Source organism: Camarhynchus parvulus, chromosome 3 (genome assembly GCF_901933205.1).
Source record: "Camarhynchus parvulus chromosome 3, STF_HiC, whole genome shotgun sequence".
NCBI lineage: Eukaryota > Metazoa > Chordata > Aves > Passeriformes > Thraupidae > Camarhynchus > Camarhynchus parvulus.
Genome location: NC_044573.1, coordinates 106,147,853 through 106,292,031, shown reverse-complemented (window position 1 = coordinate 106,292,031; position 144,179 = coordinate 106,147,853). Strand labels below are relative to the sequence as shown.

General features: G+C 40.0%; 1 protein-coding gene across 1 annotated transcript; it reads left to right on the top strand.

The window, feature by feature from the left end:
• Positions 1–49,943: 49,943 nt before the first annotated feature.
• On the top strand, positions 49,944–135,801 carry PREP (prolyl endopeptidase). Its single transcript, XM_030944368.1, has 15 exons — positions 49,944–50,164; positions 51,481–51,555; positions 55,379–55,512; positions 58,319–58,449; positions 61,859–62,068; positions 63,303–63,424; positions 71,818–71,923; positions 87,655–87,846; positions 96,373–96,570; positions 100,036–100,139; positions 120,669–120,805; positions 126,453–126,547; positions 129,677–129,808; positions 134,055–134,211; positions 134,988–135,801. The coding sequence occupies exons 1-15, from the start codon at positions 49,949–49,951 to the stop codon at positions 135,280–135,282; spliced, it is 2,304 nt and encodes a 767-aa protein (XP_030800228.1). The 5' UTR covers positions 49,944–49,948; the 3' UTR covers positions 135,283–135,801.
• Positions 135,802–144,179: the final 8,378 nt, after the last annotated feature.

Here is a 144,179-nt window from a genome sequence, read left to right as displayed (position 1 = left end):
CTAATAGCCAATAACATCTTGAGTTTAGCAGCCCTATCCTGCTGACTATAAACTCAGCCTTGCTCTTCGCCAACAGCTCCTTCCCTCAGTGGTAAGGGATCACTGAAAGCATCCCACACCATTCCGCTACTGTAATTTCTCCACTGGCTGGAATTCATGAGCTTCCAGAGGCATGCCATTGCCAGAGGATGGGCTTTGCCTGAAGGAGGTAAAGCCCTGTAGTGCTGCTGGAAGGACTCACAATACTCTCAGTGCATCCTGAAGGTCAGGTCAGGAGTGACAGAGCCACAGCAGAATAGCATGGAGATCATCAGCTCACATCCTTGGACAGAGAAAAGGAATGGTGCTACCCTGCATATGTAGTTTTCAGCTTCTCTTTTCCTGGAGATGTGATGTAGAAAAACAGAAAGTAACTTTTTTAATGAAAATAACTCAAATGTAGTTTTCCTAATAGAGAATCACCAGAATTTTTTGTGGGTCAAAGGGGTCTCTCAACTATTCAGGCTCCTTAGTATGACATCCTTTATGATTTAACACATTAGAAAATGTTGCCTAAACTTTAGGCTCAAACAATCAGGTAATCTTTACCACACAGTATGAAAACTGAAAATTAAAATTTATTTGGGTTTGTGAGAAAAAGGAACATCCAAATTAAATGCCAATTTCTGTCATATACTCATTTACTCCAAATTATGCATGACTGATACTTGGTGAAGTCTGAACTCTTCAGGTTTGTGGTTTCATCTGTATTAGCTATCAGTAATGCAAAAAAAAAAAAAAAAAAGCAGAAGTGTTTTCTTAAAGTAAGACTTTCTTACTGACACTTGCCAGTGAGAACCGTACTCTGGCTGGAAGAAGTCATGATTCACAGTTATTGGAAAGCCCTGGAAATGCACTTGTATCTTCCTCTATCTCCTGGAAGAAGGCTTCTTTTATGGTTCTTACTAAGTCAGACGGCAGTAACTGGTCAGGTGCAGACCGTCGGTGGTAGTCATGCAAGCTGTAACTGGAAATCTAAAAACACACCACCAAAACCTAATAGTGAAACTGTGGCCTCAGACAACTGATGAAGCAGAAAGGGTGGGTGTGAGTTTCTAGTGCAGGCTGCTTGCTAACATCAATCCATTTCCTGCTCACATCAATCCATTTCCTGCTCACCTTACTCACATGAAAAGCACTACTGAGAACAGCCAAATCAATTGTGTAAGCAAAACAGCTTTTGGATCTCCTGCTTCTCTGCAGAGATCTCCTAAACTGAAAGAAGCTGGCTGATGATTTTGGGTGCAAAGGTACTTTCTGCCACGCCTTACAGCATCTTACTCCTGTTTTCAGAAGCCTGTTCCTTCCCCTTCATGTAACTTTCCCCATCTCACTGTCTCTTTTACCCCTCTGTCTGCTGAGAACGAGAGGAGCAGTGACTTCTGACCCCAAACTAAGCAATGTGCAAAAAACAGGTGCTTATACATGGTGTAAGCAACTAAACATGATATAAATACTTAAAGGTGAAAAACAGGATTCAGATCAGCGAGAGTAGACATATATTGCAATGACTACACAGGAAGCATTAGTACACAGACCCAGCAAACACAGATGACTGATTGCATTTGGCCTTTTGCTTGGACTTGTTCCAGACATACAGCTACACACATTCTGCTCTGTATCTCAGTATGAGATCTTAAAAAGGTGCTGCAAAAATTGCAGAATTGGTGTCCAGTCTGATGCAATCTCTTCTAATCATTTTCCCACAGCCCTATGTTGCAGTTCGTATTTCCTGAGTCCCATGATCACGTCTCCCCTTCCCTTCCCCTTTTATCTTCATCTTGCCACCCCCCACTTCCTTTTCCCATATAACTCTTCTGCACCATTACCGTGTCCCACTCTTCTCCCAGACGCATATTCATCAGCGAGTGTAAATCAGCATTGGTACATCGATGTCAATGGGAGCGATGTCAGCTAAAAATCTGGCTGACACCCCTTGTTTGAAATGCAGAAATTCAGTCTTGCACCCCTGCCTCCTGTTGTGACCCGTGTGCTGGAAGCCTGTGCTTGGCACAGCCTCTCCTTGCCACCTCACCTTGTTAAAGCACGAACCATTCACAGGGCAATCCCTGATGGCAGGTGAGGTGCTGTGGCAAGAAGGACCTGACATCCCCACAAGAACAACTTGGTGTTGCTATAACGCTGCTGCCAAGGACAACAGTGACTCAGGCTGCTGCTCTGCAGTGGCAGGGTGGCTACATCAGGCTCTTTAAACTCTCACCTCTGCTCAGCACTCTGCCCAAGCTCCCTGGAGATCGATCCCTCCCAAGATTGCTGATAGTCTTCCCATGATTTTCCAAGTCCCTAGCAGCCCACGCGCCTGCGCATCGAGCACGGATTGCAGGCTGGCAGTCTTGTCATGCTAAGAAAACCATGGCTCAGGTCCAAGCTGCAGTGTTTTTCTTTCTGTGGGATGATCAAAGGGCTCTAAACAAAGGCACGGAGAAGGTCTCCCAAACAAGTTTCTGCAGTGATCGCACTGAGGTTGCAGACAATGGGCAAAGTGCAGTAAAGTCAGTGAAAGTGAGAAAGGACTGGCAGGGAACAGGACCATTTCAGCTGACCGAGAAGGCAGCGAGCTAATGCAGAGGTGATTTCGTTATGTGTAACTAGCCCCCTCTAATTTCTGATTAACTCAGTGACACGCCTCATCAAGAGAACTCGAGCTGGGCCTGTTTCATTCTGATCCTTTTATCCTTTTACCTTGTGACACTATTGTTCCAGTCTGCGGTCCCGGAGAGATACCACTCACTCCATCCACCCCCCACCCCCGCAGCCATTGTAAGAAGAGTGGTGGATCCAAGGGTGTTGGAAAAGCCTGAGGCTTTGTTTTGCTGTCATGCAAACCTGGCTGCATTATCATTATTATCATAGACTGACATCTTTCATTGCCTTTCTGTTTTCCAAGACAAAAGAGCCAGCTGAGACTGGAACAAAGGAGAATACAGGGAAAAGGAGAGAATATGTCAAGCAAGAATAGTTTGGAAAGGGCCAAAAGTGGAAAAGGAAGTCTAATTCTAGCCTCATCCAGAGGAAAAAAAATTTTTTTGAGAAATGTAAACAAATCAGGAAATCCTGGCACTTACTCCAGTTCCGATTTGGCGAAACACACCAGCCCTTTCCCTATGTATGAGCTGCTGTTTGTGAATGAAATCCAGATTAGGTTATTCATTGAGCCCTGCCAGTCTCACAGTTTCCAGGTTTCCTTTTGCTTATGGCATAGCTTAAACCTTAAAATAATAATAATAAAAAAAACATATGCATGTTATTAACTCTCCATATTCAAATGGAAATACAATGCTATCATAAATCTCTATTTTTTTTTCTAATGTAAATTCCTCTCTTCAGCATGAAGCTGCAGGAAAGCCATTGTATCTGCACAATCTAAACTTGAAAGGGAATTTTTGTTAAACTAGTTATGATAGGGGAAACATGTTTTTCACTGAGTTGAAAGATTAAAGTTGGCCATAAAAAGGGGTGGAGGGGCTGGAGAAGGATTATTGGTTGCTCAACTAGTGATTAGATACAGGACTTCAAGGACAAATTAAGGAGCACAAAAAGAAAGATTTCCAAAGATAAGTGAAACCAGTTCCAATAATATCAAATAAAAGATGCCTTGTTTATCACGGTTTTTAATCTCTCCCAGTTCTATTCTACCTCTATTAGTCTAATTAGACAAAGAGAGTGTAAACCCCAAAAGAGACAACTAGACAATCTTTTGTAGACCTTGAAGTCTGCCCAGCGTATCTGTCTCCCAACTTGCCCTTCTTTTGCCTGTCTCCCAGCGTGGGTAATTTCCCTCTCTCTTGTGATTCCAGCTTAAACGGCTTCTTTGTAACATTTTTTTCTCCTCTTGATTTCGTTTTTGATTCCTTACAGAAATAGGTCTCTGGTTGCCAAAATTCCCTTTTTCCTGATTCAGAACAGTTTCTGGCTCATTAGCGCTGTCTGTTTAGGGCAGGGAAGGGGAGCAGGGAGAAGAAAGGGGATTGAATGTGGTTGTTCTTATGTCAGGCAGGGTTTATCTGTGCTGCACTAGGGAACTTTTGGGGGCTAAACTGAAGTATACATCAGAAGCCATAAAAATAAAGAGCTTAAATGGTGAAACCAGTGTACCTTGCCCATGGGGACATGTGAAAAAATAGTTTCAGGAATGCCAAGTGGTAGCAATGATGAGCTCTCCTTTGTCAACAGAATGAATTGCAAGGAGTCAGGGAAAAAAATCACCTCTACCCCAACTAATTTGGGCCTTATGGGAGGCTTTGGCTGAGGACTGAGGAAGCAGGAGCAGTTTCAGCCATGCCCAACCTGAGGTCAATTCCTTGTGAAATCCAAATATTGGAGGAGCTGCTTGAATGGCTGAAGACCTGGAGCTGTTCTTGCGTCCAGCAAGAGCCTTGATTGAATATTTAATTCTTTCATGAATGAGAGAAAGGGAGTATTTGTGCAGTCATCTTTTCTCCACAAAAATGATTGCATCTTCCACCAGATAATCAATGGCTGTGAGCCATCCTGAGCTAAAATCACAGTGAAAGCACCATGTCTTCATTTTTCTATGATATTACCATAGTGTCTTGAGTGTTTTTTCCTTGTGGAAGCTCAACTTTACTGGGATTTATATGGTGGTAAAACTAAAGTGACAGTATTTGATTTTGGCTTCTTTTTTTTTTTTTCAGGTAGATGTATTTTTTTAGTGATAAGAGCTAGAGCTCCATTTAAAAGTGACATGGGCCTAAAATAAAATTCTTCAAAGTTTCTCAAATTTTACTTTTCTGACAGGTTTTTTCAAATACTTACATTTTCTTAGCGCAAATATCACTGTTGCCAAAAACTGGAAAATATTGCTTCTCATTCAAATTTCCCTAAATTAAAAACAAACAAACAACAGCAATAAAGTGGTCGTTGTTTTATGCTCCCTATTGGTTTAAACCTGTTTCATTTCTTCATTTAAAGAGTGACTACTGTTCAGAGGTCAGCACAAATTGGGGTTACAACCACTGCATCAGACACAGTCCTCCAGGCTGTAAGAAGCTGGTCCTTTCCATTTGGTTTGACAAAAACCTGGTCCCACAAAGGCTGCACCTGAAGGTGTGCTTTTCCTCCCTCTCTGAAGAGTGCTGCAGGTGGGAGGTGGGAAGGAGCAGCTGAAGGTGGGCTGAGACCAGGGAGGGCTCATTGCACCCATCATGCTGCTGCCTGGAGTTCCCAGCTATCTCCTGACTCCCAGGCATGCAAGCCACGGGGACTGCCAATTAGATAAAGCAGAGCCTATTTAGGGTTATCATTTTGAGCACCATTTCTTGTAGGATTACTGCTGCATTTCAGCAGATGTAGGTGCCCAACTTCTTTCACATTAGCAGAAGGCTTTCCATTGCCGGCAGAGACAGTAGCTGAGAGTCAACTGTCCTGAGCACAACACTGTAAATGCATCTCTACATCCAATACAGACATTTGTAGAACCTGTAAAATGCATATAAAATGCACTTTTTTTTTTAGTTTATCTTTACTGCTGTCAGGGCTATAAAACCCAACTATTTCTTCACGCCAGGGCACGATCAATCATGAATAAAATGATCTGGAAAGAAATTACCTTGCAGACCCATCTCTGAATGCTTTCTGTCAGTCTGGGAAAAAAATAAAATTAAAAACTCCAGTACATGTGTCTGAGCACTCAGAGGAGAGCTTGCAAAAGATGTAGATGGTACATCTCTGTTACCCTGTCAAGGGAAAACTGCAGCAGCAGTGCTATTAATGTCAGGCTGTTTCTGTAGCCTGCATAGTGCTGTATTCTCCAGCACAGAAAAGAAGGGAAACAGGTGCTCCATCTCCTCAGCATCTGGTTTGGATGACCACAATACTCCAAACACCTGCACTCTGCAGTCCTGCCAAGCCTTGCCTGCTATTGTATTAAGCAGAATTATGTGCCTATAGCAATAAAAAACATTGTTTATCAGTTGTACCAGAGGAACACAGGTTGTGAGGAGAGGACAGAACACACAAACCTAGGGAGGGAAAAAAACTAATAGGAGAGAAAATCTGTTCTGTAGCTTGAATGCTTTTGACTGTTAAAGGTTGAGAGGAGTTGATTTTGGGTTTTTTTTTGCAGAGACTGGAAAAGGGACACCAGCTTTTTGGCAGGTTTTCCTGTCTGAACAGATAGTTGGCACTTGTGTTAAGAGGGTGATACCTTTTTAGTATCAGGTATCAGGTTTTAGAGCTTGAAGAGGAACTGCAGTTTCGCATTTTAATACAGAATTGTTTTTACAGACTGTGCTGGGTTTTATCTCTCTAGCTCTGACTATAAACATGATGATTCACATCTTACTAAGAAAGGATTTAAGGCTATTTAGGATTTAAACTGAAACTTTGCCCAGAATCTTAGATACAGAAGTTTATTCTATTTTAGGTTGCTCCTTCAGGGCTGGCAAAGCCATCTCCCTGGATGTGAAACAACCAAGACATTCCGAAAACCAAGTCAGAGCAGCACGTTTCAGAGGATGCCGCAGCATGAGCTGTCCCAGTGAAGTCACCGGTATCACTTACGTCCTTAAAACCAGATTTTAGGACGCACAGATTTTAGGACGTTTTTAAGATGACAAATTATTTATTTCCAAAGAAAATAATTGCTGCTCACGGTCCATCTAGATACCTGTAATAATCTTATTCCCTGCCCTTGAGAAAGGTGCTCGATTTAGGGGTATTTTCCTTTTTCCTCCGTGCAAAGCCGGGATGCCAGCGTGTAGCTACCTCCTAGGTGGGATTTTTAGTGGGAGGCGCACGGGGCCTTGGAGAAGAGAAGGGAGAAACCCCCCTGGCAAAGGCAGGCGGTGCCCTTGGAGCAGGAGATGGAGAAGCCCCCCTGGCAGAGGCAGGCGGTGCCCGTGGCAGAGGCAGGCGGTGCCCTGGAGCAGGAGATGGAGAAGCCCTCCTGGCAGAGGCAGGCGGTGCCCGTGGCAGAGGCAGGCGGTGCCCCTGGAGCAGCAGATGGAGAAGCCCCCCTGGCAGAGGCAGCCGGCGCTGCCTTGCGGGCGGTGCGGCAGCTCTTGGCCGTGCGGCGGGGCCGCTGCCTTGGCCGGGAGCCCCAACTAGCGACGGCGGCAGGAACGGCAGCTCCCGGCTGCGCGGGGGGGAATTTGGGCTGGGGAAAAAGCTTTAAAACCGTGCCTTGGCCCCTTGGAGGCTGCCCTGGAAATGTCCCTGGCATTGGACTCGGGTGGCAGCGCCGAAAGCCAACCGCGGGCTGCGCTGCGTGCTGTGCAGTGCGGCCGGCGGGGCGAGGGAGGGAATTCTGCGCCTCTGCTCCACGCCGGTGGGACCCAAAGTGCTGCACCCAGATCTAGGAATGCGACATGAGAAGGACACGGACCTGCAGGAGGAGGTCCAGAGGAGAGACACGAAGATGATCAGAGGGCTGGAGCACCTCTCCTCTAAAGATGGGATGTGTTTGTTCAGCCGGGAGAAGAGAAAGCTCTGGGAAGACCTTACAGCACCTTCCAGTACTTAAAGGGGGCTTGGAAAGTTAGGGACAGACTTTTTAGCAGGCTCTGCAGGGATAGGACAAGGTATAATGGTTAAACTGAAAGGGAATAAATTTAGACTAGACGTTAGGAAGAGTTTTTTTACAATAAGGATGGTTAAACATAGGAACAGGATGCCCAGAGAGGGGGTGGATGCATTACCCACATTATCCAACATTCAAGTTGAAGATGACCCTGTTCACTTTGATTAGATCTTAAAATAATCCTCCCGGCCCAAACTATTCTATGAGTCTATGAAGATTAATTCCTTTTCTCTCATCTTTTAGAAAAATGTTTCAGGATGGGAGAGAAGTTGACACTTGAGAAGTATGGCTTTGCTGAGAAAAACATCTCCTCTGGCTGGCATTAGGAGTACTTTACTGACAGGAAATTCTTTTGTGGACGTTTGGACATGACGATATAAACAGGTAAAGAAAATCTGACAGTGCTCATGCAAAAAGTAGAGTGCTTAAGTACTCAGCTCAAGAACATAAAGGGACACCTGCAGGACAACATATGGAGCACTGGATTTTGTTAGATAACAGCTCTTTTTCTTTTTCTCTGCAATGTTCCATCTAACTTCCCAATTTACTACATCTCACACATAAATGCCAGTGTTTAAGATCCACAGCAATGGTGGAATCATGGTGTGGGACATAAAGTTGAAACAGACTGAAACATAGAGTGGGAAAATGAGAATAGACAGGAAGTATCATTTATTAGTCAAAGGGTTGATATATATAAAGCACGTGCACTCACCCACTGCTGTGCTCCATGGATATGATTAAAGAGAAAAACGCGTGCTCAGAGAACTTGGTTGTTGCTACACTAGTAAAATTACATGAGAAAGAAAGTACTTGCAGATCCTTGGGCCTTTTTTTTTCTGTCTAAGCAGATGCATCTTCTCAGGTTTACTCTGTTTTTACAGCAACCACTATGACTAATTGCATATTTGGAAAAAGAATTGCAAATCTTATTTCCAGCACATGAAGCATGGTGATTAGCCATCACAGAATTCAATTCCAAGCCTGAATAAGCAATGCGCTTGTTGGCCCCTTTGTAAAAGTGGTGAAATTGAAGGTTAAGAATACATTTATCCATATATTGTACATGGAGAGGAAGATATAAAAATATACATATTTAACTGGTAGGAGCTCATATTTGAAGATTGGCAGTTTGAAGACCGCTCATAATAACAAAAATGTGATTGGAGGCTTCTAAATCTGGGTCATCATTTTCCAAATTGGTTAAAGGATGCATTTGCACTCAGAAAAGTAGTTAAACAAACTTCTGATCCCTAGGGATTGAGCTCACTGCCTATCACTTGTGCAGCCAGGAAAATCCAGTTCTTAGCAAATGACCACTTTTTCCTGGTAATGATTAAATAGGTTCCACAAGATCATTTGAGAAGTGCTTTGTTTAAATATCATTTATTTGAAGGCCATTAAGTCTCTCGAGTTCAAGGGTAGCAAGGGAGATAATGTCATAGCAATGATATCCCATCTCTATTTTATGACACCAACTGTGCCATAAATCTTACTTTGCACATGATTTAGGTGTGGAGAAAGGCTGTTTTATTAATCCATCTTATCCTTCACCTCCTATCAAGGCAGTTCATATTAAGAAAGGAGGTTGGGAGGATAAGGAAGTTAGGATGTTTGCCATAAGCTGTCTCTGTCAGGTACAGTCACTGCACTGTGAGATCTTTTCTGCAGAGTGAACTTTCTTGTCACAGTGCCATTATGCCACACACCCTTGATTCTCCTTCTCCTAAGAAACAATTTGTGAATTTGCTTAAAGCCAATCACCTGCTCTCTGATGATTTTGGATGCTGTTTCAAGGTTCACTCTAGAGATGCTGTCCACAAGTTGTTTATCTAGCAAAAAGCAGAAGGGGTGGAAGCCTGGCTCTGTGGAAGTGGGTGGCAGAGCTCCAGCTGTATGAATTGAGTCCAGGATCTCTTTCCCTTCATGTTCCCATAAAGTGAATTAAAAAAATAATGTGAAAGTACAGAGTAAAGTTCTTCATGATTATTAATTTGCACCATATCCTGCCATTCATACACAGGCACCAATGCCTTTGAAATCACTGAGTCAATGGGAGACTTGTCTCACAAAGAATTACAGGATTACATCCTCAAATTGTTGAAGTTTCATGTGCGTAACTGAACAGAATTTCCTTTGCGATGAAGAAAAAGCCCCTTGTAAGGTTAAAAAGTGAATCTGATTTTCATATTTTTCCAAGTCTGTGCTTCTTGCATTGGGTCTCATTTTCGGAAACACAGACTTGGAAGCGGCCCAAAACTTCTTCAGCACCTCATCATTATGAACTCAGCATTTCTGTGTGAATGTAATTTTTCCAGACCTCACTGACTAGACAGGCAGGCAAAGCTTAATCAGTTAGGGCATGCTTGCCACATCTACTACAGCAAAGGAAGAAACGTGGAGGAGGTTTAAAAATGGGCACCAATACACAAAGTTGCTCAAGTGAATGCACTCACACTACCAGGGCAGTATTAAAATTATGCCTGATAAGATAACTATAGGAAGCAGCACTGAAACTAAGACCTTTAGAAGCAATGGGATTTATTATGAAACAGCATTTGGATTTACCAGGAACTGTGTGGACTGAGACAGATGCTATGTATGAGAATGATACTCATCTAAATAGATGGTTTATCTGGGTTTACTTAGCTTGCCAGAATTTTGTTCCTCTGTGGTGGCCATTTCATTTCTGACCAGAGCACCACATGCAGTCAACTTTAATCCACAAAAAGAAATCTCCACCACCAGCTACCCATTTCTGCCACATGGACTCACATAGGCAGAAATCAGCATCAGTTTCTTTTTCACCTTAATGTTTTGCCCACAATCTTGAGTACACAGAGGTTTGACAACTTAGGAAGCTCAATATTTCAGGATTGGGGCCTGAAACTCTCTCTGTTCCCACCAGTTCACTGTAGCTGCCAAGCCTTGCATCCTGTCCTGTGAATGAAGTGCATGGAACTGAGAGGGGAGAGGGACCAGCAGCTGGTGAAAAACCTGACAGCTCCCTTTTAATACTTACACTCTTTCTGCAACTCTTCCTATCCAGATTTCCTTTTGCTTAAAACTGTCTTTATCTGAGAACAAAGCAATGCCTCTGAGCTTGTCCTCTGAGCTTGTTATAATCCAGCTTTGGCAAGGACATGCCTTCTCTCAGGGAAACAACCACTGGCCCAGCCCAGGCCCTGTACCTGATAGGTGGTCACAGGCTTGCCCATGAGTGGGTGTGGGCACACACTGTCTGGATTCAGCCAGTGAACTTTGTTCAGAGACTACTGTTTAACACTTCCAGGCATGTTTTTTGTACCACAGGCTCATCACCAGCTGCCAGAAGAGAGCTGCTGGAGGAAGCTGCTGAGCTGCCATCCTGCCCCAAACCACCATTCATGCCCGGGGCTGTCCCCTGCCTTCTGTTGGCTCGAGCATTTGGGGGAAACCTAGCTCAGGGAGCCAGAACATGTTGTTGTTGTTGATCTGGCCCACTCTGTTGAACTGACCCACTGGCTTTATTGATTCAGTTTTTCTGAACAACTCAGCTCTCTGCTCTGGTCCCATGAAAGCCTCCAGGGAGCAGAGACTATTGAGTGGGAAGGAATCCCTTAGGCATTCACACAACCAATGTTAACTAAATTTGTTAGCTGTAGAGCAGTATCAAAGGATGGGAAGGAGACATTAAAGAAAAGAAAGACTATTTCCAAGAAATCCAGTTCCAAGGAATCAGTGTGTCATCAGTTCTCCCTTTGTGAATTAGAGAATTCATGTGGGAGACAGCAACGGTGAACAAGTGCTTCCCTTGTGTGTAAAGCTTCAAGCAAAGCTCACACCTTAACAGACATCAGAACCCAACCACAAGACACAATTCCCCGCCGACCAGGCTGCATTGGCTCTGCTGTTCACAAACCTACTCATTTCTTTTTACTCTTTGATAAGATCTGGTGATTCACTGCTGTCTAACCTCTATGCAGTAGATGAGTGAAAAAGAACCAGGTGATCAGAGTATTTTCTGCTCTTGCATAATGAAGCATGGTAACTCCTGCAGAGGTGTCAGGGCTGGTAAGCCTACTGATCAGGCTGCACCCCTGCAGTAAAGGAAAGGTCCTGATAGGCTTTGTTTTCACCTATTTCTAACCTTTCTGTATCAGATATCCCATGCCAGTTCCCCAGCTTCATCTTGAAAAGAAAATGAGATCTTTATGAGAGGAAAACCATGAAAGAAGGAAACAATCAATATTATGCAGGGTTGCCCTGGGGTATTTGGTATGCAGAGTTACCCTGGTGGTATTTGGTCAGATCTAATGAAAATGACTATTTTTTTCACCAGTTATTGTGGGAGACTATTCCACAAGGAACTGTGCATCCTGCTATAAAGAGATTTTCCTGCAAATTTCTTTCCTTTCTTGGATGTATTTATCTGCACTACATAAAGGTCTCAATTACTAGAAAAGGTCTTCTTTTCAAAAATACACTCAACACCTCCTATCTAAATCTTCTCTCATAAATTAATGCCTTCAACTGACACATCCTTTTTCTTGTAGTTTAATCCAATTACGGAATGTAGTTTCAGTAAGCAGAGAGGGGAATTATTTCAATGACATGTCTATGCCCTATGGCAAAAGTTTGATTTGGTCCTTTCTTGTGACTCTATTCTTGAAAAATCATGTTTAACATTTTGTCCATAAGAGCTGGCCAAAAATGGTAGGATCCATGGTAATTTTTGGGAAGACATGGTGACTAATTTCTGAGTTTTTGATCATCCAAGATTAAATCTTCAAAAACTTTTTAAGATTTTCTTCCTGTCATCTCTATTCCTTTCTATCTCATGCCTTTTTACAGAGAACTGAAAGAGAAGAAAAGCTAGAAAGGGCAGAAAACTTGTTGAATTACTTGTCCTTTTCTACTCAATTCAGAGACTGGAGTATTCTTTTCACCCATAGATGTAATTATTAACCCAAATATATGTTAGCTCTACAGCCTCTTTAAAACTAAATTTTTATTCCCTGTGCTCATGAAGGAAACTTTTCACAAGCCCAGACTGTTTTCCACCCCAATTACTAGGATTCTCTCCTCGTGGATCTTCTGGACCTTTATCTTTGCCTGTTTCAATTACCCAAAATGCATTGACAGAACACATCAAAAAATAAATGGGTAACTGAGAATCTAATTTGTAAGTACGCAAAGCTTCCTTAATGCTACCTGGAAATGACTGGTTAGAGTTCAAATCAGGAACAGAGGTGACAGATGTGTTGTCAGGTTGCTAGAAAGCAGATGGAGAAGTAGGCAGAACTTCTGGCCTGCCTCATGAAGCAGGCTCAAACTGATGCTGCCTTGAGACCTTCCTTAGTCAGTGGGAGATTTGTACCAATTTAATTAAGCCTCCACTGTGCAGCAGAAATACAAAGCTATTCACTGGGTATGCTGAGCTAAATACATAGATTTGGATTATGTGTCTGCTAAAACACCTGTGGAGATTGCCAGTTCTCATTATGTTTTCCAGAATCTAGCTCTCCATCCTGGGAATGGACTTATTTTAGCCCCACCTTGGTTTTGGTATTTGAGTTGTCAGCCCTGGTTATCCTTGACAGCAAAAGGTACCAGAGAATTTTGTGCAAAACAGATATCAGCCAAGATTCCCAGCCAGAAGCTTATTTGCTTTGTAAGTATTTCTATTCCCCTTCTTTCTGGTTATTCCTCCTGACCTTTCATTTCAATTATTGACAAAGTGGGGAGAAAAAAGAAAAAACCCAAACCACAAAATCAAAACACCTATTGTCCCCAGGAGAAATGCAGCAGACCACACAAGCACTGCCTGACTCACTACATTATCCACCAGTACCTTCCAGCAAAAGCAGGGGATAGGGAAAAGCACGGCCAGACAAGGAGAGCTCTGGGCCAGCCACCTTCTGCTCCCTTCCCCAGGGCTGTCTGTGCCTCTGCCCGGCCACCCACAAGGACACAGCAGCCAGGCTCCACCTACACACGACTGGCCTGTCTGGTTGCCTACAGGGAAAGGCTTCTCCTCTTTCTTCTCCCCAGACTTCAGGGCAGGAGGCTGGGCACAGGCAGTGCATTGGCACGGGCTCTCTTTTGCCATCTGTGAGCAGTGGCGGTGGCCCTCGCTGGTACTGCACATACCTTGGAGTGAGAGGAATTGTGACTCATCTTTTCCCACCTCTCCAAGCTGGGAGATGAGATTCAGGTTAGTGATGTGACATAGCTTCCCAACCCAAAAGCAAAGCCTGTTAATATTGCCTGGGATAAAGCACAAGTGTTCTCCCAAGTAGTGCAATGAACTGGCAGCTTTGTAGCCTGTTCCCATGGGTCAGGGCATTTGTAAGTGATGCTTTGCAGTCCTCCAAGATTCACAAAAATGCTCCAAAAGGGGGAAATTGCCTTCAGTTTCCAGGATCCTCACAGGATCCATGGAGGACAGGCATTTGCAAGAGAGAACTAGTTCAAGCCAGCCTTCAAATCAGGACTGGCTACTCAGCCAACAGACCTGGAAAAAAGGCATTAGGCAATGCACCTTTGAATAGAAAGACCCTTTTCAAAAAATAGCATCCCCAAGCCCTCCCTATGGCCCATGCTGTTGAACCTGCTGCCCTGACTAGCTAAAGTTCCTAGCTCATCAAAGAACTGTGTGCAAAGAAATTCACTTTGCAGGCTGCCTGAGGCAGCTCTGGGAACATCTCAGACACCCTGAAAGACAAAGCCAGTAATCATTTAAATTATTACCAGGAAACCGTGAGCACCATTTTTTGCAAATAAAAGAAGCAGCGGCCAAAGGGGTGCAACTCCCAGGGCTGAGGCTCTCCCTCTCTGACAACTTCCCAAGACATCTCTTAGGATATCTCCTCAGAGGCATTTCTTAGAAACCAAAAGACCACAGAAGTGTGACTTCTTCTCACACACAGCAGCCTGAGTAAGTTAGAGCTCCTGGGAAGGGCCAGTCCAGATGAAGGTATTAGTTAGAGGCATCTAGGAGTGTTTTGGCTGTAATTTTAGGATGTGGGGGAAAAGGTGAGGCTAGGAAGAGAGCACAAAATAGGTCCAGACCAACTGTTGACAAAGGTCAGAGCACTTCTGGAGGGGATTTCTCAGTCTTTTTGGCTATCCCCACCCTCTGATCACCAGATGTGTGCCCCAGCATGCTAGTCCTGGGGGTTTTAGGAGGAACTGAGCCCAGCCCCACCATGCTGGCAGCAGGATGCCAGCTGGCTTGTGGTTCACCTCTCTGAGATTAGACTCACACCTAATTAAGCCCCAGCAGGGCCTTTTCAGAAACATCAGCGTCACTTTTGCCTCTTCAATACCTTCCAGCCTTGGAAAGGCTGATGCCAACACTATGACTACCCAGGTGCAAGCAGTGCAAGCCAAGAGCCAGGCCAGCACCCTGCCCCACTCCTTGGAAGATGTTCTGGCCAGCTCTCTGTCCTCCTGGCCAGCTCCCTGTCTCTCTACAGCACAGACAGGTTCAGAGTCTGCTTTTCCCAAAGCAGGGGAATCTGTCTGAACCAAGACAGCTGGGCTTGGCTGGCTGGTGGAGGACACAGGAGGCAGAAAGTGGAAGTTCTGCCTAGGGGTGTTTGGCAGGACCTAGGGGAAAAGGATGAGTCCAAAGGTCCTGTGCTGTCTGGCAAGGAGTGACAGTGTCAGGTTAGGGTGCTCTGGCATGTGTTTGTGACAAGTGTCCCCAGGAGCTGGACAATCAGGCTGAAGCACATAGTGTGGACAAAAGTTGTCTCACTCCTCTCTGTACCATTCTTGCTGCTGCTTTAGGAGTGAGCTGGAGAGAAGGTAACCAGCATGTCAGAACACCATGTCCCAAAATCCTTACCTCATGGGGAGTATTTTGCATCCATTGAAAAAGCAGACCCTTTTATGTATTTTGTTTGCTGCCTGCCTGCTTGCACATGGTGGCTGCAGGCAGTGCTTTTGCATATTCACAACATCACCCTGATGGGACCAGCTTCTGCTGGGCCTGAGCAGGGGATGGAGGAGTGTGCTTGACCAGCCCATGCCAGTGGAGCTGCACCAATTGCACAGGCACCCTGCAAGAGTCATCCTCATCTCCATCCTCTTGTGGCCAGTGGTTCATGCAACATGGCAAGCCTGGGACTGGTGCAGAAATGTGTCAGGGAGTCTTTGCAAACCAGGGTCCAGGAGGGGAGTGGGCTTTCTGGCTGTGTGGGTCCTACTGAATGCTAGTGGGGCTGAGGAGGGCCCTGCTCCCATGCATGAACTGCTTTTGCAATGAGACTGGGGGTGCAAGAAGTAAAGTGGGCTGTCAGGTGACAGTGGTTTTTGGGGTGCTGACAGTGACCCTGGTACACAACAACAGGGACAAAGTCTGAAAGTAGCCAGTGGTGGACAAGAACTCAATAGGATCTTGCCCATGAATTCACAAGAAATAAATCCTCTTTCACTCAGGTGAGAAGCTCCTTTGTTTTAGGCCAGAGGATGAAAATCTATCCATGGTAAGGCCAAGTAAATATGCAATGACTTTCTGTTTTTTCAAAAATCGTATTTGAAAGTAGCCAAGAACTTGTGCCAAGAAATTTCCACGGGGAAAACAATGCTTTATTCATTATTTTAAATTCTAATAAGAAATGTGCCAAAAGTTTAATTTATGAATACGACTGATGAACACCAACACAACATTATGTGAACTTTGACACACATCTGCTGGAGAGCTGAAATTTAGCTCCTCATGCTAGGGATGAGTGAATGGGTAAAACATTTAGGAATATCCCTTCTTCTTACTTCACACCATTAACTTCTGCCTGGATTACCGGTTTATAGAATATTCTGATTGCTCTGATGACTAGCATTTGTGTAAGGATTTGCCTGTTAGGGGAGAGAGCAGAGGCTGATCTGCTGACTCATCTCATGAGGTGCCTTTTCCAGGCAAATATTTGTCCCATTCTCCAGTGACTAATTGCCCACTGACATTACGTTCTGGAAATAGTAGATTCAAGTGTAAGAGCCTGAATGTTGAATGGATGTAATGAAGTTAGGAAAACCACTGTCCATCCACCAGAGCTCCCCACTAACCCTCTAGTGACAGCTGAGTCCAGCCTGCCTTTGACCAGAGATCAAGCAAATGGTTTCCATCATTCTGGATAAAAAAAGTAAGGCTAAAGTCACAAAATAATTGACCAGCAGTGCTTCATGTTGACCTTACTCTGATTTGAGCCCTTATAAGGCCTTTTGAACAGCAGTCCGAGCGTTTCGATGGCAACAGGGGATTCCCTGTGAGAGCCCTGAGCAAACCCACTCTGGGAGGCAGAGGAGGCTGCCCCACATGTCCCCCTCACTGCCACTGCAGGGGCAGCACAAAGAGGCCAGGCGGGCTCAGCATGGGTTTGCCGTGCCAGCTCCGCCACAAACACCTGAGAAACCCAACAACTTCCCACTCCTTCCCAAACTCCTACACTACCCCGACTAAGCCTCATTTTAGCAACCGGAAAATCCACTCAATTCGGCCTCCACCCGTGACTCCCAGCTGCTATAGAAGGACCAACCCCCGTATCTGCCCTACTCCACTCTAGCACAACAGCCCTCTGAGCGCTGTCACACAGCCCAGCCTGGAGCAGTGTCACACAGCCCGGCCTGGAACAGTGTCAGTGTCACACACCCAGCCCAGCCTGGAGCAGTGTCAGTGTCACACAGCCCTGCCTGGAGCTGTGTCAGTGTCACACAGCCCTGCCTGGAACAGTGTCAGTGTCACACAGCCCTGCCTGAAGCCATGTCAGTGTCACACAGCCCTGCCTGGAGCAGTGTCACACAGCCCTGCCTGAAGCCATGTCAGTGTCACACAGCCCTGCCTGGAGGTGTCAGTGTCACACAGCCCTGCCTGGAACAGTGTCACACAGCCCTGCCTGAAGCCATGTCAGTGTCACACAGCCCTGCCTGGAGCAGTGTCAGTGTCACACAGCCCGGCCTGGAGCAGTGTCAGTGTCACACAGCCCTGCCTGGAGCAGTGTCACACAGCCCTGCCTGAAGCCATGTCAGTGTCACACAGCCCTGCCTGGAAGCAGTGTCACACAGCCCAGCCTGGAGCAGTGTCAGTGTCACACAGCCCTGCCTGGAGCAGTGTCACACAGCTCTGCCTGGAGCAGTGTCACACAGCCCTGCCTGGAGCAGTGTCAGTGTCACACAGCCCTGCCTGGAGCAGTGTCAGTGTCACACAGCCCTGCCTGGCGAGCCAGCAGCGCGGGCTCCTTGGGGAACAGCCCCTTGTGGCAGGCAGGCAGCTCCTCTGGGGAGGGAAGGGCGTCTGCATGCTGAGCTGCCCTGAGAGCAAGGTGGGTGTGTGACACCCACACTTGGCATCCCAGGGCCAGACATACAGCCTTTAATCATCCCCTGACCTGCCTCTCACCTTGCAGCATGCATTTACCTGAAGAAACTTTGGGTTGATCTGGTAGGACATACTATACATGGCTAAACAATGGCTGTCAAAATAAATGCAACTTCTGAAGGATTTGGTGAAATCAGAGGTGAAATTTGTTGCCAAGCTGTCAGACAGAGAGTAAACACTTGCTTATTTGTACGTGGCTGGATCAAAGATTTGTTAGTTTAGCCCCCAGGGCTATGTTCCTAGCTGTTCTTTCAAAGCTGGGTGAACAAATATCTGAAGGCAAGAAGAAGAGTGGAGAGTTACACCATTTTAAATGACATGAAATTGTACTCTTTGACTTATGTAACCCTACCTTAGTGATCCCTATGACATTTACTTGCTATACTGATGGAGAGTTGCTCAAAACCTGCAAGACAAAAAAAGTTGGGCATATCCAGGGTATGTAAAATGACCTTAGAAGAAAGAATCAATGAAGGGAAAAATGTCTCCTATACAGAAGAGGAAATAGTTCCTGTTAAGTAGCCTTTGGTTAAAGTGTAGAAGTTGCATCTAGTACTTAGAGTTCTTCTTACTATGCATTGTCGATCTGAAAAGCCTGAGGAGTTCATAAAAATGCTTTCCCTCTTCATCAGGAAAATAATCTGCTGTTGCCATTAAAAGACTGAATTGTGAGAGCTTTGAAAAGTCTTTCCACAGATGAATGAAGCAAATCACAGAGGTAGGCAGGCTGCTGATTTGGATTCGATTTCTTTTATGTGCACATACTCTGGTGGTTATGCAGGAAGCCAAACAAGAGAGGAGAGACTGTTGAATAACACACCTCATTCAAATTTATATAAATAACCTTCTTTGACCACTATATACTGTAATGAGATAAATTTGGGAAGCAGACTTTAATACTGGCAGATTAAAAGAACCCCAGTTTTGAAACGTGCCGGGTATTAGGATTATCTGGTCACCAGTGAACATGAAAGATTCCACCAAAATACTCTGTTTTCTATGTAAAGGGAAATAGGAGATGCCTTTACAACATGAAGGTATTTCTAAACATCAAATACACATCAGAAGCTATTGCTGGCACCTTCTAAAGCCACCCATTTGTTCATTCCCACACAGCTGAGGTCTGTTAAAATTATTGACTCAGGATGAAATAAACCCCTCTCAGCAGATTTAGTTCTTAAAGATACACTAGGTGAATTTGTCTGAACCATTGGCAAAAACTGCTGTAGATCAAATGCATTTATTTAACAGGTTGTTCCACAGAAGAGATGTGCTAATTACCAGAAAGGACATAAGGAACTATGCAGTGTGAACAGGCTTTTAAAATGTTTTTCTTTTAAACTCGATCAGGAGTGTCTGACACACCACAATCAGTTTATTCATTTGGAAGGTTTACATCTCATACTGGATAGCTGCTGAAATCCTGCAAATGGTTTTTAACCTAAGGTTGTGCTGGCTATTTTCCTGTAAATGACCTAATTAGGTAAGACATATTGCTTGCTGATTTAGCCATCCCCCATTTCATTGGAACTCCATGCAGGGAAAAGGCCTTAGTATCTGGGACCTCTTCATCACTAAGAACATAATTTGCTTTTGCCATTAACCCCCACTCTTTTCTCTCATGACCAGTGACAGGACTTGAGGAAACATCATAAAGCTGAGTCAGAGGAGGTTTAGATTGGATATCAGTAAAAAGTTTTTCACGCAGAGAGTGATTGAGCACTGGAATAGGCTCCCCAGGGAAGTAGTCACAGCACAAGCACAATGATTTGATGCGTCTCCAAAAGAGAATTTTGCTGAAGTGTTCTTGAAAATCCTTATCTATACTATCCACAGGCACACATCTTCACTTTGTACCATGGCCATGGCTCCATGTGGCTATAGCAGCTCTCTTTACTTAAACCAGTGCAGCTTCCACGTTATCAAGCCCAAGCTGCAGCCATTTATGAAGGTGGTTGAAGATCCGCCCACCTAAGTTTAGACACCTGCACACGTAATTCCCCCGACTTTAGACACGCACCTGCAAATGAAAAGAGCTGAACCCCAGATGTGCCCATTTCTCTTCACTGCCTCTAAAAAGAGCCTTGAGACCTAACTCAGACATAGATGCCTACATGGTGGACCTCTAACTTTGGACCAGAAGTGCCACCCAGTGTAGCAATGCAGCTGATTCCTACGTGGCTCTGTTCTGAGCTAGCCAGACATACACCAGGTCTAGTTTGAAAGTCATGAGGCTGTGCTATCATGGCAGCAAGCCCAGCCTAATAAACCACATTGCTGGGAGAGTATGTGGCAATAATAAAGTGGCTACCTGTCTTCTGGAACAGAGTGAGCTAGGTAGGGTTCTGTCTGCTCTAATTATAAACAGAGGGGAAAGGTAGCTGTCTGCACTTGTTTGTGTACCTTTTCTGCATTTTTTATTCTTTATAAAAACTTGTGATTGGCACTGAATCTGTTATGAATGTAAGATTTTGATTTAAGCATCTGAACCACGCACCTTCTCCAGTGTGTTCATTAGGTAAATTCTACTGTATCATCTTAGTGCAGAGCAAGTCAAGAAGCTTACACCTTGCCAACTAAAATGCTATCCAGCCTACGACTTAATAACCCTTAAAAGTCTTGCCAGCTTTGTTATGATGTGTGAAAAATTCACGTGAAGCACACAGTCATGCCAAAAGGACTCTAATGTAGATATAATTATATCAACAAAAAAATATCCTCCAGCAAGTGTAGTTTATTTACGTCAATAAAAATTATAGTTACTTATAGGTATACTTAATATGCATCCTTGTGTACACACTCTTTTATATACCATACATACATCAGCTGCTGTGGTATAGGTAGGCATACAGCAGACTGTCATTAGTGAACACTAAGGCTCTGCTGGAGGAAGATTCCTGGGTATGCTTTTTTTGCAATGTTTGAAATGTGTGCATTTTTTGTTTATGGAAAAACTATATGCTTTTCCTATTTTTTCTTCACATGATGTAGGTATAGTGTTTCCAGGGCAGGTTTTTAACTTGTTGGGGGCTTTTCATAGAAAATAATTCAGTTAAATTTTCCTAAATGAAGGGAACTAAGTTATTTATAACTTTTCTAGTAAACGTAGAATGAAAACAAAGTATGGTTGGAGACTCGATATAAAACAATTCAAGTATTTTTGTTTAATGGTTTGTCCTAGACTAATTAGGGCCTGATCCAAAGCCCATTTGAGGACAGTGGGAATCTTTCTACTGGCATTAGTAGATTCTGGATCAGGCTTGGATGGCTATAGAAAAAAAAATAATGTTGTCACAATTCAGCCAAATAAATGAAAGCATCTGTCATTTATCATGATTTGAAACTAATTGCATGGAAAATTAGATTTATGCCCCTTAATGATCTGTTATTGCTTGAATCTGGATTCAAGCATTTTCTTGTAGTTTACAATATTTTCTTTTCACTTTGTTTGCTCATTTTCAAGAAAGTATCTCCACCCCTTCCTGTAAAAAGAACAGCATCATCCTATAACAGCCAAAACCAGAACTGATATTAAAGGCTTTCCAGCAAACATATTCAATTCCAGCTTCGTTACTGTGATAATTGCAAGCCTGGTTTTGTGTGTGAGGAGAGAGAAGGGAGAGAGCTGAGTAAACAATGGGCTGGGGTGGGCTTTTGCTGCTCCTGCGTGCAGTGGCACAGCACTGGCCCTTCTGGCACCTGTGTCTGAGCCCCGTCCCCTTGCTGTGCCACGGGCAGGAACCCCTCTGCTCTGGGGACCGCCCACTCTCTGGGAGCCCCCACATCGAGGGACTCTGGCTGCTGCCTGCATCCCTGACATGCTGGGGGCACAGTGGAAAGTATCTCCTCCTGATGTCTCAGGCTCCAGCACCCTGGCTTTGCTCACACTGACACTGTTTAAACTACTTTCTAAGTAAATAAAATACATTTTGGACTCAACTTGGATGTGATTTTTGAAGACAATGAAGGGATGGCACATGACTTTTTTGGGCAGCCTTAAGAAATTGTTTATGAAAAGCAAGAGAATGAAAATTGGGGAGCCCTTTTAATTTTGGTTAATCACTCAAGAAAACAAAGCTCTATTTGGTTGTTGGGTTAGATTTTCAACTTGGGCCAAGCAGATTTGCCAACTAGTCTATTCATTACCCTAAAAAATTACTCCACTTAAGCAATCAACAAGACTCATCCTGCCATTTCCATGTGCTCACTATCAAAGAAGGTGAGCTGAAAAACCCTGTGCATGAGATGTGTGTGGGGAATCCAGGGTGTCCTTCTAACAAACCATGTTGCAACAGGCTTTTTGGTACCCAGCCACATTCCAGTGCTTCCCTTATGAAAGGGAGACATGCAGCAGCACATCCTTCTGCACACTAACCCAGGAGGCTACAGCAAGCTGTTCATCAGGGTCCTAAACAAGGGATGGGTGAAATAGTTTTGTCTAATTTCCAATCCACTTGAATGTCATGGGTTTTAAAGTTCACCAGTCTTGAATGGTTATTTGGTTTGCATTCCTCTGAGGTGAGGCTGCAAGGGTGGGGTGAAGCAGAGAGAGGTCCTGGATGAAAAATGGGACAGAGAAGACAAACAAAAACAGAGACATAATGAAAACAGGAGAAGAAAAGAGGAAGGAAAACAGTTTAAAAAATGAAGCATAGCCTATAGGTATCCTGTGTATGGCATCTTATTGTGTGGGGCTGATATGTGCTTCAAAGCCAAATGCAATTGTATTTATGTTTATAAGACTTGGAGCCTTAGGGGCAGTTAGGGGGTGAGAGGGAGAAAGAAGAGAGGTAAAAGAGATTTAGAATAGAAACAGGGAATAATGGGCTTTCCCCACCTCAACAGATTAGGGTTTTTAGTGTATGTAAACAAACTAGAGAAGGGGTAAGGGAAAACTAAAACATAAAACCAGGGAGAGCAATGATTAATGGATTTGGGAGCCTGGTTCTTGGGATAGGATTTAATTAGGAAGAGATTAGTTACACAGAAAGACAAGGAAGGGAGTGAAATCACAGGAGAAACTCCAAAGGCACGGGAAAGAATAGGAGGGAATAAGAAGGTAAAAATAGTGAGGGCACTGACTGAAAGTGGATTACCTGGACTGGCAATGAATTGGCAATTGGCTGGACTAGCAATGAATTGACTGCCAGCTAATTATAGTGTCCCCATTTCTGCAAATTCTACTGTCATGTAATAATTGCTACCAGTTTGGGGGCATCATAAGGACTCCTCCATGGATGCTTTTTTGCTCTATATCTTCTTCCTCATCTTCTGCAGGAGGAATGAAAGTCTATGCTTAATGAGATGAACGGACAAGGTCAATCTGTGCTTGCAGAAATGGTTTCAAATTCTGGGAAAGGAAAGCTCTAAATCAGTCTCCTGAGCAAGCCCAAAGAACTAGCTCCCAGTGGCTCTAGCTTTCCCACTGCCATGACTGTGATTCTACAGAAAACAAACAAATAAACAAACAAAACTTTGGAATGCAGGCAAATGCCTTTCTCCTGTTTCCGGGGAACTCCGGAGGGCAGAGCCAGGGACACAGCAGAGCTGTGCCTTCCCCTTTGGCTTTCCTGCTCTGGAAGAGCCGTGCAGTGAGTGAGGGACAGGGCTGCAGACCCTGCCAGGTCCCCTTGGCAGCCTGGGAGTGACAAGAGGATCCTCACTCTGCTCCCTCCTTCCCCTGAGCTGCCCCAGGGCCAGCATAGCCCTGCACCACCCTTGTTGTTGCCAGCCTGTGTTTAAAGAGTACATGGAGTTCCTAGGTACTAGAGAGGGGTCTGTGGGTGCTGAGTGTGCTCTGGGACACGTGCATCACGCTGAATCACTTTCTAACAGAAGGAGTACCATTCCCAGCTGCATGGGTGCTGTGAGGCAATGGAACACTGAAAGAGCATACACTTCTCTGGTAGAACCTGAGCAGAGCTCTTGCAGCACCGACAGCACTTGGCTGTGCTGAGAAGGGCACATCAGGCACCTCTCTGCAGCCTCACCTTCAGCCTGCACTTTTCCCTGGCATGTGAGTGCCCTGACTGACATGCAGCCATCAGCACCTTTCCTCACTCCACAGGAGTGGCCGGTATGCAGAGGTGCTGGAGTTACCAGCTAGTCTGTAGCTTTCTGGTAGGATGCTAATGAGAACTGACAGCAAAGTGGGTGCAGTAACAGAACAAATGTTAATGGGATAATGTCCTGCTTTCATTATCTCCACCTGCCTTCTATATTCCCTTACCTTCAGAGATAATCCCTAGCATTTAATTTAATGAGCTTCTGTGTATGCATGGTAGCTTTCCATTGCATTTTCAAAGCAGAAAAGCAAGCTTATCAGGCAAGATTTTTCAGTCTCTTGCAGCTGCAATTAAAATGTTTGCAGAAAAAAAAAAAAAGAATAACCATGTGGTAAATTTCTAATGATATAGTTGTGGTCTGCATTGTTTTCTGGATTAAAAAAAACACCACTCTCACCTCACATCATAAAACCTGACAGACAAGAAATCTATGCACGATATCTTCCATAGATTCTCCAGAACAGAGGTGTGAAAGCACTTCATTGTTTTTTTATTTAGCCTTTTGAATGAAAATTTTTAGGTTACTTTCACCTACTAAAAACATTTTAGTAGGCACAAAAAAAAAATTATACTAGAGAAACTCTCTCTTATCTTTGTCCCACTTATCAATGGATATTTGGGTAATATAAGTGTTGGACTCCTAGCACTTTCCCTTTCTGACATTGCTGTGTGTTCAACAAAGACCTTTGTTTTTTAATCATTAACTTTCAATTAGACATCAGAGAGCTTGGCAAAAGTCTGCCACTAAAAATGAAACTGATTATTTTACAGATCTAGGGTTTGATAGGTAAGCTCATTAATTAGCAGTAAGGCAGATGGATGTAAGAGTCTCTCTCTGTTATTGTTACAGCAGTGTGAAACCCAGCATTGCTGTGCCATGTGGAGTGTTAACACCCAATGTGAGAGTGCCCTCCACAAAACTCTTGCAGCTGAATATATCATTTAAAGGACAAGGAGAAAGCAAGAATTCTGGTCATAGGTGGAAAGCTGAGCATTCCAAGGATGCAGGAAGTGTAATTCTGTATCAACACAAAAACCAGGACAAGTCTTCTAAGTTCCCAGTCAGTGCATTTGGCTTAAGGTCACGTCTCTTTTGATCCCCACCGACTAATATTGCTTTAGTGATTTGGGGTTATGGTAGCAAAAATACTACCAAGCACTTTGACATCCTACAAGCAGACCTGGGCAACTGTAAATGTTATCTGACAATGTTTTCTGAACTCGATGATACCTCCTGGAGTTATTTTTTTACCAAAGGCGTTGCCTCAGACAACCCAGAGAGAGGAAAGTGCTCACTGCTCCTCAAAGGAGCAGATGTCACTTACTGCTGCCCTCTTTGCCTACTTCCTATTTCTCACAGCAATTGCTGAAGATTTCTCCTGACCTATCAGGATGTGTCTGTGGCAGCATTCCAGGCAGCTAAACAACACTGGACAGTTTGGGAATATCAGACCAGGAAGGGTTTAGAAGCACCATCATGGGCTGTCTCCTTCATTGTGTTAGCGACTGAACCACCCAGTGCTTGTTTCCTCCAAATAGCAGCCCTATAATTGTTTCCTCTTGTCTAGTTCATTTTTAGAACTGTTTTAATTTCGCCTATTGTTGACCCTCCTAGTTTAGTCTATTAAGCTTTACATACACATGGAAAAAAATAACAGCACCTAGCTTCCTGCCTTCCACTAGCCTCAAGAGTAACTCTCAGGGCAGCAAACATAAGGAACCAGGAAAGATATATTTTAAGCTGTGACATGACCACTGTGGCAATTTAGAAGGTTAAGATGGGCAGGATTTAAGGTATGAAAGGGCAGCTCACCACATGTGTTGTTGACTTCTGTCACACATTCTGTGTGGCAATCCATCTGGCCTCAGTAGCTGCAGTTTGAGATGCTGCCCAAAGACTTGCTTGCTGCAGCATTATACTACAGATTTATCATCCTGCTCTGGTTTTATTTCACACTCTATTTTTCCCCAGGAAAAAAAAATCCAGGTACCTGGTGAAATTCTTGGAAGATACTGCCTTTTTCAAAATGTTATAATTTAATGTTTTATTCAAGCTCTCTTAAAATTTCCTTTAAGATGTATTCTTACCCCTAATGTAGTGTAGTCAATTTAAAATATTTTCTTTTGATTTCCCAATAATCTTCATATTAGTCTGTTATAAAGTTTTAACTGTGAAGTGGCTTAATGTTGCTTTTGCATAGCAAGCCTGTGCTGAAGAGTTTTTTTTCCTGCAGCTAATGGAGTGGCTCCTTCACACTGAAGACAGAAATATCTGGTTTGACTCCTACAGGCTTTAGGATAGATTCTGGTTACTGCAGATCTGAGATTTTTTTCTTGCAAGAGCTCTATGTCCAGCTGCATGCATATCTGGAATCATCCATACCCTTCTAGGTGACCTTGTGGTGACCTTCAGCACTCGATGGCACATGTTGTCCATGACAGAAGGGGAATGCACTGAAGCAGCTGGCTCACACCAATGATGAGTGTCTATTACTTAAGAAGAACCTTGTTGAGGCCAAGGCACCAGAAGGAATTTCAGCCTTTTAATAACCCACACTACAGGCTGGAACACCTGGCTGTGGAGGGGGATTTCTGGGTGAGGTATCTAGCAGGCTGACTGGAGAGAGGTAAGCACCCAAAAATGAGCACTGAAAAAAAGAGGTGTCAATACTATTTTTCTCTTGCTTGTGTATGGCACCCTTTTGAAAGAGCTTTAGAGCTTCAAATGATTTTCTGTGCTCAGGGAAGAAATGTTATGGCCTCTATTTCCTTAAGCTTGAATGAAGAAGAAAATACCTGTGCTTACATTGTGCATGAAGCCATAGTCCCTTCATCCAGGAAGCAGGAAATCTGGCTAGTCTCTTCAGCCTCAGAGAGTTTGACTCCAAAATTCCCACATCCCAGAAGAACCCTGTAACCACCAGATCAGTTCTTCTGGGACAGAAAAACCTCCACCCTTCCCACTGGAGATGAGCAATGACAGGTCAAGCCAAAGGTCCAAAAGGAGAGCAAATGAGCAAACACCTGATGCTGTGCTCCCCTGAGGACACACACAGGTGAGAGGGGGTGTTCCCATCTGCCAAAAAGCCTTGTGTACAGGGTCCCACAGCACAGAGACCTAGAAGCAGTGGTTCACTGAGAACCTTCTCTGTGCTGAGGACTGATTCCAAAGCAGAAGCATTTCAGTTGCAAAAATTGTAGTGGGTTTTGTTTTCTTTCCCTGAGTAAAATCTGTTTTCAGTTAACTTCACATAAAAATCCTAGAAGAAGCTGTAAATTTTAGGAGTTTATTATACTTAAACGAGCAAGCATATAATATATAGACAGAAAGAGCAGGAGATGAAATATGATACATTAATATACTTAGCCCTTTTGTTGACAAAGCAATTTTACCATCAAGAAGAACTCTCATGACTCCTAACCTTAATGACTTTCCTTTTGTATACATTAGGGTGACAAGAAATATTCACAAACCCTGACTTTGGTTTTCTATGCATACTTCTACTTTTATAATTTCATGTCTTTTTGCTTTCCCAAAAACAGAAAGTGAAGCCTCCAGGTCTTTTCAATTCCATTTTCCTGATTCCAATATAATTTCTAATTTTGTTTATAAAATGCATCGCAAAAAAAGGGCCATGAATGTATAAAAATAATCAAGGTCAAATTGAGGTACACTCTGTGAGCAAAGGCACAGATGGAAAAGAGGAACAGATCTCTCTTCCGTGTGACACACCCAGTGCTGGAAGCATGGTTCAGGAGCAGTGGAAAGGAGGCTGAGCACTGTTAGCTGGCAAGAGGAGCAGAGAAAATATTGTGTCACTGCTCTGATTAGGAAATGCAGCAAGTCTGATTCCTGGTTATCTTGGCTACCTAGCTCACTTTGGTTTGCTGCAGCTACAAGCACTTCAGTATTTTCAAAACACAGATCCAAAAATATTCCTGTAGGAGAAAAAAAGGACACTTCTTTCATGTGTTCTATTGGTATTGATGCCAAGCTCTGATTCAACAGCAATGCAAGCACATTTCTGAGAAGTGGATCCTTGTTTATTTCTATTTCAGGGTTGTACATTAGTTTATCATAAAATATGAATCATATGATACCAACATTAATTTGAAGTACAAGAACAAATTTAAAGCTCCCAAGTGCATTGAGCTTCTTCTCTTTTTTCTGTGTTTATCTCACCAAATATTTCTAAATACTACTGTGTACTTCCTCCACAATTTAGATTTGAATGAAACATAGTACTCAATATAACAATGAATTCCAAGTCAACTGTGACATTTACTTTGCTGTTATTAAACAACACGCTATCCACTATATCAGACATCTAAACAACTAAATAAAAATCTGGAAGCTTTCAAGTATTTTAAAACTGAATTCATGAGGCCTTATATTAAAATAGGGACATATGATTTCTCTGCTCACCAAGAATGTTTTTACCTTCCTTGTAACTACATAGCTCTGAAGAAATCAGGACCTCTTAAGCTCTTCATAAAGATAGTTTATAATAGGTAGGTACTTCATCTGTTTGAAAAATTGTAAGAACTAACTGAACTGCAACCTGTTAGCACTCCTGAAACTCCAGTGCCTTATCTATTAACCTGAACAACGTGAGTGATGTATCAGGTAGAACAGAGTGACAGTGTTTGCTGACATTCCCATTTGTAGAAAGCAAGAGGAAACCTAATCCTAAAAAGATCCTGACAACACTGGTTGCCACACTTCTTAATTTTCAAGGAAGGAAGAGCTAGCAGGTGTTAAATTGCACATGCCTGCATGCTGCTCCTTAGAGAGCAATGCATGGGAGAAAATCCATTTATCAAGACTGCAGTTGCAGTTTAGTGTGCCCTAAGAAGAAATACATGACAGCTTGTCTCTAGTCTCTGTGCCAGTTGGTACAACTACAGTACTGTTTATCCATCTGCACGTGGCTCAGCACGTTATACAGCCCATGCCATGATATCATAGCTGGTGCTGTGTCACTTGGATGCCATTCAGTGCATTAAATGACACAATGAAATGAAGCAGAAAGACTGATGTGACATTTCTCAATAGGAAGTGTTTATCTCTGTTCCATCAGTGGTTTAATTGACTTGCAAACCACTCAGGACTCTACAAACATTTAGTGAAGAGATCTTTAGCAGACAGTAACACTTTACACTAAAGTGTCTTTAAGTACACTTATTCATAGTACAAATGGTCAACAAATAACATAATTTAGATACACATGCTGGGAATATTAACAATTACATTTACCTTTGAGTCCCTCTATCTATGTAATTGAAGGAAATTCATGCTTAGCATTCTAAAAATACTTAGGGTGTTATACAGTGAAATCTCTGTTTCTCTGTGCTACTTTCCCATACTTTATTCTAGTCTGTGCTTTAGAGTCTTACAGCTCAATCACCAGAAGTTTGCAAGTACTTGTCATTAATGCATTAAGTAGCACAGGTAGTGTTCATCATATATGCACAAAATGTTTTCTTGTCCTCTCCTCCTCCAAGAGGAGAGGCACACAGTGCACTGTTTGGATTTCCTGTTTACAGAATATGGGACTTTTTTCTTCTTAATATACTGTGGAATCTAAGACTATCACACAGACTGGGGTCCAGACAAAAGGCCTAAAAGGATGCTAAGCATATGTATTTCACATGTCTCCATCTACCACAAGCCATATAATTCCCAGCATACCACAGAAAAAAGATTTGTGAAGATCCTTGCAGGACCATGTAGTGCCACAAGAAGGGAGCAAGGGAAATCAAGATCACTGGCAATGTCCTGTTTATATTTGCTGTTTGGTTTGCTCACAGGACTGCAGGGATTTATTTATGTGTGCCTCTGTAGAGAAGCCCTCACTCTCTCCAGACACCTATGGGTCTCACCAATTTGGCATGAGGGAAAATGTGTTCCTGATCCCAAATCCAGTGGTTACTTTATGCACCCAAGAGAGCAGATAGGACCCCCAGCACATCCTATGTGATATCCTTTCTTCCTGTAGGTAGTTTATTGCTGCAGGAAGGAGCAGGAAGAAATTATCTTCAAACACAAAATAAATTGGCAGTCAAGTTTAATATCAATAGAAAAAAATCTTTGGTCTCTGCTAGTGGCCAGCAGAAAAGTAAAGCCTTTCCTTAATGTGACACAATTCATTTAATGAACAGAGATCACATTTATTTTAGTGCTGATCAGAAGGTCCAGACATGAAACTAACAAAGCCTGATGGCTTAAATATTAATGTCCATGCTTGGAGATCATCATCGTCATAATCTCTTGCTGTTTAATCCCATTGATAAATTTATCTTAGAAGTAATTTTGTATTCTTTCTCCATCAACTCTGGCAGCTATTTCAGAACCTGTTGTTTCAATCATTGAAAAATATGTTCTAATATTTGTTACAAATATGATTATGCAAGGCAAGCAAGTCCAAAAAATGGGCCCCAAGGTGCTAGGGCCCTTGGAAGGGAAGTTGGTGGAACTCTTTAGACAGGAGTTCATTCATGGATCGGATCATTTGTCTTCCTCAAAGACCATCATCCTTATTACACTTAGTTTCACTAGAGCAGGGGAAGGGTTTGGCTGCCCATGGTTTTCACATGGCATGGGAATCTCTTGGTTTGCGCATGATGGTTTGTAGAAGCTGAAAAAGAAAAGTTTTCCAGTTGCTTTAGATAATTTATATGCTGTAGTGTCCCATGACATGACTGATGCTTTTTAACTGATGCTTCAAAATCCTGTGGACATCACATTGGTGTACTCCAGCAGAAGGACATTGATAAGCAAAGCTAAGTCATCATCTACTGAGATTAGATGGAAACTCTTCACTGGAAAGAGATGACAGAAAAGTGACAGCTGTGATACCATGTAGGATGAGCTGGACTTTTAACAATATTTCCAGGTTGCAGTCTAAATCAAGCTATCAAAGCCAAGAGAATTATTCACTATGGCCACAAAGCCAATAAATACTTTCTACAATTCACTTACACATTTTTTGGCATGACTTTATGTCAAATCAATCACTCTTTACTATGATTTTACCTGTCAAATAAATGGACTGTTCTGGTAGAAACAGTGTAAAAGAAAAGTGGAAGAGATGTAAAGATTTGGACTTTCTCCAGTGAGACATTAGTTTAATTTATTGACCTGAAATCCTACCACTTATCTTCGTTGGATACTACAACATCTTGGTCATTATGTTTAGAAGATAAACACAGGATTTGGGGCACAGAAAGGCATGCATATTCCTATAAATATGCCTATTCACCGGAGTTATGGAATAATCCATAATTTTAAGAAATTACCATTTTAAAAAGTAGTTCTTTCTGGACCTAAAATATTGCTTTTCAGTAGGTGTTCTTGCAAATGGCATATTATGCTATCATATTTATGAGAGGGATGTTTATCTAATGGCATTTTACAATGGTAGAGTCAGACATCTATGCATTAGTTAAGGGCAAGGAATACTTTTTCTCTGTGTGAAAATTGACAATTTCCTTTCAGAGGTCTCCCAGTGAAACTTTCAGGAAGGACACACCATGTCTGTAATTCTTGAGCTCAGATCTGCCTTGGGTGTTAGGACCTTCAAAAGTAAATTAAAGAGCAAGCAATGCAGACAAACCACTGACAAATAGGTACCATGATGTTTGAGAAGGCAACATGCATGTGTACAGAATTATTTACAAATACACTTACATATGTGTTCAGAGCACTACTTCAATGCCTGGTCCTGAAAGGCTGCAGGTACTCGGGGCTGAGGAAGAGATTTTATCTTCAGTAGAGTGGATATAAGGATGCTCCTAAATTGTAACATAGCTTCAGCAATCAGAGTTTATTTTGATTCCTCTGTCTGTACAAGCTGAGATGTCTTTTGGAAACCAGGTACAGCATTGTTGCAAAGTGCATGGAAGCTTTTAGAGATTATCTGTCTGTCCTAGGAACATTTTTAAGGTATTTTGCTACAAATGCCTTCCTTTTAAATAGACCCTACTCTCTTTTTTACTTAATCATAACTGAATTTCCTTAGAGAGTCTGGTCAAATATTTCAGCAGGCACTGGGGAACAGTTAATTACAAAGTCTGTTAAATTCTGTGCACTACTCATCATATTTCTATTAGGTTAAGAATTTTCACTTTGTTTGCTTGCTTTTTTTCTAATGTGAAACATTCTTCAGGTAGGAACATGATTTGGATGCCACAGATTTTTCCTTGTGTTTATGCTGTGTTGCAGCAAAACAATTTAGCAATGCAAGGAAGAGAAGAGGTTGCTATTACTCCTCAGTGCCATCAGTGCTGTGGTGTGACAGCGCACAGGGTGCTTTCTCTGCTACATGTACCATCGAGAGAAGGGACTCTGCTACTCACCAAAGTATCCCTGCAGACAGGCATTTAATTTGCACAGGATTGGTGTCTGTGAAGAGCAAAGCCTGGCCTGTCCGCCCCTCCCCTGCCAGTCACCAGGCTGGTGCCCCACCTGAGCAGGTGTTTAGGAGGTCCTGCTAGTGACAAACACTGCCAGCAGCAAAAGACCCACTGCTGGCACATCTGTGAGAAGCACGTGGGAAAAGGAGACACAGGTGGCTCCTTAGCCCCAAGCACAGCTATTGCATTAAGGATGGTTTCTTCATTTCAGAAGAAAATTTCATCAAGACTTTATGACCTAAAAGTACATAAGAAATTACTTTTCTGCCAAAGTAAAGTACTGAAACCAAAGTTTCAGTTTCAGGTTAGTGAAGTTTCTTAGTACCTGATCTACCATATAACATAGAGTGTTACAGAAACAGTCTCCTTCTTTCAAATACACAGATCCCTCTGAAATAATTTGCACTGCAAACTTTAACAATTACTTTTTTATTGCTTAAAACATCCATTTCAACTTTCTTTGTCACCAAGGCAAAACAGCTTCAATCAAAAAAATCCCCTTAAAACAAACAAATGAATGAAGGGTCACGAATACTCAAAAATAACAATGCAGGTCTATTTTGGTAATCCACTTGGCAGAGTAATATGGAAGATTTTCTCCAATGAACTGCTTCCAAGTTTTCAAGGGTACAGATCATAAATAGATTTCTCAGGAAATTCACAAAGTTTGGGTATGATAACGAGAGCGTAGATAATTAAGAGCAATTTTTGATTTTACCTATGTGAGTAAATAACAGAGAGAGTGGATTCATTCCCAAAACAGAGCACCAGCATGTTTCTTTTTCTTAACCCTTTATGGTGCTTTTTTTCCAAATTAAATCTCCATCCTTCTTAGTGGAGACTTTATCTCCAGAGCCAGAGATAGCCTTTGAGCCTGAGAGGACACAGTACAATTAAGGACACAGAGGTCTTGGTGATGACAACAGGAAAAGCTCAAGGAAGAAAAGAGAGCGGCGCTGAAGGATGTGTGCCAGAGAAGGACTGGGGAGGGAAGGGATGCCGGGGCCCGAGAGGGAAGAAGGTGAAGGAGTCCTGGAAGTCGCTGTTATTTCAAGAGATGGCACAGATAGGCAGAGAGCCGACTGCAGAGCGCGGCCGCTGACCTTTCCCGAGCTTCATGTTACAGCAGCACCGACAGAGCTGCTCCAAGCCCAGCCCTCGCTGCCTGCCGGGGACTCGGAGCTGCCCTCGCTCCGAGCCCAGCCCTCGCTGCCTGCCGGGCACTCGGAGCTGCTCCGAGCGCAGCCCTCGCTGCCTGCCGGGGACTCGGAGCTGCTCCGAGCCCAGCCCTCGCTGCCTGCCGGGGACTCGGAGCTGCCCTCGCTCCGAGCCCAGCCCTCGCTGCCTGCCGGGGACTCGGAGCTGCTCCGAGCCCAGCCCTCGCTGCCTGCCGGGGACTCGGAGCTGCCCTCGCTCCGTGCCCAGCCCTCGCTGCCTGCCGGGCACTCGGAGCTGCTCCGAGCCCAGCCCTCGCTGCCTGCCGGGGACTCCGCTCTCCCTGCTGGGCCAAACCCGCCCTCTCCATCCAGCCCATCCCAAACCCTGGGCACCTCCCGGCTTTCATGCAGGTCTGCTCGCCCAGCACAGGGCTCGCAAAAAATTTGACTCTACAGGGTAAAAGGCGATTTCTTTACCAAAACATACCAGTTTAGCTTTAATCATTGTCAAAGAAATAAAAATGGATGTCTGAATCATTTCCAACTTTCTTTTTCTTATCAAGGTGAAAACGCACGGAGAAATCACAGAATAATTTAAAATTGACAAGAATTATTTTGGAATGCTGTTGCTTTCTTTTCAAGACATTTATTTCTGCTGAAAAAAATAATTATACAGATTTTTTTAAAATAAAGACATGGGAAACAGGCATTGTTCAATTAATTCTCTATTTTAAATTTCCTCTAAGCAAGGAAGGCTAGCTTTATTCTGACCATCTCTCCCTATATAGGCATATTAAATGGAGAAAAGACACAACATGATTGGCATTGTAAAGATTTTTTTTCATTAGTAATAAAAATAAAATGGCAGATTCAAACTTGTAATTTTAATAATAAAATTACAAGTTTGATTAAATTAATAAAACTTGTCATTTTCTTAATAAAGAAAAAATTTGGATTAACCAGGTCACTTTCTCCTAAAGGATACTAAAGCATTGTAGGAAAAAACTCTAAAAGATAAAGGATGTGCTATTGACAGTCAATCACTCTTCTGTTGAAAGTCAGCACCTTGTTGGCAGCAGTACTACCCAGTTATTTAAGACAGGAAGTGAAATACATTTAATTTAATTGCAGGAATAATGTATGCGGCTAGAACAGTACTTTGATATGGCATTTGGTCACGTCATGCATTTAATAGCTGTGTTATTGTGACAACTGCTATGCATTCTCCGCAGCCCAAGTGGTCAACATCATTACATCTGAATTAAACAGTATGGCACTACCCTAAACATCAACTGGGACACTGATTCAGTGCTGACTCAGAGGGGAAATGCTCACATGCTGAATTACAAACACTGTTCTCCACACAGTGGTTACTTGCACATTTTCTCCTCTAAGCAAAATCTTTGTTTCATATTAGTTTTGAGAATTGAAAGGTACCATAGGGTATGAAAGCCTCCTTCAGAGAGCCAGAGTTACCACTCATTCTTAGTTTGCTCTTCTGATCTAGGTAGGCTGCAAACCAAAACCTGAATAGAGAAACAGTGCAAGTTCTGTGACATTTCAGAACACTTTTTATTGAAGTCTGGATATAGCCTCAAAACAACTTTCACTCCATTTTCCAGAAATATTTCAAAGAGTTTGCTTTCTTTAAAAGTGAGATAAGCAGGAAGTTAAATTCTGCAACTCAGCTTGTTCAAACTTGTATGCAACTGTTCACCTCAGAAAATACACACACAGGCACCAAAAATAGAGAGTATCACATCAAAAAGGTGCAATACAGCTTCTTTTCTCAATAGAAAGCCTGTTGTGCTTGTTGTTTAGGATCTTTTTATGTCTTTTGGGTGTCTCCTTGTCCTGGAACTGTTTTCCAGGTATGTGAAGTATGGCCTCTTAGTTACTTCCCCCAGCCCATTTTGTGAGAGTAAGACAAGTTAATTGTGCTTGACGATATGGATGACCCTTTCAAGTCATGTAAAATGATACTGCTCTGCTTATCACAGGCAGATAACCATTAATATTATGCGTACTATCTATGGGAAGAGAAAGGGTCTTGTTTGTTTTGAATGTTTTCAAAGGTAGGAAACAAAGGGTCCTGTGGGGACACCAGCACACAGCAGACAGTGCAACTATACAAATCAAAGTTAAAGACAGGAACCTGCAGTAAAACACAGGTGAAAGACAAAAATCTGGCTGTTTCTTTATAATAAGCCTAACCCATTTCACTGAGGTGTAGAGGAGTGAAGTAAAATATCATATTTAACTTACACAGAACTCCTAACTGGAGCTCACTCCTGGCCAGTCACTATTTTTACTGAATGAATTTCCCAGTTCTTATTCATTTTAGCTGTGTTCATGTGTGTTATATAAAATTCCTTTTAAAAATGGGCATCTCTCAGAGTATGGATCAGAAAACACTCTGTCATTTTGTTCATAAAAGACCCAAAGAAAAGGGGGTCTAGAGCCTGAAACATTTGCATTATTGTATCATTTATTATTGCAGCTTAGGAGCACAGGTCACTAAATCTAACTATGAATAAATTGCCCCAGTACAAGGGTGTTTCTTCACAAACATGGGCACCAGTCAACTTATATTCAATAGAAGGGCAAAGCAGATGAGGAAGGATCTAGTCAGCTGGGTAAGTGATGGGAGCATTTATGAGCTGAATTTTGCCTTAGTGAAATATTAATACCCACAGAACAGAATTTTCAACTTGATTCAGCCTTCTGAGTCCAGTGGACATTGGAACTAGCCTTTAAACTGATTGTTTAAAAATACTCCACAGCACAACACCCTAACAAGCCTGAAAGTAAAATGCACCTATTTCCTTATAACTCATAACATGTATTGCACTCTGACATTTTTAAGTCAGTGGAAAATGTCTCATTAGCTTGAGCTGGCTTTGGATCAAGCTCCTGAAGGTTTTCTAAAGACATTGCCAGCATCTGTGGACTTCAGACAGCCTCACTTTTGGAAGCAGAATATAATAGTTTCTGGTGCTATTTTAGAATTGTATACCATGCACTGCCTCCTTAGTGGTAAAACAATATGATAAGAAAGATCAAGCATATATCTCATTTGACAGATTCTGTTTTATCTGCAAAACAAGAATGTAAAGTATAGAATTGCTGGGCAGGCAAAGAGCTGATTGAGGAAAGAGATCTCTCAACAGAGCTCAGTGGAAACACTGCATTTTGGAGAATAATGAAGATCCCAGATCCCCTGTGCCTCAGTCTTTTGGAATAATTAGGGGTTCACTTACTAAGGGTCAGATCATCTCATTGACCTCTAAACTTTCTGATCTTTAAGAAGCTCCTCAAAAGAGGCATAAATCAAACAAGAAAGTACTATCTGCCTTTTAACGTGAGTTTTCAGGAAATCAAAAATCTATGATTTCTCTGAAGTTAATTAAAATAGTCTAAAAATTTTTGGGTTTGAAGCCTTTCAAAGAGGCAATTATTGCCGCAGCTGAGTGAAAACTTAATCTATTTGTTCTATGTTACAGAGAAGAAATGCATTTTTAAATTACCCAAATGAAAATTACCATTGCTAGTTTTAAAAGAAAACTTTTTAAAGACAAGTTTTTCTTTACATTTTGATATTTGGGGTTTTTTATGGTGGAAAAGCTGTTAATTAGAAATTTCTTGGAAAAGCATAAATTTAGGGGAAAGCAATCAAATTATTGGGGCTGATTTGTTTTGAAAATCCTGCTGAAATATCATAGTATTAGTTAGTAGATTTGAAATAGTAGACACATATTAAATGTATAATTAATAAAATGTGCCACGTAATGAAAATGGATTAGGATGGTGAAATGGGAGCAAATGGGTGAGTCAAAATATTCAGTACAACTTTCATCTTGGAAATACGGACATTGAAATGCTCTGAATCCTTTTGATTTCATCAAAATACCTATAATTTCTTTTTACCAATATAGAAAACCTCAACATCATGGTGACTGAAACACTTTTGTAGCATGTCTGTGAAAAAAGAGACATAAAAAATTATGTGGTTGAAAATTAATGTTTTGCTAAAGCTATAAATGCGTACAGAAAAATATGTACTAGTTAATTAATGGTATGTGTTCACTTTCTTTATGTAAGGTTGAAAGAAAAAAACTATCACAAAGGATCTACAGGGTGATAAAATTCAATTTTGATACCACTGTGTTGTATCTGAGTGTTAACTTACCATAATGGCTGCACAATTTTAGTTCACTTGTAGCTGTGCTTATATATTTTCCTGTGTTTAACAGAACAAATGGATCTTCTAACTTTCATCTGACATCTGATACTGCCATGAAACATCTCTAAAATATTGCATGGAAACTTTCTTCTTTTCAAAACAAATCTTAACATTGTACTAATTGCTGTAACAATGTGCTTACCTTTCTCTGCTGTTAAAACAGAATATTAAACCAGCAACTTCAGACATATTAACAATTTCTCTGCTACTCAGAGAAAATCTCTCACAAAAAGAAGTGTCAGAAGCATCATGAAAACCCCTTGACCTTGCTACTGCCCTTGATTTTAGTAGAAGGTACTAAGATATCAAAGATGCTCATGTACCCAGTCTCTTTGAAATCACTGTACTTGTTAGGTACTTAAATACTTTCAAGCATTTAAGCTTTACACTGCAGTGATAGGCTGTAGCGTGCAATTCTTAGACAAACAGCAGTGCTCTTCCAAATTCAACAGTAATAGGAATAATTGATCACATTCATATTCTGAAGTAAAAGTCCTCCTTCTAATAATTTTCATGTAAGGTTTCATTTTATCTACGTGAAAATCCTCAGATATTTTGTTGAACCCTTTAGGAAAGGCTCTTTTGACCTACATGGAAAACAATTTGCAAGAAAACAGTGCAAGCATAAGTTTTAGAGCTCTCATAAAACATCATGCATGGGACAAGTGAGGCCATGTTACCTAGAAGAATGGACTCTGTCCATAGAGTTATCAGTTAGGTTAGTGGTTAATGTGTAATCTTCAATCTACAAACCCTGAAAAACGAACTCTCTGCACTCCATATCACCTCAAAAAATGTGTGGATATAGTCACTTTCCATGATCTCATAACTTAATTACAGATTTTCTTAACTTCGCACTATGAAGCAGAACCAAAGTTCTCTTACATCTATTTTTCTGCCACAGAGAAAATTTTCATGCTAAAAAGCTACTTTCAAATTCTCTTGATACATGCAGTTTTATTCTAGAATTTTTTACCTAGATAGATCATGAAAACTATTTTAGGTTTTCCTAAGTTATGTGATCCATATAACGCATATGTAACACATAACTATATTAACAGTTAGATGTATTTCAATTAGCTTATTCAAGGACTTGATACACCACTTCATATAAGAAATGGTATTTGCCATTCTAATGAAATTGATCAAGCAAGGTGCCACTAATTTTAAGATTTGAGTTTTTTGTTAGCATCTTTTTAAAAGCTAATCTGTGTTATCCCAGCCAAGCTTCTATGACAAACCTGATTTAAATGCAGATTTTTTTTACTGCATTCTCTTCTCACAAGCCATGAGATAGACATATAATGCAGAGTTATGCAGATACCTTTGTGACTATTTTGTTTGTTGCTACTTCACACTAGAATTAGAAGTCCTACAGAAATACTTTTTGTGCTAGGCAAGAATGGATTTGGCTTTGTTATTTTCCTTTAGCATCATTCATACTCAGAGGAAACTTACTCAAATAGAAATCAGATTCAGGGGGACATTGTGTTCCCTAGAATCCCTAAATAACGACCCTTTCCCTAAATATGACCCTGTTCCCTAAATAAATATTCAGCCTTCAGAAATGACTGAACTTTTATTGAACCCCAAAGTTTTGGCTTATCTCTTAGGCAATGGCTGGGCTGGTTCTTATTTATATCCCTATTTAAAACAAGCTGGTTAATTCTTGGGTTTGCTTTCAAATTTAGTCACACATGGAATGTCTTAATTGTTTGTTAAAGGAACAGCAGGTTGTGGTCAGGGTCAAATGCCCTTGTGCTCAACAGATTTTAACTTTGCATAGTACTTACTCTTGAGACTGTGATAAGCAAACCTAGAGGCAGATCATGCTTTATGTGAGGGAAGTGCTGAGTGTGCAGGTATGCAAGGGCAGGGGAAAGGAGGAGGAGACCTGACTTCATTGGAGTGGGCATTTTTTACCGTACCAGACAGCATATTATGTATTGGTAAATGAGCTTTCAGAGCACACTTTTTGGACAGCATTGGATTCTGCAAGATTTGTAGCAAAACAATGCAAGATGTCTCCACTTCACAGTTAAGCTGGATGTCAGCAGAAAGGTTTAGGTATATGGGCCAGAAACATGGTTATGTGTTCAGTCCTGCTAATTACTCATCACCTGCTTTGTAGGTACAAGCTGGACCACAGACCTGCTGATGGTCCTCCAATGGTGCCATTCTAGAATTTTCCTGGACTAGGTGGGGTCCTCCCTGAGTCGCTCCAGAAGGGTCTTCAAGTAGTTTAATCAACACAGCATAAGGTAACATAAGATTTCTGCTCACATATGGTGAAGATGTCCTTTGATGTACTTGAGGAAAGGCGAGGAGGTTGTGGAATGACGACAGAAGCATGAGGTTCCAGGGAAGACCTGCCTTTAACCATGATCCCAACAATTTGACTAGGGCAGCTATGAGCCATGAGCTGGTTGAGTGGTTTCTAAGGCAGACTCTCAGGGAGATGGGCAATCAAGGCTCTCCTCATTTCCTTGCTTTCATTCCAAACCTGATCTTGCCCATTCAGGGACAGATTATGAGGGGGATTGGAGGAGTTGAATGGCAGTGGGGAAGACACAGATAAATATTATTTTAATGTGATTTGTGAAGTGTCAGGCTCAGATGTAACGCTCTGTCTTATCACTGAGTGCCTCTCCTCACTGGTGATCAAATAATCCTAAAAAGGAGAAGTTAAGAAGAGCAAATCAGTGGGAGTTGACCTCCCCTGGCTATGGTGGGCTGTAGGACGTGGATGGCTCAGCAAGGCACCTGCTCCAGGCTGGTGGCTGGCACAGTGTCTATTTTGCACATCAGGCTGCCTCCAGGGAATAAAAAAGGGTTAACTCAGACAACCATGATTTCAGGTCTGTGCTCTGCAAAAAGAAAATGGAAGACTGCCCTGGATTTCCAACCAAGGGACTTGTTCTGTGTGATTTTCCTTGGAGAACACTGCTTGCCAACTTTTCCACACCCTGGAACAAGGGGTCTGGCTGAATTTATTTTCAGCACTCCCCAGGAAATGAGGCTGTTAGGTTTATTAACCTGAAACTAGAAGACAAATTCAGTTTCTTTAGTAGGTGTAGGGGCATGGTTACTAAATTTACTGTACTTTTTCCGAAGGTTTGAGTCTTGGAGCAAGTCTGTCTGATGCTCCAATGTGTCTCTGGCTGAAATCCCCCAGCTCAGAGCTGCCAGTGTGAGCAAAGATTTTACATAGACAGCCACCTTCAGTTAGCTCTGGTAAAAGAGAAATCCTAAGAGCTGTGTAGAAATGTGTCTTTCTCCATGTGAGTGGTATCAGTAAAAGGGCAGTGAGTGCACAAGTGATTAAGAAGGCTGGTTTACAGCAACATGCCAGTCTCCCACGAGACAAAAAGAAAATCCAGGTAGCATTACACAAGAGAAAGGTACATTTCTTTCTCTGATCCCTTTAGTGCTTACAAGATTTAGATAACATGCTTATCATGAAGCAAACGGAGATATTTTGCAAGTTTTACTTGGTGTGGTAACAACTGTTACCCTTTACACCTTTGTAAATACCCTGAAGTTCGCAAGAGTAAGCGCATAAATAAAGTGAACAAACACAGCCTAACTCCAAACACCTCTTGGCTTTTCACATACATCATTTAATTAAATGATGAGGATGAATTTTTTGTGACGCTGTAATAAAATAAAATTATTTAAATAAATAACTGACAAAATAGTCATACGGTCAGAATAAATTACCATGATGTTTTTAATTACTAAAGTAAGTTTTGGTAGGAGGGAATGAATAATATTAAAAGATTTAATTAGTGAATTCAGAGGGATTATTTACAGCACTAACATCAACAACATAACATCTAACATAATTAGAGATCAAAGAAAGTCTAGCAGGCAAGCAAGACCCTTCTTGCAGAAGATGTGTCCTAGTCTTTAATTCTTGCTTTTCTCTCATTTAGGTTTCTTTCCCAAGTACTTTTATTTCCTCTAGAATATTTAACTGTAGATGATTAAATAATTTTTTTAAAGGATCAGATAACCTGTAGCAGTTGTCTGTTGGTTCTACACAAACTAAACATCAGAAATGGGTGAAGAATATTGACATCACAATCCCACTTCATATGAGAGGACAGGGGAGAAGGGGAGCTAAATAACACCACTGTTATTTAGTACAAATGCTTGTTTAAATTTTTTTCTCAAGATTCATAAAGGGCTCTTCTGACCTGGGTAATTTCAGCAGTGCTTTGGAATAGTTGGTCTATGAAATTATAGGGCAGAGGCCTTGTTTTACCTTGGCCTTGTCCTGTGCATTTTGATGACTCTCAGGCATGTGCAGAGTTTAGAACAGGAGACCTGCCAAGAGGCAAAAATAAATTAGATTAATTATATACAATGAATTAGAGAGAAGTTAGTGTGAAAATTTTTGTGGAATTTTTTTCTACTGAAATGTGTCATACTTATTTCTGCAATTTCTCTGATTTGCTCCATGTTTTCTGGCTGTACTCAGGAACCTGTTCCAGGAACTGAAAAATATCTTCTCTGTCTAGACAGAATGCAAAGGGAGAACATCTAATAAAAATATTCAGAAGAGGAATTTGTTTCCATGAAATCTCTCTCAATTTCTCCTCCTTCACATTTTGTCAGAATTTGAAACCACAGGGATAAAAAAACGAAAAAAAGTTTGCAAAAATTGAATTAAAATTTCCAGCCAAAGAAAAATATTCTAATACACATTGGATCATTGAAATTCCTGCACCATTCTCCAAGAGAAGGAAATAACAGAATTCATTAAAGATGTTAATTTTCAGTAATATTGTAACTTGAAAAACTTCTAATTCTTCTACAAAAGTGACTACTGAATAAATCACATAGGGCTTCTGTACCAGCCCCACACTACATCAGAATGTATCTCTCGAAAAGTTTTGGTTGTATGGTTTGAAATTAGTTATTAAAAGCTTTTCTTATCAACAAATTGCATATTGGAGCAGGAGACTAACATGCCCTCATTTTTCTCCAGCTTTCTGTGAGCTCCAGAGGGCTCTGTCCTTGGTCAGCTTCCAACTGGAAAGGGCACCTCCTCTCTAGGGAAGGTTGTCTGTACACACGAGCCCAACTGCTCACACTGATGACTCAAATCCAGCCGTCTGCTCCAGTCTGTCCAAGCCCAAAGCTCAGTCTGCCTCTCTCTAAAAGTCTCGCCATCGGCTCAAGCTCAGGATGGCTCACCAGAGCTCTCAATCTGTCTTCTAAGCTCTCCTTGTTACTGCTTTTTCCACTCACTGTGGTTAACATCACTGGCTGTTCTGTTGCTTGGCCTTTGAGCTTGTCCAGCACCTTCAGTCTAGGACTCTCAATGCTTTCTGTAAATTTTGATACACAAAACTTCAAAGCTTTGACCTTCCTCATACTTCCACACAGCTAAAATTACCAGTCCAGCTTTCATCCTTTCACCACAAGATGCTTTTCCCCGATTTGGATGGAGCCCATTTCCTGCTCATTCCTCCATGCCCACAGCTGTAAGCAGGCTTCCCCTCTCCTCCCGTGTTCCCATCCACTCCCCTGACATCAAGCACAACACAATTCCCCTGTGTACAGACTGCAGCCACTCTGCCATCTTAGACAACCCATCCGTGGCACCATCTGTCATCGCACATTCAGGAACCTTTGACATCAGTAATACTCTCTTTCTACATTGCTCTGCCAGTCAAGGTGAAGCTCTCTGTAAAAACATACAGAACTTTGCCATTATGCAACTTCAACCTTTCCCCAGGAGTTTTCCTTTTTTACAGTCTACAAAACACCAGATTGTGGGCATGCTGCAAGTGTTACATGCACAGTGACCTATAACATCACATTATTTTCCTCCATCTCTCTGAATGCAAGCTACCTGTTGTCTTGTGTTCTTCACTTTGATTGAAAGTAGTAGATCACAAATGCATGGAGCATGTCTACCACCTGGCCCTGTGTGGAAAATGGCACAGTCATGCCCTGGTCCACATCTGAATTGCACAGAGTCTGCAGTACTAGAAATACAGAGATTTGATAGTCAGCATCTTTGGAATGTGTTATTCAGTTTCAGGACTAGGTTTGACTCACACTCCTTCAGGGAGGAGTCTAAAATTATCCCTAAATATTTAAAAAGTGAATTATAATTATGATGACTATTTAGCATCTACTGAAATCAGGTGCCTTTCTTAAAAAAGCAATTCTGGAATTGGATTTTTTTCATTCTTCTTATTTTTACCTTCATTGTGGAATTGTAGAAGTAATATTTTAAATGAATTGCTATACAGGATGGCTAAAGCACTATTTTGTGGGATAACCTTGCACAGTGTTCAATTTACTTTGAATTTCAGATTTGGTGATCACTGAATTACATATAGTTTTCTTTCTTTCTCAAGTATTGAGAAGTTCTTCTCAAAGGTATGTGCAAGCCCCTCTTGGAAGCACATTTCTGGTGCTCTGACTCCAAAGTTTATTCTTTCTGCAGGGATCTATAGTTTCTACATTTTTATAACCCAAACCAAATGTTTTCTGAGGCATAACAGAAAGCTTTATTTCTAAGCCATTTGAACACATACATTCAAAACATATTAAACATGGGTAGCTGATGACTGCAGAAGAAGATATTTCTAGATGTGGAGTCTTTTAAAAAGAGCTAAAACTGTTTTCATTTCCAAGAAAAATATATCTGATTCCCTATGTTTAGTATATTTCAAATTCTGTCATCATGTCATAATCTGTTAACAGGAAGCTGCCTACTCGCTTGCTCACTGCCAAGATTAGAGGTGACATTTCTACACTCTTGAAATCAGTGACAAAACTTCCTTAGAATTCAATAGGCAGAAGATTTCATCCAAAGCAAGAAAATTTTTATCCTTACATTTTCAGAATGGAAAAGAATGAAAAACCTTCTTCCAATTCATATTTATCTCCATTTTCAGATACTGCCATGTAAGAATTATTTACACTGTCATCCTTTTCTATATAAAGATTATCTTAGCTGCTTTTGACACTGAAGGTAGGAGTTAGCATATAAGGTGTTTTTGCAGCATACAATAGCAACAACAACAAAAGATACTTTGGAAAGGCAAAAGCAAACACTGAAAATTAACACTTATATTTCCATTTTACTAATATGGATTTGCTACCTTTCCACACAAAAGAATGAACATAATTTCTTTAGATAGAAAATTATATTTGTAAAGATAATTTTATTTTCAGAGTGATGTTTGGTGGGAGGAGGTGGAGGAAAGGCTGATTCAAGATTCGGTGAAATAGGCGCAGGAAAAAAGTAGACACAAAACCTTCTATTGACTTTGTTGGACTTTGTGTCACACCCTAGCCCCCTGTGTGGCAATAAAATACTGCGCAGCAAGAAAAGTTCAACTCCTTCTAACTTTTCTTCTGCAAGATCCTTCTTAAGAAGAATTTGACAAAATACCTGGAACATGAGTCCCAGCTAAGTTGTATAAGTTTAGGATTAATTTCCAGAAATGCTGAAATAAGTATAATCTAGGTATCAGGAACACAGTGAATGGGTGCATAAGTAGGCACTAGACCTACAAACCTTGCAAACACTGAAGGTCTCTGTGAAAACTTATTAAACAACACAAGAACACCACATGCAGTGAGACCTGACTATTGACTGTCTACCCAAGGACACAAGGGCACAGATTTTACTACGTGATCTCAGGTTTTTGGAAAAGCCTTCTTTTCATGTTAGAATTTAATAATAATAATGAAGAGTCATCAGTCTTGTCTACGATTCTAATTTTGTTCGTTCTTCACCTCAGGTCACCGCACAAGGAAAAGGTGAACCTAAAACACCTTAACTTTCATCTGTCTGAAAAAGTTCCTTCAGAGAAAAGTGCTTTTAGATTGGGTGTACTTATACTATGATCTCTGTGTTCATCCTCCTACAATAGTTTAAATATGTTGGTTTAAATTGCCTACCTGATGAAATACCTTTTAATACTACTTTGTAATTGCAATGCCAGGCTAATGCTTTGTGGACATCACTACATCACTGAACTGACTTCACAGCAGTGTCAGCACATGTAAGTACACCAATGCACATACCCAGGACAAGCCAGAGGATGATTCTGCACTGTGACACTGACTTCAATGAGCCCATCCTGTCCATGGTGTACAGAGAAGTTTGCCACAATGAAATATTGTTTTGCTTGATAGTACATTCAAATATTGACCAGTCCTATGACATGTAGAAGTTCCTGTGACTGAGATAATAAAACCATATTTTATTATGTAAGCCACTCTATAATTCAGCTCAAAAACGAGCAATCCTTTAATTACCTATAAACAATTCAAAATTATCATAATTGATGTGTAGGCTAGATTAACATAATTTAGGAATCAAAGAATCACTGAATATCAACAGGACTTAGGCTCCTGAGTCAGTGCTTCCAAAATAGAAACCCATCAGGGCAGACGATTTGAGAGTCACATTCCTCCGAAACTGGAGTTATTCGTACACCTCAGCACGCTCTCATCGTAGCACAAAGCTGAGGTTCTGCTGACACCTGTTGGTAAACGTCTGAACAGCAGAACTGATGTCACACAATTAAGTACACGAAATAAAAAACACCTGTATAGAAAACAGGAGTAAAGGTAAAGACGTGTCTTCACTCTATAACAGAAAAGTTTCCAGTTATTGGTAAGTCATAATGCGAGTGAGGTTGGGGAAAGGGCCACAAGGAAAGGTAAAAACAAAATTTGCTGCTAGATTTTTTTGTCAGATCTTCCCTGACCAAGATGATGAGTTCACTTCCTACTGAGTCAATATACTACTTGCAGTGAGTCATTGTGGAGATGCTGACTAAGCTGAAAGAGATTTGCTAATGACTGGATGATCAGCAGAATTATAATTAATATCAGCAGAGACCGGTATCTGTTTTGCAAATGATCAGAATCACGCTAACACGGGAGTGCGATAAGATGACAAACACTATTGAGAGATTTTCAAACTTTTTACTTTATATATGGGAAGATAAAATTCTGCTTACTCAGCAATTTATCTTCAAAACACAGCAAAATATCAAAAATGAACTCTGTTAGTGTTAGTTAGGCCCAAGAAAAGGTAAAATTTTAGTAGAAATTTACTTTCTGCTACAATACAAACAATTAAGATAGGCTTCAAATTTTCAGTCATAGCACAGTCCTGTTGTGAATAACTTAATTTTGTGTTAGCCAAACATATCAAAAAAGGCAGAAGAGTGCTACCCCTTTCATAGTAAGGATTTCTGTTATCAGACTGCACACTGCATTCTCATTTGTACAGGGCGTGCATGGTGTCCGGTAAAAAAGATATGTTTTGCGCAGTGTTTTAGACACGATGTGAACCTGCATTAACTGCTTTCCTGATAAGAAAAGATCCAACAGCGTAGATTTGCTCCTTCTGCTGTTGTTTACTTCTTTCTCCCCCACTACCCCCAAAAAAGGGAGAAATTTACAGTACAGAGAAAATCCACTTTCAGTCCCTGGTGCTCATCTTTGAAAGAAAATTACTGCTTGTAAAATTACAGGTCCAAAGATCTTACCCTGGACCTCTATGTACTTGGGGTTTTTTTGTATATTCCCACCTTCGTCCTGTGTCCAGGATGAATTGAAAGGTATTGTGATGGATAATTGCTGTGTTTACTGGATGCTTGCCAGCCTATTCAGGAATTACCGTGCCCTGCTCCGAGAGCGCTGCTGGAGCCTGAGGAGCTCCGGGCGCTGCCGTGTGGAGCACCCGTGTGCCCAGGCTGCCCTCTCCCGCCAGCTCAGGGAGCTCCAGCTGTGCGGAAGAAGCACAGCTGCCCAAGACTTCCTCTACAACTCAGGCTGGCTGCTTTTACAGCATGAAGCTGATTTTCAGAGACACGGAAATGCCCAGGATATTGAGATGTAGGGCTGTTCAGTCAGCTATATGACAGGTAACTGTGCCCGAGCTGCTAAACAGTCAGGCGTTCTGGACAAACATAAATACATTCATTCTGGCTGACAAAGACATTTTCACAAGGCAAACTGCAGCTCTGAATCAAATGCACGGCCTCCACTGTCTACAAAATAAATTTACAGTAAGCTGCCCAAAACTCCCAGACAAGCTGTGCACATAGAGCTTGTTTGTGTTGCACGCTGGCAAGCAGAACACTTGACAGAGGTATTGAGCTAATAATTCTCCCCATAATGCAAATTTGTGTGCATATACAATTCTGTCTGGGAAGCTTTAGACAGAAACAGCCTTGGCTTGCCAGTATCTACCTAAGCAAGTTGCTCAGACAATTAGCAAGCTTTTATCAGCATCGGGCATGTCAAGGCATTGCCATCAACTTCCTTGCTGGTGGCATGTTCTCGAGCCCCAGAACAAAAGGTGTACTGGTGTTGTATTGCACTAAATAGGCACAGTAGTAGTAGTCAGCAGCTGTCCTGCTGCCTTGCAAAGGGAGAAGATTAACAAAGAAACAAGGTAAGAAGGAAAAATGACCAAAAGATAAGGGATGAGAGAAAAGAAGCCACATAGCTGTTGTTTAGGATGTAAGCAAAGATGATGAGCACGGTTATGTCGATTAGTAACAGTGGCCACTACAGGGCTGGCATATTTCATATGTACACAACCCTCAGCTTTTACATAGGATGTCCAATTAGAGATGGTAACTTTTTCCATTAAGACAAGGCAATCAAGATGCAGGTCTGAGCTGGTAACTATAAAGGTTTGATGCCAGTTCCAAAATGTTTTAGGTCATTGCCATTCCATTGTCATTCCATTACTTTATTAACAACTATGAGCACTCTTTTAAAGGCCACACATGAACCTCTGTGTCCCCAGCTGGTGCCATTAACCACACATACACGAGTTTACCCTGGATGAAGAGCTGCAGCGAAGTCCTCCTCAGGCTGACAGGACAGCTTGGCAAAGGCTGAGGGCAGCAGCTGCATTTGGAAGAAAAGCAGTTCAGCCGTGCTGCCAAACTGCCTCCCATCTCCTCCTTTGTGCAGGAGGAGTACACCTGGTCTCTCCCTGGAGGAAAAATGCTTGCAAGTTTTCTGACCCAGGAAATCCTATTGTAAAATAAATACCCATGGATGAGCCTGAAGTCATGCACTTGAAACACCTTTACTGGGTGCCCTTTCATCCAGCCTGGCTGTGCAGGCCAGAGTGGGGGCTGGCGTGGGACTACACACCATGACTCTGGGGGCGACGGTGACAAGCACCAGCCAGCCAGGCTGGTGTTCTGGAGTTCACTGGGACCAGGTGGCCAACTTGGCCTTCACTTTTAGGGCAAAGGGGAGTCGATGGAAACTTGTAGGGTTATGTTTGATGGAAACACACTAGAGGTTTGAGTGGACCAAGCCAGGTTTAGCCAGAAGAGAAGGCTCAGGGATGACCTTATTGCTCTCTACAGCTCCCCGAAAGGAGGTTCTGTCCAGGTGAGGGTCCGTCTCTTCTCCCAGGCAACCAGTGACAGAATGAGAGGACTCAGTCTTGAGCTGCCCTAGGGTAGGTTTAGGTTGGACATCAGGAGGAATTTCTTCACAGAAGGGGTGGTTAGACATCAGAATGGGGTGCCCATAGAGGTGGTGGCGTCACCATTCCTAAAGTGTTTAAGGAAAGACTGGATATGGCACTTTCTGCCACAGTGTACTTGACAAGGTAGAGTTCTGTCACAGGTTGATATCTCAGAAGTCTTTTCCAACCTAATCGATTTTGTGATTCTGTGACCTGGCTTTGAGCTGCTTAAGTCAAAGAATCAGAATCAAAGAATCAACCCCACCTAGGAATCAGCTCTAATTTCGGGCCAGCACGGAGAGGACCTCTGCAAGCCAGACCCGAGCCCCTTCCCTCACCGTGTGCCAAGGCTGGGGAGCCGAGCGGGAAATGAATGAGAACTTGCGATTTTATTTTTTTGCAAACGAGTACTATAAGGAGGATGAAACCCGGGTGCAGCCGGGTACCCAACCCTGCCGGAGCACGGTGACCAGGAGCGGGGAGCAGAGACCAAGGGCGGCGGGGCCGCATGGGCAGGGCCGGCCCCTCATCCGCCGCCATGGCGCCCGGCCCCGCTACCGCCCGCGCGGCGGGAGCCGGCAGGGGCGCTGGCGGCGCGCGGCGCTGGCAGGGGCGGCCGTATGGCGGCAGCGGCGCTGCGCCTGTGCCGCGCTGCGCGCCTGCTGCCGGCTGCTGCCGCCGCGACCCAAAACACGGCCCCAGCCCCGCGACCACCTCCGCGCCTCGCCTCCTCCTCCTCCTCTTCCTCCTCCGCCTCCTCTGCTTCCCGGCCCTCTCCGCCGCAGCCCGCCATGCCGGCCTTCCAGTACCCCGAGGTGTACCGCGACGAGACCGCTGTGAGTAGGGCGCTGGCTGGGACAGCACCCGGCGTGCGGCGGCCGCCGGGCCCGGGCAGGGGCACCCGGTTCGCCATTGCTGGCAGGGCCGCCTCGGGGCGGCGGTGCCGCCTCGGCTTTCGGGGCTTTGTTCGGCTGCGGCCGCGGAACGCCCGGCGTGCTCCGTGCAGAGAGCCTCGGGTTTATCTCGCCCGCGGGCCGCGGCGGCTGCCGGGGGCTTGTTAGGGCGGGATTGGGGCCCTTGCGCCGGTGCCTCCGGGCGCGTCCCGCGTGTGCGGGGCCGGCGGGCCGGGAGCCGGTGCGGGGCGGGCGGCGGGAGCGGGGTGCGGGAGCAGCGGCCCCACGGCTCATCCCGGAGCTTCGGTACCGGTGCGTGTGTCAGGGAAACCCAGGCCTCCGCCCGGGCTGCAGCAGCGTCAGCAGAGGAACAAATAGTCTATTTATATAGAATGGCACATCTGTAACATAGTCTCATCTCCCTGTGTTTCCACCGCATCTGGATACACAAGGGATTACAGTGTAAGTTTGGCTAAAATGGGTTCGATTTTCTTTCCCTTCCTCAAAGCACTTTGCATTGTGCACCGGCCAGGAAGGATTTGCATTGCATTTAAACCAAACTGTTTGCCGGTATGAGCCAAAGCTGGAAAAAATCCTGAAGTATTTACTTTCCTAGTTGACTGTAAGGCTGAACTGTGCAAGCCCTAGTAGCAGGTATCTAGTCTTTTTTATGTACTGGAGGAAGGAAGCAGGTAAATTCAGCCACGTGAATTAATCTTCTGTGGTTTATTTGTTTTGTTTGTTGTTTTGGGGGTGGGCTTTCGATTTTCTAAAATAACGATTTACATATATATATACATTATGCACATATTTGTGGGCAGCAGTAGTAGGGAGGGCTAAACCAGAGACCGTTTGTGTAACCAGGAACCATACCTTGGTTTATAAAACCTGATTACATCCAGTAATCAGGTTTTATAAAAAAAATTTGGCTTGAAAACCTTAAGGGTCTCAGTTTGCTTGGTGGGGTTTCTTTTTTGCTTACTGATCTGTCTTGTGGAAGGAATTTATGTGCCTTTCACCATTTTTCTGGTGCTCTATGTTTTTTTCTGAGAACTACTCTGCTGCTATGGTGCCATCACCAAAGAATGGTAATGCTTGTAACTCACCTGGGAGCAATGTGTTCGTTCTGTCTTTGCTCCTTAGCAGTGTATGCTTCTGTGAAATTCCAAATGCCCTTCCTCATGCTGACTGTCATTCCTTGATGGATAGAGTTTGCTTGTGTGCATGTCTTTTTTAATTACCGTCTTTTATAAATTCAGGTGTCGGATTACCATGGATGTCAAATCAGCGATCCGTACTGCTGGCTCGAAGATCCCGATAGCGAGGAGACAAAGGTAACCTTTGCATAGGAATGGCTGCTTTCACGTGCTTCTTTTTTTATAGATCAGATGCACTGATACTCTGCTTCTGAAGAACCTGCCAATACATTTTGAAAACTTACACAATGAACGAAGGTGTAGTTCGTGTGGTATTTCATGGCACCAACAGCAATGCCATTATTTTGTCCCTGTGTTTTAATGGAGGAAAGGTTGAATGGGGCTTTGAGCAGCCTGGTTTACTGGCAAATGTCCCAGCCCATGGCATTGAACTAAAGGATCTTCAAGGTCTTTTCCTACCCAAACCATTCTATGGTTCTATGAAAATCTGGAATACTTAGTATAACTTAGATCACAGTATTTTTAAAACTAAACCCATGCTTATCTTGCCCCCATTTTTCTTGACCAGTTTGAATGTTCAAGGTGGTGGTGTCATACTGAAGAGAAACATTAACTTTTTTTTTCTCTGTGTGTGCTCAGTTGTACAAGTCAAAGGCAGCTGTAAGAAACCAAACTCCCTCCTCCAGATATGTAAAGTATATAATGTACTAAAAATGAATCCATGGTCAGGTGGGAAGTTCCTATCTCACTTTATGGAAAGGAAGTGCAGAATGTGAGTTCATGGTTTGCTGCTGTTTGGCTGTTGACTTCTAAGACAGATTGAGGAAACATCCCTGGCATAGCTGAAATGTGCTACACTGGTGAAACACTTCTGGTAACGACAAAAGCCACAACTGCAACACCACACTTTCACTGTTGTCTTGGCTTTGGCTTAGTTGAACTTTCAACTTCTTGGTTTGTTTTAACACCTTGTGGGAAATAAGGTCATTTTTAAACTACAGCAAAGCCTTTTGCTGCTATTTTAGTCATGCACAGTACCTTAGCTCACTGACAGTGTAGGCAGTAATGCTGAGCTTGTTCCAGACATGAGGGATGGACAAGTGATGAAAAAGCAGGGATCATATGGGGTTGGGTTGTACTATTCTGAACATGTGTGTATTTGAATTAGGACTAGAACTGAAACTGTCAAATATACCATTAAATTGATTTGATAATAGACCAGTGTTTTGTTCATATTTTGATAAATTTTCCAATTGCACTTGGAAGTCACAAGAGCTCTAATAAATTTTTCTTTGTAATATTTAGGAAAGGTATGTGCTCTCTTGTAGGGGTTGCACAGAGCTACCCTTGGCTGAATATATATATGAACTGTAAATGCTTTGTGGACTAATAACAAAGACTAGTCATGTTAAAACAGTTTCTGTTCTGTTCATGGAAAGTGTATACTGTCAGTGGAACAATTATGTTGCTAGAGTAGCTTAGTAGAATGTAGAAAGGTGATAGGTTGTAGAAAAGCACAGTTAAAAAGAATTTGGGGCATGTGTTTCTTAGATGAAATTTAGTTTGACTGTTGTTCTGGAATGACAGTTGGCCTACTTAATGGCCAGACACTTCAGCCTCAAGTAGACCATCTCTACTGGTAGTACAATGCTTTAAAAATTATTTTGCTTTTCAAATTACCTTATCTTCCAAAGCAGCCATAAGAAGCTGCTTTACTTGGACCCTTATTCTGTACTTTCTGCTGCTAGCAAAGTCTGCCCTGGTTCAAGGCTTGTGATACATTGTCAGATGCAGATACCCGCAGGTACAATAAAAATCTCTCTCTCTAGGTTCATGAAGACGTACAGTTACTGTTAGTCCTGTAGCCTGGGTGGCGTCTGTTTAGCTCAGCGTGGTGGGTGGAGTTGTTTACTGTGAGAACTTCTGCTGACATATGTTCTTGTACTTTATCTAGAGCAATATTTCAATTATGTATAGCTTTTAAAACATGAGTGTAACTTCATGCTCAAAAGTGTGGAAACAGAAAGTTTCCAAAGTGGACTGTATTCTTCTCCACAAAACTCTTTGAAAAATCTGTGATTCCTTGCTCCTTTTTCATACAGCTGTGGCATTCCATTTACAAATAATCTAGGAATCTTTGGTGCATACTAATTGGAAATGAGAAAAATATATTAAGTTCCTGTAAAAGCAAAATTAAGAGTGATATAGGTGTGAGTGTAACAATTAGTCTCTAAGCATGCTCTTGGGCAACAAATGCTTGTAAGGAAAAGTCTATGTTTCTCTGAATTTCACTAATGAAAGCAGATGTGGTAAGATGTGTCTGTGCAGTTAAAAGTGGGTAACACACAGTTCCAGTATACCCTTGCAGCAATGTTGTCATTTTGGTCATGTTATTGATGGATGAGACAAAGATGTGTGCCAGTTTCTGTTCCCTGCATGTAACTGGAAAGTGCTTTTGGCTGTCCAGTACAATGGATGGTCTTACACGTTTTTATAAGCCACCATTTTTCTGATAATGTCACAGGACTGGGAGAAGTTAGTTTATTTGTATAGGATCCACAGTCCATATTTTTGTGTATGTAGTCTTTGAAATTCACGTTTCCATTTAGAGAAACCAATTCAGATACACATAATTCTTGGGTAGATTTGATTAAGTTCTTTCATCATCTGATGGGGGGGCAGTTGTAGTGATAAATGTGGAGGCTGCATGACTTACCAATGGGATGTGCTGTGCACATATTAATTCTTCACCTGAAGAATTAATTCACAACTAAACACTGATAGCAGGTGGTAAGTGTGTGCCTGGTACTCTGCCTGTACTGCCACTGGCTTTTCTGAAGATCTGTGGAGCACAAATTGTACAATGTGGATTGTAGCCCTCTGTTCCTGTGGGTCATGCCCTGCAATGAAGGTGTAACTCAGATGTTAGAATGCATTGATCTGATTGCCTGTAACAGATTCAGGACCGGTAGAAACAATAGGCTCTTTCAAACCCTCGTCTGGAAAAGAACCCTGTGTAAGCAAGGGATGAGTGGACGGGATTTTGTGCTGGAGTTGAGAAGCTGGAGGTCGAGGGTGGCACTGCAGCTGCCACTGTGTCATTTGGCTGTGAGTTACAGCCACACACAGTGTCCTCTCCTACCTGCTTCATGTTAGAGACAGAAAAGCTTTCATGTTAGAGACAGAAAAGCCTGCATGTCTGCTTGTTGGCAGCTGTGATTCACCTTAAGATGCTTAGGTATTAATTTTAGGTTAATGTACTGTGCTATAAATAGGGATGATGAAACACCAACAGAGCACCAGGTTTTCCATGCATGCAACAAACAGCTGGAGTGGTAATGGTTTTGATCACTGTCCATAAGTGTTTGTGATGGGAGCTGGAGTGTTCTAAAGAAGCCAGACTTTACAGAGTTTTCAGAGATTAGTATTTTTTTCCTAAGAACTGATCTTTGAGCAGTACTTTGGGCTTATCATGAAATACTGGCTGGGACTAATTCTGTGTGTTATGTTAATAATATGAACAGATGATGCACATGATGTCTTGTGTCATCTTAAAGCTCTCCCTAGCTCCTGAAATAATAGTGCAGTCTGTGGGCAATATTTGTCATTTAGGCAAATATGAGAGTATTTTAAAGCGTGGTGTGCTTTTGGAGGTTGTTACCTTAAGTTTTGGGGATTTTTTGTGTGTTTGTTTGGGTTTTTGTTTGCTAAGGGTATCTTTGGTAGTTGTTTTGGGGTTTTTTAAGGGGAAAGGTGGGACTGTCTTATCTCTTTGCTGGTTATTCCAGTGTATGCCCTTGAGAGTGAGTATTCAAGATATAAATTGAGTCCTATTAAAGAATTGCGGCATAATGCAAATAAGCATGTAGGATTCTTCAGGTGTGACACTGCATAATCTATATGGAGGAAAGATGTCTGTGATGCATTGCTTCTGAAAATGTTTTCTGTAGAAAATAGGCATTTCTGCTTGAGTTTATATTTTTTGGTTGTTTTCTTTCAGGCCTTTGTGGAGGCTCAGAACAAGCTCACAGTACCCTTTCTGGAGCAGTGTCCTGTTAGAGGACTGTTCAAGGAACGAATGACTGAACTCTATGATTATCCTAAGTACAGCTGCCACTTCAAGAAAGGAAAAAGGTATGTGAGGAATGTCTTTGGGGGTGGTGATGAATGTGAAGCACGTCAGAAGCAACTATTAATTAGGAAAACAAATTATATTTGTATTTTTTTTAATAGTTGTGAAGTAAGAAACCTAAGCCAATGTTAACATGTGTGGTTACATGATGCAGAGCGCAAGGTGCTTCACTCTCTCCAGTTCCCAATCATATTATCGTCTTCTTTTATTGTCTTTTCTTTTATAAGAAGAATTTGTGAGTTTATCAGAACTCAGATGATTTTGTAGAATAATTATTATAAAAATAAAGCTTTGAGGAGTACCTTTCAGAAAGGCTTGGTCACTGTCAGTATAGTTAAGGCATGTTGTCTGAAAACAGTATAAGCCCATCATGTGTATTCTGTTCCACATATTTGCTAGATTCCTGCTCTGACATTGGTCATTCATTGAGCAGCTGGTAGGCTTTTTTTGTTTAGTCATGGCCAGTGAAAAGCAGTAGGAATTCCCTTGTGAAAAACTGTTCCTGTGGCTGCAGGGTATATAGGAAAAATGACTTGGAGGACTTAAAGCAACTGATGGAAAAAGACCTGTTTTCTTAGAAACAAAGATATCCTGCTATATTCCAGTGCCTTACCTACTCATACACCTGTTTTAAATCTGTGGCTAAGTGAAGAAATGGTGTTTCTCTGTCTTACCCAAGATCTGGAGACTGCAGCTGCTACTGAATTTAATGTGACTTCTTTTAGAAACATTATCAAGCTTCTAGAGAAAGGGAGTAAAGGGACTTAACTACGTCTAAAGATTGTTTTAGCAGTTAAAAAAGAGGTAGTGCAAACAACCAGCCGGTCTTAATCATGGGAAACACAGATAATATTTTTCAATATTTTCAATTTGTTTTATCCTTGTTCAGTGGGCACCCAGGTATGTCATACATGTGTTCACCAAAATCCACAGATAATGAGAAAGAGAGGATATCTTGTTGCCTTAAGATTTCTACACAGATATTGAGAGGGATTTGTTTTAGGGATCTGTGCTGTGAGGAAGGCGCTGATACTTACTACTAAGGGAGGGAAATTCTTTACTGTGTGGGGGTTGTTGAAGGTATATGGTGGGGAGTGAACCCAAGCTGTTGGTGGATTTAATGTGAATTTTAATTGGATGTGGCGCAACATGTCAGTGTATAGAGGTGTGAGGTTTAAGCCCAGAAGCAGTGGAGCTGTTTAGGACAGTGCTGCATCTGGGGAAGTATGCCTGAGTGAGTCAGGCAAAGCTTGTTAGTTTGTATGTGATGCTCATGCAGATATGGCAGGTGACCAGGTCTGGTCAGTGTCTGCTCTGGATTCTCTGACCCATTCTCCCTGTGCAGTACAGACAGGTCTGGGTGTTGTTGCCTTCAGTGCTATTAAGGCTTAATGTTGCAGAAGGGCCAGCAGTGATAAATACAGTCTCTGCTAACAGATACAAATGCTTAATTTGATGCAGCTGACTGTCCTCCAGGAAGAACATTTGTGCCAGGAGCTTGATGTGCTTGTAATTCATGACACTTTACTTCAACTTTAATAGATATTATTTTAGTCTTTCTGAGAGATAGTCTGTTTCTTGTCATGTGCTGGGTTTAAATCGAAGCAGTTCAAATATAATACAAATCTAATAGAAAAGCCCTATGTTGTGGTGTTTGAGGTGATCAAGAGGTCTTTACCAATTTAAATAACAGTCTCACAGGTGTGGGGAAAGGAACTATACTATTTGAAGAATTTTCTGAACTGCTCATGACACTTAGAAATCCTTAAATTTAACCACTCTGGTTTTCTGATGAAGGATAGCTGCTGAAGGACAGTGTCTGAAGAGTTGTTCTGTGGAGTCTGTAGAAAGGAAGGGTGCCCAGGGAGGTGCTGTGTCTGTCTCGTTGCTTGACCTTTGCTTCCCAGCTTGTTGCCCAGCATTGCAGAATTTAAATTGAATTGGCAAGAAAATGGCTGATCAAATAGAAAATTACTTTTCTTTTTCTTCTATTTCTTTTAATCTTTCAGTTTTGCACTTGTTGAACATTACTGTTATTACTTGAACGTATTACTGGCTGATATTGTTAACCAAGCCCTTGTGAGTATATTTTCCCCTTCTGGCTTTACCAAGTTCCCATGTTTGTACCCAAGTAGTTGTCAGTCTTAGGGAATAGATGAACTTATATTTAGATTTGAATGTTGCTCTGTAAATTCTTCTGTTCCCCCAGCAAAGCTGCTGCCTGGTTTTTAAGACGTGTTTCTATAGTAAAGTACTCTGAAGATTGGTGTTAATTTCTGTGAGCTCTGTGGTGTCTTAGGATGTGTCTTAAGATGATGAAGAGTATCACTCACTAAAGACAGCTCTGTAATTGTCTGTTCCTACAACTTTTTCAAACACACATTTGTAAGGACATTGAAACAGTTTTGGTTCTATTTGATTTGAACATAAGTCTGTCACCTAGCATGGATTGAAAGCAGCTGTGTGAATGACAAAGCTGAGAACATAAGGGATGGGAACCTGTGCCAGTGCTTGTAACAGAGAAATGCTGCAGCTGCCAGAGTTGTTTAACATAGACAGTTATGTGGAGTTTATAGTATACTTAGAATTCTTTGAAATGCACTGTGGCAAATGCAACTTTTATTTCTAAAGGCTATTTTGGATCCATCCTAGCCATGACTCCTACTCTGCTGTGAAACTTGTGTTTCCCTAACCTGTTCATCTGTCTTTTATTCACTTCATGACAACTTCATACAAGTTTTTTTGTGCTTGCCTCACTGAAAATCAGAGTTCTTCCTACTTAATTTTTCCCTCTTGTGCTCTTTTTAGGTATTTTCACTTCTACAATACCGGGCTCCAGAATCAGCGTGTTTTATATGTACAAGATTCCTTGGATGCCGATGCCAAAGTTTTTCTTGATCCAAATAAGCTTTCTGATGATGGCACAGTGGCTTTACGAGGTTAGTGAGACAGCAGTTCCTGCTGAGTAAATCTCAGTCTTCAGCAGAAGCTGAAAATTTAACCTAAGTAATTACAATAGCCCTATGTGGATTTACAGGGCATTTCAGAAGAACATTTCTAAATCTACATTGTATCCACAATTAACTTGGTTCAGTTTCACAATCCTTTTTTTACAACTCTGTAACAGGTTTCCAGTGAAATATGAGTAGCTCTTGAGGCTGTCCTTAGAAAGGAAAAAAAGTTGGTTTTTGTATTGATTAGTTCTCTTAAAATTGTATTTTGCAGCTTTAACACAAGCCAACAAGTAAGAGACTGTGAAGGAACTTAGCATTAACTTCTATGATCACAAAATTGTTTGTGTTCACTAAGGTTGTAACTTCTCTTAGCTGTCAATTTTCACTCCCTACTTGCTCATTTTTAGAAGCAGACTCTTGGACCTAGAAGTCCTCTAAGTCTGTTCAAAGACAGTTAATAAAACCAGCCGTCAGAATTAGTGAATGTTTCTCTAAAAGTGACCTAGCTGAAAAGAATCAATATGGCTTTTTTTATGGTGAAGTCCTGCCTTAATCTGTGTATATTGCATGCATATAATCTCTAGAATTTTCTAGAGATTCTTCTAGTGTTTCTAGAAGTCTTAAGGCATAGTCTCCTTCCAAATGCACTTAGAAAACCAACAGTTGTGTAAGAAGAGGGAAAACTCCCAGTGTTGATTAATAATTGATTTAAGGGCGGGGAAAGGAAGAACTGAATGGCTGTCAAGTAAAGTCCTGTCAAGGACTGTGCTAGGATATGCAGTGTTCATCTGCTGATCATACTAGAAAAAGGAGTGAGCAGCGAGGTGGCAGAGATTGGTGATAGTACAAAGTTACTCCTGGTTGAAGAATGACTAAAGAGTAGCAGGAAGACCTTAATAATAATTTAAGTAGGCACTAAATTAACAGGTAAAAGTCTTTGTGCAGATAAATTAAGTGATGCACAGGGGACAAACAATCCTAACCTCATTTATGGAGGAATGGATGGACTGAACTCTTGAGCTCATGATGACCTCTTGGGAGCAATGCTTGGAGTGTAACACGTAATTCCATGAAAATGTCAATTTGGTTCTTGGTAGAAGCCGAACAAGTACATCAAATACCAATTTATTCATCAGGAAGCGTTCAAGAAAAACTCAGTGTGGCATGCAGTGCTGAGATTTAGTTGACAAGGTGGTGATCAGTCAAAGGTTGAACTCTTGGAGGTCTTTTCCAACCTTCATGATTCTGTGATTCTATGAAATAGAGAACAAAACAAGGAGACACAGTTATATTAGCAACCCAGGAGTTTATACATTGAACACTAAATCAAGTCCCAGTCTCCTCAGCTCAAAAGGGGCTCTGAAATACAGGTTAGAGGAGGGCAATAGGAGCAATCAGGAAAAACTGAGTGTGCCTGGATTAATCAACTTGGAAAAGAGACAATTTAGCAAGGATGGTAGAGGTCTGCAGAATCATTTGTGGCATGCAGTAGGATGGAGAGAAGGGATAAGGGTTGATTAGTCATTTTTCTATTACAAGAATGATGGAATATCAAATGAAAGCAGTGGGAGTCAGGTCCCAAGCAAACAGAAGAAGGTGGTGGTTTATGCTGCAAGAAGTAGATCTATAGAGCCCCTACCGATGGATGGTGGTGGTGGAAGAAAGCAAGCTGGACATAATCAAGGAAAAGGGAAACATTCAGGAGTATTAGCCATCTACTGCATGGAAAAGGAGTCTGCTAAACTAAATATGGTTAGAGGCGATAAGAACATTTGAGGGAAATATTACATATGCTTGCATTGTTCTTGCGTTTATTCCTGCATTTTGTTCTTGTGCTTGCATTGCACAGTATCAGCACAGGCTGGGGAATGAAGAGAATGAGAGCATCCTTGATCCCAAGGACTTGGGGTGCTGGTGGATGAGAGGCTGGACGTGAACCAGCAATGTGAGCTTGCAGCCCTGAAACTGATTTAATCCTGGGCTGCATCCAAAGCAGCATGGCCAGCAGGGCAAGGCACGGGATTCTGCCCCTCCACTGGGCTCCTGTGAGCCTGGAGCACAAGACCTCCTGTTGGAGGGAGTCCAGAAGAGGGCCATGAAAAGATTAGAGGGCTGAAGCACCTCACCTATGATGAAGGGCTGAGAGAGTTGAGATTATTCAGCCTGAAAAAGAGAAAGCTGTGGGATGACCCTGTAGTAGCTTTCCTGTACCCAAAAGGGGCCTACAAGAAAGCTGGAGAGGGACTTTTTACAAGGGCATGTAGTGATAGGACAAGGGAGAATGGTTTTAAACTGAAAGAGAATAGGTTTTGATTAGATACTATAAAAAAATTATTTATTGTGAAGGTGGTGAGGCACTGGTACAGGTTGCCCAGAGAAGTTGTGGATCTCCCATACCTGAAAGTGTTCAAGGCCAGGTTAGACAGAGCTTTGAGCAACCTTTGTCTTGTGGAAGGTGTCCCTGTCTACAGCAGGAGGGTAGGAGCTAGATGATTTTTAAGATCCCTTCCAACCAAACCATTCCATGATTATGTGGTTATTCTTGTGTAGGCATCACATTGTGGTTACTCCTGAGGACAACTAGAGGGAATTGTGTTCTGAATCAGAATTGCCACTCTTACATTCTTACAGGAGGGAATATATTGGTGTGGCACAGTGGTGCCTCTCAAAACTGTCATGTCTGTGAAATGCAACTTTTTCTTAGGTTGTTTTTTGGTAGATGCTTTCAGGTCTGTACAGGCCTGTGATAATTCAGTCTCTTCGCTTGACTTGATTTGCAAGCATGAATTTGATCTTCATCAACTAAAATGGAAGCTCTTTATTGTCCTATTGTCATATCACTGTTTGGATAAAGTGAAATATATATCACAGGTCTTAGCTGAGAATACTGGTAATTAATCATTTGCATGCTAGTGGCAAAGTTTCCCAGTTACTTCAGTTTTCAGGGTTTTAAAGGATCTAGTTTTCAGTGACTCCATTTTTTAAGTTGTATTTACACTATTTCGATATATAGCTTGCATCTTTGTTAGCTTCTTTGGTACTGTTTCTCTTAAAATTTCACTCAAGTTCTCTACCTATTTTCATTTTCTAGCTCTTCCTGCCAAGCTCAGGGCAGGCAGTAGAAGAAATATGATTCAAACCATAATTGGTTTGGCATAAGTTGTGTTACTGAATATGGATGCACTTACTGAGTATCTGTGCCTAAACTTGGATCTGTGAATTAATTGATAAGTCCACAGAGATTGGGAAACTGGTGTGACTCCTAAGTGATAGCAGATGTAGTGTCTTGCAGTGTTTTTAGAAAATAAACCTTCTCTTAGTGTTTGGTGAACAGTTTCTTTAACTAGTATCCCAATTTAATCTCTCTTCATTTTGTTTGTTTCTGATTTCCTAGGTTATGCATTCAGTGAAGACGGTGAATACTTTGCATATGGCCTGAGTTCTAGTGGCTCTGATTGGATTACAATTAAGTTTATGAAAGTAGAAGGTCCTGAGGATCTCCCAGATACACTGGAGAGAGTTAAATTCAGTTGCATGGCATGGACCCATGATGGAAAAGGCATGTTCTATAACAGCTACCCACAACAAGATGGGAAAAGTGATGGTAGGTATGACCATTCTAATTGCATGCTATGTGGACGCAAAATCACTTTTGCAATGAATTGGTGCAACAATTAGCTCTACAAATCTATATTGAAATAAATGGCTGTATTGGTTATGCAATTAGAGATCAGATTATGTCTTGTATCACCAAAACGCTTTTGTTCAGTTAGTGTGAGTAATTTGTTGTCTGCCTGCCCCTCTTCTTCTCCAAGTTTGCTGCTCCCTTTCTTTTCCTCTGGGATGATTTACTTGGGTTCCATATTGTTGGTGTTGATTAGAATTTGATGCCTGGTGGAAGCTTACTTAGATCTTTCCCCTGATGCATTTGTGTGGTTGTAGATAAACTGCTTTGGGAGATTGACCCTATGAATAGCAATGTGAGGCATAAGGTTTCTCGTGTTCAAACAGATTAATTCATGTGTGGTTCACAGCAAAGCAAAACAAAATGTTTATGCTAGCAAAATTCAAGGAGCACCGCACAAAGTGGAATAAATTGCAGAGGAACATCAATGGGGAAGGAATTTAGCAGCTTTTATTATAAGGCAGAGCTACTGAAAAGTTTCTTCTGGAGATGTGCTCTTCAATAAACGGGAGAGAGCCTGAATTTTGCCTCTATATTTGCTTTTGAAGGCTATAATTTTGCCAGACTGGCAAGATAGACACCAACCTTGTTTTGTTGAGGTTTTTTAACCTCCTGTTTGTAGTTCAAAAGCTGAAGTGTTGGAAATGTTGCAAGAATAAAATTTTTTAAAAAATTAAATCAAGTGGCACCTCATACAGTGCTTTAAAATATATCACTTTTATATTTTCAGCAAATGGAAGTATGAAGGTTTCTAGGAATGTAACTAGCAGTAAATCTCCCCTTAATTGCACTGGGTGAGATGGAAATGAAAATGTCATTAGAGAGTGGCAGGGATTCTTGTTTTTCTTCGCTTTGCTTGCTTTTATTTCTAGAAAGCAAAGCTTGAAATGATACCTTCTTCAAATGTGAAGATTTATTATCAACAATAAAAGGAAAGGGTTACTTTTGAAACAGGTTTCCAGCATGAAGTTTTATCTTGTTTAGTAGGATGGTGGTTTTTTTGGAGGGGAATGGTTGTAGCTTGGAACAATTCCTAGTCCTCTCTTCTGCATTTCTCTTTCATATACAAAGGGATACACAAGTTTCTAAGGGTTTCATATGATTGTTGCATTTCTTTGAGAACTTACTAGCTTAAACATCTGCATTTCACTAGGTACTGAGACCTCCACTAATCTGCATCAAAAGCTGTATTATCACGTATTAGGAACTAACCAGTCAGAAGATATCCTGTGTGCTGAATTTCCTGATGAACCAAAATGGATGGGTGGAGCTGAGGTATGGTAAATACCCTGCACCTTACCATTATCATATTCTGTTTTTCAGATTCTAACAACTGATAGTGGATATTAATTTGAAAACATTTTGTTAAAAGAACACTTTTTATTAGTGTTGTAGAGTTGACAGTTGAACTAAGAATCATTGATTAAGAATTCCTGAAAATAAGACTGCCTAATTTGCTTTAAATCACTCCTTCAGCCTGCAATGACACAATCATATACCCTTTTTCTTCACTGAGGTCATTCTGCCTGATACAAATTCCAAGAGAGAGGAGATCATTTGATGGACGATGTGTCGCTGTTCTTGTTTCTTCTTGGTCAGTGTTTAGCCCCAGCTTGTACTTCCTGCACAAAAAGCTTATTCTAATATCCAGTGTCTGGATATTCCCTGCCGTATGTTATTTGGTTATATTTAATTTTCCAGTGTCTTCCCTGAAAAATAAATATATCTGTTCTGCTTAATTGAGGAATGGAGATATACAGGTCAAAATCAGTTAATACTCTGCATATAATTGGAGAACTCTAAATTTCCCTACAAGTTTTATCAGCACACATATGGTACAGACTGTGTTATTGGAAATGAAATTGATTTCCTAAGCTTATTTTGTTGAAGTACTGCATTGTAGTGCAAAATCCCAGTAAACCTTTTGCAATTAATGTATTTTATTCCCCATAGTAGATTTAGCAATGTGCACTTGAGTGCCCTTATTTGAAGTGCTGCTGGAATGTAGTGGTGGTCATTCTATTTATCGAGGAACTTACCTTTTCCCTGTGGCTGAATACTTGTAATACTCTGTACTCTCCTGCCTGCTGTGTTTGATCAGTACTTTTTGTTTCTATATTGGTCTCTTTTTTGTCTGACACTTTTGATGAATATGAAGTGGTTTTAGCTTGGTTTGGGATACTCAGTTCCTGCAAATACTTTTATCTGCAAGAACCTCTTTTGGAAAATGTGATCATCAGTTTGTGTCACTTTTCAACACAATTACCCATGAAAATGTTAGAGCTGTCTTTACTGTAGGCTGACAGAAAACAAAGGTACTTTTAATGGTCAGGAGAAAAATATTATGCAATTAAAAAAAAAACCAACAAAAACCAAACCAAAACAGTGCAGTTGCAAAATGTGGTTTCATCCTTGTGCAGTAGATCAAAAATCTTCTTTTCAGACCATTCCAACAAGTTTTCTAGTCAGTTTTTCTAAGTGTTTAAAAAAGTGGGACGCCACAAAGTAGTGGGGGAAAAATTAAAATATCATTAGTCAAAATCAAATTATATGGCTGTTTGGTGCTGTCCTGAATATACTTCCTTGGTGCTAAGATGCTGCTGAGGTTTTAAAATACAACTTTGCACAGCGTGTTATAAAATGCATGTTTTCATGTGTTTCTGTCAGATAAATATTTTTTTTTTTTTACCAGCTTTGCTAGTGCTGCTAACTAGAGACATTATGTTTTTACATAAGCTTCCATGAAAACAGTTGATTTGTAGGGTGGGTGTTCTGGTCTTAAGTACCAAACCTTTCTTTTTGGTGGGGGGAGTGTTGAACTTTCATACCTAGGTTTGAACAGAATTTGCAGGTCTTGCAACCAAGGTCAAGGAAGAGAAATACTTCACTTGCAAGTGAAAAGCACCTGACAAGGAAATTCTTCAGAGACTGCAGAATTAATAATGTTGCCATGATATTTCAGAAAAAATAATCTCAGGTGCACTGTAGGGAGTCAGAGTGGTGTGTATTCTCAATGGAGATAGGAAACTAGGTCATTCATAAGGACAAAAGAGGGTTGTGTAAAATTTTGTCAGCTTAATATATTTACAATATTTACAAGACAATATGCAAGCAAATAGCTTCAGGGTACTTTTCCTTATTATACATTCAACACCAACCCCAAGTATGCTTGATTTAAACAAAATCTGTGGTGCTGAAAATGGTGTTGGCAGAGAAATACAGATGCATTTCCAGCTCTTCACTTGAATGGGTTGTTTCTGAGGGAAAAAATCTGTTTTTTTTAGTCAGATATGTAAGTTTTGAAAAAGGAAATCTTTTCATTAGTCTAGGAGAAGCATAAGCATTTCTGGGAGAGTTGTGAAGAGCAGGGATAGAATTTAATTGAATAACAGCCCAGCAGAGGGCAGTCTGGTATGAAGATTTTTAAAACATTGGCAATGTCATAGGTATTCAGGGAAAACAGGAGCTTCCCATGCTTTTCTGTTTAAGCTTTTTCTTGCTTTTTCTCCAGACTGACTGAACATATCTCTCTTTCACAGACAGACTGTTATTCTCAAAGTTAAACAATAAGTTATATAACAGTCTTTCACAGTTGGTAGTGCAAGAAGTCCCTGTGGTACCAGCAGGAAAGCAAACAGAACTGAAAGGAGTGGGTGAGAGGAACTCTCCTATCCCAATTCTGCCAGCAGTAAAATAACTACAATTTTTCATGTTTTCTAACAAACACTGTCTACTGTCTCTGAATTTACAATTATTTTTTTAATTCTTCATTTTGTATTTAGAGCTGTCAGTTAACATCAGTGGTTCTAAACCAGGGAGGTGATCTTGCATGTGAAATTCAGAGCACAGAGGAGCACGCTGTGCCAGATGTGTGCTGCCTATAGTGGTTTCACTGCAGCAACATAGAAGCATCCACTGGGGAAGAGTGAGCAGCACGGAGGGCTGAAAACATTGCCAGTTCACTCAAGTGAGACGCACTGCTGCGTAAAACAGGGCTGTGGGAATTGTTCTAAAGCCTTACACTGCCTTAGTCAAGGATGAATCTTGAATAGAAGACTAGTATGAATGTCTTCCTACAGCCCTGGCAGTAGGCCCAGAGATTTTACTCGTAAGAAAGAGGCAGGTAATCGTGGCTGCACGTGGGACTGTGGGGGCTGATAATTTCGTACATAGCCAGGTTCCAGATGCTTCAGTGCTTTCATTGCTCAAAAGCAAGCTGAGAACCACAGTAAAATGTGTGTGATGTTTGTCACTCCAAAAGGCTACTGATTTTGTTCTGTGCCAGACTTAGGAAAGAGAATGCATGTAAATATGTGTGTGCATATTGCTGTGATGATCTAGTGTCAAAATCCCGTTCTCTGGCTTTGGTGTGGCTCCTTCAACCCCAAAGTTAGCAGAGGAAATATGGTCAGAATACAAGTGCTCGTTATACCAGCACATTGTATCTAAAATCCAAGAAGAAAAATCCAGCTGGAATAAGAGATTTGAATTAATGCCCAGAGCAAGTTTTCTAACCTGGGGAGTGGGTGGATAGAACCCGTCAGAATGTTGTTTGCATATAACCGTGTCCATGTCCTGCATAAAGCGTCAGGCCTATGCCTCAGAATGTTCCTGAAATTTTGCTTTCCTGTGATCACCCAGCATTAGTGAAACTGATACTCTGCAAACAGAAAACAAAGCAGCACCTTTACAGCCTGAGAGTGGCAGCTTCAGGTGGCTTGGATTGTGCAGGCAGTCTCAGGAGGTTGCTTTGTGAGAGGGAGTTCCTGCCCCAGTCTTTAGCGTCTTAAAAGACTGCAAGAACATAAAATGTGATAGGAGCTATTTGCAAGCTTCAGTGATTTTCTGGCACCGCTACAAAGATAATATCAGAACATAGCTGTATGTTCCCTTCATTAAAAAAACAACAAACCAGTACAACACCCCACAACCCCCATAAAAACCCCACAAAAACCCACAACCCTTTACAAAAGAGTTTCTTATTCTAGGAAAGAAAATAGCTTTGATTTTTCTAATAAATGTGAGATAATAAAAGTGGAATTTGAAAGGCTGTAAGACTACTGTGGGAGTTCTTTGTCATCATGCAGGCAGATCTTTGCAGCACAGGCACATGTGCACATCTGTAGAACACTTGAGGCTGTTCAGACAGTGTAATTGCTCTTTACTTGCCAAATATTTTAGCAAATTTTACAATATTTTTTTTTCTCTCTGTAGAACCAACATGCTTTGTAGATTTTTGTACTTGATATTTTCATTTGTTCATCTGATAAAAAGCTTAAAAATACTCATAAATAACGAAAGAGGTCATTTCTGCAGCAGGTGAAAGGTTTCTTGCATGTAAATTCTTCTTAGTGGAGTCATATCCAGGGTCAGTGGTGTTATGCAAAACTCTTTGTGCAGCATATATCTAAAGTTAAGGAAGTAACTGCTGTCATTAATCTATTTTATTGTGTTGACTGGGTACATTCCTAAATAAGTATTTTTAAAAAAATCTATTCAGTCTCTCTGGGTGGTTTTAAGCTGTTACATCCATAGCATATAGTGAAAATTGTAGCAGTGTTAAAATCCAGCTTATTGATGCAGTGAGTTTTTAGTTCCATGCATTGCACAGTTGCATCTTTATTGCCATACATCTTTCTTTTTCTGGATGATCTGATCTTTCATGGCTGGATACATTACAGTTAGTAATTTGACCTTTTAGCTCTGTTGGAAAGCTTTGATTCTGTCTGTGATTTTTTGGAACTTTGTTTTGGTTTTGTTTTTTTTTTTTTGTACATGATTCATTTGCTGTGCTTCATTGGAAATGCATTAGATAGCAGTGACAATTGTTCAGTTTCATATGCAAAGGGCACCAGTGCATGCGGAGCTGTAGTTTGTGAAATAACTGCAGATGCAGATCAGGTTGTAGATTACCATAGTGTTAATGCCTGCAGTTAAGAAGAGAGCTTATCTTTTTCTCAACACAGGCATAGGATCTAATAACTGAATTTTTTTTTATTTTATTTTAGTACCTTGTTACGCAGAAACAAATTACGCAGTGATTAGGTTTTTTCCACCTTGATAATAAAAAAGGGCAAAGGTAGTAAAACTTTTAATTTATTGTCTGTTAAGGAATGATGTGTGTGTATAGTTGCCTTAATAGAATACAACATACTCTAAGGGCCTCTATTTGTGAACTGAATATAGAGAGCTCTTCCTTATCCTGAACCTGGCAATTGTGGCTGTCCAGGTAGCGTTCACAGAACTTGCATTAATATTCACTGTTAGTATGCACATGACTTGAAAGTAGAGCACTCTAATATCTCTCATATTGACATTTTAGTTGAGTAATGCATAAAGCCAGGAAGTCTGAAAACCCAACAGCTTTCTCATGTTCATTCTTTTTTGTTGTTGTTTGTTCAATTATGTATGAGTTTTTGGTCTGAAATCTGCTGCTGCTGCTAGACAAAATATTTCACTTTGTTTTTGCTGTGGATTCTCATAACCCTTTGCAGTTCCTTATATGGCTTGTATAATGAATTAGTTGTATTTTGTAACGAAGATGAGATTTGAGTGGTTAGATTGTTTTTACTGATTAGACTTCATATAATTTTTTTATTTTGGTGTTCATTGATATATTGAAGTTACAGATTCTTCTCTTAATGTTTGTCTTAGCAGTGGTTACTGTTCATCAAAATGGAGAGAACACCCAGCATTGAAATCACTAGGCAGAAAAACAGCCCAGAGAAAACACTCCACTATAAACCAGAACTCTGCTGTAAAGGAGAATTTAAAGGTTTTGATGCCTGAAAGACTAGATAAAATAGTACTTAGGAGTACAGCTTAGTGATACTGTTGTGTTTGTTTGTATGGTGTAATGATGGTCACAACATATATTTAAGAAATAGTAGGTCTAACAAGCTCAAAATTGCCAACTGACTGAATGACAGTAGTAGTGAAACTAAAGCTACACACCAACATCAGTTCTTTGAAATAATCCTTCCTTTACTGGTGCTCAGTTAGGGATTAGTACTGTGTTATGCCAGTAAAATCATTGTTATGCTGAAGGTTTTCGAAAGGTCCAGTTGAAACGCTACAGGATTTCTTCTGTCCTGTTTTGACAGATACTAAATGTTGTTTTAAGAGGTGCAATTACTTTATAGCTTACCTTTTACCAGTGGGTGTTCTTTGAAATGATAGTAATTATTTTAATGAGGGAAATGTGCACTGACTGGCATTCCAGATCTCTCAGAAATTTTTGAGATGTTTCCTTTTCATCCTAAATGCGGGAAATCAGGTCTGACGTTGCAGCTGTCTCCCTTATGCTGAACCATGAATGCATTCTGAGATTTGAGTGAGGTACTAGCATGAAATTTCAGTTCATAAATTTGTGAGCCAAGAGCAGGGATTGCAGCTCAGCTCACGAAGATGATGTAGCAGTGTGACAATAATTCAAATGATAGTTGGTAAATCCTATTTCCTTTTGCTGTCCTGAAAACCAGACCCTTGTCTGTTTACAGTGTAGGGTCAGTGGCATTTTCATCAGTGCTGCAATCTGAGCTGCCTTAAGCAATCTCTACCCCTGTTATTCATGTTTCCAGCTGTTTGGTGCTGTGTGTTAGCTTGGCCATTCGTGCAACTGAGCAGTGAACTGATTGAGATACTAATCTGGCAGAGGGGCTTCTTTTATTCTTCTTTGGTTTTTTATTGTGCATTGTTTAAGTATTTTTCCTTTTTCTTTCTCCTTCCCCTCCTGGATTCTTTGTTTTGTTTGTTTGGGTGTTTTGTTCTTCTGGATTCTTTCTTCTTTTCTGGTTCTTGGAGGTTTAAATTTTTTTGTTGTCATTGAACATGCCATTTTTTCAGTTGGATCAGTTCCCTGAACTGGTGTACTTCACAAATGGTGGATGGTTGTACTGGCACGACATGGGGAATGAATTTACATGGACACAAGCAATGATAGCAGTAGGAAGAGCTAGAGGTGGAGACTGCATAAGGTGATGCTGCTGCCAGGATTGCTCATCAAACTGTAACTTTGCAGTATAGATGTCTAAATCTGCAGTATAATACTGAGCATTTTAGCATGCTGCAGTCAACCATCTTGTCCTGTTTCTGTCAAAATCCTTTGGGTTGTAGAACTCACTGGTATAAGAATAGCTTTAGCGATAGAGACACACTTAATTGGTATCCCACCAGCAAGATGCTTTGGGAGTTCTTACTTCAAATTAAACATAAACTGCTATCAACTCTTAACTAGTACAGCTGGGAATATGGAAGGAAAAATTAGATGTACTCAGATTTGCTGTCATCAGACATCCTGAATTGCCCTTGCAACAACATCAGAAATTTGCACATCTCTGTTCTTTCTTGGGTAAAGTTATCAGTCTTGTCTTAACTGTTTTACTCACAGAATCAAAGAATAAATTTATGTGGGTTCTGACCATGACTAAAAGAGTTTTGTGTGTCATACTCTTAAATATAACTGTAATCTGTATTTTTATATATAAACTTAAAATTATTTGTTATGTTTTTTCAGTTGGTGATGAAGTGAAGGGAACTTGCTGCTTTCACAAGTATGGACAGATGTTTAAGGAGCATATTGCAATCATTTTCTTCATTAAAATTTACACCTGCAATTATTGCTTACCTAAAACCACTGAAGATATATTTTCAAGAAAGATCACCTAATCTTGGTTTCCATTTCTGGATATACTTGTTTCTAGGTGCAGGGTGCCTTGTTAAAGATGCCTTTGCTGTTTCATATAATGGAGTGGGATTTTGGCTACAATAGGAATCTTAGGTGTTCTTTTCTCTTTGTCTTGTGAGCTTTAGGCTGTACGGGCTTTTTTTGTGGTATAATTAGATCATAACAAAATGCCTGTAAAAAAACAATTTGGAAACACTCATTTGGGGCTTGTTTTTGTTTCAAGGAGTGTTGTTGGGGTTTTTTAATTAACTTTCATACAATGAGATTTGTTTCTCTTCCCTTTCTTGTGTCCTTAAAATTGTGGACCTGTTGGAATAGCAGTATAATTAAAACTTAATTATTTTGAAATTTATTTTGCACAACTCATTCTACAGGTATTTTGCATAACAAATGTTACAAATATAAACTGAAATATATCTAAGAAGTAATTACAATATAAGAATTGTTTTGAAGCTGTGTATAGTGCCAAGTGGAAAATGTCCAGCACCCAGATTTGTATTTTGTGACTTTAAATTCCCATTAGATAGGGTCATATAAGAATATGAATAGTAAACAGCCTTCTCTATCAGCTCTGTTAATAAAACATCAAAATTTGGTAATTTTGGAATATGCTTGGAACAGCTCAGTCAGGAGAAGGAGACTTTAAGACTTGTTGTTACTTTCTACCTTTTCTTGTTGAATTTGCACTTTCAAAAGCTTTGTCAAGAAATGTAGTATGTTTGCAAAGCCTGAGTAGCAAGAAGGATTAGTTGATGACTTTCTGTACTAGCAGACACCATTTCAAAAATTCTCTTGTGTGTGTACATGCATGTGCAAAAGCGAACCAAGAAGCTTCATCAGATAATTTATAATGTGGTTATAGCTTGTAATGTTTTTTTAACAGCAGCACCAGATTTTTCTGCATGTATGAACTCACTTTTCAAGTTGGAGTTCTCTTTTCCAGAGGGTGAATTGTCTTTGATTTTTCTGTAACTTCTTACAGGTGTCAGATGATGGTCGATATGTCTTGCTGTCTATCAGGGAAGGCTGTGATCCAGTGAACAGACTGTGGTACTGTGATCTACAGAAGGAGTCCCAGGGTATATCAGGTATGTGTTGCTTTGTAAGCTTGCTTCCTGTTAAGGCAGTATAAAATTTGAAATACTTTATGTTTGAATGAAAAAAAAATATATTGAAATACATATATATATTGAAATACATGTATTGCTTAACCACGTTAATGCAGAAATTAGACAAAATAAGCACTGCTAATATTCCATTTTCTGTTATGTATCAGTAGATGAAAAACTCCATTCTTCATTCTGTAGTTTGCTTAAAAGGTCACAAGGAAAAGTTGGTATAGTATAAGCAGCTGTACCATTGTATGTTCAATTTCATTCTACACCACTAATATTTTTCTGTTAAAACTTTTTTTTGTATTTTAAAAATGTCATGTATCTCCCTTCAAGTGCTGATAGGACTTTTTCACAAAAAGTGATTAACTTACAGATAACTTTTTTTTTTCTATGTATAGTGCTGGGAAATAAAAATCCTCCAGTGTTATTTGGTAGCACCATTGTTGTTACAGTAGAAGTATCAACTCATATTTCAAATGTGCTTTCCTGAAGTGCTCCTCTCTTGCCTTCTAGTTGGAGTAGCCTTTGGCTTTCACGTATTAGGCTTTGTAGCCACAATGGTATGAGCTGAAAGTATGGCGCTTTATACCATATGGCTGTTGTTAATTGTTGGCATAGTTAGCTGGTTTACTGATTGGTAGTTCTGTATTTCCAGAGTATTGGATTATTGGAAGGTATTCCTCAATACGTGTTTTGCATAGAACACAACTTAGCTTTTTTGATTCTTGCAGCTTCTCTCTTCAGAAACTTCAGAAACAGAATAAATACTGCAGTGGCTTTTTGTTGAACATTGAATCTCAAGAAGCTTGTTCTCTTGTTTATTAACAGCATATTTCAGGCTAAGGAGGGGACACTACTACTGACTTGTCTACAACCAAACTTCAGCCAAGGCTGTCAGCAACTTGCACATGCACAGCCAATTCTTCATTATTTGTACGTACCAGGTCAGGCAGGGCACTTTTCTTTTCTTTGGCTTCATGATCACTTTGGGAACTTATCATCAAGGCCCTGTAGAATTCTAGATTCCTTGAGCCCTAGATTATGCTGTCCTTCCACACAGAAGGCATCACAGTGGCTAGAATTTCCACTCTGAGTAGGGCCTGTGAACATAAGTCATCTTCCAGTTGTCTGAACAAGGCATCATCTACTTCTTCCTGCTTAGGAAGTCCATAGCATGTGCTACTACATACAGTAGACTATATACTACTATACATAGTAGTATATACCGCTGCAGTAGTACCCATGCTGGTCTGCCTGTTAATCTTAACCTGTGAGCTACTTACCATCTCCTGAACGTTCCCAAGGCAGAACTCCACAAACTCCAGCTGTTTTTTCACATAAAAGACAACTCACCTCCTCACCTTGCCAGCCTATCCTTACTAAACAACCTTTACCTATCCATGGTAGCACAGCATTCCTGTGAGCTATCCCACCATGTCTCCATTTTCCCATTGAGGTCATAGTCCAGAAACTGCCCATGGACTTCTAACTCCTCCTGTTTGTTCCCATGTTGTGTGCATCAGTGTAGAGGCAGTTCAGGCAGGCACCCAAGTGTGCTGATTCCTCTGTACAGGTGTGAGAGCTTTCTCCATGAGGCTGTTCTGCTGGCACTTCCTTCTTCATATGCCTATGCTTGGAGAAACTCCACTTCAGCTCTGTTTTGTGGATTGCTGTGTCTCTTTCATTCTTACCATCCAGGCCCTTGGCTTGCCCACCCCATCCACATTTTCCTTACTTGTTGAGGAATCACTTTCTCCTGTTTTTTCTGGTTTAAAGCTCTACTTACTGGGTTGTCTAACCTGCAGGGATCCTTTTGCCTTGCTTGTTCCAGTGGACAACAGTGCAGCAATAGTACAGAATGGGGTAACCTAGAATTGCTGCCAAATCATTGATTTTTCTCTTGGATGTGTATGGATGTGTATGTATGTCTCTTGTTCCTTATTTGCAGCCTGCTTTCTGTGGAAATAAGAGATGCTTAATCCCACTGTGCTTTTGTAAGTGTTGGCTCCCAAATGCAATCAGTGGTAATGGAAAAGCAGGAGTCCCAGTGGTCCAACCCCTACAAGAACATATGGAAGGTCAGTTGGCCAGGCAGACATGAGACCATAAGCTTGTGGCATAAATTTAATCTTGTTATACCTTGAAGACTCACTCAAATGGACACCCTTATGGATTCCTGAGATGTGGAGAATGCTTCAGAAGAATTTTTTATTGTCTTAGACTTGAGCCACTTTCAAAGTTCTCTCCCCTGTGGATTCTCAGAGATATTAAAGTCAATGAAGATTTGTCTTCCAACTTTGATATTCATAACAGCTCTCTCCTGTGTGAATTCTTGGATGACACTCTGTTTATGCTGAATCTTAATATAATTAAGTTAGAATGTCAAATGACTTTATACAAACCCATACACCACTAGGTTCCACTGTTTCCAGTGTTTAGAGACTTGTGTCTCTTTGTTGCATACAAGACTCTGTCTGTGTGTTGTATTCACTTAAGAGGACTTTTAGATGCACCCTTCCTGTACATCTGTTTATTTGGATCATTATGGTGTTCAGCAGGGCTTTGTCATCACTGGAAGGTTGTGGTGACCTGAGATGATGAAGTTTCAGAACCCATCTGTGGATTTGAAGGAACAGTTATAAGCATAGCTACATTTCTATAGAACTCCTTAAACAACCTGGGTTTTATTCTGATTTTTCTCAGAAGTGCCATCTGTAAGTCATAGATCAATTCGTAGTGTGTTAGACAAGTCTGCTCTCAGAGTTGAAATAAAGTCAAACAGGGAAGAGTGTTAAATAAATGAGGAAATGCATTGTAATATTGTAGGCAAGTAATACTGGCTGATAGGGAGGTGTATGATTTAAAGGACCCATAGGGTGGATAAGTGGAGTAATTCTGTTAGGTTTTAAATTTGTAAACCCATCTCCTTGAATGGGCTATTGGGTTTGTAATAACAAGGCTAAGTTAGTCTAAGCCACATGTTCATCCAACGGCTGTTACATCATTGACTGCTTTGAGATCCAAAGTGGATGAGATGATTAATGACTTTTCGTACCTTGTGCTGTAATGAAGGACTCTGCTTGCTGCCAAATTCTGTGTTGGAGATAAAGTGAGAATCACCTCCAGACTGTAAGTGTGATAAGATGATGGACTGAATGTACCTGTATAGACCATTAGCTGAGGCTCCTGCTTTCCTGTGCTCCCTCAGGATGGTTCAGTCCATGTGAAATACAGGTATCTCTCTGGACAGATGTGGACCCCTGTGCTGGTTGCAAAAAGTGGCTTGTAGCTCACATGCTTCTAAGATTAAAGGGAGAAAAAGAAAAGAGAAATACCTCGAAACTGAAAGCAACTTGAAAAAATTAAGCAGGAAATCTGAAAAAAAGTACAAAGTTGAGGGGAGATAGAAAATGAACTGATTAAGACAGATGTTTGTGAAGAAGCTGTCAGAAAAAAAAGAGAGCTAGTTTCAGGACTGTCTGAGTGAGTATTGGTTATTTCAGAAATTGTACTGACTGGCAAAGGGGGAATGAGGGAAGCTGAAAAATGAAAGAAAAGGGATGATATTATAGGTGGTCTAGGATCTAGCAGATAACACATCTGATGTAGATGCTGTTTTAAGGACAGAATGATTTTACAGTGAAGCTTCAATTTAGTAACCATAAAGAAGAAGTGAAATAATATTGGAGAGGCTCTGCTTAATTCAGTCAAAATGCTTTTACATCCTGGAGATGCTTGCTCAAGACAGAGGTACAAATAAGTCTGATTTTGCAGCTGAAAGCTGGAAATGACCATTGAATTCTTAGTTACTTTTGTTTTTAACACCTTATTAAAGTGATATTGACTAAACTGCTTCCTGAATTGTTGAAATTAATTGACCAATGAAAAGTTCTGTTAAAACACAGGACTATGGTTTTGTAATGAAGAGGAAAAAAGTAACAGAGCTAGTAATCAAGGGAAAGGACCTAATATATGGAATGTACCTCAGAACTGAAGGGACAGAGCTGGTATTACAAACAATCTTGTAGTAATTTCGCACTTAGGTTGTTCTGTGCCCCTCTTCTTTTTTATCCTTCCTTCTGTAATAGACCTCTTATATCCATGTTCCTTATATCACTTCCAGTGTTTGGACCTGTCCTTGAAAATCCCACAGAGGCTGGTTATAGGAGTGTCCTTTATACTTAATTTATAGTTTATTAGTTTAATTCCTATGAGATACATCAGAATTAAGTCCTGTTTGAGCAGCAGGTCAAGATCAATGCACGTGTGTGTATTTATGGACTAAAGCCACACAATGCTCATAGAAGCTCCTGTGCTCAATGTACTGACTGTGTCACTCTGCAGCAGCATCCTGGTTGTAGCAGCAAGGATAAATAGGCAGACCTGACTTCCCTTGTCTGGATGGAGCAAAACAAAGGTTAGGACTTCCCTCAGCTATGAAGGAATCAATAATAAACTATTCTGTATAGGTATTTTATTGGCTAGTTACCTGGTACTAGCTCTTCTTGTACTGGATAGCAATATTGTGGTTTCTAGGTTGAGGCTCTTGGACTGAGTGAAAGCCATTTGTGTTTCCATGAAGTGATTCATAGTTTGGATCGTTTTGATAGTATGATGTACAGCTTATTTAGAAATAGTGATTGTTTTTTATAATTTTCTCATTTCACTGGGACTGAATAAAAAGATTTTGAAAACTTTGTGCAATCTGGCAGTATTGCACTGGATATATAGAGGTTGGTATGTGGCAGATTTCATATGCTCAAATAAAAATTTAAGTCTTCTCTTTCATCTGTAGACTTTATTGATATAGTTTTTCATTATTTTCATTTTTGGGGACTTTGATTTAGCTGAACTAGTCTACTTCTGCACACAGCTGGACATATGAAATTATATGCTCATTAAATATTTCAAGTCTGGTGTCAACAATTTTCTCATACTTCTGAGTTTCTTTGTATTGTAAGGTCATAGTTTAGAACAAGTAAATGTGCTCTACTTAAGAATTGTTAGAATTAAGGTTGGCTAGCTGATTTGTGGGCTTTGCTTCTAACTTACTCTAGGTAAGAAATGTGGCACAATTAAAAAAAAATATTTCTGCCTATGTGTTAGGTGACCTTCTTGCTCAGAATAAAGTTCATTTTGTCTGTCTGAGAGACCAAAAGAGGCCTTTTCCCTCAAAGAGCACAGTAGCTGGTTGAATTATTTTGCTTAAATTTGCAGGGTAGAGTGGGGAAGCAGAGTGAAAAGGAGGGTATCCATCTTGGGAAAAGAAAGAAGAAACAGGAGTGCAAAATTAAACAGTGTGTTTCATGTGTGGAATTAAAAAATGGTTAATAAATATCTGCCCAATAGAACTTGGAAGATGGTTGTGAATTCAGGGATGAGTCAGCTACTGTGGGAATCATCAAGCAACACAATATAACCCATAACAAGCTTGCAGGAGCTCAGATATTTCTTTCCCCAGTAGGTGAAAGGAACGTGTAATCTTCCATTTCTACTCTTATTTATATATGGCATGTTTTTATAGCAAGAAAATATTTCCTTTTTAAATTTCAAATTAAACTCAACAGTTTGTGGCTGTTTTGAAAATCTGAATCCAACCAGATAAGCTCATTGAGTTGAAAAAACAAAGCTGTAAACCCCTTTTTTGCCTTCTTAAATTGTGAACATCTTCTATATTTATGCTCAATTACATGCCTGTCCCATTTTTGCTGTCTGTCTAGACAATACAAATAGAAAAGTAAATTTGCCCCTTTTCAATCTGAGACACTGAAAGGGATGATCCAGATTGTTCCACAAGAATCATCAAGAAATGGAACAGAATGATTTTGCTAACAATCTAAAGTAAATTGCTTTGAGGAAGAGGAAACCTCTGGTTTAACTTTCTTACCATTTATCTTTTTATAAAACATGGTTTGTCTGATATTTGCCACTTAATTATTGCTTTAGTAATCTTGAGTTGGTGCATTCCATTACCTTCCTGCACAGCTTGAGTTGTTGCTTCTTTTTGCATGTACTGCCTTTAAATAATAAGTGAGATGATAATGATGTCATCAAAGACTCTCTGGAAGAAGGAACATTATATTAGTTCTGTTGTACTGAAGGAAGTTGTGTCCTGTGCATTCACATTGTTCATGTATTCAGATTGTTCATATATTTCTCAGGCTGTGGGTCAACAGGTGTTAACTTGTCCCGTGTTGATTGGGAAATCATTTTAGTCTCTGAATGGAGATCACATCTAATAAATGAGAGTAGACTATTTTAAATGTTCAGGAGACTTAAAAGGATTTAACTTGTCTATTTCTGCATTTGAAAATTTAGGTGTGTCAATAATCTTCCCCCTTTACTATGTCATGATATTTTTGTCAACAGCTAATCAAATTGGCCGTGCAGTCTCCTGTGATATTCCTTGTCAGATTGTTTTCTTCAGAAGATAATCTACACAGCAGTGTTTCTGTTTCTTTCCATGAATGGTACAGGAAGCATCTGAGCATCTTTTCTGTCTCCCAGATTAGCTAAAACATGCTTCATGCTTTCCTTCCCCCCCCTTCACGGGGTTTCTACTGTGTACAGACTGAGTCATTTTTCTCTTCAAATGTTCAGGTTTTTAAGGAGGCCATTGTGAGCTGCTTGTGCCAAGAATGGTCCTTTTTAGAATAGAAAATCGCTGTGCTAAGTAGCCTATGACAAATATGTAATAGCTTCATTTTAATGGGGATTTTAAATGAGTCTGAAAAGATAAGTGATTTGGGGAGATATTGTTTCCCTTCCTCCCCTACTACCATAGGCATTTTGAGAAACCCACCAGATTAACCCAGTTCATGGCAGTTTTTGTGACAAAACTCTTTGTGTTAGAAATGACCAGGTTTACCAATTGGAATTTTATGTTTACAACTAACTTAACCAAACACACCTTTAAAAAGATTTTTATCTCATATCAGTATTTTACAAATACTCTATTTCTCAAGACCTGAAGTCATAATTCACGGTATTGTGGCAATACAATGCTGTGAGAAGACCCCCTGGGAGCAGACAGCTGGCTGCTCTTTAAGCTTTTGGGGTAACTCCCTTGCTGTACTGTTTCAAGTAAATGTGGATATGGATAACTCTTCCCTTTGTGCTTTGTTCTTCCTCTTTAGTTCCTTGTGGGGTGAGGTTTAGAAAGATCAGGGGCAAAATTATGGGATTCTTGTCCGGGTTTGATGACTCTGTCAGCCAACTGATAAGGTCTAATTTTGCCTTATGAATCAGTAGCAGGAATGCAGTGCCTGCTGGGTCAGGAAGGACAGCACTGTGGGTTCATGACCAGAAGGTTATTCCCTCATTCAGTACTCCAGATTTCCCTACTTATCTTGCTAAGCTGCTCGTAGGCTTTTCAACTCTTGGCTCCTGTAACAAACATTTAAAAGTGATCTAATGCTAAGTATTTCTTAAAAAAACCACATATTTACCCAGTAGCTGAGCAATGTAAGGCACAATTTTTGGTAGCTATTTTATCAAACTTGGCTTCCACTAGACAGACAGCACTCAGGTTTGCTTGTTTCTTGAACCAGTCAAACAAGAAAACTTCTTTCATTAATCACTTTGCTTAACTGTTCTTGGTATCCCTGAAAATGCCTCACAGTAGCCAAACAGCTAGATACATATTAATCAAGCAATTATTTATTAGCAAACTTTGTTGTACACATTACCAAAAAAAACCCGACCCAAAACCAAAAAACCCAACCAACCAAAAAAAAACACCAAACAAACCACAAAAACAGTGCGGTTTTTAATGTAGCATGTCTCTTCATGCTTCTGTGCCTGGTAATAATTTTGTTTTTCCCTTTTCTTGAGAAATGAGATTGTTTGTTTATTTTTTATTAGATTGTCAGCCTTAACTGTTTACTCTTTTGAATATGTGATTTGGTGCTGTGAAGAAGGAATTTAGCACCAATCTGTTGGTGTGCAACAAGAAATAAATCAAAGCTGTTTAATCACCCTTGGCTGTGAACGTAGACCAGCATGACATGGCCTATTGGTCTTGTTGAAGTTGTCCTTAGTATTGACCTTTTTCTTTATTTTGTATTGTGGTAGCAGCTGGGAAGCCTAATGAAAAAATCAGGATCCTCTTGTGAACACTGTAGAACTGTTTTATGAGTTACTGACTCAGAGCTCTGGGCAGAGCCTCACTTTGCTCTTCCTAGGGGACCTGAAGCATGGGAGCAGAGGGGAAAAAAGAAGGGGTATAAACCAGCATGGGGAGCAGAAGAGATGGCTCTTCTTACAGCCTTTGGGTGTATAGAAACATAGCCTTAATGAAAAGCTGCAGTGATTTCTGGAATGCAAAAAGCTGAGAGGGTTGGTTAATTGGAAAGTGCACCTGAGTTGTTAGATTGGAAAGGAAGCTAAACACAGATTTGTTTTAAATAGGACGTACAGGGGCTTTCTGGAGAGAGAACAATGATAGGGGCTCTTCTGCTTGGGTACTGGGCTGCTTGGAGGTTGGTGGTTCGTGTCTGGTGGGAACAGTGTGAGGTGGTGGGAGGACACATGCACAGGAATAGGAGCTAGTGAAAAATACTGAGAACCACTGGCTTGAAAAGATGTGATAAAAATGGAGCAAACACAGAAGTTCACAGCTCAGTCATTTTCAGCTGGAATTGCTTTGTGTTAGACTGGCAGGGAAGGGTTGCAAGAAGGAATTTAAGAGCAAGGCTATCAGTCAGAATTTTTTTAAATTTTGTTTCTATGTCTAGAATGTTGGGGTTTTTCCCCCCACACTAAAAAAGCATGTATATGACTTGAGGACAGGTGGAAAAAGTTAATGTTTGTCCACTTCAGTGTTGAAAATAGCTTTGTTTGTCCTTTTGTGTTTTAGTTTAGTATTGCAATTTACCAGGCTCTTTTAATAAATAAATAAGCAATGAACAGTGCTATATACAGTAACATCAAAGGGATGAGTCAGTATGTGCTGTGTAGCCTGAAATAGTGGGTCAAAACCTTTGTAATGAAAATGAACAAGAGACAGCGAGGCAACAGGAGACATCAGCTATAAAGTGGAATGTGGTGAGAGGGAGAATACTCTTCCATGTTTTGAAAAACTCTTCTGTGATTGAAGTAACTTTAAAAAAAATTTCAAAAATGAATATCAAAACAAAGCTCTTGTATCCTAACAAATGGGGAGAAAAAATTAGTTGTCTTGAAAAATATGTGGAAGGATCAACAATAGAGTGTTTAAGAAAAATGTTTCATATCCCTTAAATGTCAATTTCAGAGTTTTGCTTTCACTGTATTTTTTTATTTATGATGCATAAATAGACTTATAAATACATACTTTATATGTATTTATTTTTGGAGGGACATTATTAGCAGTAAAAATAAATAAAATCAGTGACAAAAAAAGCACTATAGAGTGTCATCTATTTGAGTTTCTGTAAGACCTTTAACATGATCCCCTACAATATCTGTCTCTCTAAATTGGAAAGATTGGAATTTGATGGGAGGATTTTTGGGGGGATGAGGTATTGGTGGATGATCACATCCCAAGGGTCAACAGCTCAGTGTCCCAATGGTCAGGGGTGAGGAGTGTCTATGGTCCAATGGGACCATAGGTACTCAGGGGTCCCAGAGTGGGAGCAGTGCTGGATAGGCAGTGGGATCGAGTGCACCTTCAGCAAGCCTGCAGACATCACCAAGCTGAGTGGTGCTTCATTCCTGAAGGACAGGATCCCGTACAGATGGACCGGGACAAGCACAAGGAACGGACTCATGGGAACCTCATGAAGTTCCATAGGGCCAAGTGCAAGGTGCTGCACCTATGTTGGGGTAACCCCCTTTATCAATGCAGGCTGCAGGATGAAGGGTTTGAGAGCAGCCCTGCTGGGTCTGAGAAGGATTTGGTATTGGTGGATGAGAGGCTGGACATGACCCAGCAATGTGCACTCACAGCCCAGATAGCCAGTTGTATCCTAGGCTGCATCCAAAGCAGCATGGGCAGCAGGATGAGGGAGGGGATTCTGTGCCTCTGCAGTGCTCTCATGAGACATCTGGAACACTGCATCCAGCTCTGGGGACCCCAGCACAGAGAGGACATTGACCTGTTGGAGTGGGTCCAGAGGAAGACCATGATGAAGATCAGAAGACTGGAGCACCTCTCCTATGAGGAAAGGCTGAAAGAGCTGTGGTTGTTCAGCCTGGAGAAGAGAAGGCTTCAGGGAGACCTTGCTGCTGCCTCACAACTTCAAGGGAGTCTGGAAAAAGGGTGGGGACAAACTTTTAGCAGGCCTTGTTCTCATACAAAAAACAGTAATAGCTTTAAAAAGGGTAGGTTTCAGTTAGACAGAAGAAAGGAGATTTTTACAAGAAATGTGTTAAAACATTTGAACAGGTTGCCACATCACAAAGAGGTGATGGATACCTCATTCCTGAAAACATTTAAATTCAGATAGGATGGGGCTTTGAGCAACTGGATCTAGTTGAAGATGTCTCTGCTCATTGCACAGGGATTGGCATAGACAACCTTTAAAGGTCCTTTCAAATGCAAACTATTCTATGAAATTAAATAGCTTGCTGTTAATTTGAGCAAGGACATCTTCATGCTGCTACTCTTTGACTGGACATTACATTTATAAATCACCAAATCACAGAATGTTGAGGGTTTGGAGTGGATCTTAAAGATTATCCAGTCCCAACCCTACCTCCCTTTAGACCAGGTTACTCAAAGCCTTATTCAAACTGGCCTTGAACACCACCAGGCTAAATAGTATTCATAATGAAGTTATTTTTTAGATGAGGTATTTGTGCTTTCATCTGTTTGTATTAGAGAAAGTGTAGTGTGAGGGAGAGAGATTAGCTTTGATGCCTGCTTTTCAATTGCTATGTTCTGCTGTCTGAGGGCATGAGCTATAACTCTCTCAAAATGAATCATCTATATTCTCTTCTCCTGTCTCTTGAGTGATTATCCCAGTGGAAGTAAAATTGGAGCGTGAAAGTGATTGAGAAATGTCTGTTCATAAAAGTGCTTGATTTCTTTCTTCTGGATTAATCTTTGAATATATCTTGACACATCTGAACTTTTTAACTCAAAGGAACGAAGATTGCTTCCTTCCATTTATTTATATTTTAGATGGCAAATACATTAATTTTCCATGATCATTGAGTAGCTGTCATCCATCATCTGCAAGATGAGTTGTACCCTCTCAATACAAAATGCAAAAGTTGCATTCCTTTAAGAACATCTTAATATCTCCTTTACAGTATTTCCTCCCTCAGATGTTTATAGGTGAAGTCAGGTCCCAAGACATAGAGAGATCTTGCTTTTAAAGAAAGTCCAAATTGTTTGAAAATATCTCTGGCCTTTGGAGATCAGAGTGAGACAATTAAATATTTGTGTCTTTGAAGAAAAAAGAGGGAAAAAAACCTGAGTTCTTTCCCCTAGCTGCCTCGCTCAGAGCAGGGGCTTGGGAGCAAGCTGAGTCTTGCATGATTCAAGAAGAAATTAGATTTTGATGTGGAAGTAGATGTCTGAGTGAAGGACTCTGCCATTCAGTTTCCAGAATATGTAATGAACGTGCCACAGGGGCCCTGAAAGAGTCTCTTCCAATCTGATGTACGCTGTACACCATGAGATTGTCTTCTATTGAATGTAGAACCTTGTGTGGATTAGCACTGTGAAACACTGTAAAAGGCTGCCTAGAGAGGTGGATGCCCCATCCCTGGAGGTATTCAAATCTGGGCTGGACAGGGCTTTAAGCACATGGTGTAGTGGTGCATGACCCTATCCCCACGGCAGGGTGGTTGGAACTAGATGGCTTTTAAGATCCCTTCCAACCCAAATCATTCTATGATTCTATGAAAATGTGGGGGTTAAAAAATCATGATTTTCTGTAGGTAGAAGTTTATTTACTTAATGTGTGTACCCTAATAAAATGTGACATCATTCTTTGGGTTGGAAAACCTGTCCTGTTGTTATGAGGCAAGCCTCCTGGTTCATTTCCTGAGCTTTCTCAGCACTGCCCCATTTGTAGAAAAGTTGTCTTGCAAAAAATGACAAGACACAATGGAATTTATGGACATGAGCATTTATATATTCCCCTGATAATTTTGACTGTTAGAGCACTTGAAAAAAGCCAAATGGAAGTGTTTGCCTTTTGAAAACATTTTTCCCCAGGGTCTGATAACCCTGCTGTTGACCCTGTTTCTCCAGTACACAGACAAGAGGTTATTTGCCATTAATTGATTGTTTGGCCTTTCCATGAAAAATGAATTATGGAAGTATCAAGAACATTTTGTGAAGTGATTAACATGGCTCTCAGCTACTCTGTCCTTTCTGTATAAAGAGGGTTGGTAACAAGACCTTGTGATAGACCTTGTGATAATTCATGCTCTTACCAATTTGTTCAAATTAACTTTTCCTTCTCCTGTAGTTGTTGTCATTCACAGATCTGCTTCATCCCTCAGACCTCTCAGCAGACCATGGAATATTTTACTACGTTCAGAGGCCAGTACAATATTGAGGGCTTATTCTGTGAAACAGAAACAATTCCTCTTCTGATCTTCTGTGGATCCAAAAACTTTGTTTAAAAATTCTGTCTGTGACACAGAATGTTGCTTTTGTTTTTTGCAGAAGCCTAGCTCTGTAGGATTATGATTTTCTGTTGTGTGGCATGGCTTTATTGTCCACTGAATTCTACCTGCAGTTCCTATTGTAATGCAGTTATGTGATGATGAATAACTGATTGGTATAAAATATATAGGCAAAACCATCTGTATCTTTTCAGCAATGTATTTTAATAGAAGGACTGGCAGGGGAAAGAATTAGGGTATAGCAGCAGTATACAAGAAACTGTCATGCTTTTTACTATATATAATAAATCTGTCTCATTGTGTGCTTATGTGGATTAAACTGAAATCTTCAGCATTTCAGGTGTTAAGAGTAGCCTTAGACTATCCAAATGCCACTTCTCAGTGATTCTTCTCAAAGAGACATGTTCTCAGAGGGCTGGTGGTTAAACGTTTAAATGCCTTATCAAGATCCAGTTCTTCAACTCTTTTCTCTCCTTTTTATGAAGAACGAACTGAATGTCTGTCCTTCACCTTGTTCTTCAAGTACTTTTTGAAGTAATAACTTGCAGACATACTGTTCTTTTGTTACTGAAGGGGCAAGGCCAGAGTGCTTGACATGGGGGCAGTGCCATGCTGGTGAGCTCCATGGGCATGTCCCTTCTTTGTGTTGCCACTGGCATGACCTGGGGAGAAATGATATCTGTCCCCATCACTTTTCAGCCATATTAGTGCCCAATGAGCTGCCTGTGTTTGTCATCAGATTGTTACTTCTAGCCCAAAGGAGAAGGCTAAGCAGGAGGATCTGAAGCAATGCTAGAAGATCCCTTTCAGTCACAGCCACAACTAGGTCACCTGCAACCAAGCATAAAGAAGCATCCTCTTATGACTGATACCTGTGTCATTGCAAAGGATTTGTTCCTCTCACTGGAGAACTGCAGCAGCACATACCCTGTGCAGCAATGATGTGTCTGATGTAAGGGCTGCCTCTAGTTGCCTTGTTACTGCCTCTGATCCTGGATTAGATGTTGGCGTATTTAACCACTTCAGTAAGACAGTGGTTAAGAGGTAATTCAACTGCAATATTTGTCTTCTAAGGACTACATAAAAGCCACTTTAATAAGATGGATGCTCTTGTTTTTGTATAATAACAACTAAGTGTACCACTGCAGAACATCAACCCTCTCACTTATTTACTAGCTGCTCATTTGGGAGCGGATGAATGAGTTGCAAGGAAGCAATGTAACTCCCTACTGTCACATTATTGTCCTTTTTCTTCATGGAATCCAAGTTCTGTTGCACTCATGGAGACTACAACTATTGTTCACATTTGCCATTTAAAAAGTGTGTTTTTTCAACAGCCTGGAAATTTCTTTTTATGAAGTCTTGTACTTCAGTATAATGGTTTCATTCTGTCAGATACCAGTATTGTTATGGTGTTACTCTGCAGTTAAAGTTTTTATTTACTAAAATGCTGTGTGCCTTGGGATCTTGAAATGGTTTCATGGTGTTTATTAGGGTTTGCTGCAGGATGGATTTGCTTTGTTTTTCCTGGGCATCAAAGCAGGTTTTCTCTGTAGAATTCACAGCAACTGCAGTGACTTAGCAGGATTTTTCTTCAACATGAAATCTCTTGAGAAGGGCAAAACTTTTGATCTCAGGAAAAATCAAATTTAAGGGGCAGTGTATTCGCTCAGGATACTAAATTGACTGGATTGTGTGGAAAGTTCATACTGCAGCAGTACGCAAAGTGGAATTTAATCACTTTGCATGAAGAGACAGAGAAGTTTTCTTTAAACCAAAATGGCAATTAAGAGATACAAACTTTATGAATGTACCAGGCCTGACTATACTCTGTTATTACATCTAATGGGTTTAAAATTACCTTAGTCATCTCACTGCTTCCTCAATTATTCTTTTCTTTTTTAAAATTTACAGTAATTACAGCTTGGCTATGATCTCCTTGCTCAGTTTTTAATATTATAAAATAAGCTGAAATGCTTTTTTTATTGATACAAACATTGTATTACAGAGTTTCACAAACAGATTTATGAACAGTTTATTTGTTTATACTTAAAAGCAAAGACCCAACCTGTAGCTTTAGGAAAGGAGCAGACAGTGCACTAAATGTTATTTTAAGATATAAGAGCTTTAGTTTCACATGTCAATAAGGATTCTGATTTTTCAGCATAGCTAATGTATGATGCTTGCAATAGTAAGTTCGGATGGTAGGCTGGGTTGTACATATAACAAGTACATCACATATCTTATCTGGCCTTGCTGCTTTTTCTTTCTACTAGCCTCTCAACCTATGGCAAAACAGGGGAAGAAAATGTGAATAAAAAGCAGTGGAGTCTTAAAATCCCATCTTCAGGTTGAGTCAATACTACCCACTCTGTACCACAGTCTGAAACTGAGGCAATTCATTTTTGAGAGAAGTCTGCTTCTTTTAGTGAGTGTGATATTCTAAGAGATTGATAGGCAAAATGCAGTTTCTTTCTTCAGAAACCCAGATGTTTTTCCTAAATGTAGTTGTCCTGTGATAGTGACAAATTCCTGCAGAACAGCATTTCAGGCATGTTGTTTCTGAGTTGAAAGAGAAGTTCCTCATGTTGAAGTTTATTGTACTCATTCCAATAGCATCATTTCTATTCTGCTGGAAGTTCTGGGCTTTTAAGGAGAATGGAAAACTTTCCATTCAAAGTAACATTTTTGCAGGAACTAAAATCCCCAAACATTTATTTATAATTAAATAATAATTTTAGAAAAACTGTTAAAAATAAAATTGCACTTGAAAGCTTAGTGCAGTCTTTCAACTCAGCTGCAGCCCTTCATTCTAAGACTGTGGAAGGGGGCACTTGTGAGCTCCCTTGACGTGCTCCATGGCATTGGCTTCACTGCAGCCGCTGTGGTAGGACCATTGCTGTGGCAAACATCTGAGCTCTCCAGAAGCCTCTTAGGAAAGCTGGTGAAACACAAGCCATAATTCTGTCAGTATTTTGCTAGAAATTCCTCCAAACCACTCATCTTAGCATGTCTGTGAACTGGCATTTTTCCACTGCAGCCTATTGATCTGGAGCAGTCTTTGGAGGTTCTTAACACCTGGTACACATTCTGGCCTTTCCTTTGTTTGAGTAGTTGACATTCTGCGTTTGATCTTACAGGAATTCTTCAGTGGGTGAAGCTGATAGATAACTTTGAGGCTGAGTACGAGTATGTCACCAATGAAGGAACAGTGTTCACTTTCAAGACAAACCGCCACTCTCCGAATTATCGGTTAATCAACATTGACTTCAATGATCCAGAGGAATCCAAATGGAAAGTTCTCGTCCCTGAACATGAAAAAGATGTTCTAGGTAAGAGTTCATGTCAAGTTAAAGACATTAAGTTCTGCTTTTTCCAAATTAATTCAGTAATTAGTGTGTTGAATGATCTTTTACAGACCTTCTTGCTTTTTTACTGTGTTTAAACTGTGGTTGGGATTTGCAGTTTAAAAGACTTGCTGAGATACAGGCGATTCAGAACATTTCTTTCTCTCTCTCTCTCTCCAGCATCCTGTGTGGCCCTAGTGAAGTTGCTTCATCTATCCTTGTTTTAATTCAGTGTTTGTAGGAAATGAGGGGAAAGTATTTTCGTGCTTCATGTCAGTGAAATAAATGTTTACTAGACAGTCAGTGATTACAACAAGAGGGACTTTGTAAGCAGAAAGAAGGGAAAGAGCAAATCTGGCAGTACTGCAGCATGCTTTGAACAGAATTGGTCAGAATTTGAGACAGGATTTCTTTTGTTCCTGGAATAAGAGGAGTAAACAATACTTGAAAAAAAAAACCTCAGGAAAATGTAAGGGCATGGAATTCTTAAAGTATAGAAGCAAGTTCAAAACATAAATGTTTGGTTTTGATATAATCAAAATAAAGTTGTATTTTTTTAATCCTATCATTTTGCTGAAAGTTCTGTGAAAGCTTAGAATTAGTTTCAGATAATACAGAAGAACCACCTTTGAGCTGTTTTTTGACAGATACCTCATGTACATTTATGTAGTTTGCTCTCCATACAGTACAAGGTGTAATTATGATTTATCTGACTAGCATAATTAGTTATTCAAAAATACTCTGAATTTTTTTATTAATCAATTTTTATACAAATTCCTTCGTGTTTGCTACTCTTCCAATGAAGAGCTGCTTTGTAGAATGAGTAGAATTCTCTTTGTGTATCTGATTTCATATGTACATATAGTGTACCTTCTGTCTTTCCTCACTGAGACAAACCTATTTTACTACATTTCAAAGTCATCTTAAGGCTTTTGTCACTTAAAAAAAATCTTTATTTCTGTCTGCAGTTCACACAGTGTCCTGTGTGATTTCTGCCCCAGACTAGATGTCCCCAGTGTGACGTAAATGTTTATTCTAAACATATCCAGAATTGTAGTGATGTTGCAAATGACTGGGGTCTAGAATGTTGAGAGAATTCTAGTGAATAGAAATGTAGCAAATCAGAGTTTGGTGAGGCTCAAATCTTTTCTTAAGATTGGGAACTATTTGAATCAGGAGCAACCTACATTTTAAATGAAGTATGTTTCAAGTCCTAAGCAGAGAATTAATAATAGATGTAAGTGAAAAATTGCTTCCAAGTCTTAATTTTGGTCATGTACAAATTCACTGCTGTAGACACACTGGCAGTGTGTTAAGCTGTGCTTAAGTTATGAGGGACAGCAGTTTATAAAGTGGGACCAAATTGAAGAATTGATTTGGATGTGGTGAGTGTATAAACAGAATGGGATAGGAACCTGTGACTGACATGAAATGTGGTTGCCATGTGTGGATTTACGTGGAGAGTGGTCTAGGCAGCCAGAGGAGCTTTGACCAGTGGCTCTGTAAGCGCTGATTATCTATTCCTTCCCAGTAAGATAAATGCCAGATCTGCTCTTTCCTACATGGTGATATTTAACTCAGCTCCATTTTGGTTTCGTTCTGGAGGCAAAGTCGTGATGAGTTCATGTTCGTGCACAAACAAAAAAAAAATGAATGCATGGAACATTCATTTAATGGCTTATACATGACAGCCTTGACAGTACAGACTTAACAAGAGATGCACTAAAAAAGCTGAAAGCTAAGATGAATGGGTTTGCTGAGGACACTGGCCTTTAGACTGTAAACCCAACAGGCATTCAGCTCTTAAACAGTTGAAAGCAAACATAATCTGTCATATAAAACCATCAGGGTGACTTTCAGGAATATGTTGTGTGCCATTAATCTTTTACTGTAGTTGAATGTGAAGCCAGAACAGGCAATCATATGTCTACTTCTCTCTATAGCTTTTTGGAGTTGTATGTAAAGAAGTTGGATTGAACTAGCAAATGCAAGAGTCTCCATAAGAAGATGAGTTTTAAGTAGATCTTAATAAACTATAGTAGATCTTGCAGAAAAGTAAATTTAAATTCTTCAGTTGCTTCTTTGTTACAGACACTTGCAGATTAATGTTGTATCTTAGCATCAAGATATGGGAGTTCTATCATGTTCAAGAAGTTGTAGTCCTGAATAAATAAAAAACTTCACTTCTTCACTTGATGTAGCCAGCAAGCAAGCCAGTCTTCATGTCAGGCTCTTTTAATCATTACAAGTTTTGTTAAGGAAGACATAATTACAACGATGACAGTTAATAATTCGTTCTTGAAAACCTTGGAGTCAAGTGACTTTGATTTGGGTGATAAAGAGATGACAGTGTAATGAAGCTCCTTCTGCAAAAGCTAAGACAGCAGTGATTCAGAGGGTAAATGGGTATTACTGCTTTTTACCTACGTGTGGGAGTGACTTTAACAAGATGTAATTTAGCTGTATTAGTATTTCTTCACAAGCATTATAATTAGTGATAACCTAGGTCACAAATCTGTTTTATTGGGATATATGGATCCTACTCTGGTATGACCTACCTGGAGGACATAGGCTGTTCATTTCTGCATCTTAACTTAGATTCAATTTCATAAAGCTGCAGTTACAGAAATAGATTTATTTACAAATAATAAATTCATGATTGAGAATTAAGAATCTCTACCAGTGTCCATCACTGGCATAGAGAAATGTTCCACCAAGTATCATTGTATTCTTAGAAAGATGCTGCAGCTAATACAATCTAACCAAGAAATAAAGACACATGCCTACATGATGGTGTGAATGTCATTTGGTTTCCTCAACATATTCTTTAAGATAGGCTTTTCTATTGGCTTTGACCCTTTCTTTTTCAAGAACTGTTTATAAGTGAGATAATTTGGGAAATAAGGGGGAAAATCAAGCATATTGCTGCAGTGAAGTTGTACACACACTTCATTTTACAACTGTCAGCAGGGATTTTACACAGGGATGAGGTAAATATAGATCTCTACTCTGTGAGCTGAGGGGAAGAAATAAATGACAGCTATTTTAAAAGCAAATTGAAGAGGGCATCTCAGAGCATATTGTAGTGTGATGAGGCTAACTTCCTTCCCTTTGGAGTTTGTTTATGAAGTGTTAGTTTTAATTTGCAAGGAGTCTGAAATCAAACCATAGGAGAGATTGACATCTGACATTGAACTTGTGCTTTAAATGGCCACATAGCTGCAAGAAGCATGCTGAATTGAAAGGCAGCTATGACACTCTAAATGCAGACTGACCATAACAGACCTGCAACCCTAGTTCTAAGGCACAGGATAAACCTGCTGGGTTTAGAAGGTTAAATGATTTATTTTGAGAACTGTTACACCCTGCATTGCACCCAGTGTGCTCAGTACTGGTTGAGCAGGGCAGCTGGAGAGCAGCAGTTAGTATCCAGCCCTTTCTTTGAGGCAATGAAAAGCAACATAGATCTCCTGCATAAGGAGAGCTGAGGAATAAGACAAATTCCTGAACGTGTTGTAGATTAGGAGAGGATCTTGAACAGTTCCTTGAATCTCAGTTGGCCATTTAACAAGCAGAGGCAAAGCTAGCAGTGCTCTCTGTACCTTGTACACATCTGCACCCCTAAACTCAGTGCATGTTAAATGCTTCCCTTGCCTCAGTTACAATTCCCAAGTGGAAAATAGTATTTTTCTTTATACTTTTAACCTACTAACTAATTCATAAATGTGTGGGAGATGGGGAGGGAAGTTACTGCAGCTGAAATTTGTGTTTTAGCGCCATAGTGAAGCCAGGAGGGAAAGTCTGGAAAAAGCACCAAATCCTTCACTTGTTGAAATTGGCTGAAGCTTTCCCATTAACTTTAACATGGCAGGCTGCCATTGAGGATGGGGTCTCATTGAGAAGATACATGCTTTATATTGTGAAGGCTTGTCAACATTTACTCACACATTTCAGAATTATTCCTGTTTTATTCTGTAAATTGCCCATGCTTTACCCGCAAGTTTACTTGTAAGTAGCCTTGAGTGATGGTTACAGGTCGTTCTAGTTGAGATCAGCATTGGTACCTGTTAATCTGCAGAGACACTGACGTTTTTGGTTACTGTCTGTGATGACCAAAAAAACCCACAATGACATTCCAGGTCTGTCTTGCAGCAGCAGCTTTGGTGTCCATTGAAATACATTAACTATTCTCACTCAACAGTACATGTGTTGTGTGGATTCATAAGCACAGCCACATCGAGTAACTCAGCAATTCCTGCTGGAGCTCTGTGGCTGCTTGGCTCCTCTAGCGTGGTGTGTTCTCCATCAGCATTTCAGCCTGCATCTGTCAAAGCATGTTTGTACATTCAGACACTTAACATGCTGTAGTAGTGCTGCAGAAAGGAAAGGTCAAAACTGTTTTAAGTCATTAAGGTTAGTGGCATGGATTTTTAGTGTGAGGGTTCAACACTTTTTTCACTGAAATGGTTTCAAAAAATTGTTCCTAGCAACATTGCAGTTAGCAGCTTTGTGATTAGTGACAGCTGTCAAAATTTTAAAAAGAGTTTTTGGAAAGTAGTTTTGGAAAATATGAATTTCTGGAAGGTTGAACTAGAAGTTCTTGACACAGTTGAGCTCAGTTTTCTAGGCCTTGTTAAGAATTGTATCTCCTCTAGCTCAAATTTAGCTATTGAAGAATTGCATGTAACCTGTTGTTGCCACCAGAGTGGTCACTGTACTCTTCAGAGAGAACTGGCCAGCACCAAGGATAACTCTTCACACCTGCTTTCACTGCTTAGGACTGCCTCCAGCTGTGTTCATCTCTGATGCCTGAAGCAAGATGCTCAGGTTGGAGAAGGCAACCTCTTAGTGTTTATTGTTTAGGTGTATCCCAGAGAGTAACTGCTCTGTTCATTGGTATTAACTAAAAATAAATTGACCTATACATTGGAGAGGTTTTGGATAGTTAGCTTTTTAAAAACCATCCCTTGTGTATATGAAAGTGCTCAGCAAGCAATTCACAGTATCCCAGAATGGCGTATCCAAAATAAATGGTTCACTTGCACCAGGTGCTTATTTCTTCTCCCCATTTGTCTATAAAGGGTGCCTACAGCAATGGTGTCAGGCTTAGACAGGAGATTTGAAATCACAGAGTCTTAAAAGTTTCTAGGAAATTCAGAGGCATGCAGGATGCATCCTGCACTGCATGAGCAAAACCAAAAAGTTGGCTGCTAATGGAACATGCCCAACAGTATCTGTGGTTCTCAGTGCTGAGCATGGGAATAACAGAGACTCAACTTAAAGCTTGCAGTCCAAAAAAAGCTCTTCTTAATAATTCAGCATTGTTTTAGCTTGCTGTGTATATAAGTGTTGCTTCTTAGTGTCCTCTTTTTCTTCTGGTCTTTCAAGTCTGCTTCAGTGTTCTGCTCTATTTTGATTTTTGCATTTCTTTGTAGCTGCCATTACTGTAAGTTTTGGAGGCAGTTAGCAATGCACCAAACCCAGTTATAATACAGGTACTGTACACAGAAGCTGTGTTCCTAAATTTCATGGAATGTTTTAAAAACATTTTGCATTGGCTTCTCATCTGCTATCTCCACCTGAGAGCATCTAATTTGTAAATCAAAGAGGTGATGGAGAGTTGATGTTGCTGCTTCCTAGGCAAATTCCTTAGTAGCAGAGATCCCCACATAAGCCAGCAGCCTTGCTCCTGAGCAACTGAATCTTTCTAATAAAAAGAGTACTACCTCTTCATAAATATATAAGTCAAAGTAATAATGAACATCGGCTCTTAAAGAAAAAATCCATTAAACTGAATTGTTTAGTCAAATAATTAGTAAGGAATTAAAGCATCACCATAACATAATTTTAAAATAAAAACCCCTTATTTTTCTTGTTGAGGCAAAGCTATATATTATGTACATTTGAAGTTGATCTGAATGTGTTTATAATCCATTTTGTGGAATTTTTTCCAAGAAATTTTGAGTAAAACTGGACGTTTTAATTATACATGTTTTTAAGAATACCAGTGCAGTTGATGGGATCTCCTACTCATTGCAGAGACAATAATTCTGCATGCAAAAAAATTGTGTTGCTGTTGGGATGCTAACTTTTAAATTCATATTTTGTATGAATTTCATAAACCACGTAAAAATGTTGGAAAATTTGTGCAGTGACAGTGTAAAAAATATTTTAAATTACTACATATTCTCCTTGTGTATACAGCCAAGAGTGATTCTCTATTTCAAAATATGTAATTGAATAGAACTATTAACTTGCAATGTTTATTATGTTCTCCAGCCTCACTTATGAAATTTTAGCCATACTAGAGCTAAAATTACACATCTATTACTAATTTATAAACAGTGTTATGTTATGCTGTACCTTATTATTTCAGGTCATGGCTAAAATTTCAGTTAGTGTTCTCTGGAGGTTTGGTTAGAAAATTCCCAAATTTAGATTAGAAGCTCATGAGGGTGTTGGAAAATTTGAGGGTAAAAAAAAATATGAATGGTGGTGTTTGGGAAGAGGGGAGTAGTAAAGCTTTATTTAGGTATTTATGAAACATGATTTCACATGTCTAGAAAGACAAGTATTACACTTCACTGGTCCTTCAGAAACAAGCTAAAAGGATTTGAAAGTCTTTGAGCTCTAGGGGTTCATGACAGACCTGAACTCTATATGAAAGCATATATGATGCTTTCAGAATAATAAGTTTTGACCTTCAGTTCCAAAAACTTGTTACCCTCAATGGAAGGGGCACAACATACAATTTGGGACTTTTATTCTGTAATTTGAATATGCAAAGATGCATTTACAAGATTGTCTTCTTTACACTCTTTGAATTCAAATTATTTGGTTTTATAGGACTTGGAGGAAGCTAGAAAGAGCTGTTAAGATGTGAATAAGATAAAATGGCATAAAACTCAAATTCCATCAATTTTTATATGCTTATGCTCTGATATTTTTTCCTCCAATGTTGTCACATTAAACTCTCCATCTCACAGTGCTACTTTGACATTATAGTGTACCCCTGTCTGTCCTACCTAAAATTTCTTGCTCATTTAGTTCATCTCCTAATTCTTTGCTTCCAGCAGAAAAAAAAGCCATTTTCCAACACTGGTATTTTGCCCATGATTTAGATTTCCAGTCTGCATTGTCAGAGAAGAGGCTGTGTATATGTAGTTGGAAGAGAATAAGAATCACCTGCTCATCTAGTCTTACAAACAAATAAAAATGTCCCACATTACCTCCTTCAGGATACTTTCTTTGATTTTTAGCTTTGCTTGTATTTTGTCTTGCTTGTATTCAGTTTGTGAATTAATGACAAGTTAAAATACTTCTGTTGCAAAATAATTTCTTAAATGACAGAAATATTGAGCAAGATTAAGATGTTTTAATCTTTCTCCTGTCTGTATGAGTAAATAAATAGACTTGTCACTAGAGATCTAAAGCCAATGACACAGGAGACAGGAGAGAACATGTTATATTATATATCATGGGTGAACAGGAGCTCCAAAGAGGTTCTACATTTTACAGGCTATAGAGATGGAGATTGAAGTGAGATAGTCAGTAGAGCCACAGAGATTTTTAGAAATGACAGCCCAGATATTTTATTTTAATTAGTTTTAAGTCCAATTGAGAAATTGGCATGCCAGGAAATAAAGGTTCACATGTGTCTAGTAGTTATTCCAAGGAACAAACTCAGGTTTGGAAAAGTTCTGTGGAGGAGAAGCTCTCATTCCTGCGCAGCTGCACAGACACAGTGGGACTAGAACTAGGACTCCAGGAGAGACATAGAGGCAATGAACCTCTGCAGAGGGACTTGTTCCTGGATCCTTTTGCTGGATTGAATTCACTGTGCTGCATCCTGCTCCTCTTACCTTACAGTCTCAAGAATGCTGTTTAGCAACATTAGCATCTTGAATAAGCACGTGGGCTTTTTTTAATGGCATGATGAGAATATCACCCCAGAATAATCCTTTTCTTACACCCAGTAGGGCTTGCTTGCAAGAATAGTCTCCTGATTACTTCAGCAATAGAACCAAGAGAAATAGTAACATCTAGGTTCTGTACCAAAGTGTGCAATACAGGATCATGTCTTTTTTCCTTATGAGTTTTGTTTGAGTATAAATCATAATGATTGTTTTGATTTTCATGACCTTCCATAAGTATTGCTGGCAAAGATAAATGTTTTGCTTGGGTTATGCATTGAAATCTGTGATATTTAAGAGCAGTATTGATCTATAAATATCCTAAATGCATAAGCATATTGATTAAGCAATTCTTTATTCCTGTGTCTGCATAAATTAACTTTGAGCAGCATGGTTAATGCACTTCCAGAGAATGGCAGACTTTACTTTGGGTTCATTTACAAAGATTTAAAAGTTAAAGGTAGTGTGTGTCAGAAGTTTTGCTGCATGCATTTAGGTATGCTAAATGCATAGGATCAGTGTATGTCTGATTGTTTTCTTTCTTACTTTTTTAAATTGTATTTTCTGTGGCTTTGTTTTTCTTTTCCATGCTGTGCAGAATGGGTTGCTTGTGTGAGGTCCAGTTTCCTGGTTTTGTGCTACCTGCATGATGTGAAGAATATCCTGCAGCTTCATGACCTAGCCACCGGTGCACATCTCAAGACTTTTCCCCTAGAAGTTGGTAGTATTGTGGGATATAGTGGCCAAAAGAAGGACACTGAAATATTCTACCAGTTTACTTCCTTTTTATCTCCAGGTAAGATTTTTTTTGTCTCATGTTATTGTTCCTTTTCCCGAGAACAGTATCTTTCTCATTTTTTTGTAGTTTCCACCCATATTAGCAGTGATTGTGCACATAAAAATGTATCAGTCTTTGATTCATCAAGCCTAAATAATGTGCCTGCTAGTATTTGAGACACCTTCATTAAGACTAAAGACTGACTTGTACTGGAGATAAAATTGTAGCATTCTCACAGTTCTTGCTTCATACACCAAGACAGAAGGTGAAAACCTCAGTAAAAGATAATTGTTAATGTGTTTAATGTGATTTTTAATCACAATTTTAAAGAACATTGATAAAAGTCACAGAAATTGTTCTCTGATAGTTTTATGATTCATTTATGCATAGCCTTATTTGAGCATCCTTACTCCTTACAGACCTGCAAAGCTGGAGCTGTCCAAAGCATTACATAATACAGGTGTGGCAAAACAGTAAATATTCTAGGATTTTGCATAGGAAGGGAGTTTCTACACAATTGTCAATCTAGTACCTGGCAAGAAAATGTATTTACTGTTCACTCTTTTTTTTTTCTTTATGGCCCAGACAATCAATACCTAATACAAGACGGGATTCAAATATGAAGGGGCAGATAGGTTTCAGCATCTTTATCTCCTTCCAAGGTTTTGTATCATAAATGTGTTTATAGCATCTGACCTATGTTTTTGCTTTTTCAGTTAGAGCACAGCAACATTACATTGCAAATGACTGTAAAATATTTCAGATAAGTTTGCTGGTTTTGCTAGAAAGGATTATGTCAAATTATCAAAATTAGGGTTTGATCTTAGCAGATAAGAAGTGTATGAATTGCCTATTGTCTTACTGTTTACATAAACAGAAATATGATCTATTTTCAGTTCCTCTTTTAAACAACGTTCAGATTGTTGCAGCCATTGCAGCTGGAGAGTAGCTTGAGGACACTCTTGCATTTATCTCTAACCTTGTCCAGCTTGATGGTTCATAGTTGACTTGCCCACATTGTGGGCCAGAAGTTGCCAGTTTTACAGGCCTGCACCATTCGTCCCAGCTGATCCAGTAGAGTCTCTGCAGCTGCTAAAAATGTGTAGAGGAAGAGCCCAGATCTGTTTTAGCCTGTGGCTTTCCAGCTGGCCAGCAATAGCTGCTCTCACTGCCTGCTGGTTGCTTAGGCAGATTATTTTTCTCCTTTTCATTGATTTCCTTAGCATCTACAAAGAATTCACTGTGGCATAGCTCTGTTAACTGGGGCAGAGTGACCTGGAATCTGGAAGAAAAAGGGGAGGTAAGAAATGTGGGGTAGACTGTATGAGGATAAGGAAAGAATGAGAAAAGCAGACCAGAAAGGTAATTTTTAGGTAGGTTTATTTTAGTTTGTGTGCAACCTCTGTTCACCTCATCAGTGGAATAATCATAAAAAAGGTATGGGGCTGATCCTTGGTTAACCTAGATATTCATACTTTACTGCGTGAAATCAATATAAATTGCAACTGTATTAGCTTGGACTATTATTTTTTTTCTGACAAGAAACAAATTAACATACTCGTGTTTAATACCTACAGCAAAAGTAATTATAACCATACATATGAAATAATGAATAAAGGAGTTCTAAACCCATATATGCTGACACCATAAAATATTTTCTGTTATTCCCTGAAAAATACGGCTATCCCTGCTGTCCACTCTGGTATGATGCTTAGGTGACCACTGGCATTTTACATTTATTTAGTACCCAGCAAAACAATTAAAAATACTGCAATGGTTTTTTATCTTAACTGCTGTGACACTAAAAATAGTACAAGAGATGCAGTAGCAGGGGTTGAATTGCATGTTAGTGTAACATTAGGTTGATTTGCTCTGGAAATGCAGTCTGTGACTGTGCTTATTCTTCATCATGTGGTTTGCTAAGATGTGGGAATTCTGCCTGCTCTGTGTGCAGTGTTTGCCAGTACATTGCTCAGCTTGGGCAGCTGCCTGTGTGTCAAACAGCTGTTCTGCTGTTGCTGTCTGGAGGGCTGTCTGGATCTGATCTTTAAGGGAAATGCTGCCTTAATGCTGGTTTGGACCTATCAGCCTGATTAGGCTTGCTAATCATTTTGTGATAAATTAAAAAAAATCCCAGCAGACTATGGTAGTCCTACTTTTAGTCCCCTGTTAATTCACTGTTATGGAAAAAGGCTTTATCAATTGCTAGAAATGGTTGTTTACATCTGCATTTGTTTACCAATCTCTATCTTCCTGATTTTCCAGTCTGTAAAACTAACTTAAAGAGGCAATTCCCTAGTATCAGATAAATTTCCTCATTATTTCATGTTTTAGTCTGTATTAATTTCATAGTTATAATCTTTGTAGTAATTACTTCTATTTCTTGAATGTATCTGTAATACACAGAATACATCAGGATTTCAATCAAGTCCTGTCCACCTTGGTTAATTTTATTACATTGAGGATCCCAGTAGAGTGCTTACTGCCATACCTTTTGCTGTTCTTTTCCCTCATATATGTTCTACATTTTGCAGGGACCAGTTTGTTGTAAAGGAGAAAAACAAAGAATAATTAACACTCAAGTTAGTTTATGTATCACATGTATCTGTAGTACAGGCATGAATACTGGGATTTTTTAGTATGTTGACCAGTGTGCAAACATGATAGTCACGTTGTATGACACATACTTAAATGTTATGAGGGTTGAATGACAGGAAATATGTTTTATAGTTTGAATGCAAAATTATTCATGGTTAATTACACATCTGTGTAGTGTCTAGATAGCTGCATTCCTTGTGATTTGGCCTCTGCTGCAACCTAGAAGTTCTGTACTATTTATAGACATAAGTTTTCTCGTGGTCACAATCCTTTGGAAATCATACATACAACTCAAGGGAAGTTGTCTTCAAACTTGCAGGATCAAGATGTAAGAAAAGCTACTCAAGACAGATTTTGTTCAGTTCCATTGGTAACCTATGCTAGTCTGCCACAAGTTCAAGTGAATGTTTAGGCTTTCTGTTAGCTGGGCCATTTAAATTTTAATTTCAAATACTTGTAATAAGAAGAACATTGTTGACCTGAGTGAAATTCTTGATGTATTTATTCTCAGTCTGGTGAATGTAAAAGGGAGTGTTTTAAATTTGACTTTACATTTCTTTCTTCTAACATTATTGTCCTTAATAAGTCCTTTCTAACTTTATGTGAATGATTTTTTCCCCTATTTTGCTTAAGCCCCCCTGGCTTTGTGTGAGTGGTGAGAATTACTCTTTCTGCACAGAAAGCCTTTGCACCCTCCCTAGATGAAATGCATATATGTAAGTGTTAAATTGCGTAATAAATGAAAAAGTGTGTCCAAAACTGCTGATTTCCACCCTGCTGAGTTACCTCTCCCATTCGTGACTCCATCACAGTGCCTAAACTGACATCTTTTTAATGATGGATGTGTACTAAGCTGACATGCTTGCATTGTATTCTGTATTTTAGGTATTATATATCACTGTGATCTGACCAAAGAGGAACTGGAGCCAAGAGTTTTCCGAGAAGTGACTGTTAAAGGATTTGATCCTTCAGTTTACCAGACAGTTCAGGTAATAAACATGAACGCTCCTGTCTTGCTCTAATCACCTGTGCAAGAGCTCAAGACAACTGGACTTGGCTGTTGGTGAGGAGGTTTGCTTTAGAACTATGCTTGGTTTTGAATTGAAATACTATTGTAGGTGCTCTAAAGGCTCAGACAAGTATATCAGTGTGGTAGCGTGGAGACTCCTTTGGAGGTGCCTATTACACATAGTGAAGGTGTATAAGAGTTAGCTAAATTTAAGGTTTATAAAGTTAAGAGAAATTACTTCAGTGGAAAACAGTGTAAACTACAGATTATGTGGAACTGGTTCAGGAGAATACAGGGTTCTTCACAGACAATTGCTTTGACCTCATAACAAGTATTGTTACTAAAAAGATTGTACAGAATATACATTTCTAAGTAGTAAATGAGCTTTCCACTAAACACAGCTTTAGTAAGACCCTGATAAAATACTATGCCCTGGTCAGGACTTTTAAGACAGGTATGGAACTTGTAGAGAGAGTTCATGGAAATTTGTTGAAATCATAGAATTATTTAGGATGAAAAAGACCTTTTAACAGCAAATCCAACCATAAACCTAATATTGCCAAGTCCATCACTAAACATGTCACTAAGTGTCCATCTGTTTGTCTTTTAAAAACATCCGGGGATAGTGACTCAACCAAATCATTAGGGGTCGAGAAAAACAGTCATTATATTGGGATGCTTAGCATATTTAAGACCTGCAAATTTATAGAATAAATACTGGAGGGTGGATTCATTTTTTTATATGTAGGATGCTTCCGTCCTCTGACTAAGAGTAAGAATGGAATAGAGGCTTTTTCTTTCTATAGACAAAGGCATAACAAAATCTAGTGCCAAAAGTGGAACTTTAATAAGCTTAGCCTACAAAAAGGTGAAATTGTAGAAGGTAAGCAACATAAAGTTGGAGTCTTCCAAAAGAGATTAGATACTTCTTTTAATATCTTATTTTTAATTTTGCCTCTGACACATGCCAAGGCACATTCTCTAAAAGCATAAAGGCAGTAGTATGTGTACATGAGGTGGTTGTAAACAGCCCCATCTGTTTGTCTCTGCATCTCCAGACAGAAATAAGAGTGTGGTAGAGAACAATTTGCTGGAAATGTTCTCACAGAGAATGCATTTTTGCTGCTTCACTCAGATTCATTAAGGGTCTTCCTCAGGATAACTTTAGGGCAGAGTGAGCTGGATCAGAAAAAGAAAACTGCATTCCCTTTAGGAAAGAACTTGGTACAATTGTAATGCTGCCATCAAACCCAGAAGGATAATAATGAAACACAAATACCTGTGTAATTAAAAAGGGTATAGAAGAGGTTGCTGTGAATTAGAAATAATGTATTTTTCTAGTAAATCAAATTATATAAAATAAATGTCTGAAAAAATAAAATCTCGTTTTACACTTAAATCAATTGCATGCTAAATTAAGGTAAAGTAGAACAGTAATACAAATCATTTCAAGGAGGAAGCATGCTGTTGCTATGCCCTTGGAAACCTTCACTTTGTAAAGCACTTGCAGAGTGCTTGCATTACTGCTAGGCTGTAATGTGGTGGAAGTCAGTATCACTGTTCCTAGTTTTCTCCTTGGCTTCTGCTCAGTTCCAGCTCTAGGGAAACGTGACCTGTGTAGTTACACTGGGATCAGTGCTTATGAAGAGCACTCTTGGCTCACCAGTCATCCAGTTTTGCCTTATACCAACAAATGACCTCAATATGGCAACCTCTTGGAAATTAGTTTTTGATATGTTTCATTCAGATCCATGGAGAAACCTCAGTTGAGCTGTGAAAAAGGCTGTTTGCCAAGGCCAGGGCTGGGACTGCCTGCTCAAGTTTGTAGGAACTGAGCCTGTCAGTGCTGCACAGGTCAGTGCTGCAGAGATGGACTCCAGTCTTTGTTTCCATTTGTGTGGTCCCACTTAGAGCCTTGGTGGTGCTTCTGCTTGGAGGAGGGAAAGGGGATGGAAGGGTATCAAAGCAGGGTATAAAAGGCTGTCAACCTAAATGAATACATCGCCATTTCAAAACACAGACAACATTGCAGGGAACTGTGAAAAAAATCTAAAATAAGAATGCAAGAAATATATTGAAAGTAGGCAAACCCTGATTATTATTGGAGAATGAGCAATGCTGCAGAATCTATTTAATAATTGTAATTTCCATCCGAATTACGAACTAGTAAAGGATAATGTTGCTGACTGTCCTAATCCATGTCCTTAATGAAAGGCAGGTCTCCTGCCAAGGTTCTTTCTTTATTCTCATATACCTGAAGAAATACCTACTAATACCAGCAATCTTCCCAGCTTTGCTGTGTAGCATGTATGAAACTGTAATTAGTTCTTCTTCAAAAGTCTTTGAATATAACAGGGTCAAGATTTGAACTGAAATGTAAGGTGTCATGTGTATATGAAACCTGAATTAATGGCAATTGGAAAATTGCCACAGTGCCTGGTTTTGGTCTTTCAAATCCAATCTACAGTATTTGGTATATGTTGCAAAGTGCAAGGGTAGACTAGTAATAAAGTTTACTACACTAAGAAAATTTGTGGTAGAGCTGCTGCTTTTTTTATACCTAGGGCTAAGATCTTACCCTTGGACAACCCAAACTAAGAACAAATTAGCCAGCTTGCACTGAAGGGAGAGCTGTTTCAACACACCTGTATTTTGCACCAGGATAGAGCATGTTTGTAAGTTATTGGCTCCATGTGACACCCTGCAAGTACAGTCTAGTTTATTGTGCTGTAGCTTGTATTTATGTCGTTACCTTGAAAGACTCTGTGGCCTTTGTGAAAAAGTCAAACTGTTTAAAATGCTTGCTACACATAAAAAATTTATCCTGGCTGCTTTTGTTAAATGACACATTAAGTTGTATTAATTACTCTTCCTCTGCCAAGCACTTCTTAAATTTGCTTTTCTTCCCTGCGTACTTCCATCTATCACAATGACAGACTTTTCCAGGAAATAGCCTGGGATGGGCTTTACAGAAGGAAAAAACACTTTTATAGGAGCTTAAAAACAGCACTTGCCCTAAGATGTTTACTGTGTTAATAACTCAACTGTTGCTTTAAATAAAAGCATTTTATTTAAATAAAAGTATTTTATCTCTGTAAAGTTGCCAACTATGTTCTTATATGCCTCTCCATGTTAACACCTCACAGTGACACTTAATCATGGATAAACAGTCTTCTGGTGTGGCTCACAGCACACCTACTTTGAGGCTGGTGTGTAGGCTTTTAAGTGTTAAAATTGCAGCAATAAAAATGTTGATTGGCTCCTTTTACCATTCTTTAAATACCCTCCAGTACTTAAAATGCTTTGAGATGAACCAAAAATAGATGTTGCTATTGACAGATGCACTTTGGATTAGCTCTTGCAGAAGGTGAAATTCATAACACAACTTGGTTTTACAACTTAGTTTGATTAAAAAAGCAGCTGCTGTTTAGATACTGCAGCACAGATGCATGAAGCACTGGTCTTAAAAAATATATTTCTGTTTGTGCTGGAATGAATTTCCACCTTTCTTTTGCAGAAATTACTTTTGCAGGTAAAATCATTGTCATGAGAATTTTATTCTTTTCTTGCTCACTTTCACTCCCATCACCAAGCCATTGCAGTACTGATTTCAAGTTATGAGGCATTGATAGGGAAAATTAATCTACAGTCATTCTCATTCCAAGTGGAACTTTACACCATACAGTTTGGCACAGTGATTAATCTCTGCTTCAGGAAAATACAACACTCAGAGAAGATGAGTCAGGCTTGAGATTGACTGGCAGAGAAACTTGTGCACAGCACCTGCCCATGCTATTCCTGGCTCTTGCTGTTGCTGGTGGTGTCATTCCATGAGCATTAGATTCCCTCATTAATATAAAAATAACAGAGGAAAGCAGTGTCCTCTGTAAACTGTAGTAAGCTCAACCTGCTAAGCAATGCAAGAGCTGATGCTATAATTAATCTCTGTTTTTTTCGGTGTGGTTATAGAGATTGTCTTAACATAGTTTTTTTTTTCCCCTTACCCACATATATATCGTAGAATCAAAGCATGGTTTGAGTTGGAAGGATTTCAAAGATCATCTAGTTCCAACCCCACTCCCATGGGCAGAGACATCTTCCACTAGACCAGGTTGCTCAAAGTTCCATCCATTCTGGCCTTGAACACTTGCAGGGATCATGCGTCCACATCTTCTCTGGGCAACCTGTTCCACTATCTCACCACCCTCACAGTAAAGAATTCATTCATAATTTCTCGTCTAGACTTTCCTTCTGCTGTTTAAGCCAATTTCCTTTCTTCTATTGCAATATGCCCTTGTAAAAAGTTCCTCTCCAGTTCTTTTATAGGTCCCTCTTAGGTATTGCAAAGCCACAGTTAGGCTACCCCAGAGCCTTTTCCTGAGCACCCCCAACTTTCTCAGCCTGTCTTCATAGGAGGGGTGCTCCAGCCCTCTGATCAGCTCCATGTGTCCCCTCTGGCCTGCTCTGACATGTCAGTGTCCCCATGCTGGGCGCCCCAGAACTGGGTGCAGTGCTCCAGGTGGGGCCTCACCAGGGTGACCTGCTGGCCATGCTTCTGTGGATGCAGCCCTGCACACAGTTGGCTTTCTGAGCTGTGAGTGCACTTTGCTGGGATACACTGAGTGTCTGGTCAGCCAACACCCCAAGTATTTCTCCTCAGGGCTGCTCTGAGTCCACTTCCACCCAGCCTGTATTTGTGCTTGGGATTGTGTCAATGCAAGTGCAGGAGTTTGCACTTGGCCTTGTTGAACTTGATGAGGTTAACACAGTCCCACCTCTCAAGCCTGCCAGGGTCCCTCTCGTTAACATCCCTTCCCTCCAGCATGTCCACTGCACTGCACAGCTTGGTGCCAGCAAACTTGCTGAGGATACTCTCAATCCTCTGTCCATTTTGCTGACAAAGGTGTTAGGCAGCACCAGCCCAAATGCCAGCCCCATTGACCAGAACTCAAGTGTAACTTTCTATTTTAATAGATCAATGTAAGTTGTGAGATCATTTAAATCTATTTGCTGAGACAAAGCACTCTCATACCAGGGAACTGAAGGCATGTACTTGCAACTGATTCTGAGCAGAGACAAATAATTTTCCCCTTTTCTACAGAGGACTAAGTAATTTTGGCATAATTTTCATCCCTCTCCTAAGAATCCATCACAACCAAAAAGGGGTTGATTTTTGAAGAGTTGGACTTCCTTTCTTCTCACAGTATTTGGGGTTTGAATCCTGCCTTGATCTCATGGGATGGGAGGATAGAATTAATGTTTGGGGAAAACAAGTTGCTTATTGTTGTTTGTTTCTATTTTATTCCTTTTATTTCCTTGAGGTTTTGTATTACAGTAAGGAAGAAAATGAGTTCAAGAAGCTTTGGACAATACTTTCAGGCACGTGGTGTGACTCTTGGGGATGGTCCTCTGCAGGGCTAGGAATTGGACTCAGTGATACTTGTGGGTCCCCTCCAGCTAAGCATATTCTGTGATTCTGTGAAATATTGGTGGGAAGAAGGAATGTGACAAACACCACAGTTCTAGTGCTTGCCACAGTATGGCAGACACCTGCTCTCTTGCAGGGGGGAAATAAGCTTTGAGTCACTTCTTTCAGAGCCCCCAGGAAGGAGGTTGAAAGCTTTGGCTCTGATCTCACCTAGTGCGTTGGCACCAAGGCACCAGTCTCACTCTGGAGGACATCAACAAAATCACAGTGACAACTGTGACAGCACTGGCAAGTTGCCTGTGGAATACAGTATCTTACACCCGTGGCATGTGATTGTTACAAACACCACATTAGTCTGCCATTACCTCTTCTAATTGGAGGTCAGTGAAACACTGAAAATGTAGTGCTCTAGTTTAAAGGCCTTTGTAGTTCTTGAAAGCCAAGAGATTGTATATTAAATATGTCAAATATTTGCAGCCACATTACCCTCCTTTTTAAGGAAGGAAATTGTCAGAATAAAGGACTTTACATCTAGATAGAGTATCAAGAGATGGATTTCTTATGATGACCTTAAATGCTCTTGAACTTTGAAATCCATATGCTGGAGTAGCAGAATAGCAGTTGGCTCTACATCCATTATAATTTAAGTATAATGCAATTCAGATATTCCTTAGGTATCTGGAGTAGGAACCACATCTTTCTATTCCAAAGAGGATGAAGTGATAGACTTTGCATTGCTTTCTTCACCAATCTAGTTCAAATCCTACTTTAAGGTCTAAATGTCTGGATTTGTTCTGTCCCCTTCTTATATACCCTGGGGGTTGATGCATAGTTAGGAATTTGGGAGCTTTGGTTCAGCAGAATGCAGAACAATGGAAATGTGGTTTGGGATGCAGGCGAGTGCAAACCTTCTCTTAGGAAGAATTAGTACACTACTAACTACACAATGTGAAAACAATACTAAAATATTTTTAAATACTCTTTGTGTTCATTTGTATTGTCATATAGGCTTTGAGATTCAGTAGTTCCAAACTTTTAATAGTAAATTGTTTATTTTTCTGTTGAGTGTCTAGGGAGCTGGAGAGCTTCTTAAAATGGAAGCGTCTGTAGAACCGTCATGCTCTAGACTTTCTAAAAATGTTCATTTGTTTCAAGCATGCAAGAGAAGTGATTGCTTAGTAGTTTAACTAAAGCTCATTATGAAAGACTATTCCTGCACCTTACTCAGTAGAATTTTGTTTGAACTTGCAGTGATTTGTTTTCCACTTTTCTAGTGAAGGGAGATGTTAGTTGGCTTACTTAATCCCAAGAAGCTGCATTCCACACTCTCTCAGAATTGCTTAAAACACGAGGTGAAATAGCACAGACTTGACAGACCTGTAAGCATTAAACATAGTGTTTATGGTGAATTGAATTCCTCTTTGCACCCAGGAGTTTTAAACAAGAGCTTAAGGAATTGTAGTGGAGCTTAAAGGATTGCCTCACATGTCTTGAATGATTGCATTGTTGATTGTAAATAAAAAATAGTTTTGATTTTTACAGTAAATGGGAAAATACATTTTGCCATCAAAAAGTCATTCACTCAGACAGCTTAAATAAACACATGTGTTGAGGTCTTCAGGAAGCTCAGTAGGTAGATTCTTTGCTGATATAGAGATATTAAAATGATAATGTTGTAGTAAAAATACTTGGGGTTTGTCTTCCTTCTAAAAAGTCACTGAAGAATTTCTTCCCTTCTATTTTTCCTGGAACTTTCATATTCACTTCTCTGATTGAACTCACCTCCACTAATTAAGCATGAACACATTGCTATTTTAATTAACTCTCTTACTCACAGGGTAAGTAAGAATTCTGTTTAATGTTCCGCAGTGGGAATCTACTTCCAACTTTTCTTCTCCCATTTGTATAGGCTTATCAGTGTTATTTCTCAAAGGTAGGGAATGTTATTAACTTCATTCTACAGGAACAGAAACATTCAGGATGAAATTTGTCCATGGCTTCACATTGATGAGGTGTTGCTCTGGGGATATGGTTTGCTGTTCTAATGGCAGTGGTTTGCTGATCCTCAGAGTTGAGTTTTCAGATGTGGATTGAAAACCTAATCAAGAATGGTTATTAAAATCTTACACAAATAGTTCAGAGAACTTCAGCATCAATAAAAAGCCCCCTCTTGATATGTCTAATAGTAATAAAGCCTGACAGCACACAGTCTTTTGATCATTATAGTGTTTGTGTGTCTTGTACAGTGCAGATTGAATGGCCAATACCATCAATGATAGGAGGGTCAAACACAGAATAGTTCCACAGAAAAAAATGCTCTAAAGCCTCTTTATAGCTGTTTAATTCTTGCTTAAACCAAGTAGTGATAAAAATGGGAAATTTCAGCATAGCCCTCTACTGAAAGAAAAAAGTGATAGCTGCCCCTTTTCTCACTAAGAGGATAAATGTCAAACTTTGGCGTGCCAGCATTGTTCAGAATGAGAATGCTCCTCTGCAGAATGGGAATATTTCTATCCATCTGCCCACCCATCATTTTGCCTCATGGAGCCTGGCTGGTGGGGTGGGGTTTAATTGTGATGATAATGCTGTATTGAGGACAGATTGCTCTGGGACCACAATCATTAGTTTTATTCAGCTGGCAAAGATCATTAGATGATGGCAGTTGTCAGTCATCACTGGCAGAGGCCAGCATTCGAGCCACTGCCCTAGCAGGGAGACACACTGGCTGCCTTTACTAGGCCTCCAGGAAATCAGACTTTTCTGGTTGTGTTTTTCAGTACTGTGCTAGCAGTGTCATGTAAGTGCATTTAATAGTCATTAGGTTTCCTAAGAAGGGGATTTGCTCTTAGGAAAAGTTATATACCCAGGTATATATCTGTCTGTGCCATAGGACAGTGTTTAAATTCAAACAAATGTCCAGAAGAGTAGCAACTATAGTAATTTATTTGTTAGTGAGGCTCATATTACTTGAAAATAAAATGTTGGGCATTCTGTTGATAGGTGTTTGCACATCTGTGTTATACATATGGGCAAGTTTAAAAAATGTTTTCTTTGGTTTTAACATGTAAATGTTTAATACTTAAATTTTTTAACCATTTTCTCAAGTTTAACTAATACAAATCTGTAATGCAAGTGGTGGATTTTTGAATATATCTCTCTTCTCACCAGCTCTTCCTGTTGATTTTGTTAAGTGTATAAACTCCCTGGATGGCCTTCACATTTCTCAGTTTCATGGTTTTATGAAAAGGCAAAAGGCTGTGAGAAGGGAGGCGCTAGTTCTGTTTTAGAGTCTGTCTTCTTCACTTCTGCTTTTGAAGCTTCTCTTCTTGAAATCACATAAAATCTGTGTAAGAACAATCTCAGAACTCATCTATTGGAGTCCCAGGAGATAGGATATTGGCTTTTCCTGCAAGAAGAGAGGAACCAACTTCTACTGCCCAACAGCTGTGCTGAACAGAAGAACCTGTAGCAGAGCTGCTGTAATAAACAACGGGCAAAGACTGGGGAAAGATGAAATTACCATGCCTGAATGTGTTTGGATGTGGTGGTGACATGGGCATGACTGAGCTGTCATGGGCACTATGGCAGGTCACTTTTGCCTGTACCAATTCCTGCCTGGTTTCTGTCTGCCTTGTGTTTAAAAGCCTTCACACTCCCTTGGCAGTCTGTCCCAGGTTCTCACTGAGTTTCGTATTAAAAAGCTTTTGCAGGGAACAGGGGGACACCACCTGAAGGTCTCGCCTGAATTCCCTTCTTGAGCTTGAAATACATTGCTTTGTGTCCCTCACTGCCATGGAAGGCAGTTGGTTCTCTTCAGGTTACAGCCAACTTCTGCAGGTTTAGAGACTGTCACTGTGTGTCCCTCAATTTTATTTTCCTTTAGACTAAAAACAATCAAAACAAAAGACAAATCTGCACTCTGTTCAGTTTCTCTAGTGGATTGTATTTCCTGGCCTCCTATCACTCTGCATCGTCTTCCTGGAATCTGTTTAGATGCTCAGCATATGGTATGCCATGGTTTCAGCTGAGCACAGCACTCCAGCTGAGCCTTTCCAAATGTGAGTGCAACAGGAGGGGTTACTTCATAACACATTGGGGGTGAGACTTTGGTTTATATGTCCTCATGCAGGGTGTGTTGGTTTGGAAAGACAGGAGTCTGCTAAGGAAGGCAGGAGCCTCCCCTGAAATTGAGAATGTAAACCCTCCCCACCCCTCCGAATTGCTATAATTTTAAATTAAGGGGCTCTCAGGCAAAGATATGGGAGCAGGAAATAACAGTTCTTTAATAGGGAAGAAATAAAAAGAATAAAATAAACAATACAGTCCACTGGAACAACACTGACAGAGTCAGAACCCAACCTGACACCCTGTTGGTCAGGGTGTTGGTGGCAGTCTGATTGAAAATGTGGCTGCAGTCCTCTGAAGTATCAGGTGTGGTTCTGTTGGAGCAAGGGGGTTCTGTAGAGAAGGATGTAGTCTTCCTCTGAAGATCCAGGAGGAAAAGGCAGCTGCTGTTCCTCTGGGGAATCTCGTGGAGAAAAACTGAGTTGCAATTTCAGAATCTCAGAGTATATCTGGGTAGCAGTGCTTGGCTCCTCCCTCTGGGCAGAGCATCTCACAATGGGATGTTATAGTTCTTATCAGTCATGCACCGATATTCAATAGTCTGTTATCAGCAGAGGTCCCCTCCCGAGGAAGGTGTGAATGTGGTCATTCAAAGAGAGAGATAAGGCAAGCTGCTCACTTGACAAGGTAATCTGCCATACAGATGGTAATGGAAAACATCTTACATGCAATCTTCAACACAGGGTTTGCCTTTTCCCTAACAATTCATTGTTCAGGTTCAGTTTGGCATGTCTACATCTCCAAGTTACTTTTCTAAATTACTTTTTAGTGAATTGTTCACTGTTCTTTATGTGATTGCATCTGTCAGGTTATATAGCATGTTGTATTTCTGGCCTTGCCGGATTGCATTTTACTATTCCAGGTAGTTTTGGCTTCTCTTTGTTACTCCTTCCAAAAAGGACTCCCTTGTCCCCTCTGTTCTGCAGTGCCTCCATGTTTCCTGTTAGCAATTAAGCTTCACCACAACTCCATACTCCCATTTAAATACTTTACAGTGGATGCATCTCTCATTCTGAATAGTGTCTCTGTAAGCAGCTGGGGAGCTGTTTTCAGAATAGCAGTGGCTCTGGCAGAGCTGGGAGGTTTGGGTTTCAGAGTTGCAGGCCTCCGGGCACAGGCAGGTTCTTAACTGGTTTATGCAGTTATTTATTAGGTTTGGCATGCAACTGTTACAAAGAGGTTTAAGGAGGTAGGGCAGCTGGCAGGGAACAAATGAGAAGGTTGTTGCTCCTTTATTTGCTTGGTTATTGCAGGACTTAAGAGTTAATCATAGGCCACATTCAAGAGTGTGCTGGACAGCATGGAAATGCAGACCATGACAGGGCCCTTACCAACCACAGCTTCAAGCAGAACACAAAAATAAATTACATTTGGAAGATTGATAATGATAGCTATGCATTAACTACCTAAAGGAGACAAAACCAAATTAGAACTGCTAAAAAATGCAGATAAACTCTTGATGTATATACACACACATAATCACTGCAGCCCAATAAAATTATACTTGCTGTCTTCATGCAGGGTCAAAACTGCTTGGTGGATTAGGGTTTTTCTTGTTGTTAATTAACATTCATCATCATGGTGGAAAGCAGATTAACAGAGTTGAGAGTGGAAAACAACAATTTCAGATGTTGGTGAGATCTTACATAGACATATGGAAGATGAAAACCTCTGAAAAATTATTGAGTCTGTGTGGCCACTACTTGGAGCAGACTCTGCTATTGGAAGGGGAAAAGGGAAGCAAATTATAGCCAGTCTGGTAACCTAAAGTTACAGCTCTTGCATTCACTGTGAGCATGATTACCTTAGAAAAGGATGCATATTAACCAGGGTAATCATGTAATATTATGAGCAGTTCAGTTTATACTGGGAAAATAATTTCTGCTAAATATCAGTGAGGAGATTTTGGAGAACCTCTATTCAGTGTTAGATGGCACAATCACACCTCTTAGTAATGCACTGGTATTGCTGACCTCTTTGAAGGGCAGAGTCTCCATCTACTCCATTTATACCAAAGACAGAAAAAAATTGCACTAGTAACAATAAGGCAGAGCTTAAAAAGTTTAGTCAATGCTTTGTCAACAGATTTGGTGGGTTGTTTTTTCTTAAATTGGAATCACTGCTGAAAAGACAAGCTAAACATAAAGTGCTTTGATAAGTATCCAGAGATGCAAAGCTGCAAAATTGTGTAAGTGGAACAAATGAGAGGAATTGTTCTGCAGACCTCTCTTATTTGTTCTCAGTATAAGAACTGAAGTAGTAAAAACTTAAAAATCACGAAATCTTGGTGAATTCTGAAAAAACACTTTTTGAAGGAAAATAAAGGAAGATAATTCTTTTTCAGTTCACTTTCTACTCAAAAAACATTTAAATCACTCATTTTCTCTGGGCTTTTGTCTGCTTATGATGCAGCACAATTCATCAGTGTGCAATTTCATTAATGATAAGCTAGTTTGCATCTTCATTTAGCAGTTGATTTGATTTTATCAACACTGCTCAGAGGTACTGATAAAATATTATCTTCCCTTAGACTAATTATTTCTTCTCTGTCCTTGAGTCATCTCACAGCAGATTTATAGGACATGGGGAGCCTCTAAGAACTATTATTATTCACAGTAACTAGTGTTTCAACTGTGTAGATGAATGATATAAAGAAAGAGATGATTTCCTTAGTTCCAGCTTCTGTTCTCACAGACATGGAAAAATTGCTACATAAATTCTCCCTGACAACTCCCGGAACTGCTTGCTCTTCATCCAATTTGTCAATTATTTTGAAAGAACTACTGTACAGAGATCTCTGCTAACAGCTAAAAATAGTCTGAATGCAGAAAAGCTTCAAAGCATAATGCCTGAAATCACAGTCATATTTTACCAGTGAGGACATCCCTGACTTTTTCTGTCTGCTTGCTGCTGGTTTTTGAACTGATAGCACTTGTTCTAGTTGATCTGGTGTCATTAGAAATTTGATCTGTTGATTTATTGATAGTTGATTATTAGTTGTGGATTATGATACAAGTTTATTGGTTTTGCTGTCTTGTTCATGTTTTACCTAAGAAAGGAAAGATTCCTGCAAACTGTCATTAGTTTTAGGGCTTAAAAAAATGTTCCTCTTTTGTTATTTGTTTTTCTCTGTCCTGTTCCAAGAGTATTACAAGGGTGCTTCAGCACACTCCTTGGTGTTCCTGGTATGAAATCCCTTCAAAGTCTTAGTTTTGACATCTGTCTGGAAACTATACCATCAGTTGGAATTTTTGCTGGGTTGCTTTATATTCGACTTGGAATAATTTTTTCCCTAAGCATTGTTACAATAATGCATGAAAACTCATACTTCTCTTCTGCTTCTTGCTACTCAATAAGTGATTTTTCTTCATTGTACAAATGACTGCTACAAATCTGAAAACAATAGTACTGTCTCCACAGGAAGCTTGAAATCAATACCATCTGAACCTTAGAATTATTTTTTCTAAGTTAGCATCCCAGGTATTTTACAGGACTTTAGTTTTTCCTTGACCATTCTCAATGGATTTTCCCCCCTTCTCCTACCATTTTGTTTTTGGGTTTTTTTTTTAATCATGTAGGGGTGCAAATGAGTGACTTTAAATTCAAGTTTATCTCAGAAAGTAAATTATATGTAGCTATAATTTGAGTGAGAAAATGCATATGGAACTGCTTCACAGTACTTTTAATGACCTCTTTATTTCAGTAAGTACTTCAGAATAAATATTCACAGGAAAGTGCTTCGGAACTGATTTTGAAACATGCATTGTCTGGTGTATTAGATCTCTTTTCTTTCAAACCAAAAAGCATTGATGAATTTTTTAATATTCTACTAGCCACATGCAGAATTTTTGTAGGTGTTTAGTGATTTATAGCGCTTCTGATTTTGGATACCCAACTTGACATCAGTAGACATGGCCTGATTCTCTAAGGAAGAGAGAGCAGAGCCCTCTGAAATTGCCTGGCCATTGAAAGTCCTGAACAAAGCTTCTTGGCCGTGTAAGCAAATACATGGATCCTCTTGAGGCTTTGACACAAGCTGACACTTGACATCCCCATTTTCAAGATTGAATTTTCTCTGTGCAAGAATTTTTGGGTATGAACTTACAGGTGAAATTTGAGCACCTGAACAGTGTAGATGCCCCAACATTAGGGAGAAAACCCAACAGTAGTTGTATCATTTTCCTGAAGCTTGTGAACACTCAGCAGTGAGGCTATGTTGAGATGACCAAGAAGGTTTGAAGCAAGATGGAGTCAAAACCAGGGAAGATGAATCAGTTACTAATTCTAGTTGCTAGTTACTAGTGAATGTTAGGTAGTTAGCTAGTTACTAGCTAGTTTGAGTGAATGTATCTTTCTCATCTCTCAGCGTGTCAGATTGGCTGTGTGCATCTACCACATCATAAAACCACAAATAAGAATAGTTATTGTGAAGTAGCTTGCAAAAAGTAAGTTCTTCCTCTTGCTTACCCCATGGTAAGTTCCCTTTACATTTTTGTTCTTGGAGTGTTTCTCATTACAATTTGAACTGATTTCCAGCATGGTAAAAATGAATGGTGTTTATTTTCTAATGCCTACACACTACTGCAGTGAGTTGTCTCTTGTCAAAGCAGTTTCCTGAGTGAAGTAAAGCTTGATTTAATGAAAGAAAATGGACTAGCCAGCAGCTGTTATTTATGATTTTATTCATAATGGTGTGCTACTTCCATCAAGACACCCCTTTGTTTGTCTCATGCTATACTGCTTCACAGTAGTACATTTCCTGAATGCATAAACACAGAGGTAATTCAGAAAAGAGACTGTAACTTACAAAGGCCCCTGGGACATTTTTCTGTTTAACATGACTACAGTGTATATTTAAATGAAAAGGTAAATTTATCTGTCTCATATCTGTCTGTCTCTTCACTGTACACTAAGTCATCTTCAAGACAAATTGATGAAAGAAGAGGAATAACTGTACTTGGCAGATTTAAATTTTTCTGCTGCAGGAAGCTCTGAGATTGCACTGAAGGGGCAGAGGATAAACAGAAAAGGCAAGAAGCCTCTCTCCAGAAGGTAGAAGGTGTGTGGGGATCTCATTGTATCCCATTTACAACTAATGCTTTATGTAAGGGGGATGATACCTTTTTACTTATTTAGAAAAGAGTGATTTAAAAGCAGTTTCTGCCATGCAAGTCTTGCAGGATTTCTCATCTTTCACCTGTATTTTTCTCTTGTCTTCCCCTGCATCCTCCCACCACCCTGTGAGATACCTCCCTGCAGTTAGTTAGGCAGCTGAACTTAGTAGCAAGGAGACATTTCCTGTAAAAGACCATCTCCTGGCACTTTGCCTCTGTCAGCATGAGTCTGCTTTTTGTGCCGGTGGGTGGGTGGGTGGGTGGTGAAACAATTTCTTCTGAGCAGTTTCTTGATTATTTTCATAGTGCATTTGCAAATGTCTGTGGTGGGTGTCCTTCTTTCTGGGTTTTACCTGCATGAATTTTTACTGTACTGAGTTACTTTGGCCTCTCTCCAGCTCAGTGTTAAGCAAGCTTTGCAACCCACACAGAATTGCTTTGAAGCTAATTTAAGAGGCTTAAAGAAGATTGATGAGGATTCCCCTCTGAAGAAAGGAAACCTCAGATCCTGTAGATTTGCTCTGTAGTGGTAACAGTTCTCTGTTATTTTTCCTGACTTCTGATTCATGTTCTATATAAGAATACAAAACTGGTGTTTAGTAAGAGCTGTTCTTACGTGTGGCCATTGGCTGGCTGCCAGAGCGTGTGGCCATGCCCCTGCTGCAATAAATGGGGAGTTTTGCTTGTGATGTACTGTGATCTTTAACCCCAGACTAGTGTCTGTTTTGTAAGATCAGAGGTGATGGGGGATGGAATGGGCTATGGACAGATGCTGGGGAAGGCAGCACATGATTCTGCTTGAATCAGTGAGTTTTCTGCCCTGGCATCTCAGGAGAGGATTTCTCCCTGCCTGCCAGCACTGCCTGTTCAGACTTGCTTGTGTGAGGGCAGGGTCTTTGTGACTTGCCTTCCTGAAGCACCCAGTGTTAGGACTTGTCAGTGGGAGATGTTGCTATCTGGCATTGTTCTGGCACTGTTATCTCTGTACCTAAACATAGGTTTGAAAACTTTGGTGCCACCATCTGTGAAGGAAGGCTTTCTCTAGGGACTATTCCTTTAAGTTTACTGTTCCAGTCACCTTTCAAAGATACTGGTGTGGGATTTTTAAAACAGTGAACATTTAACAAAGCATATGTGACATTTGGCAAAATGTGAGCAAAGTTATGTGATTTACTGTGAATTCCTTATACTTTTCTTCCCCAAGTCTCAAAACACAAATGGTGTGTGATGAGAAATCTTCACTTAACAAGGGGAATACTTTATGCGAAGCTCAGTTCCAAGTAGTCATTCCCTGTAGCCCCTGTGCCAGGGGTTGCTGGGACTGAACAGTGTGTTTTGCCTCCCCAGTGCTGTCTGTAACTTTGTGGTGGCTGCAGCAGTGTGTGAGGGCAGCTGCTCTTACCTAGAAGTAGAAAAACTTGCTAAATCCCACAAAACTGCCAAATCCTGTGTTTGTTTCAAATGAAAAGGAATTATCTCAGAAAAACTGTATAGGACATACTGGAAAAATTATTTTAAAGGCATTGTTGTAGTGTTAATAAACCTAAATTATTGAACATGATTTTTTAATAAGGAACATTCCAGCTTGATTTATATGCCATTTTAGTTGCTCTTTGTAAAATATTTTGGCATTTCACACAAAGGATGTCAGTTAATGACAAGTGTGAATCTTACCTGGTTTTGATCAAGCACACACAGACATGGAAACAATTGCTCTTTCTGGTATGTAATACCTAATCTTGAAAGAGAATTTGGGAGAGATACTATTAGAATAACTATTGGCTTCCTATGAATAATTGGCCTGCTATGACTTAGGGGGTGTTTTCAAGTCTCAGAAATTAAAGTTTCTAGTCATGTATAAAATTCATGTTTTGTCTACAGGACATAGCTCTTTCTTGACAAGACAAATTAATCACTTTTTGACTGGATTTTAATGCTTTACCATTAATGAGCAAGTCAGGCAAATTATAAAAGATTTGTGAACATTCAGATACTGTTAACAGTTCAAAAAATATATACATTAGACCCAAATGGACAAGAGTATTTTGGATATGTGTTTTACAGCTGCATTTCAAAACCTGTGTTAAATCTTACCTTAGAAGGTGAATTTTAAATGTGTAAAGGTTTGGGGTTGGTTTTTGTGTAGAAGGATTTTAGGTTTTGTAAAAGCAACATGAGTTCAGGTGCACTTTTCTTGCCCAAACAATTATAATTACATACATCTTTTAATCTCTCCATTATATTAACACATAAAATAGTTCTGAAAGGGAGAAAATGTAAAACTAAATACTCAGAAGTTGCTGAGGTTTTTAATTTTTAAAAATTGGAATTTCTATTCAATGTCAGTAATTTTAGGTATTTTTAGTTATGTGGCGCAATGTGAGTATGCAGACAGATTAGTTTTATTTCTTTATTGGGATGATTGTGTCAATTTCTTTAATATTCTAAGGTACTGATTTCATATTTACAAGAGAAGTGCATATTGGATGATTGCCGAAATTATTTTTACTTCTGTATCAATGTCTGGCTATGTTATTTCTGTAGATAAATGAAAGAAAAACTTCATCTACAGCCTTTGTTTTTCAGACCTTTTGGTTTTCTAAAATACTTAGTTTTGCCTCTTGGTGACTTGAGATGGAGAGGATGCTTCTTGTCATTGCAGAGGCAGAGGTAGATAAATATAGAACCTTTCTGAATTTAGGTCTGTGTCTACAATGCCTGCTGATAGTTCCCCTCTTTCCTGAGTGGAGATTCACCTAATATAAATACTACACATTTAAAGCAGATGATAACTAAGAGGACAAAGACCTTCCCAGGAATGAATGTATTGAACATTTTTATCCTGCTTAACCCCTAAGTAAATGTACAAGCCAGAGCACAGAGCTATTAACTGCGTTTGCTTGTAAAACTTACTCTGCAAACTGTCTTTGACTAAACATCCATTGTCTTTTTCTGGTGAAAATGAAGTCTAAATTGCTTTCAAATGCTAAGTTTAAAAATCAAAAGAAAGTAACACGCCACTCTATAAATACATATGTATGCATTAAAGAAGAATGATTAAGCTTGGGCTCTGTTTTGCTTATGTAGCTTAATTTTGATGTAACTTGTAGCAATGAGTAACTGTGCAAACAGTGTTGCTTTTTCCTTCCATCACAATAAGTAGACTAGAAGCTATAAATGTATACTTCAGGCTCTGCCATCTGAATTGAAAGTGTTTCTGGCCCTGAGACCCCACTGCCATGTGGCACCGGGACATTGGAGTGAGACTGATAGTTACAGCTATTCAAGGGCTGCTCTGCTGCTCCAGCACGGTGGTCCTAGAATAGCACCAAGGGCTGCACACAGCAGGAGTGCCCTGTCAACCACACAGCATTGCTCTTGCATTCCTAAAGGCTGAAGATACTTATTTTTAGCATGTCCCTCTTTGAATGGTGAGTTTCAGCATTCATTATAGTATTTCTGAAGTGTTTTTCTCCATCGTTTTCCCTTCAAATTAATTTTCCTAACTTGTCCTCTTCTTATATATGCTGACCTTAGTGCCTTGAGACGTTATTGGAAATCATATGAACAATGAGTAATAGAATGTAAATGGCACAAGTGGATCTCTCCTATCTGTGATAACACAGGAAAAGGTAGTACCCTTTTATGAGCATTTAGCACTGTAAAAGCTGACAGCATCTAAAGTTAGGCATGAAACACTGTCTTGGGAAATTCTTTTTAGGGCTTGCCCTTTGCAGTTTACCTTAATCTTTGAGATAGAACCACGTCCCTTTATTGGTTACATGAATAAATGATTGGACTTGCTTCAGAGATAACAGCTAATTTAAAGGTGAGATTGAATCAGTTGTTGAAAATAATCTATTTGGAGAAGCTTAAATGGCTTCACATATGTTAGTGTCTCACTGAATTGATTTCTACCCCCTCTCTTGTGTGTTCTTGGAGGGAGAGGTAAGAATTATTTTAGCAAAGATAGTACTGAAAACACTTAAATTGCAAATTTAAGCAATGACATGCAGCTTGACATGCGTCTTTTTTCTGTTGAGATTTCATTTAATGGTATGTTATTTTATCTTAACTGATGACAATAAAAGCTCTACAGAAGTCAGTTTTCAGGGAGTTGTTATATAAAAGATAAAGTCCTCATTCAGATACCAGCAGTAAGGTTAGTGGCATACTTTTATCATCAGGAAAGGACTGGCCAACTGCAGTAAGTTTCTGGAAATATGGAAAGGCCGGGTGCTTGCTTCCTGAGAATTTCCAGCAACAGCTGGAGTTGGCAGATGACGTTTTAGGGAAGAGTCTCTGGAAATCCTCATCATCAGCCTCAGTAGTTCTCCTGTTCATCAGTTATTTTACTCATTTATAGTAACTATTTAAAGTAAAAATCCATTATACTCTACTGTTCTGACAAGCACTTGGTCAGTTAAGATACAGTTATGGCAGTTGGAAACAGTGATTTTATCTGTGTAGAAACACCCTTAGGCTTTTGGGTCTTTTGTTGGGTTTCTTTCATCTGCTGTGGGCACTGTGAAATACTGAATTCTTATCTGTAATATGTCTTGAGGTTTTGGTAAAGCCTTTGGAGGTAGATGTGATTTCATTTGCAATTTCTCATATTTCCTTAGCAATGATTAAACTAAAATTAAATGTGATTACTTTGTTTTCTGCCATGTGGATTTACATGTTTCACATTACAGGCAATGCTCAGAATAAATGCATTGCATAGGTTCATATTACTGATGAGGTTCATATGCTGTAAAAATAGAACCTGTTGATCATGTGCTCTACAAATCACTGTAGGACTATTTCCTTTAAAAGCAGAGATTGTAAACATGCAACCAAATCATAAGACTGTGTCATTCTTCATTTACTACATTTTTGTTCTAATTAGAGTCGAAGCTGCAGCGATGTTAAAGCAAGGCAGTGAAAAGGAATCAGCCAGAATTTTAGGACAAGCAATAAACTGCATTCACAGCCACGTGTTTTTCTTGATTGGCAAAATATAACACAGTGGATCCCAAATTAGACTATGCAGGCAGAGACATGCATCAAAACAAGAAGATGTGGGAACTGTGTTAAACAATTGCTGTCTATGTTTGTGTACGTGGAGTTCAGCTTTCAACCTCACACAGTGCTGTGGCAGCAATCGAAAGATGTATGAAAGCATGTGCTATAATGATACTTTGTGTTTCAGGAGCTGGTTTCCTTTCAAGAAGAAAGCCAGTGAGTAGTTCAGTTGTATTATTTGATGGACTGGGGATTCTGCAAGGTTCTAGTTGCCTAGTAATGTCTGAAAATGCACCAAAGTGTTACAAAAGTTTCTGTCATGGCTCGTGTTACCACCCTGATGAGGTTGAAGTGTCTCTGAGACAGCCTGAAAGACTGGGCAATGCTTAGTCCACTTTTGCTGGATACAGACTTGCCTTGGTAAATTCATCTGTGCAGGAAATCTGGTTTTAGTTCTATTTGTTCTCTGTGCCAGCTCCTTTCACATGTGATGGACCATGCAGCCCTTGTGTTTTGACAGTCTTCCCTTGAAGCGACCTGTATTCTTTTTGTAACATTTTCTTAAACCCTCTTGTGTGTAGAATTGAAGGATAAGATACCTAAAGGTGATACCATCATACCCTTTGTATTGTCTCTTTTTGATACAATTTCCAGAGCTGCTAAGCAACCAAGCAGGTGATGCCCAGTACTGAACCTGACCCGGGCAATTAGTGCAAGTTGCTCAGAAGGTTTTACCCTCAGACCCCATAGAAATGGTCACTTCTGCTTCTTGTTGACAGCACTTGTGTAGTTACAGCACTAAGAGCATTTTGTATTTCTTTTTCTCTTGTCTTAGGTTTTCTACCCTAGCAAAGATGGCACTAAGATCCCAATGTTTATTATTCACAAGAAAGGAATTAAATTAGATGGTTCTCATCCTGCCTTCTTGTATGGATATGGAGGCTTCAACATATCGATTACACCAAGCTACAGGTAAGCAGGGTGATTCACACCTTCTGAAGTATCTGGTATTAGCAGCTGTCACCCTGATTTTGACAGGATGCATTTCAGGTTCCTAAGAAGCAAAATAAGGGCTGCCCAGGCATCATTTGTCTGCTTTGTTAGTTCAGAATTCGAGGATTTTACCCAGGCTCACAGAAGAAATTATGTCAGAGCAGGGAAGTGCTCTGCTCTCCTGTGGTTTACAGCAGTCACCCTGCCCTTGGGATTACACCTTAACCTCTTCTTGCTCTGTCACTGAGTTCAACAGAAAAACATGGACAAAGATATTAAGGAAATATTTGAGCCCATTGCTGAACTAATACCATAGGAAATTTTCTTTATTCCAAGTGAAACAATTACCTATGTCTAAATATTATAGAACATCAAATGTTTGACTAACTTAATGTAAATAATTAAAATTTGGCTGCATTTTCATACTATACTTTTGAGATTACATCGGAAACAAAATCCTTCTGTGGCCCATATGATCAGGAAAGAGGACTGTGTCTTGAGACACAAATGATACTGTCCTCTCAAATGCAAAGCAATACATTGTAAACCAAAAATGCTGTGTTCAGATCAGGCTTTGTAGCTCTCAAAAGCCATAAGCTTTATTGCATAGATGATCTCTTTAAAGAAAAGGCTTATTTCTTAAGCAAGGTAATTTGAATAGACTTGCCAAGAGGCAGTGCTTGAATACCTAAGAAATGCTTCTAGGTGAGGCAGAGGAAAGCAGAAATGGAAAGGGCTGAATAGAGAACAGTTTTTCAGGAAGCAGAAGAGCAGCTCACTACAGAAAAATAATCTATTATAAAACAGTCCTATCAAGTTTAGGTGCTACCAGTCTTGCTTCAGAGTTAGCACATTTCAAGAAATCCTGTATAGTGCTTGCCTTTCTTATTTGCTGTGATTGTATTTCTGAATAGCATTTACAGTTTCTTGTCCTTTTTAGCAAACACCTTGTCTAACAATGGACCTCCCATCTTGTACTCCGTGATTATTTGTAAGCTTTTTATCTGCCTTATAAAGCTACACTTCTAATTTCCTCTGGTTCTTGAGAGACACAATTATATAACTAGCATAGTTTCAAAATTCTTTTTTACTTAGGTTTAAACACTGATTTATTATAGTTTATTGTAGATGCTGAGAACTGTTATAAAACTTACCATGTTTTCATTTTTAAAGAATGTAAAATGAATATTACATATCTATTGATTTAAGGTAAAATTTCACATACTGCAGAGCTGGTTGCTGGCAGAAGGAGAAGGTATTTTACAGTACCTACTTCCACCTCCCATCCATTGGCCCTAGTGCTTGCTGGAGCCTTTGCTAAGCTGATTTACCTCGCCAGAATGACAGAAAACTATCCCAGCAAAACAGAGTGGGTGGGTTTCTGCCATTTTGGCAAGCTAAAAATTGATTCTTGTAGGAGTCCAGCAAACAGCAGCAAAAGGGTGCAGCTGACATTTAGAAGACAGGAAGATGGGAGGTAGGAGCAGTGACCTATATTTTCCTGAACCCTGTGAAACCTTCATTATACAGTTCATAAATTAAGAATATGACTCTGTAACAGTCCCTTAAAAGTAAATGCTCAGAGAACTATCAGTGACCTCCAGATCAAAATATATTATCCCACTGCCAATGTAAATAAAACATGATTGGCCACACCTCCCTCCTTACTCTCTCCCTGTAATATCAAGATAAGATTTCTCAGCTTTCTCTTTCTAAAAAAAAAAAAAGAAAAGCCAAAGCCTTCAAATACATGTTTATGACTAATAACTTGAGAATTGAGTACTTGATGAGGAAATGTGTCCCAAAAGTAGGCAGGCAAAATCAGGGAAAGGAAATTGTAAGAGGGAATTTATGTCAGAAGGGCAGGATGTCCAGTTCACCCTTTACCTGGCAGATTCCACTCATGTTTTACTCCATCTCTGTTACTACATTCTGCAGTACTGCACAAGGAGTTCCCAAATCCAGGTGCTGTTCCATCCACAGCCCAACACCATGATCGGGTGGTGGGTTTTTTTGGTTTGGGTTTTTGGGTTTTTGTTTGGTTGTTGTTGGTGGTGGTGGTGGTGGTGGTGGTGGTTGGTTGGTTGGTTGGTTGGTTTTTGTTTTATTTTATGACCACAGGCATGAGTGCTAGAAAGCAGCCACAGGATGGCCAAGGTTGAGGCTTGCTACATCACTCACCTGATTCTGAGCCGAGATGTAGCCATGGAAATGTAACCAGTAGGAATCAGCTTGCCTTAAAAAAAAACAAACAAAAAATTCCTAGGCTTTTTTACTTAAACTTAAGACTCTTAAAGCTTTCCACAAAGCATTCCATCTTCTCCTTTCCAGTGTTTCAATTCTGTCCTGTATGTCTTCCAGCCTGTACAGTATTTTCTTACTGGTATTTCACACCCATTAGTGTGAACAAGCTCTCTGGTTTGGGGAACTTATTTCTGTTTAATTCACAAGCTGATGTTCCTTTTCATATCAAAAATGAAAAGAAATCTTTTTCACTGAAAGCAATAGAAACAAACCAACAGGTTACAGGATCCAGAAATAACAGCAAGAATGATAGGCCAAAGTCATTAAGTCAGTTACAGTAGTGGTGTATTTTTGAATGCAAGCATGCATTTTTCATATGCTTTTCTGGACTGGGGAGCTTAATTTGGTGGCATTTTGAGATGGTGCTTGCTAGAGCACTGTCATTAATTATACAGCCCACATAGAAAGTGCAAGTGAAGGCTGATGGAGCTGATACCAGTGGCTTGGCAGAGCTGCTGGGGAAATGCCATCACAAACCCACCACTGATGCCTCAGATTTGGCTAACTACACTGTAGGAACCAAGATGTTTCCCTTCACTGTTGTGTGTGTGCCTGCGTGGGTACAGGAGAAGCAATTTCTAAGTCATCCTGGAATATGGCTGGTTGTGCAGCAGGCTGTGAAATTGCTTGTCACTGCCAGGATGTTCCCAGCCTTTAAGCAAAGAGAGACTGTGAGCCTGGAGAAAGGTCAGGCAAGAGAGCAGCCCTCAGTGCAGAGTGGAGGATTACTCCTTTTGCTTATTCTGTTACTGCCCTCTTCAACTCCACAAAAGCTTAAAAAGCAACCAAGTCCAGTGGCTCAGAACTTCTTCCCCATCACCCATGCGCTAGCCTGCATTTTTCTGTCAACTCTAATACCTCACAGCAGATCAGTAATTCTGGGGAGGTGTTCTTGGACTGTGAAGTACAGCTCCTCATATTGTTCTCTACTGTAAAAAACAATATCTGATTTATTATTTCTTGTTTTATGCTCCTAAAGAGCGATTAGAGGGTCTGGAAGGAGCTCTCCATGGTGGGAACAATCTTCTGATCCCTCCACTGACTCCATCTTGACCCTGTTGCCCTTTCCTTTACCCTGCTTCCAGGAGAGAAGGAAGAACAGGGACAATGAGCAAAAGGCTACAGAGACTGTCGGGAAGAGCAGGGAGCCAGACTTTGTTTTGCAGAACGAGACATTTCATAGCCATGCAGGTTGACTGGGCAGTTTGCTGTGACTCAGACACCAAGCTGACTTGAAATCAAATCTGGAGGCAAGAATCCACCTGGAAAAACACAGCAGGCAGTAATAGGGTTGTGTGTGAAACTTGAGCTTTGTGCTGTCTAATTACTTGGCATTTTCACTTTTTAAAAAATAATAAGTTTGGATTTTATACTTATAAAACCTGGTTCCTTGAACCTAAAGTTCAAGAGAAAAACTTTGAGAAGGTTTGTTACAAATACTCAAAATATTGGTCAAGTTAGGGTCCTGACTCACCATGATCCTTCAGATGGGCACAGTTTCTTTCAGCAGATGGAAGAGGTGGACTCTGTTGTGGAATATCTTATTTTTTAAAGTATTCTCAGGCAGTATGTTTGGGAAGCAAGCTCTTACCTTACCTGTAATTCTTACTTGCTACTTCTGGTTATTAGGGAATCAAGTAAATTTGGATCAAGAGGTCCAAAGTTTGAGGTAGACAGGGAAAAGAAGTGCAGACTGTTTTGGAAGGTTTTGTGACTCTACATACCAAAAATTAAGAAGCCACAGTCTCATGAGGCAACCTCCTGTCAGGTTACTCCACATTAACTATGTAGTAACCTGTTGAAATTAAGAGTCCTGGAGTTTGACAGAGTGATAATACTCTCTGACCTGTGCACAATGTGCTTATAGAATATCAATCTTGCATTTAAACAGCATGTCACAGCAATCTAAGGAAAGTGAAATTCGCAGTGATGGTCTTAAGAATTCATTGTACAGAAGCTGAGATAATTCATGGCTCCTGAGCCATCTGATAACCAACCTAGGTGGAAGCTTTTCCTTTGATGGTTATGAAAATGCAGAAATCTCTTACCAGTTATCCTTGTGCTTTCCTTTTTATTTCCTTACTCCTTGATATATACTCTCAAGAACATGTGCCAGTACATAAGGTAATTGCTTTGGGAGGTATGAAAACTTCACCTGTTGTGATACTACATCCACAGGAGACACACTGTAAGACTGCCATTTTTCAAACCATTTCTGATAAACAGCAGTGGGACTTAAAGGTAAAAAGACACAGCCCTTGCCCTTGTGGTTGAACAAATTTATTTTCTGTAGACAGTGGTTTCTGGGTGAGCAAAGAATTTAGGTAAATAAGAAATTTAAACATACTAGAGGGGAAAAAAAAAGAATTGTTTTTTTACTTGTCTCCTTTGCTTATGTGTGGTTGGCCTTCTGCAGCTTCGGCGATGTTAAGCTACTGCCTCAACAGATCAACAATTAACATTTTTTAATTGTTAAATATAATTTGATTACTTCAGTCCATTTAAAAAAAAAGATAGTAATATATTTGATGCTTTTGCAATTTGACATTTTAAAACAATATGCTATTTTTGCTTTCAGACAGTTTCAGGAGATAGTAGGGGAGGCAGAACCTATAATTTTATGTTATACTATTTGTCTTGTATTTAGCAATGTAAGAAGAAAATGAGTAAGAATGGGATTGGCCAGCTGCTGACTTGACTGCTGACCATGGCACAAAAGAATGGTAGATACAGAATTTTTCTTTGCAAACACAGTATTGCAAAGGTCCAAAAGAAGTAAATTAAGCAGAAGTTAGGTTGAATATACTTGCTCATAAACAAAAATCAAGTGCTGATCCTAAGTCTTAATTCTTTAATTTCTTCCTTTGGGCTAAATCTTCCTTTCCTCTCTGTAGAAGTGGAAGTCCCATAAAAGAGGAACAATTCAGAAAGCTATGGAGGTCCAGTGGTATTGCATAACTGTAGTCTAGACTAGACTAGACTAGACTGCAGGCTTTGAAGATAATTTTTGTAAATGGTGACACATTCTGAGTGGTCATCTGTTAGGCCAAACCATTGGCCACTCTCCTGTGAAGAGCAGAACTAAGGGAGGAAGAACAGACCAGCACTGGTTCCTTCCTCTGCTAAAGCTGCTGGGAGTTTCATTTCCATGGATAACCATCAGAAAAGCCTGACTACTCAGGTTCGCCATCAAGAGGGACTTAATTCACAATTTCATCATTGACTTCAGGAGAGATCTTTCCCTCAAAGTATTTTTGCAGAAGTGGTAGGTGTATAAAAATTGGAAAATAAAAATAATCCTCTTATCTGTTTGCTTTTTCAGCGTGTCAAGACTTATTTTTGTGCGACACCTGGGAGGAGTTCTGGCAGTGGCGAACATCAGGGGCGGGGGCGAATATGGAGAGACCTGGCACAAAGGTAAGTCAGTCAAAGCACAGGAACAAAACTGCAGGCTTAGTAATGAAAATTGCAACATTTTCTGTTCACTCCTTCTCCTGTGCTCACGTCTCCTTTTGCATTTTACTTATTCTGCACAAAAGTAGATCTTTTTCCATACTTACATGTTAGATCTGTACGTTGTCCAGTGTTAATTTGATGGTTTTCATTAGATTATTTTCATTTTTGCAGCCTACTTAAAAACAGTTTTGTATAAAGACAGTATTTTCCAACAAAATCATTGAGGTTTTTTAAGCAATGTCAAGTTCCCTGGAGTTAAACACAGGAAAATGCAGCTATTTATATTGAATTGATCTTACAAAAAATGTCTGCCTATTGCAAAAGACCTGGCTTGCTTTCACTTACCTCTTTCATTATTGCAGGTTCCCAATTCTAAATCCCCAAGACAGCAACACTGACACACACACAAAAAAGTTTGCAGAACTTTATGGAAGGTGTGAACTCTTAGAGTTCAGAGTATAAACTCTTCTGTATTGTTTTTGCATAATTTATGAATAGACCTTTTTTTTTAAAAATAATTTGATGAATATGACTGGAAAAATGTCTTCACCAAAAGGATTTTCAAGCAGTAGAACCGGCTGCCCATGGAAGTTGTTCAGTCACCGTCCCTGGAGGTATTTAAAAGACACATAGATGTGTCTTAGGGACATGGCAGTGCTGAGTTAACAGTTGAACTTGATGATCTTAAATGTCTTTTCCAACTTAAATGGTTCTGTGATTCTGTGATTGAAGTTCATATGAAAACCATCAGCTCCAGAAGTGCATTCACATCATCCTCTCTGAACTCTTGGGTGATCCAGCTGGTAGGCAATCATTTGACCTTTTAGGGTTTTCTTTAATCTGACTGTCATGCCACAGGGCAACTCAGTCAAACACTGAAAAGCTGTCAATCTCTTTTCCCCTTTTCTGAACACTTTTGATGTATTTCAGTCCATGTTTTTCCCATCTTGTCTTAATCATTTAATTGTCTTTGTCCACTTGCCTTATTGTTGACTGTCCACATTCCTCCACCAGGGGAAAAAGCTTGGAAAAGTCCTTCTCATCTCAGGAACATACCTATCCTTATTTAATGGTGACACTTCACTCATATTCCAAGAATCTGGTGCATAAGTTGCTGGGAATGTTGTCAGCAAGGCAAATGTACCAAAACAATGGTGCTTATGATCTAGCAATTTGCCATGGCAGTGAGCCATAATATCTTTTTATCAGACAAAATGGTATTTCCAGATCATTGCATCTTGATTTTACTATTTCATCTGTGGTAACTATTTGTCTGGGTCATTTCCTCACAATTGAGTTAATTATGTAATAGTTTCATAAATAGAAGCTGTTTGTGCTTGCAGATACAGGATATTATTGCTAAAGATGAAGTATCCTTCATTAATTTTAATTTGGAGATTGATTTGTAGTAGATTTTAATAAAATTTATTTTAATATGATAATGCTTCTTTGATGCACCTATTTCCTGCTTGATTTTGACCCAAGTCTTTTATTGCAGTTTGAAATAAAATATGTATCTGTTCTTTTTTAATTCCAGAAGCAATTACAGAAGGTTTTTTTGCTTAGGTTTAATTTTATAAACAGGATTCTGACCTTACACCAGCCTGGTGTTTTGAGCAAGGAGTAGGATTTATTTTGCCTTTATTGCCACATACTTAAAGACTTTTTTTGTTGTCCCAGTATGTCTGTCTTCAACGGTCTTGGTAATACAAGAATGATGTGTATTTGTTAAAAAAAAAAAAACAACAACAAAAACCACAAAAACTTACAAATGTACTGCTTCCAATTCTACCAGATGTTTATGACTAAGTGTCAGACTTACCTTGCTAAACTTCTGTGACGCAGAAACAAAGATTTTACAAAATTATTGGTTTTTTAAATGGTTTTACAAAACCATTGTAAACTGGTTGTCTAAGGATCACTTGATGGAGAATGGAGATAAAGAGACATCTCAAGACTGTAGCTCTAACTTAATTTAGGGTAAAATTAATTGTCCTGAAGGTTCCTGGACCATAGGGGGAACCTTAGGTAATAAGCTTGGAATAAACATGCAGCTTTTAAAGAAAGCAGAAGAAACTGGACTTCCATTTCTGCATCCTATAAGCCCCACTTGCCTGGCTGGGCCACTGCCTTTGCTACAGGAATGCAAGGATTTTCTTCCTAGTTCCCTTTTCTTACTAGCATTTAATTGGCTGAGATTACCATGGTCTTTAGGTATGGTAATGTTTGAGGAGGATCTAGTTTTAGTCTCTTGCCAAACAAGCAAGATTTGGACAACTGTGCGTTCTCTAAGCTGATACTCTTCTATTAAAATAATTCAAAGATTGTAGGGAAAACCATCCTTTTCCTTCCCTATTCCACCCTGCAAAAAATTTTTTTTCAGACCTAGAAGCCTTCTCAATGATATCATCAGAACCAACATTTTCTGTCATTATTTGTTCCCTTATACATAGGATGATATTTGGAATTTCATTCAACATGATGGCAGTATCTTAAGCATTTCCATATTGAAAATTAATTAATAAAATTTCAAAGCAAGATGGAACTCTGAAGTCTCTTTTTGACCATAGCTTTATATCATCTGGTTTGAAAACAACTAAAAGGAAAAAAAAGTAAATTACCAGCCACATATTATATATCCAGGAAATTAGAAGTGCTTATTTTATATAGCCTATTTTATAAGCTGAATCTTTATTGCCCTAAGAAACTGTCACTGAGTTTAATGATGTTAAAGTCCCATTAGCTTAAACCTCAAGTGTGTTGTACTGTGGTCATTTTGTATACATTCTGCTGTGCAAAGCTTTTAGCTTTCCTTTCACTGGTTAGGAACATTACCTGGCACTCACTCTGCAGTATAGGTATGTATTATTCAGAGTTTCTGAAAGCATCAGAGGTATTGACAGAACCATCTTATAGCCTCTCTGTGTTGACAGAATCTTTCATTTTCGCTGTTTTTGTGAGCAGCATCAATTATTAAAATGTTCATGAAACTGGAATTGTTCCCAGGTATTTTTGGACACATGTTTTTCTGAAGAGATGGTATCAAAAGGATTTTATGGTATCAACTGATTTGTTTTGTTTCCTTGCTAGGTGGTATCTTGGCCAACAAACAAAATTGCTTCGATGACTTTCAGTGTGCTGCCAAATACCTCATCAAGGAAGGCTACACATCCCCAAAGAAGCTGACTATTAATGGAGGCTCAAATGGGGGCCTCTTAGTTGGTAAGAACTGCTTGTCTATTTCCCAGATTTGGTGCTGGGCTTATTAAAGTAATCAAGACAAAAATTGATGAGATCTGCCTGTCAAAAGCTGCCAGAATGTCAATGCATTTATGTATACCAGGTGTTAAATATGTACAGTAGTACTTCATTTGCTGCTTGCATAGGACATTGGAATTCTGCAGTCTCTGGAAAAACCCCACAGTTTTGTGTGGTAAGAGCTAACCCTGTGGTAGAATCACACAGAAAGTAAGAATGGTTTAAAAAAACATGGGTTTTTTTAATCTTTCTTTCTTCAGGTTAACCATTACAAAATAACCACTGAACTATTAATTTATGTAGCATTGGGAAACTGTGTGTGGTCTGTTAAAATGCATCTTGTTCACTTAAAATTCACTGCTGTGTTCTTAAATTCAAGAAAATTAATAGCCTCCTCTTAAACAGAAGTCTTGCCACAGAAAGAACTCATATTCTGAGCAGTCTAGGAGCTACAAAATCTTTTTCTAATAAGATCCTTATCTGAAAGTAACAAGAAAAAAAGAAGGTGATTTGTTGTGCAATTTTGAAAGGAAAATGAGACACAAAGTAATAGTATCAGGGTCTGTTTGCCTTTTTTTAAGCAGTATGAAAGGTGACAGTATGACAGATTTGAGCTGCTTATGTGAGAAGGGGGTAAAAAAAGCACCTCAAGTTCATAAACCACTGAATTATAGAAGATGAGCAGTTTTCCTAGGCCCACTCTGCTTGCTCTTCTTTTTGTATTTATTAGCTGCTGTATACTGACTCTATTAATTTTATTCTATTTTTTCAGTGAATTAGCATCCAGCATGAGAAACAGAATTTGGAATTATATGGATCTTTGGTCTAAGCCATCTTGGCTAGACCTGCATTATTATTTTTAAAAAGCAATTGTTTTAAAGATTGATTAACCAGTACTTGTAAAGCTGTATTCTGGTTTTTGCTTATATGCTTCTCAATAACAAGTGGCAGAAGGTGTTTGTGCATTTAAAATAGAAATGGGTGAATATGATAAAGGATTAAAGGCTTTGTACTCCATTTGGGAATGCAAGCATTGCTCAAGTCAGTTTTATGTTGGGCCTAAATATATAGTTGGAAGTGCAGTTGAACTTTGAATATATTGCATAGCTTCTGAAAATACTTCTTTATCATTATGTGGACTTCAGCTTCAGTCAGGATGAGATTCATCCTACCCAGCTTCAGTAATAAAACTCCCTGGGTTACTGGCTGAACTATTCAGCTGGGCTCCTGTGTCAGTAAGGGGAAGTAAGTGACAACTACAGGAAGTACATCATTCTGGTAGGAGACAGGTGTTAGGAATCTAGACCTCCCTGCTCTAAAAATCTTGCTAGAATCCTTCCCTTGAATTTACTGGTAGATTACAGTCAAGCAGGATTTCCATGCTCTTGATGAGCCAGATGGGGATTTTCCTTGACTGAGTAGAATCAGGTGAATTCAGGAAATTCTTATAAGGTCTTTTTTATCAAAGCAAAAATAAATTTTGCAATAGTTATTGATGCAACATTAGAGATCATAACTCATCCTGTAGGTTCAAAGACCCACTGCTGCATTTTCTTCGTTCTTATTTATTGAAGAAAAAGCTGACAAGGAAGAGTATTGTCACTCTTCCAAAATACTGTTTCCTTTCAGTCAGACTAACAGGAGGTGACTCTGAGGACTGCAGAGCCCTGAGCTTGTCTTGCCTCATTCAACTGCAAAACAAGACTTCCTTGTCCTGCAGTGTGATCCCCAAGCTGAGCACAGCAAGCACAACTGTGAGCTCAAAACATCCCTCCAAATGCAGTGTTTGACCTCTCATGTTTGCCTAGACAAAACCAGTTCTGACTTTTTGAGGGCTTATTTTCGTATTGAATTTTAAAGCTCAAAGTTATGTACAGGGGCATAAAATTCACAAGTTAATTCTTGTTCCAGATTATACTTTATTGATGCATATAATTATTATGGCTAATTGAAAAGGTGTAGTGTGCATGGGTGAGTGTCTCCATAGGTGATTTCTCACTGAAGTAACTACGTAAGGAACTACAAGGAGCAATTTCTTCCAAAATCCTGAGCAACAGACAGTGCTTCAAGAGACACTCTGAAATAAAGAGTATTAAAATAAAATGTTATGCTAGTTGTTTTGGCTTTTGTTCCTACCACAATACAATTTATGTTCATAAAAGAAAATAGCTTGAAGAGGAGGGATCTGTTCTTTCGGTTAAAACCTAAAGATCTTTTACATAGCATCTCTTTAAGGCACTATATGTACCTTATGGAAATTACTCACAAATAAGGAAGAGCTAGCATAGTTACATATCAGAGATGACCAGAAGTAAAATTTCATTTTTAAGAAAGTAAAAATCATGTTTAAATGAAGAAAATAGGGTGTAGTGTAAACTCTTGGCAGGGACAGACAGACCACAGGAGACCGATGAGCAAATTGCTTCCAATATTAAGATTAGCAATGACATTTTTCTATGCTCATCAGAGGCAGGAAGCTGGCCAGATGATCTGTGGGACTTGCAGGTTAGTGAGATGTAAAAGGAGCATTAAAGGAAATTAATTGCAAAGCAGAACATCTAAATGGTCTGTTTGTATTGATGTTCCCTCCTGAGGAGAGGGTGGGGGGTTCCCTGCACGGGTCTGTCTTCATGGAGAATAATCTGGGGAGCTGACTCCAGTTGAAGCATCAGCAGGAAAGGCTTTGGAATGAATCAATCCAATGAAAAGTAGTGTGTTGCCAGGAGCAGATGGTGCACATGCAGGATCCTAAGTGAACTCTGATATGAAATTGCAGGCTACTAAGCCTGAATATCTGAGGAACAGAAGGGGGCAAGTGTAATGCCAAGTTTTAAATGGTTCATGGTGATCCACAAGCTGCAGATGAGTAAATCTGACTTCTCAAATGGGCAAGCTAATAAATGAATACCAATAAATAATAGCTGACATAAAAGAAAGAATTCTGCCAGCTGAAGTTGCAGCTTTCAAATGTATTAGAGCTAGCTGAAGGAGTCAGGCTGCATATGGGGCTTGTAACAGCGATCTAGGTGAGGAGCTATTCTTGGATTTTCAAAAGCTGTGAAAGAAAGTCCTTGCTGAGCTGGAAGGAAAGTCATGTCATAGCAATGTCATGCTTAGCAGGAGGCAAAGAGTGGCGATAATCAATCCATTTTCACAACGGACAAAAACGGGGAGGTAAGAATAATTTGGGAAAGATCATACCTACATGATGCACAGTGAATAGTTCTGAATTAATTAAGGGATTCTGGGATCCCTTGTAGTAGTGAAAATTTCAGTGCTCTTGTTTCTTAAAATTCAAAAAAGGCAGGGGAATTTGTAAAATCACCAGGGAAAAGGTTTAAATCAAGAAACAGGAATTGGAATTGAAGAACTTACTTACAGGCTATGATAAACACTGAAGTGAATAAACAGTAAGAGAGGAAACAGTTGTATTTACAGGGGATGTGTGTTTTGATGGCTTTTTTATAAGCTGGCTTAACTCCAGCTCAGAGAAAACTGAAGTAACTAGTTCATCAGATAATAATTGACAGGAGAGATCTCCCACTTGCCATTCTTATACCTTGAATACTCAGCTTGATGTGCCTACTGCAGTTGTTTTTAAAATATATGAGGCAAGCATTATTCTTAAAGAAATTGTCCCTTCCAGTTGTAGGAAGATAAAAATTGTAAAACAAGAAAATACAGCAGCAATTCACTTTGTTAATTTGACATTATTCCACTGATTTTGTAACAGTCTGCTTTTAACAAAACGCTTTTCTTATGGGTTTACATAGTAATTATGGAAGACAACTTTCATCAGTAAATGGAGAGCTTTTGATCCTTAATGCCCTTTTCTTTCTTGAAACTAATATTAAAAGTTTAAACAGCGAATGGTTTAGGTACCTTCAGTTCAGTAGTTCAAAATCTCATGTGCTTTAAAAGTTTATTTCTTCTTCAGTCCTAATTTGGTAGTTTGAAAGGCATTTTACATAGAACAACATGTTTGGTGTCTGAAGAGCACAGAAATGGTTCTTAAGTTCTTTTGAACATACCATTTTTCAGAGTTACATTTTTTATCCATTTGTGTATTTGCTTACAGTTTTGCTTGAAACTTTATTTGACTTCATGTTCACTGACAGCCTACTCCCAGTACGACCTGGTAGTGAACCTTTTACTGTTGAACTTAATTCTTTAAGACCTGAATACTAATGGAATTGTTCTCCCACTGAAGCTGCCTGTGCCAATCAGCGCCCTGACCTGTTTGGCTGTGCTATTGCCCAAGTGGGAGTGATGGACATGCTGAAATTCCACAAGTACACCATCGGCCATGCTTGGACCACGGACTATGGCTGCTCCGACTGTAAGGAGCAGTTCGAATGGCTGCGCAAGTGAGTGCCTTCAAATCCTCTCTGTGCTTGTTAAAACACATAGTCTGCTCAACAGTTTCCAGTTGTCATGATCAATATCTATTCTAGTGATTCCTTCATTTCCCACACTGAATTTGGGGAGTTCAGCATTCCCTTACAAGTCAGTTTTGAACCAGACTATCTTCAAAGTCCTGTTGAATCAAATGGTCCTATTTTCAAAGGCCTTGTTCTCCTAGCAGCTTTTAACAGTTCGTGAGGTTTTCTTTCTGAATAATGACTCTTTTAGGCTATTACAACAGAATATTCTCAAGTGGACCACTATATAAATTGTATTTTTTACCATGAGGGAGAGACAGTCACCATTGTGAATTGTATTATACAGTGTGGGTTGGATTTATTTGTAGGAATTGAATGGCACTAAACCATAATAGGATCTTAATTAATTTCTCAGCTTCTGTTGAGAGTCCCTGTTTTCAGCAGGATGGATCTTGCTATGGACTTGACAGGTTTTGCTGCAGTTTCCCTGCTGGCTTCTCCTGATATTTTGGACATTCCAGTGAGATGTACACATATGTCTCTCTTGGAAATAAAGAAATGTACTTGCTTCACATTTCAGAGCCAGAGATCTGTGGCCCCTATTGCATGTCAGTTGCCACTAGCACAATTCTGATTTATGTACCTGAGAACTTTTCTATTCTGAGTGCTAACAAATGCCACTGTGATGGTTTCAGTAGGAAAGGGCCTTCTTGTTGGGTCTTGAGGAAAAAGATGTGGAAACATTTGTGTGTTTTTCTCAGGTACTCTCCACTTCACAATGTCAAACTGCCAGAAGAAGATGGCATCCAGTATCCCTCCACGCTGCTTCTCACAGCAGACCACGATGACCGTGTGGTCCCTCTGCATTCTCTGAAGTTCATCGCTACCCTGCAGTACATTGTGGGCCGAAGCAGTAAACAAACCAATCCACTTCTCATCCATGTTGACACCAAGGCTGGCCATGGAGCAGGAAAGCCAACTGCTAAAGTTATAGAAGAAGTGTCAGATATGTTCGCTTTTGTAGCACGATGTCTAAATCTTGAGTGGATTGAATAGAAAAATGCTTATTATTGTCTCCTTTAGAAAACAAGGGCTTTAACACTTAAGAACAGCCACACTACAACATGGTGTAGTACTTACATTTAAGAACTAGAGTTTAATATTTTATTGATCCAACCTGCTATGGAGTTTTCATCTTCTGTGCTTCCCTCTTTTTGGCATTTCTTTGATTTTTTTCTACTGCATTCCAAATTCCATTTTGAAAAGCATGTTCAAAAAAATTGCTGAGCTACTCTCAGTACTGTTGTGAAAATTTAGATTTCAAAATTAGTGCTATTTGAGCTTATTTCCTGTAAACAGTTTTAATGTATTTCACCTATAAACATATCCAGATCATTTGTAATTAAATGTAAGTACTGTTCACATACAAGATCTCTGAGCATATTTTATTTACACAGTAATTTATTTAAGAATGTAAATTGAAGGTGTTCAGTGATAACCATGAAAAACTGAAGAGATGGTAATCCAGTTACATCAAATATTATTAAAAAGCTTATATTACATTCTGTTCATAAACGTGTTACAGTCTATAATAATGATTTTGCTAAATTGTTCTTTCTTTCCAAAGAGACTTCATGATGTCACCAGTCTTCTCTTCTGCCATGTATTTCTGCACAGAAGAGAAGACTGGAGGCTGAAAAACTTGATGAAGTCTTAGATTCTCACTGTAATCTCAGTCAAGCTATACAGATACTCTCCAACAACCCATATGAAATTATTTCTTTAACTGTTTCTGAAGAGTAGACCAGGCACTGATTTAAATAAATGAACAAAATATAAACTAACACAAAACGAAATAAAAAACCCCACTCCAACCCAAAGCCACAGTTTTGTCTAGATTATTCAGGTTCAGTTTTTTTCTGATGTTTCTCACAGGACATTCTCTAATAAGGCAAAATCTGAACATGCCTATATAACCTAATTTTGGCTGCAAAACAGCAAGCTCATAGTCAGACTCCCCTATGATTTGACACAGGCACATTATTTGAACTGCCATTTTTCCCATCTAGGCTGTAGAGCTGTAGAGTAGATGTGACTATTTGCCTACTGTTTAATCTCTGATGCACTGCAGGAATTACAGTTTGATTTTGCAGGGAAAAAAAAGTATTCTATCAACTATTATTAGTCTTGCTGCCCCTCCACAAAACATCAGTGTTTCTCATTTTTGGATGAACTGATGTAATCTTCCAGAGTCATGCTTGTCATTACATTCATACTTAGACCCTAAGGACAGTATTTGTACTCTGGGCTCAGGAGTTTTATCTCTAAACAAACAAAATGTCTTGGTGCAGGAAGAGGAAGGAGTGGTATTTAAAAGAGAGGGCAATGCTCTAAAGAGCAGCAAAATGAAAATAAATTTGTACCAGAGTCACTCTTTTTCCCTCATGATCTGGGCTTCTTTTGATTCTCTCTGGAGTCCAGGAAAGATCATCCTCTCCAGGCCCTTATTAGGTATGGCTAATTTGATTTTAGGAGGAAATAAAAAATTATTTCTGCTTTCATATGAAATACCACATGTAAAACCCGTATGTGATCTGGGGTTTATTTAGGATCCACGGGCACTAGAGTTGTTTACAAGATCCTCTGTAAACTTCTGCACTCTGATCACAGCATTGCATTAAACAATCAGAGTAGAGAGTTGAGGGAGGGTTGATTTTTTTTTTCTTCCAGGCTGTGAAAACAGGGTACAGATTCAGCACCCCCCCTTTTCCTAGAGGTATATTAACTGTCTCCTTTGATCATCTAGAAATTTTCAACAGCTTTTCCACGTGGCAGAAACAAAGCACATAAAGCTGTGCCATCTCCATTTGAAACATTCATAGTTGTGGCATGTAGCCTCCTATTGAATTTATAGTTTCTGTCAAGAGGGCAGTACACAGTTCACCTCTGATGCAGAGCTTTGCAGGATAGGGTGTGTGGAAACATGGTCCTCAGACATTCAAGAAATAGAGCTGAACTGTGTCCATGCATTGAATTGCAAATACCTGAGTACAGCCAGCTCAGTCATCTCTAGGTCTGTTCCTAAAAATGCTTTTCCTTGGTCTCCACTTGCTCAAGCACAAAACTTCTGGCACAGCTTAAAAGTAACTCCTTTTCCTTCTGAAGCCTTCTGTTGAAGCTGAGTTCCCTGAAGGACTCAGTGTCGTGACAGATGACCCATAATCTGAAAACTTTGGAAACAAACATTTCTCAGAGTGGCAATCAGAAGTACTGAAAATGGAGCTACTTGCTGGAGACACCACTCACAAAGTAAATGTTCCAGAGTACTGGAAAGGCATTTTGTTTCTGTAACAGGGTCATCATGTCAACATTTATTTGATCTTAATCAGCTGTGCCACATTCAGGATTCAGGTGCCAAAAACATGATGTTGCAAAGCTGTCCTTTTATCTGAGTTGCTGATTTGAGGCAGACAGGGTCATACTCCAACTGGAATCTGTAATTAAGTCTGGGCGAGTAATGCTCTTGTAATAGAGTGAGATTTAAACCTTTGGGGTTTTGATTAAATAGACCTGGCGTCAAACCATTCCTGCTGTATAAAACATAATGAAATTTCTATTAGCCTCGTTTCAAAGTTATTTTCTCTATAGTGGAAACACTATTTTATGAAGATACTCTTGTATCTTGTTTTATGGTGTCTATTGCCAGTATGTGAAGCAAAATTCACAAGCTGGGCAAGGTAACCTCCCAGATATCTGCTTTTTCAAAACCACCTTAGAAAAATACATACTGATGTTTTTCACCAAGATCCAACCCCCCAAAAAAGCCCTGTAAGAGGCTTATGTTGCATGAAAAAAATCTGGTTTTATATAGAAATAAATGAACTTTTTACATAATTCTCCTAATAGTCTTCACAACTGATGTAAAGATATCTTAGTTGTCTTTCCTCCCATGCATGTACATTTGCATTAGAGTTGATTTATGTGAAAAAAGTCAGAAGTATTTTTAAAAGCTGAGAGTCTTCATAGAATTCTTTACAGAGAGAGAGATTTGAATTCCTTTGCATTGGAGTTGATATACATTTTACATTTTGGTAGCTGCAAAAAAGATAGAGATAGATAGATAGATAGATAGATAGATAGATAGATAGATAGATAGATAGATAGATAGATAGATAGATAGATAGATAATATGTGTATGTATGTACTGATTTCAGCTGGGAGCTGCACTCTATAGTCTAGGGATGCAAGAGGGCAGCTGGCCTGTGGGTATGTAAGAATAGAGGGTGCTGAAGAGGGAGTTTGGAGATAGATACCTGTCCCTGGCACCTAGAGCTTCTGGAGCAGGATTTTCTTGACTTGGCTCTGCTTTGCCATCTGTCTGTAGGAAGGCAGAAAGATAAGTGCAGTACTTCTGGATTCAGTACAGCCAGCAGCAGCTTTCAAAGATGAATGTTGCCAGGTCATTTATTTATTTTTAGCCTGAGGTTGCCCCTCAGGATTGCCTAAAGATCTGCTTATAGCCTTCCTGACAGTCTCTCCTGTGAAAGGGGTTTTCCAAGCTGAGTAGGATTTAGGGGGAAGGCCAAGGGAGGGACTTGGAAGCCAGGCTAATAAACAACCACACAATTTTCTGCCAAGCTCTTCTACTTCAAAAATCATTAGTAGACCACTTTTGTGTAATTGTCTCTTTGTACAGACCTCTCAGAATTTGGATAGGTCCTACTGGTTTGAACAGCCAGGTTTGGCAACTTTGTTCATTTTTCCTTGTGTTAATTACTTCTGCCTTTGGATATGCCAGGAGGAAAAAAAAAAAAGCATTGCTTAGGCTTTTTTTAGCTTGCTCTTGCAAAAGAGTGATGTGGGGTATGTGGAGTAGCCTTCCAGTTCTCATGTCCCTGAAGATAACTATAGTGTGTCCTCAAGATAACATTATCCATGAATAGAAAATTCTGAATAAGCTCATGTCTTCAGTTTATTCACAGGAGGGCAATCCTAGTGACAGAGTCCCTCGGTGCAAGCTGCTGGACTAGCTACTGGCACAGAAATTTACTGAAATTCTGGACTAGGAGGACTGTGATTTGACTGTTTCTCCTAATTTTCCAGAGGAGTAACTGAAAACTCAACATTTAAAGCCAAAGCTAAGCAATAATGTATTAGTGAGAATCCCTTTTCTGTTGACATCTCTCTGCCTTGTTACGAGGAGTAAGAGAGGCAAGGAACAAACTTGGTGCTCATGCCCTTACTCATTGCAGTGGAAGTTTAATGCTGAAAGCCTGAACAGCAAGAATCAGTGTGTGGTGACTTTAAACATTTCCAGCTGGCCACATGCTGCTCAGAAAACTGCTATTTGTGCTTGTGCACTGCTTTCAATGCCTCCCAGGCCTTCTGTGTGCAAAAAGGAAGGAGCTACTATTCTTGAAGCCCCTAAGGTGAGGAAACACATGCTGTTTTAAGCAAGATGTGTCCTTGGTAGGTATTTGTAGTGCTAACTTCCATGAACATACTAAATAACAGAGGATTTTATTCATTAGTTAGTTTTACACCAGTTAAGGCAAATTTTTAGAAGTTTGGGGAGTGCTTACCTGGTGAAAAACTGTTACCCATGCTGATTTATTCTTTAGGCCATTTCTAGTGTGCAACAAGAGCATGTCATGCACCAAGTGACAAAGTGGTGTGACTTGGACTATTGTTTCCTTCCTGGGGAAGAAACTGAATAAAGGGCTTGGGCATTTCGCTCTTCAGAATCCTTTGGAACAGTAACAGAAGCAGATAAACAATACTTATTGTCTTCTGATTGTTTCAAATGAAACAGTGTCATTTCAAAACAACAAAATATGTTGTTTTCTGGTAGTACTGCTGTTTCAGAGGAAGCTCTGCTGTAATAGAACAAGCTTTGTGATCTAGGTATGTGCAGATATTTCTTTCAGTAAAAAGAAATACTGGGTCAAGCTGTTAAATACTTCCTACTTCATATATTTAGTGTCCATAAGTAACATTTTGCTGCTGAAACTGCTTTTTGGTTTAGTTTAAAGCTTCTCAGCATTAAAACCATGTTTTCATCATAAGTGGTGTAAAGCTGTAGACGTAAGACCATTGATAGGGGACCCAGGCTTCAGCTCCTGAATGGGTTACCTTTCACTTTGTGTTTCACTGAGTAGACACAGGTAGAATCATAAAATGGTTTTGTTTGGAAGGGACCTTAAGGATCATCCAGTTCCAGCTACCCTGCTCTGGGCAGGGACACTTTCCACTCTAGACCAGGTTGCTCAGGATCCCATCCAACATGGTCTTGAACGCTTAAAGAAAGAGGCATTCACAGCTTCTCTGGATGACCTGTCCCAGTGCCTCACCACCCTCATAGTGAAGAGTTTATTCCTAATACCTAATCTAAACCTACCCTCTTTTGGTTTGAAGCCATTCCCCCTTGTCCTCTCACTACATGCCCTTGTACAAAGTCTCTCCCATCTTTCTTGTAGGCTTTCTACCTGCAGGGTACTGAAAGGCCACAATTAGGTCAGCCCAAAGCTGCTTTTTTCCAGACTGAGCTAGAAAAACTTCACATACCAGTAAAACAGTGAAATGAGTGAAAGTAGATGATCACTGCCTGTAAATTGAAGATCTTGAGAAACCTCTGTGGTGGACTGTATGTAAACAAGCCTCCAGCTGTTATTTGAAATTAAAGGGATTACTTTTCCTAATTAGAGATGCTCAGCTCTCCTTGAGCTTCAAGGAAGTACGGCTCCAAATCTGAACTTCATAAGAGCACGCATCACTCAAAATGCCTAAAAGCAAAAGCAGTTCTTGAAATTCCCCATCTTTGCAATGTGGTAATCCTTCAGCATAGCTCTGGCTGCCAAGGACAAACTGGAAAACATCCTCCTCTCACAGATGACAGTCACTTGCACAACAACCCAGTCATTAAATAGTTTGCTGCCATGGGCCTGCTGCCCATTCTTCCTGCCTGGTGGAGCCTTCCAGGGCCACTGTGATTGCCAGAGGAAGTCAAATGAGAAGGAGGGGGTACCAAATTTACAAAATTGCTTCCAGCTAATGAGTTAGACAGTTATTGAGAACATTTCATTGGAAAATTTGGATTGTTTTCATTTATTTTTGATACTTGTTCCCTGTTAGGACCTGATTAGTGGGAGATGCCTCTCCTGAATTAAGATTCAAGAAAGAATTCTGGTGTTAATCATTTTACCATGGGTGCCATGGTAAAATTCAGAGGTTGTTACCTCAGTCTGTGCTGAGGTAACACAGGGAGGTTCAAACTGGACATGGGAAATAATTTCTTCACAAAAAGGGTTGTTAAGCATTGGAATGCACTGCCCAGGGGAGTATTGGAGTCACCATCCCTGGAGGTGTTCAAGAAACAACTGGACTCAGTTGTTGACAAGGTAGTGAACAATCAAAGGTTAGAGGTCTTTTCCAACCTAAGTGATTCTGGATGCTTGGTTCTGTGACCTGGGTCTTGTCTGTGGAGAAAAATGGGCTTACATAGGAACTCAGGAAATAAATTTGGAATTTCAGGTCTCCAGGACCACCTGCCCTGCCTCAGCAGAGTGCCTGAATACTGCCAAATTACAGAGGCTACCTTTCTCTTCCTTTAAACATCTCCACTCAAAGCTATTTTTTTCCAAGTTTTTTAGCCTGCTCATCTCATTTGTGGGTTTTCTCCGCTGTTCAGGATGACAGCAGACATCTAGGGAAGCTAATTACTCTTCTGTCAAGCCCTCAAAGGCTGCACAAGCCTTTTGGGAGAACATGTCATCTTTATCTCCAGCACAGATTTTGATGCAAATACCAGTTTAGCCTAGAAGCCAGCTTCCCAGGGGTTTTCCTCCCTGCAAGTGAAGCGTGGACCCACACAAACCTATAAATAAGGGAGATGCCACAAGCAAGGAGACCCCTTGGACCAGCAAGAGCAGCCAAGGTAAGGAAAGGTGGGGAGCCCCAGTTTCTACAGAATTACCAAAATTCTACCACTGGCTCATTTGTTTCAGCTGTCCTGCTGTCCTGTAAAGTGTGAGGCTGGCAGGAAACAGCCTGGCCTGTCATTCAGTGCAGAGGAGAAGTCCTGCTCAGGTCAGGCCTTTGCCAGAGCAGAGACCTCCAGCTACCAAGAGAGATTTCTGGCCTGCAGGAGAGATGTTTTTGGAGGGAAGCAATGAACTGACAGGGTTTTCTGAATGACAGATTTAGACTTACAAACCTAAAGCCTATCTGACACGGATCCTCCTATTGACTCTGAGCCCATATCTTACAGCAGCAGCTTTGTCCTTCTCATTCTCCCATCCCATTCTCTCTATACTGTTTTGCATGTTACAGGAATACCTAATTTTCTTTACCTTTGAGCTCCAAAAGGTGTTCTCATCTTTCCTAATCACATTACACTTGATCATTTTTCATTCCTCGACCTTCTTGCTTTTTAGCTTTGTCTACTCTTTGAATTACCCAGAGCTTCAGCATGTGAGAATGTCTACAAAGCTTATGGCAAAACAAACAAGCTGCAGGCTATCACACACACATATGCAGAGAGAGGCCTTTCCTTGGGGTTTTGCTTCATTTTCTCTCTTCTTTCTGTTCCAGATTGCTTTTTAGAAATTCAGAAATCCCTTGGGCCAGTTTCTGAAGACTAGCTGTTCTCCTTGGGTGACATATGGTTGCCACAAACGTGGCCCTCCTAAGGACTGTTTCACTCAAATGGCAGTTCTGGGATGCAGCAGGGACTGGGACAGCATGCTTATTATCCACAGACCACTGAATCTCCCCCATCAGGAATGTTTGGCACTAGCATTAAAATTCCCATTTTGCCCTCTGGTTGTAAGCCCTGCTTTCACTGTGCTTTCACCATCTGTTGCAAACTCCAGCTGTTGATTTTTAAAGAAACACTTTTGGAACATAAGTTGTGGCTCTGAAAAGCCTTCTCTCCAGTTGCTTCTGGGATAATTGGATGTCCTTACTTAACAAACAAGTAATGCCCAAGACATACTGCTGCTCTGAACTTCCTCCTGGTCTGTTCAATCAGCTCCTCTAGCTGGAACTAGCTGTGGTTTAGCTTCTGTTGTTTTCTCCTTTCCCTCATTATTTCACCAGGGCAAGCTGTCCCCACAGACTGCTGCCACCTCTGGTGCATCTCCTCCATCTCACTCCTTGAAATTGCTAATGAAAAGATGCTGCCTGTGCATGCTTTCCACACTGGAAGATGGGCAGCTTGCAGAGCTTTCAGCCCCGTTGGTGATTTCACCTCTACAGCAGCCACTTGTCCCAGTAATTGTCTCAGAGACACAGGCCCCCCAAGACAATGTGGGCTTCTCCTCCTGCAAATTCCGTGCTGTTTTCATTACAGCATCTCCTGCAGGCACACAAATAGTATGTCTGGCATTTCCCTATTCTCATTTCAGGAAAACACAGCCAGCAAGATCTAAATCAAACAAAATCCAACAGAACGGAGGAGTCTGGGGATTCCTCAAAGTGAAACACCATCCCCCCCAATACAAGGCTTTCAGTACTGGAAGCTGAAAAATGACTGGCAGCAGAAGGCAGTCCTCATCCAAAGCACAACAATCCGTGTAAATCTTCCCATTTTGGCAATGAACTTTCAGATCAGATCCAAAAACAGCAGGGAAGTTTTCACACTAGTGTAATTGTGAAGTTGCAGCATAGATGGTACGAAAGAGCCCTCAAATACCTGTTGAGATATTTCAGTATACCTTACTTGGGTAGTTCTGCCACTGCTAATTTTGTGCCTATATTTAACTGAGTCCTTGAGCAATCTGGGAACTGCAGGTCATTAATTATCACAGCCACCCTCAGTGACAGGGTGGGTGATAACACATGTTGGGGACAAGGCAAAGGGACGAGGCCAGGGAGCTGTGCCCTATCCCCAGGAAGGCCCCACCTGGCTCCAAGCCAGCAGCTCACCCTAGGGAGCCCTGCAGGCATCCCTAACA

What these genes read in the sequence shown, in the direction of transcription:
- PREP (XM_030944368.1), top strand. Translation starts at nt 49,949, where the DNA reads ATGGCGGCAGCGGCGCTGCGCCTGTGCCGCGCTGCGCGCCTGCTGCCG. An exon ending in CCGATAGCGAGGAGACAAAG is followed by an intron (nt 51,556 to 55,378) that starts GTAACCTTTGCA and finishes GTTTTCTTTCAG; the next exon opens with GCCTTTGTGGAGGCTCAGAA. An exon ending in TACTTCCTTTTTATCTCCAG is followed by an intron (nt 96,571 to 100,035) that starts GTAAGATTTTTT and finishes TCTGTATTTTAG; the next exon opens with GTATTATATATCACTGTGAT.